General features: G+C 40.8%; 3 protein-coding genes and 1 long non-coding RNA gene across 7 annotated transcripts in view; 1 reads left to right on the top strand and 3 right to left on the bottom strand.

Moving 5' to 3' along the window:
- The first annotated feature begins 19,626 nt into the window (after positions 1–19,626).
- On the top strand, positions 19,627–27,415 carry LOC117663332 (uncharacterized). The gene is made up of 2 exons (XR_004590677.2): positions 19,627–19,752; positions 27,213–27,415. It is a non-coding gene; the product is annotated as an uncharacterized LOC117663332 (long non-coding RNA).
- TRAPPC3 (trafficking protein particle complex subunit 3) lies at positions 21,133–30,664 on the bottom strand. The gene is made up of 5 exons (XM_034413418.3): positions 30,397–30,664; positions 25,158–25,255; positions 24,832–24,931; positions 23,849–24,031; positions 21,133–23,087 (listed from the first exon to the last, which is right to left on the bottom strand). The coding sequence occupies exons 1-5, from the start codon at positions 30,439–30,441 to the stop codon at positions 22,968–22,970; spliced, it is 546 nt and encodes a 181-aa protein (XP_034269309.1). The 5' UTR covers positions 30,442–30,664; the 3' UTR covers positions 21,133–22,967.
- A 7,043-nt stretch (positions 30,665–37,707) lies between these two features.
- Positions 37,708–97,007, bottom strand: LOC117663333 (protein argonaute-3). 2 transcript variants are annotated; one of them, XM_087876086.1, is made up of 20 exons: positions 96,943–97,007; positions 79,012–79,183; positions 72,753–72,873; positions 69,033–69,241; positions 66,150–66,286; positions 63,618–63,752; positions 60,268–60,355; positions 59,606–59,753; positions 58,520–58,639; positions 58,193–58,315; positions 57,885–58,018; positions 54,185–54,369; positions 52,844–53,003; positions 51,780–51,870; positions 50,382–50,576; positions 48,931–49,065; positions 48,216–48,317; positions 47,239–47,438; positions 46,057–46,152; positions 37,708–37,882 (listed from the first exon to the last, which is right to left on the bottom strand). In XM_087876086.1, the coding sequence occupies exons 1-20, from the start codon at positions 96,959–96,961 to the stop codon at positions 37,765–37,767; spliced, it is 2,688 nt and encodes an 895-aa protein (XP_087732212.1). In that variant the 5' UTR covers positions 96,962–97,007; the 3' UTR covers positions 37,708–37,764. The 2 variants fall into 2 exon arrangements, with proteins under 2 accessions (XP_087732212.1, XP_034269310.1); XM_034413419.2 differs by lacking the exon at positions 37,708–37,882 and having other exon boundaries at positions 46,032–46,152.
- Positions 97,008–107,939: 10,932 nt separating this feature from the next.
- The window catches only part of LOC117663335 (protein argonaute-1), an 81,027-nt gene continuing 79,033 nt past the window's right edge, over positions 107,940–109,933 (bottom strand). For all 3 annotated transcript variants that reach the window (XM_034413422.3, XM_034413421.3, XM_087876085.1), the window contains exons 18-19: positions 109,581–109,780; positions 107,940–108,474 (exon numbers count right to left, since the gene is read on the bottom strand). In XM_034413422.3, the coding sequence (XP_034269313.1) occupies positions 108,366–108,474; positions 109,581–109,780 (309 nt within the window). In that variant the 3' untranslated portion in view covers positions 107,940–108,365. The remainder of the gene's footprint in view (positions 108,475–109,580; positions 109,781–109,933) is intronic.

Raw genomic sequence — 109,933 nt, 5'->3', positions numbered from 1 at the left:
GGCTGGCAAGTGCGCGCCTGTGCACCTGCCACTCACAAATGGAGCTCATGTATCCACGCAAGTGAGGATGCGCATGTGTATGCACACGCGTGCTCACCAGCTGTTTCCATGGCCCAGTTGCAAATCCCTCATGGCCCACTAGTAGGGACATGGCTCACAGGTTGAGGGGCCCCCTTGCTATACATCTTTCAAGCTGCTGGAAGTTGCAGGCTACTGTTTTGAGTTTCTTTTCAAGTCTTTTTGGAACTAAAGGTCGTTCTAGAGCGATTCAGCACTTGCTTTGCACGATGCCAACTTCCTATTCCTTTCTTATCTTTGACTTTTAAATAGTCCAAACAAGAAAACCGGGTGGGCCAAAGAGCAGGGTGGATATCCAGGGCGGTGACTTCGGCCACAGTGGCCTTTGCTGTTGTGTCCCATGCTAGATTGCGGCGTTCAAACAGCAACACTGCCAGAGCCTGTGCTCAGCCTGACATTTTATCTTGAAATGCTTTCGCTACAGCCGGGCAGCCCTTCTAACAGGAAGGAAGTGTCTGTCAGCATTGCAGCAATTAAGAAAGGGAAGGGGCTGAAGCAACATTTCCTCCTTCAGGGGCCAGCTTGATAAGGATAACATTTTAAGCCCAGAGCCAGTAAGACATTTCCTTGTAAATTAAACATGTCTGGACTGACAGCCTGCTTGTTCTTCTGTTTAAAGCCAAGAATCTCTGGTTTCTTTTCAAAGCTGGAGTTTGTTTTGCTTTATCCAATACAGCCAAGTGAATGCAGAATATCTCCAGCAATGAAGCCTGCAAAGGAATAATGCACAGCTCATTGCAGACAGAAGTATTTTGTTGACATTCTCCAGGTATCTCAAGGCTGGGAGATGAACAGCCAAAAAAGATCCACTGATTTGAAAGGCAGAAGAAAGAGGCTGAAGATTTCAATCCCAGAGATGACATAGACAAGTATGTGTATACCACATACTTGATATACACATCACATCACATGCAGAGTTTGATTCCTCTGTTTATTTTTGGTTTACCATAAAAGAATGATGCTCGGATGTGGAGTGTCTGACGTATAGTTTCTAAATTTCTGGAGAGGAGGAGGAGGAGGAGAATTCATAGCTTTAAGGTAGACAACAAGCATTTCTACTCACAGCTTCCAGCAGGAGTATTTTTCTGGAGAAGGGAATTCTGGGATTTGAAGTCTATCCATCTAAAAGTTGTCAAGTTTGAAAAATTATTTTACTTTAGTTTGGTTGCACTGTTTGAATAATTTCTCTGATGGGAATTGATTGCTGCTTCATTTAAAATCAGGTCATCAATCCAAGATTAAGTATAGCTGTGATTATTAGCTATCAAGGTGGGCCTTTCACCCCCCCTTTTCCAATTTTATAATAAACATTTAATTTTTTTTCTCCCTTGTAAAGAAACCCCATTATTATTGTATTCACAGTACAGAAGTCAGACCTGGGAGGTGCTTTTATTCCACCGTGCAGAATAGCCTGGGAGGAACAGGTTGAAGTATTCTTTAATGAGGTTTAATTCAGTGTTATTATCCAGAGATGACTCAGAGGGGGTCAGAAAAGTCAAGATGGCAACTGCGGGTACAGGTATAGTAGAGTGGTCGCTAACGGCTCGGTTTAGTTTCAGAGCTGTACGGGAAAGCTGGGCTTCGAAATCTAAATAGCTCTGAACTGCAGGAAGTCCTTGACCAAAATTGGGAGCGGAATTTCCATTGCTAAACAAGGCAGTCATTAAGTGAGTTATGCCCAATTTTATGACCTTTCTTGCCAGGATTGTTAAGCCAATCGTTGCAGCTGTTAAGTGACTCACGCAGAATGGTCCTTGACTTACATCAGTTCACTTAGTGACTGCTCAAATTTATGACGGCACTGAAAAAAAAATTATATATGACCTGTAAGTTTATGAAACTGATAGTCCATACTATGGTCTGCAGGATTATTGCTTGTTAAATGAACAAAGCTGTTGTGGATTGAAAACTGCAACTGTTATAAATGGTTAGGAATTTGAGCAGACAAATTTCTGGGGGATCATTGGTGCTCTCCGTAGCGATGGTGGGTGGCTCGGAGAACCGGTAGCAAAAATCCCTGCCCCCCCCCATGCCCAGCTGAGCCACGCAATCATCAGAGGCTTTTTTTTTTTTTACTTTTAAAAGCATTTTTTCTACAACCTCTTTGGCCGAAGAGGTTTTAAAAGGCTCTGACGAACCCAGCTGAGTTGCCTGATCGTCAGAGGCTTTTAAAAGCATTTCTTTTACCTCTTGTAAATGGAATTTGCAAAATCTCCATTCCCACCCCACCCTGGGGCCATCCAGAGGTGGTATTTGCCAGTTCTCCGAACTGCTCAAAATTTCCACTACCGGTTCTCCAGAACCTGTCAGAACCTGCTGGATTTCACCCCGGGACAGATGGTGATTGGGCCATGTGACAGACTGATGGATGCAGGGGCTGGATTTGGGGTTTTGATTTACTGAGGGAAAACCGGAACTCTCAGATTCGGGTTTTCCCAGATATGCCAGTTTACCTTCTCTAATAAATGGAACTTTGAGAAATGCCTGCCTTGGAGTTTTTACTTGGAGTTGGGGACTTTGTGGAACGCTGACACCAAATACTTGTCCCAGCTCCTGCCCACCTAGCAGTTTTTATTTATTTTTATTTTATTTCGAATTTATATACCGCACCTTCTCCCAAGGGACTCAGGGCAGTGTACAGCCAGATAAAAACATACAATACAAACATTAAAAACAATTTAAAAAATATATATTAATTTGGCCCCAATTTAAAATAACAAACCAATTAAAAATATTTTAAAAATATGTTAAGCCAGCCCGGCTTGCTGAAAAAAGAAAGTTTTAAGGGCACGGCGGAAGGCACCGAGGTCTTTGATTCTCCTTCAAAAGCATGCAAATGAGAGTAGATAAACAGGTACCACTTCGGTGGGAAGATAACAGCGTTCCATCTTTCCCTGCATGCTCTGCACTGTGGAGTGATGTCAAGCTGGCCACATGATCACGGAAACGTCATCAGACAACACTGGCTCTTTTGGCTAAGAAACAGAGATGAGCACCACCCCATTAAATTGGACAAAACTGGACAGGGGAAACCTTTACCTTTATCTTTAGCCAAGTAGAAAGACGGAATACAAATGGTGACTCAATTCATCAAACTGAACTCTGTAACATTTTGCTGAATCTACATACCATAATTGTTGAATAAATCCATATATTTATGAAAAATTCCTCATTGCTGGAAGAATGGAAGACATACATTGGGGGAATTCTTCAAGTGTCCAATGCTGAGAGACACTGCTCTAAAAAAAGTCATAAATCCGTCATCAGATCCCTGACATGATAAGGTCAACAGCTAACAGAAACATCTGTCCAGCCACACCTTTGGCATGTGTAGACATGTTCATCTGCCAGGCATGACCAACTCATTGCATCTGCCACTTCCTTCCTGCTATGGGTGAGACCAGGACATTGGCTTCTCTTCCCACGGATCTTTGAACCTCTAGGTGTTGCCAATGCATCAGAGCAGATTCAACTGGACCTCCATTTAGCCCAGCATCCTGTTTCCAACAATGCCTGGACAGATCAATCTACTATGAAGTCAACACTGCCTTCCCTGTTGAATAGGAGAAGGTCGGGGTCAAGCACCAAGAAGGTGCTTCTAACCACACAGGTTACTGTACATTCAGTCTGATAAAACTGGTGGTCTCCATATTTTGGGCTGCAACTCCCACCACACCCAACCAGATGGCCATCAGGATTGTGAGAACCGTATTCCAAAGCTTCAGAGCTGCCCAAGTGCCCTATCTAGAGCAGATGAAGCTTCGCTTGCCTAGCCTGATTCCTAATGGGCTGCGGACTGGTACTGGTCTGTAGATTTGGGATTGGGGACTCCTGGTATAAAGCCCCTCCTAACCGTAACCAGGTTCTGACAGGTTCTGGAGATCCGGTAGTGGAAATTTTGAGAAGTTTGGAGAACCGGCAAATACCATCTCTGGCTGGCCCCAGAGTGGGGTGGGAATGGAGATTTTGCAATATGCTTTCCCCAGGAGTGGGGAGGGAATGGGGATTTTGCAATATCCTTTCCCCAGGAGTGGGGAGGGAATGGGGATTTTGCAGTATCTTTCCCCTGCCACGCCCACCAAGCCACACCATGCCCACCAAGCCATGCCACGCCCACCAAGCCACACCCACAGAACCGGTAGTAAAAAAAATTGAAACCCACCACTGATTCTCACCCCACTCTGGGGCCAGCCAGAGGTAGTATTTCCTGGTTCCTCAAACTACTCAAAATTTCCGGTTCTCAGAACTGTCCAAACTTTCCACTACTGGCTCTCCAGAACCTGTCAGAACCTGCTGGATTTCACCCCTGTCCCGATGGTATGAGGTACATTCGTTCTGTGCTAAGAGCAACCTGTTCAGATGCTGCTGAACCAGTGTCAGCTAGTATGCCTTTCTGATATAGTCTCTGGGGAAACTGTATTTACTATGTATGGGAAGGTTATTAGGTTAACTAAACAAGATTAAAAAAAAAAAAAGAAATTCTCAATGGGCCTAGAGCTGTCAGCTTGCTGTCTCTTTTGCCCCCGCCCCCCCTCTTACCAGGAATAAAAAGCCCCAGAAAATCAGGGAAGAAATGCAACATTTTAAAGCTGCATCAGAATAAAAACTGCAGAAAAAACAATTACTGCCAACCTGCCTTCCATTGAGGACCTGTATACTGCACGAGTCAAAAAGAGGGCTGTGAAAATATCTACAGACCCCTCGCATCCTGGACATAAATTGTTTCAACTCCTACCCTCAAAACAACGCTATAGAGCACTGCACACCAGAACAACTAGACACAAGAACAGTTTTTTCCCGAATGCCATCACTCTGCTAAACAAGTAATTCCCTCAACACTGTCAAACTATTCACTAAGTCTGCACTACTATTAATCTTCTCATCGTTCCTATCACCCATCTCCTCCAACTTACAACTGCATGACTGTAACCTTGTTGCTGTTATCCTTACGATTTATATTGTTTTCCTATGACTATCATTAAGTGTTGTACCTTATGATTCTTGATGAACGTATCTTTTCTTTTATGTACATTGAGAGCATATGCACCAAGACAAATTCCTTGTGTGTCCAATCACACTCGGCCAATAAAGAATTCTATTCTATTCTATTCTATTCTATTCTATTCTATTCTATTCTATTCTATTCTATTCTATTCTATTCTATTCTATTCTTCTAAAACTTGTTGGCTTTGCATTTTTAGCAAAAAGGAAAATAAGCAGTTTGTTTTCCCATCATATATGGTTTCATTTTTTAAAAAAACAAGGGTGAATTTAAATATGTAACCGAAAGAAAATTTTAAATATGTATTTTGAGATTAAAAATGGAAAACAATGCTTCTTTTCCTTCCACTGTACTTTTTATGCATAAATTTGTATTTTGGCATACTTGTTAGCCATTTGGCTTAAATGTGCAGCATTTTGCAGGCAATAACTTCTTTTTCTGTATTATTTTCATGACGGTGCACATTTTTGTGCAGACATTTCCTCTAAAACGCATGATTACTTTGACTGATAAAATGCATGGCAAAATCCAAAGGAGCACAGATGTTAAAAGGACAATCTGTTCCAGTGTGTGCTTTGGTTCAAAAATGTAGAAGAGGTTAGCTTTTGGAACCTGAATGAGAAATAGATAATTTCTCCTCTTAGCCCTACAATATAGAATAATATCACAATAGAGGCAGCTCCTGTTCCTTTAAGCCAGGGGTCAGCAACCTGTGGCTCTGGAGCCGCATGTGGCTCTTTCACCCCTGTGCTGTGGCTCCCTGTCACTCAGAATATGTGTCACAACCACCAATGTGAGACACCCACTAGCATGTGATTTATTGAGCTTTTCAACCCTTGGTAGGCCAACCATGGATAAATCCAAGAAATGAAAAGTTTCAGAAGAAAACAGAATGTTTCATTCAACTACATGTGCTAATTTTGTAGCCATTCAAGAAATAGTCAGGCACAGGAAGGGTTTTGTGGTTCCCAGTGTTTTTTAACAACTGGTTCTCTGCCCTAATGACCGGCTGGGTAGGCGTGGCTATGGGGTCATGTGACTGGTGGAAGTGAGTGACATCGAGTTGGCCACGCCCACCCAGGTTTTGTGGCTCCCGGTGTTTTCTTTTCTGTGGGAAACGGGTCCAAATGGCTCTTTGAGTGTTTAAGGTTGCAGACCCCTGCTTTAAGCAAATTGCACCTATTTAGATGGCTTTATTTCTCTCCTCTTTTTTCCTAGACGTAAATATGAATGCATTTATCCATGAATACATCACTTTGCTCATAACAACATTTTTCCTTAGAGGAAGCTTCTCCACAATGTCGATGGCCAAAGTTTTGTGGTAATGCCATTGGGGTGGGTGTGGGGTGGGCTGTCCCAACTCAGATTTCCAGAGCCGCTTCCCTTACTTGCTCATCCCCAAAATACTTTTAGTTCTGGAGAAGAGGAAACGGTGTTTGGATGGAGTCCCGGGCTCAATGCTCAGAACTGTGGTGAACAAAGAAATGGATAAGATTATATGTACCTCCCAGAATATCTCAGGAAAAAAATTAGATTTCCATTGTCAAGTGGCATTCAGTGTCAAGCTGAATGCATGTCAGAATGCTCAAGGATGCAAACAATCCCACACCCTAATCAAATTCAGGCTTGACAACCACTATGGAAAAGCGATGCTTTCCACAGCATCAATTTCAGGAGGAGATAGGATCTCAGCTTCCCATGCAAACCTACCTCACATATACACAGCCTCATCTTTGAGCTGTTTCAAACTTTTGCTGGTTTTCTGTTATTCAGCTGATCCAATGATATATCTAAAAGGAAGAGGCACAACCAGCAAGGTCTTTGTTTTACGGCAAGTTCTTCCACCGCTGACGAGAATTACACCTGATTCATTGCACTGAAATCTGAACCCTGACAGTTGCCAGCTAGACTTGGTGAGGCTTTTGACTGGAGGCCTAAGTACACAACTCAGCTAATACAATCTGTGTGGTACAATCTGGCTCTTTTCAGCAGGAGATGAATGACACTGGCATGTCGGTCACCATGTATAGTGGAGTCCCCAGTTGTTATTTTTTTTTCCCATACAAATCACTTCAGCTTTTTTCCTTTTCCTTGGTTAATCTTAGAATTGTTGTGGTCTGCCAGCAGCCTGCAGAGCTGGCAGCGGAATCGGACAGTGAGGTGGCTGGGGAGGAACATGGGCCACTCCTGGAGTCCGGACGAGGGCTCTGCGTCAGAGGCAGAAATGGGGCCAGGGCTATCTGGGAGTTATGCACGGACTCCAGAGCCTCCACAGTTGGACATCAGAGAGGTAGAGAATAGGAGAAGCCTGTTCCTAGTGCGCGCATGCTAAGAGCTGCCAGAAGGCATGAACAGTTAAAACAAATGGGACAACTTGGGAGTAAGGCCTGGAGATGATTGGCCCCTCCCATAAGGCTTAAAAGAGGAGCAAAGGCACGTGGGCCCTTTGCAGGAAAGCAACGTTAATTCTGTTCCCAGTTGGCATCTCTGTTTGATTCTGGACTCTATGTGGCTTTGCCAAGTAGGTCTTTGGCAGAGTGTCAAGGGAGACAAAGGTTGGTGATTATCCGGAAGGACTTTTTGCAACTAATTGGGACTCAGCTGTGAATGAACGTAATTCACAGCTGTTGCAATAAAAGAGGTTTTTGGGACTACTTGTGTGTTTTAATGACTCAGGAAGCCTAGGTCACAACAAGAATGTTCTGCCAAAGGAAGCTTGGGAATTCTGGGAAGTGAAAGAGACAGATGGAGGGAGAAAGCTTGAGTATCAGGGGTGGGTTTCACTTACCTTTTCTACCGGTTGGCATGCACAGATCGTATTTGATGCTGTCCGGGTGGGTGGGCAGAGCCTCCCTCTACCGCTGCTAACGGTTAGCCTGAACTGGGGCGAACCGGTAGCAACCCGCCACTGTTGAGTATACAGATGTTGGATGGGTGTCTATGGAGATTCTCAATCATCCAGGTCATGGTGTCCCACAGGTGTTTTTCAAAAGGCAACTGGACTTCCTTGTTTGAAAACGTTTTGCTTTTCATCCAAGAAGCTTCTTCAATTCTAACATTTTTTGACTTAACACTCCCTTAGAACTTCTTGGAGTTCTAAGAAGAAGTTCTTGGAGTTCTTGAAGAAGCTTCTTGGACGAGAAGCGAAACATTTTCAAAGGAAACAACCAAGAATGTCCAGTTGCCTTTTGGAAAAATGCCTTTGGGATGAGTTGGATGGACCCACACTCAGAGCTTGTTCTTCTTGAAATATGTCACTGTCATCACAAAGTAAGAAAAGGTGGCTTCATAACATCATGGAAGAAGGTGGAGAGGTACAATTATACAAGGTCACAAGTGTGTGGCGAGATGGGTCTGCTGTTAAACTTTGGCTACGAGACTCAAATTTGGGGGTCTGTTTTGAAGCCCTTGGAATGAGGCAGAGATAGAAATGTCTAAATCAGTGTTTCTCAACTTTGGCAACTTTAAGATGCCTGGACTTCAACTCCCAGAATTCCCCAGCCAGCCACTGCTGGCTGGGGAATTTTGGGAGTTGAAGTCCAGGCATCTTAAAGTTGCCAAAGTTGAGAAACACTGATTTCAATGGTTGCCTCTCCTTTGATAATGCCCCAATCAACTGTCCCCTGAATGTATTTCCTGCCCTCCATCCAAGGGACCAAGATATTCCCTGTTTGCATCCCAGCCATGAGGCTTTCCAGGGCTCTGCGGAGGAGGCATCATGCTTTTTTGCCATTTGTTTCTGATCAAGAGCACATGGGATCATTTAGCTCTGCACTGAGAGCGCCGAATTCTGGGCACAGGCTCCCTTGTCTGCCATAAAGCTACTTGTGAGAAGAGACATTTAATTTGCTTAATGTGCTTTGGGATGCTTATATTCTTCTTCCAAGAGCTGCTTTTGACCCACAAGTAAAGAATTCCAAAGGATGGGAACAGACGGGGAAAGCTGGCAGGTTTGCCATAACCCCAGAAGGCAGGAGTGTGTGTGTGTGTGTGTGTGTGTGTGTGTGTGTGTGTGTGTGCAAATTATAGCAAAGTTATGTGCAAGTTATAGCAAATCCTGTTTTCCATGAGAGAATGGTGTAAACCCAAAGGCTAGAAGAGGAAGAAACAAAGTTTCCCTTGTGTCATCACTCTACTGAACACCTAATTCTCGCAGTTCTAATGTCTATTTATATTAACCCATCTAGTGTGGCTGTAGCATTATTTATCCTTTTTATTAACTTCTTTTCGTCCCCCTTTTCTTGTTGTTGTCAGACCTGGAAGCCATCTTTTATGTTTGGGACTTCAGGCCTGCCACATCTTCTTCTGTGGGAAAATGGGAGGGGGGATTGCATAGAGTGTAGATGATATGCAGTCAAAATAACATTCCTTTCTCAAGAGAGTCAAGGACGCAGTGCCCTGGCACCTGAAGTCGGATGACTGGGAGGTGTCTTCAGTTTGTCCATGTGATGGACATGAAGGCAGGGACTTGAACTTTCACTTGGGTGGGGAAAATCTGGAAGCTTTCAGATTTGGGTTTACAGTCATAAGTGGAAGGAGATGGTTGGTGGGAACAATGAGAAGACTAATAGTAGTGCAGACTTAGTAAATAGTTTGACAGTGTTGAGGGAATTATTCGTTTAGCAGAGTGATGGCGTTGGGGAAAAAAGTGTTCTTGTGTCTAGTTGTTCTGGTGTGCAGGGCTCTATAGCGTGAATTACGTTCATTCACAGCTGAGTCCCAATTAGTTGCAAAAAGTTCTTTCGGGGGAAGTCCTTCAGGATAATCACCAACCTTTATCTCCCTTGACACTCTGCCAAAGACCTACTTGGCAAAACCACGCGGAGACCAGGCTCAAACAGAGATGCCAACTGGGAACAGAATTAACAACGTTGTTTTCGTGCAAAGTGCCCATGTGCCTTTGCTCCTCTTTTAAGCCTTATGGGAAGGGCCAATCATTTCCAGGCCTTACTCCTGAGCCATCCCTTTAGTTTTAACTGTACTTGCCTTCTGGCAGCTCTGCGCATGCACACACTAGGAACAGGCTCCTCCTGTTCCTCTGCCTCTCTGATGTCCGACTTTGGAGGCTCCGGAGTCCGCGCATAACTCCCAGATGACCCTGGCCCCATCACTGCCTCCGACGCAGAGCCCTCGTCCGGGCCTTCTCCAGACTCCAGGACTGGCCCATGTTTCTCCCCAGCCTCCTCACTGTCCGACTCCGCCGCCAGCTCTGGATGCTGCTGGCAGACCACAACAGGACAATCTGTAATGAGCAACTTCATCGCAGTATGAAGCCCTGCTTCATCAAGGCTTAGGCTGCTCCAAGAGGAGCTGAGCACAGGGAGGTGCTGCTGGCAATCTTGAGCTTTCCCCATCCAAGTCAGACCGAGCTTTCCTTGACTGCTCTGATAAGACAGCGGGAAGCCCTCCAAGCCAAGCAGCCAAGCAGCCAAGAGGAAGCAGGGCTGGTGATTTAGGAGGTGGCTCCGAAGCACAGCCAAACCAATGGCCGGAACAGCTTTATCGCTCCATCCCACAGGAGCGATGGAGAAGATTTTTTGGAAAGCTTTGAAGGAGCTTTCTGGCCCAGGTAGCCAACGGTTGGCTCATCTGAAGCCTCGGCTTGGGGAGGAGAAACTTCAGCATCAGAATGGGTAGGGGAAAGACTACGAAGATTATATTAACCTTATAATAAAGTAGAATTATTTCATCTGGTCCTGTTTCCTATCTGGAATGGAATGGAATGGAATGGAATGGAATGGAATGGAATGGAATAGAATAGAATAGAATAGAATAGAATAGAATAGAATAGAATAGAATAGAATAGAATAGAATTTTTTATTGTCCAAGTGTGATTGGACACACAAGGAATTTGTCTTGGCGCATACGCTCTCAGTGTACATAAAAGAAAAGATACATTCGTCAAGAATCATAAGGTACAACACAATGATAGTCATAGGGTACAAATAAGTAATCAAATCATATTTTGAAATCAAATATAAATTGTAAGGATACAAGCAACAAAGTTACAGTCATACAATCCTAAGTGGAAGAAGATGGGTGATGGGAACGATGAGAAGATTAATAGTAGTGCAGACTTAGTAAATAAGTAGTCCTATTTACTAAAAAAACAGGTAGTCCTCGACTTAAGAACACAACTGGACCCAAAATTTACATTGCTAAGCGAGTTGTGCCCTGGCTTATGACCTTTTGGGCGACAGCTGTTAAGTGAATCACTGCAGTTGTTAAATCAGTAGCATGATTGTTCAGTGAATCCGGCTTCCCCATTGACTCTGCTTATCAGAAGGTGGCAAAAGGTGATCGCATGATCCCAGGACACTGCAATCATCATAAATACATGGCAGTTGCCAAGCATCTGAAGTTTGATCATGTGACCGTGGGATGCTGCAATGGTCATAAATGTGAAAAAAAGATCACAAGTCACTTTTTTCAGTGTTGTTGTAACTTTGACTGGTCACTAAGTCAAGGATTACCTGTACCTTGTAAGGCTGACAGTAAATGGCAGATAAAAGCAACATGGAAGGAAGTCTGATTTAAACCCTTTTAACTCTTCTTCAACACTCACCCATCCTCAGTTCTTAACTCAATTAAAAAAGGTAAAGGTAAAGGTATCCTCGCACATATGTGCTAGTTGTTCCCGACTCTAGGGGGTGGTGCTCATCTCCGTTTCAAAGCCGAAGAGCCAGTGCTGTCCGAAGACATCTCCGTGGTCATGTGGCCGGCATGACTCAATGCCAAAGGTGCACAGAACGCTGTTCCCTTCCCACCAAAGATGGTCCCTATTTTTTCTACTTGCATTTTTTTAACATGCTTTCAAACTGCTAGAAGCTGGGACAAGGAACGGGAGCTCACCCGTTATGCGGCGCTAGGGATTCGAACTGCTGAACTGCCGACCTTTCGATCAACAATCTCAGTGTCTTAGCCACTGAGCCACCACATCCCTACCTCAAGTAAACCTGCTTAATTCAAAATATCGTAGCCCCAGAAACATTGAAAAGCCTGACAAAAATGATGCCTTGCAATGCTTTGGGGTTTTATGAGTGATGCTTTTGGCCATCCTATTTTTGAACGGGCTGACTTTGAAAGTTTCTAGGTGTTCAGGCAACTCTGAGCTGAGGGGCTTCTATCACAGACACACTTCTTCTCGCTGGACAGTGAACGATTCACTTTATTTGCTGCAAAGGCAGATGTTGTAAGGGCACCCCCTAATGTTCCAATGAATATGTAAGCCATGAACTTTTTGGAAGAAGAGAAAATGATTTGCAGTGCAAAAGACTGCAGCAAAAGCTCAAAAGGATGAAGAGATGCTCAAATGACAGTCCAGATCTATCCCTTGGCAGACTTTGAATGACGTGAAATGACTGCCCAATATTAGCCAGATACTTTTGCTTTAGTAGTATTATTTTAATGCCAGGAATGAGAAGAGGTGCTTGCAGGATATGTCTCATGTGCCTCAGTATCTCAATTGGAGCAGAATTCGGACTACCTCGACTTCAGCAGTGGGTTAAGATCTAACCCTGGGCCTGCCTGGGTCAGTAAATATTTCAGGTCATACCTGTTTCTTGGTACAACAAAAGCAGGGGTAAAAGGTATTTTGTAATGAAAAGCAATTTGTTTTTAAAGTACTTAGAAAACTATGTATGAAAAGCATCACCAGCCAGTGTATCTCAACCTTGGCATCTTGAAGATGTGTGGACTTCAACTCCCAGAATTCCTCAGCCAGCATAGCTCCATCACGGGAGGTTTTCAAGAAAGGACTGGAGAGCCGTTTGTATGGAATGGTATATAGCAGCAGTCACCAACTGGTGGTCCATGGACCACTGGTGGTCCGCGAGAAAATTTTGATGGTCCGCAGAAAAAATATTTGCATTTTTTATATTGCACTAAATCAGGGGTCCACAAACTACGGCCCCTTGGCCAGATATGTGCAATGAATGTTTGTGTTGCTGCAGAGAGTCTCCCCCTTCGGGGTCTTCTTGTGTGGGTCGGAGGGGGACAGAAATTCTGACTTGGGGTCTGCTTCAGCCTCCTGGTGTGGGGCTTTGGGCGAAGGCTAGAGGGAACTGCCACTGGTGGCAAAGAGCCGGAGGGCCTCGTTCCAGTGGGACTGCATCATGGCCTGGAACTGGCTGACCATCTCAGCCCACTGAGCCTCCATGCGCCGGTACCTGGCCTTGCACGCCCACAGGTCTTCGCTATGTTTGAAAAGCCTATGCTCATAGTCCTCAGTGAGGTGCTTCAGCTGAGCCTCCTTCTTGGCCAGATCCAATTTGAACTGAGCTGTTTTGCCAACTCTTTCTCGTGGTGGCTGCTTAGCTCCAACAACCGCTTCCTGTTGGGGCCCTAAGGAGCCTGGGTTGGGAAGGGAGGAGTGGCTGGGAGGGGAGAGGCAAGTAGAAGCCGGCAAGGTGCCCCTTGATGTGAGTGACATCGAATTGACCACGCCCACCCAGTCACATGACCACCTAGCCATGCCACCTAGCCGGTCATTGGGCAGAACATATTAGTGGTCCGTGGGATTTAAAATTATGAATTTAGTGGTCCCTGAAGTCCAAAAGTTGGTGACCCCTGGTATATAGGGTCTCCTGCTTGAGCAGGAGGTTGGACTAGAAGACCTCCAAGGGCCCTTCCATCCAGGGGTAAAATCCAGCAGGTTCTGACAGGTTCTGGAAAACCTGTAGTGAAAATTTTGAGCAGTTTGGAGAACTGGCAAATACCACCTCTGGCTGGACCCAGAGTGGTGTGGGAATGGGGATTTTGCAGTATCCTTCCCCTGGAGTGGGGTGGGAATGGAGATTTTGTAGTATCCCTCTCCTGCCACTTTCGGCCAAATCGGTAGTGATGGCGGCCGGTGATTCGGAGAATCCATAGCAACAGCGGCGCGAGGCTCTGCCCACCCACCTGGTCGTCGTTACTTCCTGGTTTTAACCAGGAAGAAACCTGTTTTTTACCCTTCTGCACATGTGCAGAGGGTCCAAGTGCATACGAGTCGCGCGCGCACTTCCGAACCGGTTGGGAAGGTAAGTAGATTTCCTCCCAATCACCAACCATTCCTGGCAGCCATCTCAAGAGGCCAGCAACAGAGGCAGAGACAAATCAGAGACAAACCTTTTCTGCACAAGTGATACAGTAGTCCTTAACTATGATCACAATTGAGCCCCAAATTTCTGTTGCTAAGTGAGACATTTGTGAAGTGATTTGTTATGTGTAAGTTGAGGACTCCCTGTATCAGGGGTGTCAAACTGGCGGCCCGAGGCAGGATGCATCACCCGCACGCCACACCTACCCCATCTCCGCGAATGGGAAAAACGGCTTGAAACGTCACGTGATGGTAATGTGACACCGTGAGTTTGACACCCGTGCTGTAGTCAGCTGCACCCCCAATGAATTAATGTCAAGTAAAACCATTTGCATTTTCTGCCTCGGAGGAGGAAATCTCTTAAAAAACGCCTGGGAAGGATGGACTTGAACAAGCACTAGCGTTGGGTGTGCACGTTTACTGCATTTTTCTATGCCAGGAAATACTGGATTTTCTATGCCAGAATATGGCTTTTCCTCCCATTTTTCAACATTCACAAAGGAGGCAAAATAGAAAGCATTTTTTTTTTCCCCTGGCCGTCTTTGAATGTGGAGCTTCAGCAGCGGCAACGGGAGCTGCCTCGCCAGTGAAGCAATGATGGAGTTGAGCAACTACTTTCTATCCTTTTAACAAGATCCCCACCAGAGCAATAAATCCTGTCTGCTCCTCCTATCTACAGCCCAATTCCGCCTCCCTTCCTCAATTACATTTGTTTTGTATTTAAAACTAAGCCCCTCCCTTCCCCTATATGGCGTTACCTTGAATAACCCATGGCAGTGGGATTTTTTAAAATGTTGGTGCCTAAGTGCTGCCGAAATCCAACTCGTACAACAGCAAAAATCATTTTTTTTTGAGATCCCCATCTGGTATGTGTGCTAGAGACAAGTTTGACAGTTGTCAGAGCAAGGCCAATGTAATTAAGACAGATCAATACGTTGCTCCCAAAACTGCTCCTTTCCCACATATTATTGAGTAGATCTTACCACAAAGAGTTGGTTGCACAGTTTAGAGCAGGGGTGAAATCCAGCAGGTCCTGACAGGTTCTAAAGAACCGGTAGTGGAAATGTTGAGTAGTTCGGAGAACCGGTAAATACCACCTCTGGCTGGCCCCAGAGTGGGGTGGGAATGGAGATTTTGCAGCATCCTTCCCCTGGAGTGAGGTGGAAATGGAGATTTTGCAGTATCTTTCCCGTGCCATGCCCACCAACCCACACCACGCCCAAGCCACACCCACAGAACTAGTAGTAAAAAAAATTGGATTTCACCATTGGTTCAGACCTTTCTTTCCTTTCATTAATTTACAATATTCACCAAGTTTGTCGATGAAGTTTCTCATCAGTTCTCCAGGTGGAGCTGTCTGGAAGTTGAGTCATGGCAATTGGGAGTTTTCTTTTTGGTTTGAGAAAAAGAAAAGCAGGGAAATGCTTCAAAACAAAAAGGAAAGAAGTCCAGTTGTCAGGACCTGTAACTTCCAGATTCACCAAGACTTTTTTCTGGCCCTTTAATAAACTGTCTTGCTTAAATTTCTCTCATCCACACACTGACACGCAGTGGCATTAAAATGAACTGTGAGTGTTTCATTACTGATAAGAGAGTGTTGTATTTCTGATAAGACATAAATGTAGGATTCTGAAATTGGGGTTAGATTTGGGGCCAGTTAGATATCCGAGAAACCTTTGCGTGATGTACTCTGTTCTAAAATAGCTTTCTGCTTATCCACTTTGCCAATAAGAGGATGGCGAGATTTCTTCCTTGGCCCAAACTCCAAGGAATAAAAAGATGCAATCCTTTTCGAAAAATATGTCTGTTTAGAACCAGTGGGAGCCATTTGGCTCAGAATTCATTCCACTGAAATGTTTCACTTCTAAATGATAGGAAACCCTACAGGGAAATATGTTGAGGGGATCAGAAATGATGTGGGGAAGTTTTCTGTAAACAGTTGACTTACTAATTCATTAAAAGCTGAGCATGGGAAATCAGAGAGGACCTCAATAGGGTGTTCAATTTTTAAAACAGCATCAATCACTCAAAAATAAATAGCATCTACTGTAATTGGACAATTCTCTCTCTTCTCAGAAAGCTAGAAAGCACAGACTTCTGTCTCTATCACTGAACATACAGGGAGTCTCTCCAGTCTACGCAGACGGAACAAATTTGGTTACTATTAGCATCAACCATAAAAAATTTAGCTATCCATCATTATTAAGGAAACGTCAACTACTAGCTGAAAACCCAGAGAAGAAACTCAACTCACTGCCACCACACAAAATGTTACTTACAATGAAGACAGCACCCTAGTATAAGACATCACATGATGCTTCATAGAAAGTTCAGGAGAGATCCATCTTGAAGCTAAATCGTTTTTCAAAATACATTTTCTAGGGGGGAATCTCCAGAGCCAACAAGAGATCACTTCTGGAAAGCCAAAATTAGATTTGTAACTATGAGAATATAAAATAAAATCCTAACACTACAGTTTAAACGTCACCAAGCATCAGCGGTTAGAAGTTTAAATTGGAAAAGAAATTATCCAAATTTTTTCTCCAAAACTCTGATTTTTTGTTTTGTGTTAATTGAGACAAGTTGAAGGGAGGGGTGAATCTGTTTTACAGTGATGTTTTTGTTGTCCTGACACAATCCAGCATCACAGGGTTTAAGTTTCCAGGTTCCCCTGCTAAAAATTGGAATCTACAGAAGTATAAAAGAAGAATACAGAAAACAGACATGGCCCAATTCTTACTATTTGTTTGCATTAAATAGCCACAGAGTCTCTTTCCATCCTTTTCAAAGATAACAAGACCAGCTAAAAGGTTTAGAGTTAACATTCGGGACAACTTTATATTAATTGAATGGACATGACCTCCTAAGTGGGGATTATTAGGTTTAGAATAATAGCATTGAATGAAACCATTTTTATGCACCTTGGCAAGTAACATCTCCCAATGTTATCACTCCATTATTTACGATCTCTGTTTTATATCTTTTAATTTTTAATGCATCTTAAATTTTAAATTGCGTAAAGAGGAGTACTGTAGAATGACAGATAGTATACAAATAATACATTCACATTTTTTTCTACCATTACCAGTTTTTTGAAAAAGAAAAGTAAAACTTCTGTGGTGCGGCTAGCAGCCAGTCCTTCCAAGTCAATCCTTCTAGATAACTAGGGACATCTAGTGGAAGACTTATACAACAAGAGAAAGAATTCTGCCACCACTTACCCAAAGAATGAATTCACTTGGCAAATCATGTTTTTTTGTTTTTGTCGTCCCAATTATTAGAAGCAACAGAATGGTGTGGTAAAAGGTAAAGGTAAAGGTTCCCCTCGCACATATGTGCTAGTCCTTCCCAACTCTAGGGGGCAGTGCTCATCTCCGTTTCAAAGCCGAAGAGCCAGCGCTGTCCGAAGACGTCTCCGTGGTCATGTGGCCGGCATGATTCAATGCCAAAGGCAGACGGAATGCTGTTCCCTTCTCACCAAGGTAGTCCCTATTTTTCTACTTGCATTTTTTACGTGCTTTCGAACTGCCAGGTTGACAGAAGCTGGGACAAGTAACGGGAGCTCAGCCTGTTACGCAGCACTGGGGATTCGAACCGTTGAACGGCCGACCTTTCAATCGACAAGCTCAGCATCTTAGCCACTGAGCCACCACTGTGGTACCACAAATCAACTTTTGAGATAACAAGCACGTGCCTTTTCACTTGTATGAAATGATTGCAAGACAAAACCTGAGTGGCACAATCCAAAACTTGATTGTTAAAAAGCAGAACAATTAAATATCTTTTCTTGATTCCCTGACTTTGGTCATCATTGTTTCTCAACCCCCCCACGCCCCCCAGGTCCTTGTTCAGTCCTTGTACCCAATCAACAGAACTCCAGGGGTCCTGGTTTCCTGATGCTGCTTTTAAATGCCAGGTCAGTCTGTAATAAAGCCTCCTTTGTGTGCAATCTAATGCCAACCTGACATGCGTTGCCAAGACCTGGCTGGATCCAGGAGGGTGGTTCTGGTGGCCCTTTCAGAGACGTGCCCAGTTGGGTTTCGGGTATGGCATGATCCAAGACTAAGGTAGGTGTGCCAGTGTGATGATCATCATCCATGTTGTGACCAAGGCCCAAGCAGTGATTACCAAACACAATTCAGTCCTCAACAACCTTATTTTATTAAAACAGCTGAGAATTAATTCATTCTCATCTTAGTCCAAAACAAAATTCTTAATAACCAGTCCGACCTTATCACCAACCTTTGCTGTCTTTGGCAACTAGCCAAAGGCTTTTCTTGGCAAACCCCCCCCCCCCCACAAGAGACAAGAGAGACAAGAAGCACAGGAATCAACGTTGCTTTTCTGCAGAGAACCCAACGGTTTGTTGGTGCTCTTTTAAGCCTTATGGGAGGGGCCAATCATCTTCTGACCTTACTCCCGAGTTGTCCTTTTTTCTTCAGCTGCTCTTGCCTTCTGGCAGCTCTGCGCATGCGCGCACTAGGAACAGGCTCCTCCTGTTCCTCTGCCTCTCTGCTGTCTGCCTCTGGAGGCTCCGGAGTCCGTGCATCGCTCCCAGATGGCCCTGGCCCCATCTCTGCCTCCGATGCAGAGCCCTTGTCCGGGCCTTCCCCAGACTCCAGGACTGGCCCAGGTTCCTCCCCAGCCTCCTCACTGTCTTGACTCCGTGGCCAGGTCCGCAGGTTGCTGGCGGACCACAACAATCCAGCAATCTTTTATGTCTTCCAGGGACGCTCTCCACAGGTCACTGGATGTGGGATCTTGTTCATTAAGTTGGCCTCTAGGGATCAGTTGAGATTGTTGCCATTGTACCAGCTTCCCTGCCACACACAACCTCCCTGCCTGAGCTCCATTTCTGCACTGGCAGTGGAATTCCCCCGTCTTATGGTCTTGGAGGCTTCAATCCGTCTGAGAAAGTGGTTGGGTGACAGTTTCAAAGGACAGCCCTTGGAGGAAGCAGATTATCTGGAATCTTTTCAGCCAGGATTCAGGCATAGCTGTGGGACAGAAACAGCATTAGTGGTACTTTTGGAAGATCTCTGTAGTGAGCGTGATGGCGGTAGTGCATCGATCCTTGCCCTACTTGACCTCTTGATGGTTTTCAATATTGTTGACCATGGTGTCCTTCTGGATCGGCTCAGAGGATTGGGAGTAGATGACATGGGGATGTGCTGATTTGCCTCCTTTCTCTGGGGTTGATTTCATCAGTGGTGGTTGGAGAGGAGAGGTCCTGCTCTTGGCCCCTACTTTATGGGGTGGCACAGAGTTTGGTGCTCTCCTCTCCTTTGTATTATCTCTATGAGGCTCTGGGTGAGTCCATCTGTTGCCATGGGGTGAGGTATCATCAGGACACTTGATGACACCCAATTATGTAACAGTGCCCCATGCAAATTAAGTGATGCCATGAATGTCTTATCCTATGGACTGGAAGCTATGAGTGTCTGGATAGGGAACAACAGACTTCGGTTGAACCATGGCAAGATTGAATAGCTTTGGGTTTTGGAGTCTACTGCTTCTAGGACTATTCAATCTTTCATGCTGGATGGGGTTGCAGAGACCTGGTGGACCTCGAACAGCAGAAGTAGCAGTTGTGGTCAGTGGTGAAATCCAAATTTTTTTACTACCGGTTCTGTGGGCATGGCTTGGTGGGTGTGATGTGGCTTGGTGGGCGTGGCAGGGGAAGGATATTGCAAAATTTCCATTCCATCCCCACTCCTGGGGGAAGGACATTGCAAAATCTCCATTCCCACCCCACTCTGGGGCCAGCCAGAGGTGGTATTTGCCAGTTCTCCGAACTACTCAAAATTTCCGCTACCAGTTCTCCAGAACCTGTCAGAACCTGGTTGCGGTTAGGAGGGGCTTTACACCAGGAGTCCCCAATCCCAAATCTACAGATCAGTACCAGTCCGCAGCCCATTAGGAATCAGGCCAGGCAAGCGAAGCTTCATCTGCACATGTGCAGGATCTAGGTAGTGTGTGAAACTGCACACATCCGGTTTGTGGAAATCCCCCCCCCCATATAACCGGTCCCTGGTGCTTAAAACGTTTGGGGGAAAGGGCACTGCTTTACACAGCTTTGTATTGGCTGCCAATTGTGCCTGTTCCTAGATGCTCACAGTGACTTCTGTATAATCACCTCCAGATCGGACTATCATAATGCACTCTACATGAGGCTGCCCTCATCCAGAAGGCAGTATTCAGAAGCTTCCACTGTGCAGAATGCAGAAGCGTGGCAATTATGTGTGGCCCCAGAACAGCGTGATATGCATTGGCTGCCGGATTGTTTCTGCAACCAATTCATGGCACTGGTTTTAACTTTTAAAGCCCTTCATGGTATGAGACCGTCTCCAATTATATCAGCCCATCCCATTAGACCCAACAGAGAAGGCACGCAGCAGGTACCATCTGCTAGAGCAGAGGTGGGCAACTAAGGCCCCTTTATGACCTGTGGATTTCAACTCCCACTCATATGGCTGGCTGAAGAATTCTGAGAGTTGAAGTCATAAAGGAGCCGTATTTGCCCACGCCCATGCTAGAGATTTACAGGAGTGAGATCTTCTCTGTCATGACATCTGCCCTGCTGGAATATTCTCCAATCCCTGAATTTATCCCTTAGCTCCATCCCTTTTAGCATTCTGGAAGATCCTTAAGTCTGTTATGTCAGTAGGCTTGGGGGTCCAAGAGAACCAGTAACAATCTAGGATGGCTCCACTAATGTGGCTGATATATTTACTCTCTCCATGTTTTGTAGTTGTATTTTTTAACTTTTAATATTTAATTTTAATAATGATTTATATTTTTATATAGTTATTTTATTTGATTGCTGTTCACCATCCAGTTATTCCTTGTGAGATAGATGGCCATAGAAATACAATTAATCAAAAATCTATGTTGCTGAAGTGTGGAAAAAGAGAGGAGAGCGAAAGTAGGATAAAATTTAGTAAAATTAACTATGAGTCTACTGCCATATACCTTAATTTAAGAGTGTCTTTAATGTAAGAGCTTCAAAACAATACCTTCAAAAATGGAACACATTAAGACATACCCCATATACAAATAAAAAGGTGTAAATTGCATCTAACTAATCAATATTCACCAATCAGCTCTAGATCAGCGTAATTTTTTAAAACTATCAAAAATTACAGAAGGAACAAAAATGATTTTCTCAGGGCTAGATTCCTCCGACGGTCAGAACGAATTACTCCGAAACAGGTATGCTCAAATTTTTAATCCTTCGTGATGCAAAAAAAATATTGCCTCTACACTTCTGCAAAGCAGCTGAGAAAAATTATAGAAGAGCGCTGGGAAAATGTGACCAAGATACCCTTAAAAATGGCCCCACTGTCTTGAGAAAGCATCTGTTTGGTTTTCATTTTCTTGCAATTAGGTAAGCCATTTCCTTCTCCCATTGCGCATATTACCCAGAGCATTATTTACAAGACCAAGTCATCAAATAATTACGGTTCCCTTTGCCAACTTTTAAAATACCGTTCAGTTGATACCCACACAAATAAATCATAAAGCCACCCAACCACCAATTAATTTCCTTAACGAATGAATACTGCAATCTTTTCACCAACATCAGCATGGGGTAATGGATTCCATTATGCTTTAAGAAGAGAGCGATCACTAGAAGCCTCTTGTGCCTCTTTTAAGTGTGGCAGGCATTTTTATGTTTAATGCAAACATTCTCCGTGGGATCCTCAATTCAAAGGATTTTCGCTGTTTAGTACAAATTTGTCCACGAAATGCAACAATGGCTCTTCTGCTCAATAGGAAACTTAGAACCTTATAAAATACACACAATGACAAACTCAGTGAATATTCACTGTTAAGCTCTCCTAAGATACTCTTCAAATTCCTTTCAATCATCCAGCATTTGGTGCACTGATCAACCTACCACACAAGGCTGTTTATACCCTTGTGTCTGCAATCTTGAGACCCCTTTTTCTTAAGAAAAACTTGAATGCACATGAAACATGCTACTATCATTTCTGTCCTCTCAGCATGGATGCCCAACTGCAACATTTTTGAAACGTGCTTTGCCTAAAACTTTTAGAAAACAAAACTGGTGTGAACAACTCTTCAATTAGTTACCGAAATCAAACATGAGGTAAAGAAGAGGCCCTCAGAGTGAATATCATTTTTCCAACATTATATAAACATTTGAAACTTGAGCCCTACATCATTGGTTCATTAAAACTATTTCGGCCAACCAACTAGGAAGACAAAGACGAAATTGGAAACGCCCAACCAACTGGGATTCTGTTGAGTTTCAACGACACACTTCCTTCAGGACTGTCAAAATGGATCCAGCTCTTGATTCAACATGAATTTTAATTGTTTTGTTGAATGGCAAAACTAAAAGGACAAGTCCAAATCCATTAGGAGCTCTCAATTCTTTCAAATCATAGAATGCATTCTGTGCTATCAGGAATGGCTTCCCCATGAAGAAAAACTGACCAACATGAACAGAGGACATAATGCCGGAATTCTTCACATACTGCAGAACGAAAGTGGCATCTGGAATTATTCCAGTTCAAAATTAGAGTTTTAATATCCTGTATTTTTGCATGGAGCTAAGCGTGGTAACAAGGAAAGGGTGCCTTGTGTTTCTGATGAATATGAAAAGAGTTCTACATCCTACAAAAGCTTTTAATAGAAATCTGTGGAAATAAAACAGACTATTTCAAATGAATTGACGTCTTAACCAGTCAGTGTCTCAAAGTACACAAGGTACTATATGCGAATGAAGCTCCGGTTCAGTGACTTCATCCCTTCCAGTCCAATAGGAAAGCTGCTCAAGACTCACTCCTCTCCAACTGGGAGATTGTCTTCGATCCGCCTGATAAACTTCATCCTTATTTCTGTGACTCCATCCCCTTTCAAGGTGTCCAAGAGAAATCTGACATCCACAGCCATCTGTACCTATGATGAAAGAGAGGAAAGTCCACACTTTTGAGATATTTCCCTACAACAGCTCCCTGAAGTGCCAGACCCCTTTGAAAAAGAAGGGTATTCATGCCAAAATACATCCCATTATTTATGAAAAGTCACCTTTCTCCCACATTACAGCCTTTGTTGCACCTTCCTGTCGACCTTCCTGTCTTGTAAGCAATGTGATCCCCCCTTTGTACTGGGGGTTTTGGAACCCCCTTGATGGACTCACAAATTGTTTAGGACATATGATGAAAGGTTCCAAAGTCATCTTCATTGATACCGTAGGGTCTGACTGTGAGCTACTTAGAATCCTTAAAAAAAAATGGCCCATAAATGCAATACAAAGAGCTGATCCAGCAGTCCTGATAAATGAGAACACTATTTTGGCCTTCACAATACTACAGCGTAACAGCCTGCAAACTAACTTTTTTATTAACACAAGTGCACCAGAATGTATGGAAGAAATTTTAGAGAATTTTTTTTAAGATGGAAAAGTTGGAAAATATTTGAATTGTTTCAATTGATGTTCTCAGACTCACAGACCTAATGGAAATCTAATATTACCAAATGAATACTATCCATTACTTTAACATACTGCTGATACTTTTTAACATAAACCCATGTACTTAACGTCCACAATTTATTTTGAACTTTTCATGGATGCAGAAAACATGCAGCCTCGTAGTTATGCATTTCATTAAAAGCAGCCACCAGGGCCATTGGTTCAACTGGCCTCCACTACGTCTCACCATTTCCAGGGCTCCCCGGAGCACCCCACATAAGAGGTTAGAGTAAATAAGAGAGGAATGGTTGTCTGGTAATTCCACAAAATCCACCAGTGGATTGTTTTCCAAGATAAGGGAGAATTCGTCGCCTGCCGGACTCCAGTTTGTGATGCTTGGTGTGATACCCAAGTACATTTTAAATGCTACCTATCAAGTGAAACAGATATGAGAGAAGAGCTGGGTTCAAAGAGTGAAAGATTTAGCAAGCCACTATTTTTTACACATCAACCAACAAACAACCACATAACAAACCCCAGCAATTCTTCAATGTAACATACTTAAGTAACTCTTTTCCACACACCAGATTAGACAAGACAATACTGATTTTGATAAGTAATTCTCTGCATTATGTCTGATGCCTCCCCCTTCTGAAAACAGTGGTAATATTTAGACCATTGCCTTACATTATTGAATAGGAGAAAAGTCTTTCTGATTCCCTTTTTTCCTGTTACCATGTTTCCCCGAAAATAAGAACCTGTCTTATATTTTTTTGAATCCTAAAATAAGCACTCAGCCTTATTGCCATGCGCTCAAAAGCCCGATTGGGCTTATTATCAGGGGATGTCTTATTTTGGGGGAAACAGGGTACAAAATTATCTCATCTTACTTAGCTTCTTGGTAAAAAGCCAAGACATCCAGCTTTGATAATAAAAACACTTTTAGTTTTTTATTATTATTTAATCACTTATTTAAAGGTAGGGACAATTCCAGAAAACAGCTAAAAACTAGCCTTGTTCTCAGCTGTTTTCTGGAATTGTCTCTATTTTTAAATAAAACAGAAGTAAAACAATAATAATAAACTAAAAGAGTGAAATTTGTTTTGTGCTGAGAAAATTGTGTTCCTAATGCATAGCTATAAGTTCAAAGAAAGTAAGATTATTTAACAGCAACACAAGCAAACAACAAACATGCAGAAACAAAGCCGAATAATCAAAAAGAAGCATCACCTTTGCAATTACATCTGCCGTTTCTCGAAAGTCATGGCATCTCCCAACATTGGATCGTGCTAGAAAGTCTTCCACAAGTCGAACACCTATGTTGTAGCCCCTATTAAAGCAGCCAAAAGCAAGATGCCATGAAACTGTGATCACACCAAGCAGGTCAAACTGGAGGGAAATACCCTGAGGCTTTAGAAAGGAAATCCATGCTCATTTATTTTTCCAAACTCCAAGGATTGGATAAAATTAGATTTATTCTGCAAGCGAATAACCCATGGAAAAGGGGCTTCTGATATTTCTAACCTGAGAACACCCACGTTGTTTCTGTTACTTACATTTTGTCAAGCTGCTTGTTGACATCTTCATCATTCTCGTAGTCCTTACACAGCTGAGTGACCAAAGCCCCATACGTCAAAGTGAAGAGCTCCGAGCTCTAGACAAATTCATAACATATTTAGCATACACCAGACAAAAAAGGGTGCAAATATTTAGGGGCTGACCCAGGCACAGCTTAGTCTGTCACAAGAAAAAAAAATGAACAAGAAGACTTGCTTCACCAGAATAGTGAAGAGTATGAATACTGCATGGGCCATACGTTTTGAACGAGGGTGAGAAGAATAAATACAACAGCTCTGTCCTAAAGATATGAAGAAGAAATAGAAAACGGGGAGAGACTTCTGTTTTTCCTTAGCATCAGTGATTCTGCTATGACTTGAAGATGGCTACCAACAGATAGCCCATCAATTCTAACCCAATCCTTAATATTCTTGGCATAATAACTGCTCCTGTGTTCATTAATCAATACTTGCTTGAATGAGGATAGAGTTTGGCACACAAGTGATACTTCCATAAAAGAGACAATGAAGCTATTGGAACAATGGAGTCACATGCTCCCTGTGGCCAGACCTAATCAATAGTTTGGCTCAAACATTGGATCAGCGGAAACTTTTCAGAGCAAACAATTTCACAAAATTGAATACCTTGATTTCAAGATGAAAACGGTCACTTGCAAAAAATAGAAAGACATTTCATTTGACAGGTCCCAAGTGTCCAATCCTTATTAGAACACTTTTTTAACTTACATTGTTTCAATAATATTCCACTTAAAAACTTAAAGGAACCACAAAGCTAATAAACTTTCAGCAGAAATGTACACACCATCAACAAAGACAAAAAAAGATACTTGCTGTATCTTCCACCCATCCTTAAAACTTAAAGTTGAATAAAACAATACGTCAGTTATTGGCTACACAAATGCCTTCCTATTAAGAGCTGAAAATGTCAAGGTTTTAAAAGGTACGGATATATATATATATATTAACAAATCCTGCTTAAGACTTTATTAAAATCTCATTTTATACAGCAGAAATGTCTAGTCTCAGATTAAGAAACCTAAAACCTACCATGAGATGCATAGATGCAGAAGGTGAAATGAATGGCAAATACCAATACTACAGAATGAAAGCAGCAGGCAAGCAGAAAGGGAGAAGAAAAAAAAAAGACATCAGAGTTTAGTGAGACAATAGAAATCACACCACATTCTCACATGCTCACACAAAGCCAAAACACGGAAGAGACAATCAAGTCATGTGTGAAGTTAAGGTTCATTCAACATGATGCTATTTCTACAGAGCAGCAATATTGAGGGCAGCAATCCAACAGTCCACACTGCTTTTTCTGAGTGGTTGGGTTTTGCATGGTTTTAGGTATTCTGCAACCAATGTCATCCGTCAAGGCAGTAAAGGGGATTTGGGCTGAAAAAAGTAGTGCAAGGTAGAAGCCTCATTCACACACACCTCTGTTTTTTTTTTTTTGCATATGTCACAATATCCCACAGTGGTAGAGCTTGCACCACAATACTGCTTTTATTATAGTGAGAGGGGAGGAAAAAGCAAGATCCTCTGTAAGCTATGGTTTGGAATTCTGGAATCAAATGGATCCAGAGACACCATAGCCATCAGCCAGCAGAGGATACAGAGTTGAAGGTTAATAGAAGATCCAGACTGTCCAAAGCTGCTTTATAGAATTAGCATTATAAAGCTACATAAAGCTGTTTTGTAGATTTAGAAAGCTTGGAAAGGGAGCCTGAAGATTCCTGTAACCTAGCTGATAATTGCAGAGTGGAAAAAGAAACAAAAATAAAGGAAGGGTTAGTAACAACACATATTTTAATAACCATTGACAAGGCAGATGGAAAAAAACAGTACATGACAGAATGGAGAATGCTCAACAACTAACAGTTCATTTCTGAACATTTTGCCTATCTATAGCTATTAAAAAGAGAGAAATTGTGTTTAATATCCACAAAGGTTCACTGTTCTGGAGTAAAACCAAATGGTGGCATTGACTTAGAAGCTGCCATTTAGGCTACTGATGTTTGTTCATTACAGGAATCAAAATCAAAGCATTTGACCTGGATTTGAACATATCAAACAAAGAGAAGCTCACTCTTGTACGACGTTATTGGTTCCATGGTGAAACTGTTCCTACTGTTAGAAAGTTCTTCACTGCATTCAGTTGCAATCTACTTTCCTGTAAATTAAATCTGTTATTCCATGGCCTATTTTCTAGGATAATAAAAATCTAAACAATTTGGACTTTGAATTAGACACGCTGAAACCATTTTCCAACATGATGAAAATCTGTCATAATTAGTAGCAAAGGAAGCAAAGGAAGCAGGTTACACATGCTTGAGAGATCTGGTTGATTCTTATATGCCCTAATTCCATTATTGTTGAAGTAAAGAAACACTTAGATTTTTATAAAAATGCACCTCAGGTCAAGAGAGGTGTCAATAAAATCAGCATCACATCTTAATGTTAAAGAACTAGAATGATCCCAACTGGCAGGATTGCCCACCTCACTAGAAGGAAATCTCCCAGAGTATCCCAGAATCCACCAAATCCATCAGTTCTCTTTCTGGAATCCACTAGGTTCAACAACCCTCCCTCCCTCATCCATATCCATGCAAAGGAAGAAGAACCCACCAGGCCCAAACTAACCCAATAAATTATGCGATTTGGGAAAAGTAGTTTTTAAAAGTCCCTGTTCAATCACCCTACAAAAATATGAAATCCAAGTGGGCCCTTCAACATTTGTGTTGTGGCAACTTCAGGTCTTAAACTGAGATATGAACATAACAATGACTATGTAGGATCTGGCCAATTGTCCATCCAGTCCAGCATTTCACACGACACAGTGGCTGACCAAATGCATTCATGAAACACACAGGCATGGACAGAAAGGAACAGCCCCATTCCAATATGGCTCCTCAGCTCCTAGATTTTAAATATATTGCTAGGATTCAGGAGGCACTACCCAGTCCATAAGACTGGACACTATTCATTGCCTAATTCTGCAATGCATATGTCTAAAACAATCTGAATTGGTGTCCACTATCATATCTGATGGCCTAACTATGCATTACGTATAGAAGTGTTTCCTTTTACTGGTCCTGAATTTCTGGTTTCTAATGCTGTAAGAGAGAAAAACGTATCTTGGTCTACATTTGCTACACCAAGCAAAACTTTTTATTCGTCTACAAGGTCTACTTCGACTTGTCTTCATTCTACAGTATGTTAAAACTTCCCCAGTATTGTAGTTTTTCGATATGGGAAGCTTCCATATCTCAAGCACTTTGATCACTCTTTTGACCCCTGATCCAGATGGCATTTGACACCTGACTTCATCTTAGTTTGATTACAGTTTGGTTTTTTAAAATTTATTGTATTCTATGTTTTCATACTTATTGTTCCTTGTGCATTGTGTCTTGTAAACTGTCAAGAGTCCTAAAGGATTTAGCTGTCTATACATATGATTAATTAATAAGTAGGTACACTAACCCAAGTAGGGTACTAACCCTTCGGAGGCTCATAAAAAACATTTATTTTATGCAGTCATACATCCTGCCAACATTTTCTTTCAGATTTAATATATCTGGTGACTGTTTTATTTTGTAACATTTTATATTTTATAATTTTAAAAGTATTTCAGAAGCATTCAGACTGTTCATCTTTTCACTATTATGAAAATGATCAGAAAAGTTAGGGAAATTTGCCTATTACTTTAATCAACATTTCGAACTGTAACCAACATTTCGAACTGTAAATCAAGTCACTAAGTTTCCTAGTGTAATTTTTAGTTCGATTTTATTGTAATCTGTTTGCTTGGTTTTTTATTTTTTGTGAGATCCAGAACTGTTGAGATTGAGGGGGAGGGCATATAAATTTAATAAATAATACAATTAATAAATAAAATACCCTAATTACCTAGATATTGAAAGGTATACAATATTAATATTTCATATGCATCCATTAATAAGTGATAACAAAAATAATTGTAATTAAAAATAGGAAAGGGACCCCAATTCCATAAATAAGAAAAGGCATAGGGGATGATCAAGAGGAAAAATGCAAAATGTATTATTTTTATATGTTTGTAACAGGATAGTATCATAAAGGACAATATCATATAGGATAATATTATTACGTATTTGTAACTACATATTAATACGGCATGTCAATCCTCTATGATGAATGTTTAGAGTGTGTGCGTGTATATGTAGACAATATTATATATAATGTCAATCGTCTATGATGTGTTGTGTGTGTGTGTGTGTGTATGTGTGTGCATGTGCATCAGGGTGGATAAAAATGATTTTTTTAAAAAAATCAAAAAAATCAGATTTTTTTGATTTAAATCGGATTTTTTTGATTTTTATCGAATTTATTTTAATAAAAAACTTTTGGGGTAAAAATCTATCGTAAAGTAGTTTTCTATTTAAGATACATAAATAATTTAGTTTATTCAGCATGAAATGGAGCTTAGTTATGTAGCATGAGGCTGTATATTCTGCAACACTGGGACTATCGGTGAGTCAACAGTGGGTCAAAGGAGTAGCAGAGATGACAGTTGCTCTTTAAAAATTATGATTTAAATCGAGTTGATTTAAATCAAGCCTTTTTACTAGTGATTTAAATCATGATTTAAATTGTGATTTAAATCAAATCCACCCTGATGCGCATAGGACAATATTATATATAATGCCAATTCTCTATGAATGTTTAGTGTGTGTCTGTGTGTGTACAGTATTATATATAATGTCAATCCTCTATGATGAATGTTTTGTGTGTGTGTGTGTGTGTGTGTGTGTGTTTGTGTGTAGGACAATATTATATATAAGGGATAATATAACATAATACATCATACAGGGCACTATTATTAAACAATACAACTACACAGGACAATATGATGGTTACACAAAGCTTGTTATTTCTCCTCTTGACCAGGTATGTTTTCCTCCACTTAGTTAATTAACGTCCCTTTCTCACTTTTTAGCGCCCGGTGGGCTTCTTCGGGGGCGGCCCGGCATGTCAGCCATCATCCCCACCACCTCTTTTTACGTGTCTGCTTTTTTTTTTATTTTCGCCCGGCAAAGGCACCAACATTATCAGGGAAACCCTGAGGTGCAGCATCTATTCACGGTGGCCATTACGAACATAGCATTTCCCCTCCTTCAAGGCCCGCAACGCCCGCCTTCCTTCGTTCTCCTCCCGCCCCGCCAGCGACCATTACCATTTTCTTGCTCTCGGAGCCTCCTCGGCTGCCCTGACGTGCCATTTTGCCGCCGCCGCCGCCGTCTCGCCCGGCCGGGAAGAGGAACTCTGGGAGAAGGAAGCCGTCCTGCCTACCTCCGCCTTGTCGCTTTCCTGAGGGCAAGGACTACGACTCCCAGCATGCAGCTGGCGACAGGTAAACCGCCTGCGAGGGACGCCGGGAGTCTGCGCGAGAGTGAGGCGGAAGACGGGGTTGTTGAACTACGCCTGCGCGGGGGGGGGTCCTTGCAGCGATACTACAATTCCCGGCATGCTCGCGCGAGTTTATTCCAAGCAGTAGGCGCAGAGGTCTTCAAACTTGGCCGCTTTAAGACTTGTGGACTTCAACTCCCAGAATTCTCCAGCCAGCATAGTGGTGAAAATCAAGACTCTTCCCACGATGCTTAATTTGTAGGCATAACGTTTTCTTCTGAAACTCTTCTTGGATTTATCCATGGTTGGCCTACTGGGAGTCGAAAAGCTCAATAAATCGCGTGCTGGCGGGTGTCACACATTCCCTGTTGTGACGCATATTTTGAGTGACAGGGAGCCGCAGCAGAGGGGTGAAAGAGCCACATGCGGCTCCAGAGCCACAGGTTGCTGACCCCTGAGCTATATTCTAATTCAGAAGTGTTCAAACTTGGCAACTTTTAAGACTTGTGGACTTCCAACTCTCAGAATTCCCCAGCCAGGGTGGGAATTCTGGAAGTTGAAGTCCACATTTCCAAAAGATGCCAAGGTTGGACATCCCTGCTCATTAGTGAGTGCCATCTTGCCAGTTTGGGCCACCCCCATAAGGATACCACTGTTCACAGACATCTAAAGAGGTCCATCATAGTTGCTTAATGCAAAACCACTGCTGAATGTAAGAGAGATGTGGATCTGATTAGTATCGTGGATGTGGGTGTGTGCTTACTATGTTCATATGTGTGGACAGATAGTTTGCAATTAAATTTCCTTCTGGAAGGCAAATTGGAATGTTATTAGTTACAAATTGCCAAGTAGAAGAATGCCTCCGTTTTTACTTCTCTTCAGTTCCCCATGTTATACAGAATTTTAGGCTTCGTTATTAGCGTTTTAATAAAGGTGACATCAGCATTTTAGCATGGCATCCATGCCGCCTTTTGAAGTTTTCCTGAGCCAAAATGGATTCCTTTGATGTGCAAAAACTAGCCCTCTCAGGAGCAATCAAACAACAGGGCTTATTCAGAAGTCCCTGATTAAAGTTGCAAGTATTGAGAAACAAATCCAGGTGCGAAAGTAGAAGATGCAACATATCTTAAGGGCGTCTTGTGTTTTGTCAAATCTAATAAAAAAATCTCTTTATTATTTGATTTGTTGCTTTTTCATTCATCATATATATTGAGTGTAAGGTTTCATTCTGAATAAAATGCATTGTGCTTTGCCTGAAGTTCTTGGGGGGGTGTGTGTGAAAAAAAAGACACTTTGCATGGTTCTTTCCAGCTCTAGGCCAACTTGGGTGCCTGAGTTTTATAAGCAAGACTCAAATTTCAAAGTGTGATGAAATTCAGAGGGAGGGGAGTCTAAGTATCTATACAAGATATAAATAATGGCAATTGGGTCTGGAAATACAGGAACAAGCCAATTTTGCTTTAAACAACTAGAAGTGAGAGGATGGCCAGTTTATTTTTCTATACCTTAAAGCCAGATACTTCTCTACCTATCGCCCTCCAAAGGAGGGGTCTCAAACACAAAGCCTGCGATGTGGTCGGATCCGGTCCAGGGGGCCGTCCTAGAAAATGTAAAGGGGCGGCCCATGTCACTTCAGCCCGGTCTACCCAATGAAAAGTATTCATCAGCTGCAATTTGTGAGGAATGCTGGAAGCTGCAACAATTAGAAGGCCAACAGCTACAACTGGGAAGAGCCTGTAGTACAGTGGACTAAAGCACTGTTATTAACATTTACTGCCTGCAATTACTGCAAGTTAAAAAGTCGCTAGGCTCAAGGTTGACTTAGCCTTCCATCCTTTCAAAGGTAGGTGAAATCAGGACCCAGATTGTGGGGGCAATAAGCTGACTTTGTATAAATATACAAAAGGATGAAGGCTATTGCTTAACGCATTGTAAGCCGCCCTGAGTCTCCGGAGAAGGGCGGCATATAAATTTATTTATTTATTTATTTATTTATTTATTTATTTATTTATTTATTTATTAAATTTATATACCGCCCTATTCCTAAGGGACTCAGGGCGGTGAACAGCGAACGATAAAAATACATGTAATACAAACGTTAATAATAAAAAACCAATTAAAATATACTAAACATTCTGGTCCTAGATAATTCAAGACATCCTAGTTTAAAATAAAATCAAAAAGCAATATAAAGGGAAAGTTAGGCCAGGCCGGCCTGCTGAAACAGGAATGTTTTGAGGGCACGGCGGAAAGTGCGCAGATCCGGAATCTTCTGTATCTCTGGGGGGAGCTCGTTCCAGATGGTGGGTGCCCTCACAGAAAAGGCTCTCCCCCTGGGGGCCGCCAGTCGACATTGTTTGGCTGACGGCACCCTGAGAAGCCCCTCTCTATGGGAGCGTACTGGGCGGTGAGAGGCTATTGGTGGCAGAAGGCGGTCTCGTAAGTACCCCGGTCCTAAGCCATGGAGCGCTCTAAAGGTGGTAACTAAGACCTTGAAGCGCACCCGGAAGACCACAGGGAGCCAGTGCAGCTCGCGCAGGAGGGAAGCCACATGGGAGCGCCATGCTGCTCCCATAACTACCCGCGCGGCCGCATTCTGGACCAGCTGGAGCCTCCGGGTGCTCTTCAAGGGGAGCCCCATGTAGAGAGCATTACAGTAGTCCAGGCGTGAAGTGACGAGGGCATGAGTGACCGTTTTTAACGAGTCCCGATCCAGAAAGGGACGCAACTGGCGAATCAGGCGAACCTGATAAAAAGACCTCCCGGCCACAGCCGTCAAGTGCTCTTCTAAAGACAGCCGTGAGTCCAAGAGGACGCCTAAGTTGCGAACCCTCTCCGTGGGGGGCAATGACTCATCCCCAATAGTCAGTGATGGCACCAATTGACTATATCGGGACATCGGAAACCACAGCCACTCGGTCTTGGATGGGTTGAGCCTGAGTCTGTTCCTCCCCATCCAGATCCGTACAGCCTCCAGGCACTGGGACATCACTTTAAGGGCATCATTGGGGTGGTCCGGGGTGGAGATGTATAGCTGAGTATCATCAGCATACTGATGATACTTCACCCCAAGACCACGGATGATCTCACCCAGCGGCTTCACATAAATGTTGAACAGAAGGGGTGAGAGAACCGACCCCTGTGGCACCCCACATACAAGGGGCCTCGGGGTCGACCTCTGCCCCCGTCAACACAGACTGCGACCGATCAGATAGAAAGGAGGAGAACCACCGCAACACGGTGCCTTCCACCCCTAACTCTTCCAACCGGTGCAGCATGATACCATGGTCGATGGTATCAAAAGCTGCTGAGAGGTCTAATAGGACCAGGATGGAGGAGCAACCCCTGTCCCGGGCCCTCCAGAGATCATCTACCAATGCGATCAATGCCGTTTCCGTGCTGTATCCAGGCCTGAAGCCCGACTGGAACGGATCTAGATAATCCGATTCATCCAAGTACTGAGGAAGCTGTCGCGCTACCACACTCTCAACAACCTTCGCAATGAAGCGAAGGTTGGAGACTGGACAGTAATTAGCCAACACTGCTGGGTCCAGAGAAGGCTTCTTGAGGAGAGGCCTCACCACCGCCTCCTTCAAGGCAGCAGGGAAGACACCCTCTCTCAAGGAAGCATTTATAATCCCCTGGAGCCAGCCTCGTGTAACCTCCCGAGAGGCCAGCACCAGCCAGAAGGGACACGGGTCCAATAAACATGTGGCCGCGCTTAGTCTGCCCAGTATCTTGTCCACGTTTTCCAGAGTCACAGAATCAAACTCTTCCCAGATAATATTCTCAAGACTTGCCTCCATCCTCCCTCCCGAATCTACCCAGTCAGAGTCCCAATTTTTCCGAATCTGAGCGATTTTGTCATACAGATATTGTACAAAGTCCTCGGCTCTACCCTCCAAGGGGTCCTTCCGCGCTTCCTGGTGGAGCAGGGAGCGGGTCACCCTAAACAGGGCGGCCGGGCGATTATCTGATGACGCAATAAGAGCGGAAAAATAGTTACACTTTGCCGCTTTTATTGCCACCAGGTAGGTCTTAATATGAGACCTTACCAGTGTTCGGTCAGATTCAGAACGGCTGGCCCTCCAACTGCTCTCCAGGCATCTTTTCCAGCGTTTCATCTCCCTCAGCTCCTCGGTGAACCAGGGAGCCAGGTGAGATCGACGCCGGGTCAGAGGCCGCAAAGGCACGACCCGGTCCAAAGCTCCAGCGGCCGCCCTATCCCAGACAGCCACTAGGTCTTCAGTCGAGCCGTGTGCCAGAGCCTCAGGAAATGGCCCAAGCTCCGTCTGGAACCTATCCGGGTCCATCAGGCGCCTGGGGCGGAACCACCTCATTGGTTCCGCCTCCCTGCGGCGGGGTGTGGCGGGTCGAAGGTCAAAGCGAAGGACGGAGTGATCTGACCATGACAAGGGCTCGATCGCTATATCCCCTATCTCGAGACCACTCAGCCACTGACCAGAGACAAAAACCAGGTCCAGCGTGTTTCCCCCCGTGTGAGTAGGGCCATGAACTAACTGGGTCAGGTCCATGGCCGTCATGGAAGCCATGAACTCCTGAGCCACCTCAGACGCCTCACCGACGGATGGCAGGTTGAAGTCCCCCATGACCATAAGTCTAGGGGTATCAATCGCCACCGATTAAAGGAAATTAAAAATTTAAATTAAAGGAAACAAAACAAAACAAAAAAAACCCTTAATTAAACATATGCCCAATTAGATTACAGGTTTAGATATTCTTTTCAAATGTAATGCTTGTAATAATAATGTAATAATTGTGGAAAGAATGACTCAACACGAGAGCATCAACTAAAACCAGAAAAAAAAAGCTTCATGCTTCAGAAATTTTTAAACATACAAATTTGACTAAATGTGAATGTATTAAAATTTATTGGGTTGCAACCTTATTTTGACATGAGTTTGTCACTCAAATAGACACTGCACATTTAGAATTCTAATATTGCGAAATCACCCTCCTCTGTCAACTTGATTTAATAATACATTATTTCAACATCTTTATAAAAATTTGGACTTCACCATTTCATCACCGAGTAATGTGTGTTAGCATTTTGGTCCTTTGGATATTGTGATCAGAAACGCTTATGTTCATTTAATATAAAACCATCTCCTACCTGCTATTAAATACCCAGCAATGAGTGATCATTGGAAAAGTACAGTAACTGACCCATTCACAACAATATATGATCGAATTACTCTGAACTCAGACATCACAGTGCATACTGAACAATTTATTATTAATACATTGTTTTTACATAAGGTTATTCAAAAAAAAAAAAAAATACAAAATAGCAGAAATTAATGGGCAACACACATGTGGATTAAGGCAACAGGCCAAAATGATACTTGCAATAGCTCAAAGCTTCCATGACTCTGGAAAAAAATTAGTGGAGCTGGGTCCATTTCTCCCAAGGGGAAGAAAATTGGCATTATGGGCATGGAGAAACATGGCTGAGCAATAGGTAGATATATTTGCAGCCCACGACATTTATTCTCGCTAAACGGTGGCATAATCATAAACAAAAGTAGGCTGCTTCACCAGAAATCAAAAGGTTTTCTGTTTTCTATGCTTAAGCATTTGTCAATGGCCCAAAGAGTTAATTGGTCTCTTTTACAATTCAGTGTTGCGCTGACAGAATCTGTCTCATCTTAACTGATGGCTGAATACAAAGATGTACCAGAATGCTTAGAACACAGGTAGTCCTTGACTTACGATCACAATTGAGCCCACAATTTCTGTTAAGTGAGAAATTTGTTAAGCGAGTTTTACCCCATTTTACGACTTTTCTTGCCACAGTTGTTAAGTGAATCACTATAGTTGTTAATATTAGCAACACAGTTGTTAAGAGAATCTGGCTTCCCCCATTGACTTTGCTTGCCAAAAGGTCGCAAAAGGAGACCACATGACTCCAGGACATTGCAACTGTCATAAAGATGAACCAGTTGTTAAGCACCCAAATGTAAATCATGTAAGGATGGGAATGATGCAATGGTCATAAGTCACTTTTTTCAGTGCTGTTGTAACTTTGAATGGTCACTAAATGAACTGTTGTAAGTCAAAGGCTAGTTGTACATTTTTCTTTGCCCTGGTAACCTGCCCAAATAATCCTGGTTTGTAAAAGGGCAATTTCAACAAGACCAACCCCCAGCCTAGCTAAATTTCTGGCAAAAAAAAAAGATTACAGCATAAACACACGACACTGATGACCAATAATCTAAACAAAATAGAAGTCAAGATTTTTCTTGAAAAAATATGCTCCTGATATCAAGATTGTTACTGGTTTGGTTCAATTTTGAGGCATTTACAAGTAACTTTTAGAGCGTGACCACAATGTTGTTAACTGTTATATCTGCAGAATTACACTGCTACTGAGATGCTTGGTATTAATTACTTCCCCGCTAGTAGAAACCTCAAAAGTAAACAGTATCGGAAAAGTAAAAAAAGAGATGTCTCAGGGTTAATAGGCATACTCAGCATGAAAAGGCAATTTTTTTTTTTGCCATATTACATCTGCTACTGCAATCATTAGAATAAAAAAAAAAAAACACTAAGTAAAAGCTGGAATTTCCAAAATTTTACCCGCTTTGAGGTACAGAAAACTTCAGGAGTGTATCTGCTTACCCCCAATTTCACTGTTGATGACTTTTGAAGTGACTTTCAGAGCTTACAGTATATCTTGAGCTAACCTATCCTAAAATATCTAAAGTATAATCCACACAGTGGAGTTTTAATCATCTAACAGTACCATTCCTTTTCCCAAACATCATATGGTCCATGGTTATTTGGTCCTGGTTTAAGGGAAAACGCCATGTAGTGCCAAGCACCACGAGGGATAGTATGAAGAACTTGGCATGTTTTCACTGAACGTTTTGATTCCACCGCCCCACCGCCCCCCTCCCGCCCCCATATACAACTTTGGGAACAACAACAAAAAATCATCTACAGCACCATCTTCTAAAAAGGCACTTTGAGGACTGTTTTGCTTTCAATAAACCGACCGCTTCAAGATGGCGGAACTATCCTGCAAGGAAACAGGTCTTCGGAGTGATCTATAGGCCAGAGGTAATTCAGACATAGTTCTCATATGGATATGAACTAGCAATACACCGGACAAACATTTCTTTTCTGTCAACTTTTTTTTAAACCGCCTATAGAAGTGGCTCTTCAATTTAGTTTAGTTTTCCAAAGCTCTCCAGCTCCATCTGTAAACCTCGATGGTCTGCTCCTCAGATTCCCACTGGTTACTGAGTTCTAACTTCAGTATTATCAGCAAAACCAAGACCTCAGCATATCTATGGAGAAGTGATAACAGAGGGGGCCCCATGTTATCCAGTTTGATTTTTTTGTCTGACGGTGGCATTTCATCTTTAGCAGGGGTGAAATCTATTTACCTTCCCTACCGGTTCGGAAGTGCACACACACCCTGCACGCATGACGTGCGCGCACGGACCTTCGGCGCATGGGCAGAGGGTAAAAAACAGGTTACTTCCTGGTTAAAACCAGGAAGTGATGACCGGGTGGGCGGAGCCTCGTGCTGCCATCGCTACCAGTTCTCCGAACCACCCGCCGCCATCGCTACTGGTTCAGCTGAACCGTGCCGAACTGGTAGCATTTCACCCCTGATCTTTAGGTATTATTCATAAATATGTATTAGTATATCTGCAAGTAGTTCACGAGCTAATTGTCCAACTTTGCAGAAACGTTTAAGAGTTAAGTACACATTGCATATCTAAAAAGTAACTTGTGCTAGTGCTTGACTTGGAATTTTTATGCAGACCAGCCATTATTTGCATCAATCCAGCAAACACGCACGTGCTAACTGCCTATGGATAGGAAGCAAAAGTTATGGCAGGATTAGGTCCTGCCCTGAACCCCCCTGCATATGAACAGCTAGCCCTATTATCAATGTCAATTTAAAGTGCCATATTTGGAAAACTGAAGATGATAAACAGAGCGCTTGGGGTTTGGACTGGGTTTACACGGATTAGAAAGACAGCTTTCCCATCAATGCACATACAAAATTAATTTCTAAAGCGACTTGTGGAAAACCAGACAACATAATCATAAAAAAAAACAAAAACAAAAAAAAACCAGAAGGTTACAAGGAGATTAAAAGCTTATCCAATGCCTCATCCCTAAACACAAAAAACACAAGTTATCCTCAACTTACAACCACAATTGGGACCAGAATTTAAATGGCTAAGCAAGGCAGTTGTTAAGCGAATCACTGAAGTTAAGTGAATCTTAAACAAATCCAACTTCCCCCGTTGACTTTGCTTGTCAGGAGCCAGCTGGGAAGATCACAAACAATGATCACGTGACTCTCCGACACCGCAATTGTCATAAAATGCATGCCTGTTGCCAAGTGCCTGAATTTTGATCATGGGAATGCTGAGATGATTGTAAGTGCGAGGACAGGTCATAAGTCACTTTTTTCAGTACTGCTTTTTTTCCCAGTGCCATTATAACTTTGAGCAGTTGCTAAATGAATGGCTGTAAGTCGAGGATTACCTGCATATTTATTACCTAGGCATTTATATTACTCCAGTCAAACCATCTCCGAGCAGCGTACATTTCCTTTGTGTAATATTTCATTTCAAAAACACAAAAGAGAGCAGTCTTCACTCCTCTTCTCAACCTGCTTCCACTAACTGGCACTATGTCCCTTTGGACAAATCAGCATTCCAGGATTCCCTTCGGAACCAGACTTCAATGCTCATTGGAATAGGGAATAGAGCTGTCTTTAACTCCAGAGGTAAGGCTATTCCTAAGGAGGCCTGCCCCTCCTCAATAAAGCTTATCCTCGGGACCCCTTTTAGGTTAACTAGTCCCAATCCAGAATTAGTTAGAACTAGTAAATCCTGGATCTTATTGGACAGACAAGATTCTATACTGAGTGAGCAGTCTAAAAACTATATGCCCAGTTCCTAACCCTAATCCTAAAGCTAACCAACATCCTAAATTGCATCTGGAAGCTGACTGCAGACCAGGGTAACACCTGCAATAGATGTTAACATAGGCAAACCAAACTGTGTCTAATTATTACTCTAATTGCTGCACGGTTAGATGGTCCTTAAGAGCAGCTCAGGTAGCTCCAATAGTTCTGAGAGAACTCTTGCTCCATATCCAATTGCAACTCACACACAAAATGAAGTTATGCAACATCTCTCTTTGGCCACTGCTTCTGTTTGTTGAGTAGAAGCCACGATTCCAAGGGGCCACCCAAACTAAGAACCTGCTATCCTATTTTGCTACCCATTACTTTCCAGAATCTGTTGGCTTCTGAATCCGCAGCCACTCAGTTTTGCTGGGATGATGTCTAAGCCCATTTCTTTCCATTCAGATCTTAATACCACCCAGGAACCAAGACAGAACCTCAACAGCACTGTGGGTAAATATATCTTAAGTATCCTCTGGATATCGATATTTCACCTAGTGTTGATAGATGATTCACCCACTGCTTCCTATAGATATTAAAGTGTATGGAAAAGAGAACTGAGCACTGTAGTTCCCCACAGCTTAGGGCCTGAATACTAAGCCTCCACTCCAAATCAACTGAACCAGCCAGAAGTTTATTACACAGTGCCCCCTACTCCTAACCTTCAAAGGAGATTGTGATGTTGCAGTCGCCTTTCCCAGTATCAGGTCATCAAGGACCATCAGTGCAGTCTCTGTTCTATCCCCTGCCCTCTGTCCCATTTCCTGAACACAAACAAAAGAAGGAACACTTTGTATAACACCAATAGTTATACAAATAGTGGGGTCAAATAATGGCTTTCCAAGGAGAGGTGGAAGTGAACGTATCCTTGGAAGAGGGGGGTAATGCCACTTCCTTTGGAAAGACAATGGTGCTCTTCTCCCAAGGATGAACTAGCCTTTACTCATACCTGCTACTTCCCTGGTAAGCCTTCACCAAATGAATCCAGTCCACAAGTGACATCACAGAAGAGCTAGTCCACTTCTTTGGGATCAACAGGGTTGAACTGGTTCCAGATAACCTCACAAGACGATCTCCAAGTCATCGTGACTGGACACGGCCAGCTGACATCAACCTTGAGAAAATGTGATTTTACCTTCCAGATGCTTTGCAAATTCATCATAGCAGCCTACTAATTGATCATCCAGCCCATCTTTCCCTTAAAAGACCCAGGAAATCTTAAATAAAATTGCTGAAAGGAAACCACAGATTTGATAAGCACAAAGTATAGCTACGCTATAGGTTTGAACCTAACCTGATAGCCACGTTGACTCAGAACTCTTCTTCATTGCTTTTCAGTATTGTTCCAGGCATCTCTTCTGCTGCTTCATCTCCCAGAGCTCCTCAACATTTCAGAGAAATCTACTAGATCAGCAGAGAAGCTGTTGGAGCACAATCCCACAATTGCTTAATGCATTGTAAGCCGCCCTGAGTCTCCGGAGAAGGGCGGCATATAAAAATAAATAAAAATTAAAAAATTAAAATCAAGGATCACTGCTATTGCCTTGTTCTAGAGGTTGACAGTGCAGTATCCCCACCAGGTCACACCACAATGAACTCCCAAGTTCCTGAGGAAGTCCTCAAACATCCTCTGGAAACCAAGCAGACCTATCAGATCCACAGGGGTGATCCACAGAATAGGGACATACAAAATAAAGACAAAGAATATCTTGAAACAGTTTCATTTGTAATTTTAATGCATTTTTTTGCAGGAAACTGTCTTGAGATGCAATCTAAAAGGCTTATAAAATAGACTTTAGGTGCATGAAATGCAAAAAAAAAAAAAAACACACATTTTGTTTCAAGCCTACAATAAACCAACACATTCGGCAAGTTTTGCCCAACCATTTCAGGTCAGCCACAGTCAACAGAACCAAATCCCAAAACACTTGGGTTACTCTGGGTTTGGGATGAAATGAAATCTAGACAGGGCAAGTAGAGCATAGCTGGTGCGCATCATTCCCTCTTGTCCTTGGTCCCTCAGCAGGTCCCAGCGCATGATCTCCCATCCCCATGCCACCCCCCGTGTGTGTCCCCCCCAAATCTTTCCATTGCGGGCTCTGTCTAGAATGGCCTAGTTTACTGGCCTGAACTGTCCCCCAATCTTTCAATGCCCTCCTCTTCGCCATTTTGTTAAATGAGCTGGGCTTTTCCTGTTCTTCCCTCTTACACACACTTCTGCCTGAATCAGCCCTGTTTCAGTCCACCCTTCATTCAATCTCTTAGGATGCCTACCCATCTTAAAACGCAACTCTGGGAGGCTCAAACAAAACAGTCCCATCTTGCTATGTGCAGAAACTAAAACACCTCAAATATGCATGCTTCAAGTTTGGACACAGACCATCCAAACCAGCTGATCCAGGCACCTCTAGCTGTTAGTAATATTATTCATCTATGTGTTTTGTTTTGTTTTTTAAATCACTCAACTTCATGCAGACACCTATTTATCTCAAATTCCATGCCCAAAAGATCCAACAGAATGGAGCTTTGGGATGGATGTCTTTTGGTAGTACATCACTCAGCAACTCATGCTTAGATAATATCATGCTTGGCTGATGTGATCCTTTCTGCTTCTGACCTTTTAGTCATCAGACGAAAGGAAGGATCCCTTCCCATGCAGCCAAACTGGAATAAATGGAGACTGTGCATGACAACTGACCTATGGCACAGAGAGAAAACCCCTGCCCCCTATAGCTTTCCCTTAGATACATTCTCTTGGTAGACCTTCCTTCTCAAGTATCTGGGTTGGGTTTGGGGAGAGGACAGGAGACAGAGGCACTTGCATATACAGGAAAGATCCACAGGGTTCTAGAGCCACCATTTTCGGCAAAAAAAGATGCATACTAAAAACAAAGCCAAAATGGATGTAGAAGACACTTACCCCTACGCTCCCAGTTGTACACAGGTTGAACAGGCAGCTCTAAGACTCTATAGGCTAAGATTTCCATGAAAGCACATTAAAATTCAAGAAAGCTTTTAAAACTAAGAACATGTACAAAAATAAGTCCATATACTCCTGTGAAAAATATACTGGAAACTGCCACCACAGATGAGGTACCATTTATTCCCCACCCACCCACCCAGCTCCATTGCAACATCAAAAAATATCTTAAGTCTTTTAAAAACAAAAGAATAATATCTGTCTGTTTCATAATCTTGGTTAAAACAGCACCCCTTGTTATATCATACCATTACAAAACAGAAAATCAGAATCTCACATCTTAAACACAAGCCTGAATTCCTGCTTTTCTCTGGCCTCATGCAGTCATTGTCCAAGTCCATTTAAATAAATATAGCAGCTATAGTATTGTAAGAAGTGTGGCACCCAATGCCAATACTTTGATATTGTACTAAGAATGTTTATCGGCACTTTACAAAGATAGTTTCACAACTCCAATGTTGCCAGGTTTGGTTCTTAAATTAGCAGATCCCCTCCACATGAAAACCATTTCACTGCGTTAGCACTCTGCATGAATTGAAAAGATGCTTTCCTGGCGGCCTTTGACTTGGCAGGAAGGAGGAAACTGACAGGCAAGGTTTGCAAATTAATCTGCTTAACAATTGGAACAGAATAAGAAATATATATCATACTGCATCAAGATGTAAACAACTTTTTTTTTAAAGGAAGCAAAACTCAAATGTCCAAAGTAACATTTTTAAAGTGCTTCTAAAAAGCTAACTTGGAAAATAGTTTAGGGCATGAATTCCCACTGAAGTGGCAATTTCTTAAAAAAAAAAAAGAGTAATGTGTTTATGAAAACATGCTATCGCTTTGCCATACGTTCACCCAGAACAATAAAACTGCGGGGTCCTTGGGGTGCTTTCTGAGCTTGGTCGTTTCCTTGCAGATGTTTCATAACCCAACTAGGGTAACATCGTCAGTGCTAGAGAGGGAGGGAACTAGATGTGACCTAGTTGAGTCATGAAACGTCTGCAAGGAAACAACCAAGCTCAGAAAGCACTAAGGACCCCATAGTTCAATCCTGAGCTCCAAGTATTCTCTTCTATTGGTATTATAAAACTTGCATTGAGCTCCAGTGAGGTTGGACAGCCTAGATTGATAAATGGGGCATGTTTTCTTTGGACAAAGACATGATAGACAAATGTGAAGAAATCTCCCAAAGCCTGAACTTCCCTGTGCTGCCTTCCCTGGAGTCATGCTGAGAACGCAAAGGTAAGCCCAGTACATAACACATCCTCAACTAAGACACTTTTCAGGCTTGGAGTTTACTTGTAACCCAAGCGAACAGCTTCCCTAATCAAAGCGATTTTAAGTGTATTCAAATTGTGTCCCTTCCCTGCGAATCGGAATAAACTCTGCTAGGCCAGATGTGTGGTAAATGCACTTTGAGACACCATCCTACAGAAATCCAAACCTATCCTTTAAAACATGGCAGAAGGTTAAAGGATCATGGTTGGGGGAGCAAAATGGGCTCAGATTAATCAACTCTCCGTACAAGAGATTGGCAAAAAGAGCGGGCTCTTTTAAACGCAACATGGAGGTAAGTAAACATACTTCAACCAGTCAAATGGTTTTCACGTGGAGATGGCTTGGTTTGTTTCAGCAGGGCTGGGTTATTCAACAATGCCCAAATGAACCATCTGCAAGCACGCGTCTCTGCATATATAATATAAAACCAGTGCAAATAAAGCAGACAAAACTGCAGTTCACGTGTTTACAAAGTGCAAAATGTTTCCCCAAACCCTGCCATTGAGTCAAAATGTTCACCTCTGACAATAAAATACTTTGCTTCGGATGTCAAGTGGAATGAAACAGAGAGAGGCCCACTTACCAGATTCACATTCAGTGATCTCATTTCTAAAATGTATCCCACCAAACAAAATAGCGCACTCAATTTCAAAACAAAAAGCCTACACAATCAAAAAATAGCTTCTTAAACACTCTCTCCCGCCCACCTGCATTTTAGGCTTGGCCTGATTTCATCGGGACAAGAGTTAGGCTTCTGTAAAAGGCTTTGCTGTAGATGAAAAATACTCATAAAATAAAGGTTCAGCAAACAGAAGTCCTGCATTACAAGGCAGCATTAAACGCTGGAGACAAAGAGCAGCATTAAGGAGTTTGCCTTTTTGATTAAAAAAAAAAAGAAAAATCCCCTACTTTAAGGCTTTCCTTTCAAAATTGAGGCTAATTTTGTTTGTTTAAAAGCCCAGATACATCCATTTTTCCATCATGAAAGGTGTAAAATGCTGCTGCAGCAAAAATGGACAGATTATTATTATTATTATTCCTTTAACGGCTTATTGCACTAAAAAGGTAGCAAAAACAGGTTGTCAGTCCTTTAAACAAAATAGTTATGTCTCTAAACATAAAAACCCAGGTTGCCCACTTAAATTAAAGCATTGTTATTTGTCTAATAAATATAAAAGGGGGGGAGTACACATATAGATATGCGCGGTCACATTAAAGTGAGAGGAAGCCATTCAACAAATCTGTCTCCTTTTTTTAAAAAAACAAAACAAAAATAACTCAACTCTCTACTTCATCACGACGTGCCACCTAGTGAAACGAAGGAACATAGGATGTCGCAAGAAGCTTGGAAGATACAGGTACAACACAGAAGAGGGAAAATTAGCTGGAACTTCTGGACAAGCAGAAAGCAACAACATCATTAGACTGGCCAGGCTGTATCAGTACTTCTGGGAGAAAAGTATATGGCAAATTTAGTTCCATGATGGAAAGCAAATGGAGTGGTGCGACTCCCAAGCTATGCAGACAGACATGAAAGGCAGCAGTTGGCTAAACTACACAGGGAAGTATTAAGTGCAAGTGCGCACACTCTTTCCCACAATAACGATGGGGCCGTTCACACAAAGTAACACTTGTTCTGCTTGCATTCAAGCACAGACAACCATGGAGGGGAAGCCGTATGCAACCCCCGCAAGGGTACAAAACAGACAAAAACACTTTTGCACACCCACCAACCCACTCCCACCTCAACATCACTTGCATTGCTCCTATAAGTTTTAATAACCTTTATGTTGTTGTTGTTGTTGTGGGTTTTTTTAATTTTTTTGCAGAAAGAGTTGTGCTGCTGAGCAACTTGAGGTAAAGGCATAAAAAGGATTTAGACTCCTCCTCCTCCCTCCCTCCCTTCCCCACAACCCCAAAAAAGAAACACAGAGACCCAAACGCACAAAGGAAAAGATGATGACAGCAGCACTTCCCATAGGAAGCTGCTCCGAAAGCAGTTGGCTGGTTTCATATTGCATAATAAGTGGCGTGTTCTTGGTGAAGTAAACAATCTTCCTTGCATCAGGACAAGGATAAGGCCTGCTCCCCGTCCCCACAAAAACAGAAATCAGCTTCAGCAAGGCAGAGCTGCTCCCTCCCCCATTCACCGATTGCTCTGGAAACATACACTGTATGTGACTTAATTCTGCAGTTCTTTCTTTCGTGAACAGGTTCCATCTCATTTTTTTTAATATATATATATCTATCTCTATTTTATATATAGCTAAGCAAAGTACATGGTGCGTAAGGTGTCTTGGTGAATCTGTACAGCCTTAGCGAGGGCTTGGGGATCTCTTCCGTTGCTCTGTCCAGAAACATGGCTTCCTTCGGCACTGTAGGAAGAGGGAAAAAGGGAAGAGAGGATGAACAAATTCTTGAGGAACTGCAAGGCACCAGTTCTGCTCTCTTTCTTTCTTGGGTTTCTCAATGAACAAGCTCTGAAGTCAAAGATCTCTAGTATTATGTCAAACAGAGTTTAGATCCAGTAGTCAGCAAAAGTAACGTTTTTATCCAATATCCCTTTTAACTTCCCCCAAGTTGTCAAAGGTGGCATTTTAATATTAGAATCATTGTTGTGTAGGTTAACAGATGCAAAATAAATCCCTAGAACCAGAGTTCTAAATAATTCCTTGGGTTATATCTAATGTTTATCGAAACCTGTATCTAAGGTGGTTCTTTGCAGATATGGTGGGAAAAACTTTCATATAATACTGTTGATATGAAGTGTAACATGGTGGTCTGAATGAGCAATGTGTTTTCCTTCCTCCTACAGTCACATACATACACAATGCATGTTTATGTATGTTGCAGATCTGTGCAAAGTGTCTCATGTTTGAAGGATCTGAAGCTTAAAGCCAATTGTTATGAATTTACATGAGGCTTACAATGTGCAAACTTTACAAAAGCGTTCTAATTTTGAAATGCCCCACTTTAAATATACCTGACTTCAAGGCTGGGGCAGCACTAAAATAGTTCAAGGGAGATGAGAACAGGCCTTTCAAAGGAATTAGATGGAACCTGAAAGAGTCTGCTTTGTTGTCCATCCCAGTCTCCTTTAATCTACACTTCTTGTCAGGAAAAAATGGTATAATAGATGAAAGACTATGAGGGATCCTACACATGCACACTGTGGAATGCCCCATGCTGGATGCGGAATTCTGGAAGTTGAAGTCCACCCATCTTAAAGTTGCCAAGGTTGTGAAACATTGATATATGGAAAACATAATCTCTATTTCAGTACTGATTTCCCGAAGCCCAAAGAACCCAGCTAAAAGAATGTGCAAAGAAGCTGAGCTACTTCTATCCCAAGAAATCGTTTTAAAAAGCCAATGTTGCTCAGAAAATTCTGGAAAACAGAACCAACCTTTGGCTTTTAGGTAGTCAGTAGCTGAGGGAGCAACACAAGCATTCATTCTCACCTGTCATGTTCTTTGTCCACAAGGTGGTATCTTGCTCTGAATGCTACCAGGTGAGCATAATAAGCTGGTGCAGGTATAGACACAGATCGTGTGCAGCGCACATAGGTGTGGCAGAGCTGGTAAGTTAGCAGCTGAAGTTCATCTGCAGTAAAACAATTGTCATCCCACAAGACATGATAGTGTGAGGGGCGGCTGGTACCCTAAGAGAAAGAAAACATGACAGTAGTTCCGGTAGTTCAACTCATTAAATTTTGACATCATATTTCTGTAACTTTCTCAATCTCAGCAACTTTAAGATGAGTGGACTTCAACTCACAAAATCCTCGAGCCAGCAGAGTTGACGTCCAGACATCTTAAAGTTGTCACGGTTGTGGCTGAGATACACTATTGTGTAACATTCCAAAAGTGCAATTGTTTTTTTAAATTTATTAGGACAGGCATGGCAATTATAAATGATTCCGAGCCATCTAGGAAAGGGCTCTCATGATATATTTTAGCTGCCCTGATACAGTCTGGATCTCTTCTCATAAATTGGACTTAAAAGAAGACTCAATAACTATCTAAAGGGAAAAGTTTCCCCTGCCCATTCATTTCTGACTCTAGGGCTGGTGTTCATCTCCACTTCTTAGTCAAAAAGAGCCAGTGTTGTCCACGTGTTATGTTGAAGTAATTATATCTTTTTTTCTTAAGGTTATTAGAGAATAGATTCCATTAGAGATCATCACCCTAGATAGGAGAAAGCTTATGCTTTATAGCAAATCAAGGTTTTAATGCTTATTCTAACCAATGAGTATGTATTTTCAGAAATAACTGAATGATAAATTAGTAATTTTGCTTTAGGTCAGTCTTTGCTGATTTAAGTTTTCTCAATCAAAAACTGGACAAGTACGATTTTATTCTCATCCACTCAGTGACGCCAAATTTGGATAGGCATGACTGGAAGCATTGGTCCAGGAACTGAATGCTTCATTTTTTACCTGTATTCCTGCATGGCTACAGAGGTAAAAATCAAATTCATAAGGATGTGTGATATCCGTATCTACTGTTGTTCCAGCAGGGATATTTCCACTTCTTCCAACCTAGAACATAAGTAAATTAAATATTAAATTAATAATGTGTGTGTTTTTTTTAAAAAAACCTGTATATTTCTCAATTCTGTGATTCTAATGTCTACATTGCTCATAATCTCTTTAGAAGGATTATACCTTCCATGTAGCAACGATCAATTTTTATACAAATTTTGTTTTAAAAAAATGATCACTTGATTAAACTTTAAGCTAACTCAAGGCTATTTATAAATTAATCATACAAACCAAAGAACTTCAGCTGCATCCAGTGTTACCTGAGCCATCCATTAGCCAATATTAGTTGGCAATTTGGGGCCTGCATTTCCAATACAGATTGTGGAAAGGTAACTTGAAGATGAGGGTCTAAAACCTTTTAACAGAGCCTAATCAGGAAGCCTCTGCCAGAAATCTTACTCCTGTTATTATTACAGAGTCTTGGATTCCCGACCCCCCCCCCCCCCCGGATATATGGTAACAGCAATTATCTACTTTATAGATCTGCTGCAAGAATGGCAGCCAGTATGAAATGCTGCAAAGACTCAACCACTCTGTATCTGTACTAAGAATGACCATTACAATTCTTGTTTGGAAAAAAAAACCTGCTTGGAAATGGGACAAGTCTTACCCTTTCTGTCCTATCAGCACAAAACAGCCTCGTATGATGCCTCTTCTGGACCACAATGTATGTTATGCCAGGCTGATAGTCTTTTTCCAAGCTGATACAAGCCTCTCTAATTGCCAGCAGCTCATAATACAACACCTACAGAGGAGGAATAAAAGGCTTGGCTCACTCGAACAGCGATAAACATGGGAACATAAATCAGATTTCTGTTCTGACAAACAAACACACAATATTTATCATTTTTCAGCCTCAACGAATTTCTATGGCATTATTATTCAAGCTTGGCAACTTTAAGATGGGTGGACTTCAACACTTATCTGAAAGTTGCCAAGCTTGAAAAACACTTAAGCTAGCAGAGAACAGTGTTATAACTGGAACTTTAAAAACTTTTCTGCATATTATCCTTTTTACATGTCTATAAAACCAAGAATTGTCATGATAAAGTTTATCAGTCTGCAGAAAAGAGTCTATTTGCTGCTTTTCAATTAACTGCATAGAAGCCTCTGCCAAAAACTCTGTTTTCAATGTAGTAACTTCCATTGTGTTCCTGACAGTGAAACGCATACATGGTCGCCACTTCATACATGTGAAGTACTGTATTTTTCTGCGTATAAAAATCACTTTACCCCACCCCTTAAAAGAGGGTGAAAATTTGGGTGCGTCTTATACACCAAATGTAGCCAAAAACGCAAGGCACGGAGGCGGTGATAATCTGTGTCAATCCCTGTAGCCTGGAACAGCTGATTGGGGGTATTCCACCCACCAATCAGCTGCTTATGCTGAATCAGCCACAATAATGTGCTGAAGCTGACCTGGATGTTTGCTATTTGCTGCAAGAACTCAGAGTTTGCAGCAGCAATCACATCCGGAAAGCACACTTTTTTTTTCTTATTTTCCTCCCCAAAAACTAAAGTGTGTCTTATACGCCAGAGCATCTTATACTCCAAAAAATTCAGTAAATTGGGTTAAAGGATGGGGACAGTTCTGAAGTCACCCAGCGAGATTCATGCTCAAGTGGGACTTGAACCTGGGTCTTCTTGGATTCAATCCAAACATTTATAGCAAAGCAAATAGTAAAGATTTTCAAAAGGAAGTTCCTAAGCTGGAGGCATGGAAAGTGATCAATGATTAATGGAAGGACCAGCCCTATTCAACAAGGTTCATTGTGGATTACATAGAAATCATTCAAGCAATGCTCTTATTGACAGATTTTAAGGACCTTTTTGTGGCAGTGATGCTGATATTCTTATTCTGGTATCTGACCATCAACAGTAGAGGTCTTGATAGTGTTTAAAGACTCATTATGATTTTCTTTTCTCTTCTTGTTATGAATGCAAGACTTAAGTTCTTTGGCACTCTGCCATTGAACTAATGTTTGAATTTTATTGTTAGCTGGTTTGAAATACCCTGCTAACTATGTAGGACATAAGTGTGATATAAACGAATATGAAGACCTGTCGAAACTGTCCTTCTGAAACTCCGTCACGATAGAAGATGATTCGTGTGGGTTTGAACCGTGTTGATTTGTAGAATTGGATGAGAAGTTCTCTAACCATGGAGGCCAAATCTTGGATGATCTCCTGGCGGGGTTTCTGGACTCTCACTGTGGCACAGTACCTGCTTGGATGAGCATCCATACTACCTACAACCTAACAGCAAAAAAAGGGATACATGAAAATGAATGAGGATTCCATAGAGGCCATGTTTCAAATGTCCTTTTTTTATACTAACTGTTCTGTGGCTGCTCAGCTAATAAGTAAGTAAATAATATTTTATATGGCTGTTGCTTACACTTGTCACTTAAATTGATTTTTTAAGAATGTTTTGTTAGATTTTGAATTTATGTTTTCTTTTATAATTAGCAAATAGAATAGAATAGAATAGAATAGAATAGAATAGAATAGAATAGAATAGAATAGAATAGAATAGAATAGAATAGAATAACATAACAGAGTTGGAAGGAACCTTGGAAGTCTTCTAGTCCAACCCCCTGCCTAGGCAGGAAACCCTACACCACTTCAGACAAATGGTTATCCAACATCTTCTTAAAAATTTCCAGTGTTGGGGCATTCACAACTTCTGGAGGCAAGTTGTTCCACTGATTAATTGTTCTAAATGTCAGGACATTTCTCCTTAGTTCTAAGTTGCTTCTCTCCTTGGTTAGTTTCCACCCATTGCTTCTTGTCCTGCCCTCAGGTGCTTTGAAGAATAGTTTGACTCCCTCTTCTTTGTGGCAACCCCTGAGATAGTGTTCCAATATGTCTCCCCACAAGTTATATATACTCACTCACAAGTTTATCCTTCCAACAACGTCCCAGTGAGAGACATAGAATTAAGACACAGGAACTGGCTTAAGTCAATGAGTGATATTTAAGGCTCAAAAATGAGCTTGAATCTGGGATTTTTCCAGTCTTAGTCTAGCATCTTATATGATTTATTTTCCAAGTGGAATATTTTTATTTATCTAAATATTTATCCATCAGAATTATTTTTGATATATATATACCACATGCTTCATCACCACATAACAAATGCCTTCTCTCCCTTAATAAGGTAAATGGACAACAAAGTTAAATACAAATACAATGATTCACAGAACCCAGGTGTGCAGAAACTACAAGTAACCCTCAAAAATCATTCACCTTTACCAGAAACAGTTTTAATCTGCACACAATGAAAAATTAAGCAGAAAGAATGGCTGATAAACCCATGAGACACAAAGAACTGGATTAAAGCAATCAAAACAAATTCATTCTGTCTCAATCCAAGTTCCTCGGTTTTCTCATTCAAATTATTTGGGGAGGGGGAAGGAAGAGGGAGGAAGGGAGACCTATAAATACAACGTAGCTTACAGCAGCAATGGAAGGCTTCTTTCCATCCCCAGCAGGTGGGTGAGTAACATCGGCTCCCAAGAAGATCACTGGTTGTTGGAACACAGAAGGTCTTTTAAAAAAAGGGACAAATCAACCGCAATATTAATATCTAACTCAGGGTCAGCAAGCCCTGGGTTACATGCACCTCACATCTGGAAGGAAAGAAAGGCAGATGCTTCTGGTGTGTAGCCAGGAATGTAACAAATCTCATGGCTAACTCCTGCATCTTACAGAATTTAGTTCCTTTGGAAAAAAAAAAAACCCTACTAAATTTACATGTGAAACAAAATCTGTCATAATAGAGAATGTCCCTTGTGCTAAAATAAACACCGATGTAGAGTATTCATTCCTTGCCTGAATGTGTGTCTTCTTAGATCTGCAATCAGAATTTATAGCAGCATACAGATAGTTTTCTATTTACGAAGAATTTCTTAGAAATCGTTCGAAGTTATAATGGACCCTCCATGGTATTTACGACCTGGTTCTGAAGTTTCGATGGCCGTCGCCCACCTCATGGTCATGTGACGTCAAGCGCTCAGCAACTGGTCTGCATTTAAGGTCATTTGCAGCATCCAACTGTGTTTTATGATGCTTTTGCCTGAAAAGCAGCATTTACTTCCAGTTTTCGGCTAAAACACCCCATAATGAATAATGGGCTCACTTTACGATCACCATGCTTGCTTTAAGATCACTATATTCACTTAACAACCACCTCAAAAATGGTCGAAAAATTGAGTGACCCGTTTTACAATCATTCTACAACCATCACAACCGTTAATGGACAAGCTCTGTTACGGACATAAATTAAGGACTATCTGTATCATTCTAAAAATTCCTATTTGATCACCAAAAGACACTTCAAAGCAACCAACATGATTTTAACTATTAAAGTAACCAAGTATCGCAGCCATGTTTATTTCATACATAAAGATTTGTATGTAAACAATTGCCACATCAAAACATGGCAATTCCACAGAATTTCTCAGTTTTGATGCATGCACTCCTATGCCCAATTCTATGAAACATTAAGGAAGGATTCTTACCGTTGATGAGGTACAAGGATGTTGTTGATTCCTCCCAATTTTACATTAATCTTTAGGCACAAGTTTGAGAGGGTCTGAGGAGACGTTTTTATGACATTCTTGACTTGAACACACTGTGTAGCCATCCCCAGAAGTGTGTCCCCCACACGTTTCACTTCCGCTAAAAAAAAAACAAGCGTTAATATGAAGAATCTTCAAAATTCTAAGGAACGGTTCTAAAATCTAACATTGCAGTACTGTTATCTGCTTTCTGAAAACCATACCGAGTTTTTCCTTATCAGTCAGCATTAGCCTTTCCCAATTCATGCCCTCCAGATGGGCTGGATCATAGTTTACATTATCTTCCTTTCAATCATGGGAATTTAAATAAACGAATGAATAAACATATCTAGGGGAGAGCAGGTCGAGATGCACCTCCGGCTAAATCAGGGGTGTCCAACCTTGGCAATTTTAAAACCAATGAACTTCAACTCCCAGAATTCCCCAGTCACCAGGTTCTGCCTCTACTGCCGTGCATTTTGCCAGGACTAATCTTTCATAGAGGTTTTGAGCAGTAAGATCAGTGGTGGGTTGCCCCCGGTTCGCACCGGTTCTATAGAACCAGTAATAAAACCGGCGGGAGGCTCCGGCCACCGACCCCGACGTCATCAGAATGCTTTTGCACATGCACAGAAGAGCGTGCACGCAGCTCCGTTGCAAACCAGTAGTAAAGGTAAGTAGAACCCACCCCTGAGTAAGATGGAACAAACCAAGGAGCCTTAGTTCAATGAGGAAGATCAATAGCAGAAGAAAAATCCCAACCAGGTCCCCCTCTAGCTCTTATAAAAACATTCAAAGCTCTCAAAGACAGAAGTCTTCAGAAGCCCTTCATACAAACAAAGCCCTGAAAACACAGATTACTTTCAAATATTTATTCCTGTTGTTTTTTCCTTGCTTTTATCATCTAGCCACACAATATTCTCTGAAAACATGAAAGAAATGTTGCCAGTTAGTATCTGAAAAAGTTTTACAATCTATATGATGAGAGGAGAAATGGATGTTGCAAAGAACAAAACATATTAGAAAGCTTTACTTTCTCCCATATGATGCAAAGTCTTTCCCACAGAGGGCCTTCTTCCAATCAAGAGGTATATTTCACTGACCTCCTCTTTTCAGTTCCCATAATGTAACAAGAAACATGAAAAGCTTGCATTTCCATTGTTGCCCTGATTTGCCGTGCCCTCATAACCCTAGCTTCATACAGAACCTACTATTCTAAGATTATTTACTTTTCTTCTCAAGTCTTTTCAAGGCAATTCAAAACAAGTGGAGCTCACACAAAGCGTTTGGATATTTATTTACCATACACCGGTGTCTTTCCCGGCAAGATGACAATGATGAGCTGGAGTCCTGAATATGTGTTTTTAAGGTGTCGGAACATGGGCTCCACACTGTCAGCACCTTGGGCGTATTTACAGAAGCAAGGCTGGCCCTGGATTGGCATCCCTGCATCCTTAGAAATTTTGCGCAGCTGGTCTGTGAAACCCCTGGCAACAAATAAAAACTGGATGAAAGGAGAATGCTAGCATCCACACACACAGAGCTCATTCATGTTTGTTCCCCTTTGCTCTAAAAGTGAGAGTTAATGGCTCACTTAGCTAGTGTACAGAGAGGGACAACCAGAGCTGAAAGCTATTATCATTAATACAGGTAATCCTCAACTTACAACTGTTCATTTAGTGACTGTTCAAAGTTACAACAGCACTGAAAAAATTTTTCATACATACAATCATTGCAGCATCCCCACTGCTACATGATCAAAATTCAGGGGCTTGCTTGGAAACTGACTCATATTTATGACAGTTGCAGCATCCTGAGGTCTGCGACATTCTGACAAGTAAAGTCAATGGGGAAACCAGATTCACTTAAACAACTGTGTTACTAATTTAACATCTGCAGTGATTCACTTAACAACTATGGCAAGAAGGGTTGTAAAATGGGGCAAAACTCACTTAACCATCTCACTTAGCAACATAAAATTTGGGCTTAATTGTGGTCCTAAGTCAAACAGTATCTGTATTAATGAGAATGAGTTTCAGCAAGTTTTGAAGGCAAAGATGATAATCACAGGGTAGTATTAACCACCAATGTAATTCTGAATAACAAGAATAATATTAATTATAACATTATAATTATATATCGTTACGGTTTTTTTATTAGAGACTGGAATGAAAGAGTTGAAAGTATTAAGATGGAAAATGCAGGTTATATGGTTTAGGAAACAGAAATGAAGCAGGGGAATGACATCAATTCCCTCAACTCCCATGAATACTTCATAGCTTACACTATTTTCAAAATAACCAAAATGATGTCTGCATACATGGACTTCTCCAGATGGCGAACACAGAAATCAAATTGACTATAATTATTGCCAAAAAGAGGTGGAGGAGATCAATTATAGGATCAAAGACATGGCCAGGTGCTGATTGTGGAATAGATCATGAACGGTTCATATGCAAGTTCCAAATTAAGCTAAAGAAGAAGAAAACCAACTAGCTTACTCATTGGGATTTTGAGCATATACCCACTGTTTTCAAGGAGGACACTTTGGATTCTCAAGTCTCATTGACAAAGAAGCAGATAAACTGAGGAATGAACTGAAGGAAATTGTTATGGATGAATGCAAAAAGCGATTGCCAAAGATGGAGAAACAGAATGTCAGAAACAGCAAACAGAATGTCAGAACAAACTGCAGAAATTTCTGAGAAGAGAAGTCAAGCCAGAAAGATTAAAAATTCAGAGGGAAAAATTTTAGAGCTGTTAAAAAAGATGAGAAGCAATATTACAACATCTGTAAAAACACTGAAAATGGAAACAGGCATGGAAAAACAAGGAAAGACTTCCAAAATGTCTGTGAAATCAAAAGGAAATTCCAGACCTTAAATGGGTATGCTGAAGGAGTTAGAAGGAATACACTGAAATTATGAACAGTAGACGTGTCAATATTCAAGATAAGATAGAAGACATTTCCTATTTATAAGTACCTCCAATACTAAAAGCTTCTAATCAAGATATGCTGATAAATCTGGAAACCAGAAGTGGCCAATTTACATTCCAATACCAAAATGGAGAGACTTAATTGATTGTGCAAACTATTGTACAATTTCCTTCATTTCACAGGCTGGCAAAATAATGCTTGGGATCATCCAATGCCAATTAGAGGCCTACACACACACAAAAGTAACATCAGATGTTCAAGATGTTTTAGAAAAAACCAAAGAACACGAGACATTTCTGATGTGTAGTGAATAATTGAGAAAGTAACAAAAAGAAGTCAGGATGTGCTTCATTGATTATAGAAAAGCCTTTAATTTTATTAATCATATCAAGCAGTGGAATATGCTTAGAAAAATGGGAGTCCCAGAATCTCACACTGTCCTTATGCAAAACCTATATATAGATCAAGAATCCACAGTATATGCCTATGGAGATTCATCCAGGTCATGGTTGTCAAAAAGTGCTTTTTCAAGAGGCAGCTGGACTTCTTCTGAAGAGCTGAAGAAGCTTCTTGGATGAGAAGCGAAACGTCTTCAATGAAAAACCAGAAAATCCAGTTGCCCCTTGAAAAAGCACCTTTGGGAAAAGCCACAGTATAGATTGCGCTTGGCAAAACAGACTAGCTCCAGGCAAAGGAGTGAAGCGCAGGGCTGTATTAAAAAGGTAAAGGTTCCCCTCGCACATATATGCTAGTCGTTCCCGACTCTAGGGGGCGGTGCTCATCTCCGTTTCAAAGCCAAAGAGACAGCGCTATCCGAAGATGTCTCCATGGTCATGTGGCTGGCATGACTAAATGCCAAAGGTGCACAGAACGCTGTTACCTTCCCACCATAGGTGGTCCCTATTTCTCTACTTGCATTTTTTACGTGCTTTCGAACTGCTAGGTTGGCAGAAGTTGGGACAAGTAACGGGAGCTCACCCCATTACGTGGCACTAGGGATTCGAATTGCTGAACTGCCGACCTTTCGATCGACAAGCTCAGCATCTTAGCCACTGAGTCATATAATATATATGTGCTGAATATATATTAAGGGAAGCTGGATAGGCAGAAGTTGAGCGTGGTTTAAAAACTGGATAAAGAAACACCAATATCCTGCACTACGTTGATGTGACTACTCTGGTAGACAAAAGTTCTGCAAGATGTGATCATATAAGTCAAGGAACACAATGAAAGAAACAGGAGTAAAATTAAATATAAAGACCAAAACTAATGACCACAGGCACAACGATTAGCCACAGAATTGACAATAAAAACACTGAAGTGATTGACAGCTTCTGCCATTTAGGAGCAACCATCAACAGTATAGGAACAAAGAAATATGCCAAAGGCTAGCGGAGTACCAAAGAAAACTGAAGGCGGAGGATAGAAATACCATCAACTCTTTTGAACTTTAGCGTTGGAGAAGATTCCTGAGTACATCATGGTCAGCCAAGAAAACAAATCAAACAAATCAATCCAGAGTTCTTACTTGAACTCTGACTAGGGTCAAATTCTCTTACTCTGAACTGGAAAAGACTCTGGGAAAAGTGGAAGGAAACAGAAAAGGATGACCAGCAACAAGGTGGACAGACCCAGTTACAACAGCAACAGGTGCACCATTGGAAGAGCTGAAAGACCAGGTTAGGGAAGATCATCAGGGAGAAAACCTATCTATGTGGCCACCAGGAATCGAAGATAACTTGATGGCACATAATCTATCATATTTTTTTCAGCAGCAAAATATTTTCAGAGATCCAGTATAAACCAAAAAGCAGAGAATCGATAACATAGCCATGATATGATTTGATTGCTTATTTAGTATCCTATGACTATCGCTAAGTGTTGTTATCTTATGATTCTTGATGAATGTATTCCTTATGTACACTGAGAGCTTATGCACTGAAGACAAATTCCTTGTGTGTCCAATCACACTTGACCAATAAAGAATTGAATTGAATTGAATTCTATTCTATTATCAATTTAAAGCCAAAGGGAAGCAACTCATATCTTGAACAATAGGCTTACTTTAGTATTTCTTCGCGACATTGCCTCTGTGTTGCAAAGCAAGCAATAGCCCACATCTTGATTTCCACACCTGTGTGAAACTGTTTCCCCCGCATATCCCATACACCATGGCTTGGTGTTGCCACTGTTCGATTCTAAATAAATAAACAGAAATATCAATATGCTTGCAGTTTACACAATGAGCACTAGATGTCATATCATAGATGCATAAACTTAGACGGGGACTAGGGAAATGAAATCACTAACCAAGAGAGACCAAAGCTACAAATCCAATTATATGAGAATAAATCCAGAGAAGAGTTTCTTACCCGCCCTCCATACTGCAACATGGGAGCTGGGAGCACACGCCCCGTCACATGCGCCATCTCATCACGCACTTTAAACTGGAATTCCTGAACAAATGGGTCAGCATCGTAATTTGCACTTCGCACCTGAGAAAAGAGGATAAAGAGGGGACAACATGATAATAACTCTACAGTAGCTGACTTCAATACTTGCACAATAATAAACTGATATGATTAAAAAAGATAGGAGACATTTGGGATATGAGGACCCAAACAGGGACAAGCACACCGGATCCTCAATGACCCCTCCAGCTGGGTTTATCTATTTTTCTAATTCAGAGGCAAACTAACCAGTCTGCTGATTTCTTCTTGTCTGTCAGGTGCAGATCTGGCTGTTGCTTTTATCATTGTTGATGTTTGATTGTCTGTAAGCTTCTTAATACATCGCTGGCCTGCCACGATGTTACACACCTGCAAAAATATTATATGTTAATCTTATGATAATCAAAGAACGAACGATGGAGCTGTACAATTGTGAGCAGCATGCAATGTTTTTTATATAACAGGTGAAACTCCACTTCCTCCAAAATAACTTGCTATGATAATGCTGTCCAAATGGCACTCTGTGCAGATGTATGTTTAACTGCCAGAATTTCCCAGGGGATATGAAGACTTTGGCTGAGAAGTCTGGAAACCGAAGGTTACCCAGGTTTGAGAAGCATGTTCCACATGCATCAATAATACTTTTATGAATTGGCTGGATAGTATTGCTTAATTGATTAAGTGCCATCAGGCCTGGATCAATCCTTAGCAACCATATAGATTTCCTCCAAGATGATTAATCCCTAGTTTGGTCTTTCAGGTCTTTAAGTGGTGAGATACTATTATACTTTTTTTTAAAAAAAAAACCTGAAAACTTCTACAGCCAGTGTTATTCAGCTTGACACTGGGCCCAAAGATTACCATGTTTCCCCAAAAATAAGACCCTGACTTATATTTTTTTGAACCCCGAAATAAGCGCTTGGCCTTATTTTCAGGGAGGTCTTATTATTTTGGGGTGCGTGGAGCAAGATGGGGCTCCTCTTGCCATCTTACCTGATTTCCAGCTCTGGGTTTAAATATTTTTGGGGAGGGCTTATTTTCGTGGGAGGCTTATTTTAGCTCATGCGCTCAAAAGCCCGATTGGGCTTATTATCAGGGGATGTCTTATTTTAGGGGAAACAGGGTAGTGACTCCCTACAAATGTAATAAATACATTAGAACATAAAGTTTCATGAGCAAAGAGTGCTCTAGACTCATGGTTATCTTTAGTTCAGAGGAAAGCCCACATATACAGAATGTATGCATTGTTGAAAAATAATTAACTTTTTCAAATCTGCAAATGAAAGATTTTGGGGTCTTCAAATGTTTCAGAGATTGTGATATTAAATACATTACTTCAAGAGGCAGATAGGTGTGTTTCTGCTCCTGTCCCACTTGTAGGCAAGGAAGATGAGGGTATTTCAGCTGTAGGTTGTACTTTTCTCTGAAATACTGTGCTACTGTTCTCTCCACAGTCTGACCGTTTTCTAACTGCAATGGAAATCTGGAAAGCGGAATTGAAAGAACAGTTAATTTACACAAGTCAGTGAATCTATGGATCTTCTTCCTCCCATACTATATACAGGTAGTCCTTGAATTACAACCGTACATTTAATGATGGTTTGAAGTTACAACAATCTTGGAAAATGTGATTTACGACCCATTCTCAAAGTTAAGACTGTAGCATCCCCCCACTGGAGTCACATGATCACAACTGGCTAACATTTACAACAGTTGCAGCATCTTGCAATCATGTGATCACGATGTGACTTTCCCAGCCAGCTTCTGAAAAGCAAAATCAATTAACAACAATGTGATTTGCTTAATGCCCACTGGGATTCACTTAATGACCATGGTAAAAATGGTTGCAAAACTGGGGCTAGTCACGAGCATTTGCTTAACAACTGCATAGTTTAGCAACCAAATTTCTGGTCCCAGCTGGAGTTGTAAATCAAGAACGACCTGTATATTATCTTGTAGCCACATATGTTTACTGTGTAGTTTAGCCATGCGCTTACGTCTGATGACTAGCAGGTCTCCGTGTAACATTACAGACACGGTATTTCCGCCTCATCGTTCCACAATGAGTCACTTCAACTTTCAGACCTGGATTAAAAAAAGAGAAAAGAAAATACTGACGTCAGAGAATGCTTGTACAGACACAGGATGTTTTGTAGCAGAACTTATTCATCCCTTCCATAAGATTTGCTATAATTTCCATATATACTACTGGAAGAAAGAAATAAGAATGGTTGGACATTCCTAATATAATCCCACAGATTTGTGGCCCCTAAGGATTTCCCCAAAACAGGATGAGGCGATATTTTACATTGGTGCTTTGTTTACTTTTTTACAATTTCCCTTTTGCATATTTTTTTCAGCCTCAAGCACTGATGTCACCAAAATGAAATGATTCTTCCTCTTTTCTCTTAATTTTATGGGATTGCTATGTTACTGCGGTGATGACTGACGTGTTGATCCAAAGGATTTAACACACGACTGTTATTCCTCTTAAATTATAAATGAAAACTGTGCCACTATTTGGTGGTTTCTAAATTTCAAGGGCCCAATTTTCAAGGGCCCCTGGGTTTCCAAAAAAGGGGGGACAGTTAGCCTGATCAATAGCAACTTAAATGTATCTTTTCTAAGCATGCCAAATCCAAAAACCAATTTCATGAATGTTAATGTGTTAGCTTGAATTTTTCCAAAAGGTGGCCCAACTAAAGGCTCTGATATGTAGGAAAACCCTGTGGGCTATGAAGACAAGTTGATTTGGATATCAGCAAATGGCATTTTCTTTTTCCCACCACAAAGAACACAGACAGCACCTGAAGGGATTTTTCCCTGTTGATGCTTCCTTCCTGCTCGCCATATCTGGGAAAATAAAGCTCTAAAAATCCAAAAAAATCAAGGCAAACACAGGCATCCTGTTATCTCCTTTGTGCAAGGAATAAAACTTTTGGGAGACAACTATGTTTCATTGAGTGGTGTCTTTTTCCCTATTTTGTGAACATTCATATAATTTTTGGTGAAAATGAGTGAACATTGCGAAGAACAAGGATTTCCTTCTCAAAATCTATTCATTTCCAGCGTGGAAGGAAGCCATAGCCTGCGAATGCTAAAAGGAAATGAAACAGCAAATGTGATCCAAATCAAAGAATCCGTATTTGTGTTTCCTCTTCTCATAGAGCAGAATTGGCCCAGACAGCATCCACACCAGCCAAGTGGACACATATCTTTAAAAAGGCTACACTTTTGCAAGATTTCAAGTAAGAACATGCAAGACCTTGGAAAGGAGGTGCACTATCAAAACCGTAAGATTTTTCTGCAACATTTGGGGGCCTTTTACTTCTTTCTTTCATCCCTCTTTGTGCAAGATCACACCATGGCACACTGCCCAGGAAAAACACTGCTGATACTTGCCATAAAGGAACCACAGCTTCTACTCTGAATGCCACTGCGTGACACGGATCATTAGAACTGAAATGGAGGCTAATCAGCAAACCTGCTTTGTCTGAAGCAGGGACATGTATCAAAAGAACATGTCTCCCTTTACCTTCTTTGCAGTACTGCTAATTTAAAATATGCATATGCATCCTTTGATTTAAAATAGGCAAAGTAGCTTCAGGTACACACAAAACGTATCCTCACAAGGGGTGTCTTTCTTCCAATTCAAATATGGCAATATTTTTTTTTATTATTTATTTATTGGTAGTTCTTGCCTTTTCTCCAGGAGCTCAAGATTGCATACATGATATTTCTCCCATCCCCAATTTTTCAAATAACAATGTCCAATAAAGTTGGTTGTCTTGAGAATAACTTAGCCAAAGCCATCTAATGTGCTTCCGTGGCTGATATTAGATCTGAATCTGGATCCCAGTCTATAGACCAGGGTGGATAAAAATCAATGATTTAAAAAATAAAATAAAAAAAATCGGATTTTTTTGATTTAAATCGGATTTTTTTATTTAAATCAATTTTTTTGATTTTTATTGAATTTATTTTAATAAAAAACTTTTGGGATAAAAATCTATTGTAAGATAGTTTTCTATTTAAGATACATAAATAATTTAGTTTATTCAGCATGAAATGGAGCTTAGTTATGTAGCATGAGGCTGTATATTCTGCAACACTGGGACTATCGGTGAGTCAACAGCGGGTCAGAGGAGTAGCAGAGATGACAGTTGCTCTTTAAAAATTATGATTTAAATTGAGTTGATTTAAATCAAGTCTTTTTACTAGTGATTTAAATCATGATTTAAATCGACTCGATTTAAATCGAATCCATCCTGCTATAGACCAATATTTTAACCATGGCAGGTAATCCTCAAGTTATGACCGTAACTAAACCTGGCATTTACAGTTGTAAGTCATGATGGTCGTAAAGCCGGTTATCACATGACCAATTTGATTTTAAAACTTTTTTTTTGTGATGGTTGTTAAGCGAACCTGGCAGTTGTTCAACAAACCCATTGTCCACTATAGGCCGGGGTTTGCAAAAAACCAGAAGCAAATGCTAGTTTCTGGCAAAAACGTTCTAAATTGTGGTCATGTGACCATGGGATGCTGCAAACAGCCATAAATGTGGGCCAGTTGCCAAATGTCCAAAATACAGTCACATAACCCCAGAGGGGGGGGTAGCACTGGAGTTTCGGAACTGTTAAGCAATCAGTTGTAAGTCGAGGACTACCTGTATAGCACACAAGAACCAATATTTTGATACTGACTGAAGTAAATGAAACAAGTCGAAATACAAATGGGGGGGGAGGGGTCTTTAGTGTTCTCTGAGCTTGCTTGTTTTCTTGCAGGCATTTCATTACCCTAACTAGGTAACATCATCAGGGCTAGTAAGGAGTGCCGTTTGCTGTCAGTTTACAAGTAGAAATATCTCAAACAGTACTATTTGAACATACTAATCCAATGCTCCCTATGTCTTACACCTGGTGCATTTGTAAGGTGATTGATTGGCTGGCATATAACCAACCTAGTTTTGTCAGGAAGCTGCACTATGGCAGCTGAAAGAATACAGTAGTAAAAGTCAATCAAAGATGATGCACAGTGTGGCTAGAAGGCAAGAGATAAAGAGGCAGCACACAATTCTGGCAATGGAGCCTTTCTGGCAACACAAACTGAAATCTCTACAGTCCAGACATCTGGAAAAAAAATCCTTTCATTGTTTATTACATTTTCAAGAATACAAATCCATTGCCCATCACATAGATGCCATGGTAATAAGTCACTATGTGGCACCAAAGGTAATGTACCATTGTACATTTTTGATGAATGTAGATGTCTGAGATCAAGCACATCCTAAAGCAGTAAGATTAGCACTGTGTGGATTAAATGCTACATTTTTTTTAAAACTCACCCTTTATCTCTTTGGTGAATTTTACACGATGAGAATCAGTCAAAGGTCGTGGCTGTTCATCAATGTTGTGTATATCAAGAACTTCACACATGAACTGAATTACAGGTTGTGCTTTGTAGAAGGCAGTGGCAGAAACTAGGGTGGAAAAAAGAAAATTTAAGGAAATAAATGGTCTTCAAAGCTGTCACACAATCACTACCTAAGATAAAGGATCTCATCAACTGGAGAGTCTCACATTTCATCGCAAGGATTCTTTAGAAGCAGTCTGGTAACAAACACCTTTTCTGATTAACGTATTTTATTTAAAAGCTTAAGATTTCATGAGTTGCAGTTCACAAAAGCTCCTGCCTTTTAATAAAATCTGTTCGTCAGAAAAGGTGCTATCAGACGCCTCCTGACAAACTAACACTGCTCTCCTCCTCCAATGCCCAGGAGTTCTTTGTTTCTCCTCTGATTTATTCTGATTCAGAGGCTGGTATCGAGACAAGATGCAGTTGAAAACATGACATCAGATAGGGCAAATCTGTAACACTGGGAATTTTGAATATGTTTGTCTGCAAGAGAATGATTATAAACAAGATTCATATGCCACTTAAACAGTTCCCTTCACTGACATAATCACTAAGTAGGAAACTTGTCTTGTATCTAAAGTGGCAAACCCCACACTTCAATTATGTCATGAATAAATATTGACTTTTTCCGGTACTAAGCAGATTCCTCATTCTCTTATTAACAGTCCACATAAAGTATTTGCGTGTACACACTGCATTCTTTCCAGCTCCAGTTTTTGGTCCGAAGCATTTTAATAGTCCTCGACTTAGAACTGCAATTGAGCCCGGAATTATGGTCATAAGCCACTGTGGTGGTTAAGCAAGTCACATGACCTGACCCAATTTTATGACAATTTTTGCGGTGATCATTAAATGATTAAATGATTCATTTTATGAATCCATTTTATTCAATGGGCAGTTTTTGCCAGAAACCGAAAGTAAAGGCCAGAAACCAGCAAAAAAAGCCATCAAAAATTGCATTCACATAACTGGGACGCTGCAAATAAGTGTAATGGCAAGTCAACTGCCAAACGCCCAAATTGCAATCATGTGGCTGGAAGCATATATGTCATCGAAACTTTGAAACTGGATCATAAATAGTTTTTTTGGGATTCCATCATAACTTGTTGCAAAGAAACCAGTCATAAGTCGAGGACTATCTGTATCTGTATTTCAGGCTGGCTGAAATAGTTTTATGCTTTAAAATATTCTTCAACTGATTTAAATGGGTTTTGTTTTCACAAAATTTCTAAATAAATACAATTAATTTAATCTGGAATCTCAGCAAATGCTTTTGCTTAATATGGGAAATACAAAACCATATACTCAACTCCTACTTAATCATGGAGCAACCTGGCAAATGTTTGACTAGTTGCTATATCTAAGCCTTTCTTCCTTCACAAGATGTTATGAAAATTATTTATTTAAATTTATTGACTACCAACCTCCAGTGGACTCTGGTTGGCTGCAAAATTAAAAATATTAAATCAACAGCAACCCAGGCTAAAATAGTCTGCTAACAAAATCCACAAAGCAAATCAGGGGCCATTAAGCAATGGCAAAGATCAATCCAAGCCTAAGACCAATACTGAGGAAAGGGGCATCACATACTATGCCTTGAATTTTTGCTGGCAAGGTTAGCCATGAACACAACCAATCAATAAAAAACGATTTCCACAGGAATTTTAAAATTTGGAGTAATGTTAAAAAGTTTTCCTTTGGAGACAGCAACTTAAAGACTGATTAGCCTTTGTGTTGGCCTGAAAGATCAACTTTATTAGAAAATAGAATGCTTTTTTAAATGATCTAACCATAGTTTAGGTCTCCTATACCAGGGGTCTCCAACCTCGGCTGGCAGGGGGATTCTGGGAGTTGAAGTCCTCCAGGCTTAAAGTTGCCGAGGTTGGAGACCCCTGTCTATACCACAGAACCAGAACTGCCAGAAGCCAAACCGTCCTGATGGCAGCCTGGTGAGTGGTCTAGAACTCCTGCTGGGATCTTGCCTGGCATCAGCATGGGCAATGTACAGGCAGGAGAACCAGAATAAAAATTTACATTATTGAAGTATAGATGCAGTTTATTCTTCCATGGGTTAATTCAGAGAGAGAGAAATCAAGGAAATTTGAGGTTCAAACATGAAAATATGTTTCAGAATTGCAACATAAATTCTTATCTACCTCCAGTTACAATTTCCTCTGACAAAGGCACACCTGTTATTCTTAATAGTATAATAGTATACTCAAAATAGTATTTATTTTGTTTCCCTAATTCCATATTTCTCAAGCTTGGCAACTTGAAGATTTGCAGGCTTCAATCCCAGAATCCCCCAAGCCAACGTGGGGAATTTATAAAAGGAAACTGAGATTTGTAAAAGAGAAAAGGACTTTTCCTTACAAAACACCAAAACGAATTGTGTATGTGTATACATGTCAATCTTTTATAAATCCCCCCTGCCATTTCTCAAAACAGAACTGGCGATTACCATCTATATTCAGCATCATTTTCCACATTGCTGGCCGAACAGACTGATGAAATCCAAACCAGACTTCCCTGCCACCTCCCAACGGATGATCATAGCCTTCAGGAGCAGAAAAAAAGGAACGGCCTACAGGTGTATACCTATGTAGAGAAGGAACCAAGTGTTTATTGATCTATTTCACATGTCACCATAATCTACATGAATGCCTGGTGGAGAAAAATCAATGGTTTTTTTTAAAAAAAAATAAAAAAAAAATCAGATTTTTTTGATTTAAATCGGATTTTTTTGATTTTCATCGAATTTATTTTAATAAAAAACTTTTGGGGTAAAAATCTATCGTAAGATAGTTTTCTATTTAAGATACATAAATAATTTTAGTTTATTCAGCATGAAATGGAGCTTAGTTATGTAGCATGAGGCTGTATATTCTACAACACTGGGACTATCGGTGAGTCAACAGTGGGTCAAAGGAGTAGCAGAGATGACAATTGCTCTTTAAAAATTATGATTTAAATCAAGTTGATTTAAATCAAGCCTTTTTACTAGTGATTTAAGTCATGATTTAAATTGTGATTTAAATCAACTCGATTTAAATCAAATCCACCCTGCTGGTGGCTCATAATAATAAAACAATAATAAAAAAAATAAAGACAATACAGGTAATTCTCGAGTTATGACCACAATTGGGATCAGAATGTTCATCACCAAGCAATGCAATTGTTAAGTGAGTCATGCTTGTTTTTACTAGGGTTTTTTTGCTACATGATCGCAGGGGTCGTGCAACAATGGTAACTTCTAGGACGAATCATACGTCACTTTTTCCAAGACCACTGTAAGTTCTAACCACGATTAAACAAATGGTTAGTTAGGGGCATGGTGACCTAGCAGTTAAAATACTGGGCTTGTCAACCCAAAAGTTGGCAGTTTGAGAGCCAAGTATCATGTGACAGGGTGAGCTCGCATTTCTGCCCCAGCTCCTGCCACCCTAGCAGTTTGAAAGTATGCAAATGCAAGTAGATGAATAGATACCACTTTGGTGGGAAGGTAACAGCATTCTGTGCGCCTCGGCATATAGTCATGCCGGCCACATAACCACAGATGCATTTTTGGACACTGGCTCTCTCAGCTAGCAAATGGAGATGAGCACCGCCTCCTAGAATCAGACACAACTGGACAGGGGAAACCTTTACCTTCTTTTTTTCAAGTTGAGGGCTACCTGCAGTCTTTCACTTATGACCACTCATTTACCAACCATTCAAAGTTACAAAGGTGTTGAAAAATATCTCTTATGACCAATTCTTGCACCTGCTTGCACCTACGACCATCCCCACGGTCATGCGATTATGAACTTGGTGCTTTGCAACTGGCTTGCATTGACAACAGTTACAGCATCCCAGGAACACACGAGTGCCAGTTGTGACCTTCCTAACTGGCTGTAGAAGAGCAGGCAGATTTTGGGGTGGGGAGGGTAGGGGGGAGTTAAACACATCATCATGTTTAGAGTGCTAGTATTGCCACAAGAGATCCAAATCCAGTCTCTCTTGAATTCCATTGACCCTTATTGAGCACCAATTTAGTGCTGATCATTAGTTGACTAGGTTCTTGTGTATAGGTGTCAATCAATCATCTATGTTACAACCTTATGAATGGTTCTGATTCTTTGTACCTGACACTAGCTTCCAACAAGCAATGTCAATGGGGGAAGCCAGATTAATTTAAAGACTCTGTGATTCATTTAATGACTATGGTGAAAATGGTCATAAAATTGGGACTAATCATATTGACTTGCTTTATGACTGCAATGACTCATGACAGAAGTTCCATTTCCAATTGTAATCTTAAATCGAGAACTACCTGTACCTGCAAAGCAAAAGACAGCGTTTCAAAATCCTCACTTAACTTAAAAGGGGTTGCTAATTGTAGGATCTCACTTTGAGTTTGCAAATAAAAAACACACTTTTAGACAAGATCTTCTAATAGAGCTGTCCTCAGCTTGATGCTCTATGGTTGTACTGGAAATTATAACAGGTGAAATCTAATCTAATACAATTAGAATGAATCAGAAAAAAAACAGGAACGAAAAATAGCTGGATTTAGCACCTTCAGTTTACACAAAGGATTTATCACCTGTTATTTATTATCTTTTTCCCCCAAAACTGAGAAAGAGAACATTCTAAGAGAAAATAGTTTGCTTGAATTATCTAATGAATTCATCACAGAAGATTTTTTTTTTTTAAAGAGCATTTAATACCTCACCTTCCCCAATACCACTCAATCTGGAGTTTTACCTCAAAATTCCCTACCTACAAGGGGCTGTCTCCTTTTGGGGGAAGGGAATGTTGGGGTCCTGAAAACCAGGTTTGTAGAACATTTAATCTTGAAGGCACTGAACTGAAGTTAAACAGGTAAGTGTGTAAAATAGATTTATTTTCAAATTTTCAACTTTCAACGACCAGTTCCCATTATAAACAACCGCTTCCTGAAAAGTATATCTTCATATAAAATTGCTTTAAAAACACAGATTTTGTAATTCCAAGATACGGCCCTAATATACAAGACAAACAACCCAGCTGGCATTTCTCCTGCTTCAGTGTCTGTCACTTTGTTTTATTATCTGTCACTTGTCAAATTCACAAGTCTCCCATTGCCTTTGATCTTCACTTAATGACATCCTTGTGGAAAATCTTTCCAATGATTCAAGAATTTTCCTATTCATTTCTACCAGAACTAATCTGCTCAACAGAACTGAGAAACTTTCAGTGATCTCGCTAATGCAAAATGCATGTTTTCCTCATCTCCCAAACCTTTGCATGCAAATCTAAAAGCAAAACTCCACAAAAAATTAACTCTGGAAATAAATGGCACAGAGCACATTAGGAAACCTACTTCATGGAGGGTAAATGTCGTAGCACCACATCAACAGCATGAACAGGGTTAGTGCTGATTGGCTTGTCCAATTCCAGAGGCTCAGGTAAGGTTCGTCCAGTCAGAACTTCATGCAATAGGTGCCAGCTTACCCGGGAAACAAATTTTATGGACACCTTGAAGGGACGATCTTTGCCACCTTCTCCTGGCAATGTTACATCCAAATCAACCTATTGGGAGAAAAAGCCATGGAAGAGGAAGTAAAAAAAGTTTTCAAGCTCAGTGTGAAAAGTCAAGAGATTTGCATACAAATTTTAATTTCATTTCTTTGCTAATCAATTTCAATTACATGATTTAAGGCAACTTTAATTCCCTAGCTTCTAAATCTATGTCTATTGAGGGAAGAAATTCCAGAAAACTATATTGAAGACTAGGAAACTGCAGCAAGTTAAATTCAAATATGGAAAGGAAATATTTAAAACATTATTTGAACTTAGGAATCTGGGATCCTATTGTAACCAAGCATTCCCCCCTTTTAAACTGTAAACTCAACATATTTGAAAAAAAAAATCAAATATATCTGTATTTGCACATCATTGAACTTATTGAATTTATCCTTACAAAAAGGTAGCCTTATTTACTATGGCAAATGTTGAAAAGATTGTATAGGTTTAAGTAAGGTAGAATTGTGATATCCAGAGCAGTTTAATTTATGTTTATTAATGTTTAATTAATTTATGATAGTCATTTATATTTTCAACTGTTTTATTGCACACCATCCAGTGTCAGGTTTGTGATATGTGAAGCTATACAAATTTTCTAAATAAATAAATAAATATCAAACCATTCATAGTACAGATTTAGAACTGTTCTCAGTGGGCACCTATTGCTACAGGTGCTAAATAGAAATTTAAAGCCTTTTCAACAGCTGCTCCTATTCTCTGGAGCAATTTTAGGGGGGTTAATTCCCTTTGTTATTATACACTACCTAGAATCACACTGAGCTGGGCAGCTTCAAAAATCTACTAAATAAATAAACTATGCCCCATGGTGGTTTTCTTCAAATTTCGCACTGTAGCCTGAGAAAGCTGTTTTAAAAGATTACTTAAGATTACATAAGAGTATAAACCATTTTGAAGTTAGAACATCTGAAAAACATTGTCAGGATCAGGTTTGCCACATCAGCAGACAAAAGTATCCCTTCCAGTATTTTGCAGTCACACAAAATACTACATGAAATATGCATCAGCATTTCATAATTTCATATTCTGTGCTTTTAAAGGGAGTTCAGCATGCAGAAGGATGGTCCAAGAGACACTGTAGAGTAAGAGAGTCCATCCATATTGTTCCTATTTGCTGATTAAAATAATTAATTTGGAGCAAAAATGCAGACATTTGGATCAGTGGTGGTTTCAAATTTTTTTACTACCGGTTCTGTGGGTGTAGCTTGGTGGGCGTGGCATGGCTTGGTGGGCGTGGCAAGGGAAGGATACTGTAAAATCTCCATTCCCTCCCCAATCCAGGGGAAGGTTACTGCAAAATCAGCTGGGACTTGGGAGGTAGACAATAGATGGGGGCGGGGCCAGTCAGAGGTGGTATTTACCGGTTCTCCGAACTACTCAAAATTTGCGCTACCGGTTCTCCAGAACTGGTCAGAACCTGCTGAAACCCACCTCTGATTTGGATGTTGGGGCTTTAGGCAATGATTCCTCAATGCTTCCTTGAATTATCCTGCCTTCTGCAAATGGCCTGTGCTTAACTCCCCCACACGCCTATCCCCTCCATCTCTGCCCTTTTGACTGTTCTATACTGAGATGCCTATTCCTACTACCTACCCCCATTGGTGGCCTGGGATCTAGTCTCTGGGCAAGGCTTTGCCATCCTGCCATACACATTCTGGGGCTATGCTCTCATCCAGTTCCTGGATCCCTGACCAGTAACAGGAATAAAAAGATGTTGGCGAAAGTCAGCTGGGTGGGGGTAGGCAGTGGAGTGAAGGGCAGTCAAAAGGGCAGAGATAGTGGGAGGTAGGTGGGTGGGGGAATTTGAAGCAGAGGCAATTCATGCAGGGCAGGAGAAGCATGAGGTCCTTGCCTAACAATCACAATCAGGACTGCCAGAACTGCTGTCGCAAAATGGCACAGTGACATGGTGTTTTGCTTAACAACTGTTTGACTTCAATTCTGGTTCCAGTTAAGGTCATTAGACAAGGATTACCCGTGTATGTTCATACCAATATGTCAGGATCCACCCTGAAATTAAGAACTACATCCCCTAGCAAACCTTAAAAACTCAGCATTTCTTCCAGAAACATGTGTACAGTCCCCGCTTGATATGTCAAAAAGTACACTTTTGCCAGGAAGTGGATTGACGACTCATTGAAGCCTATCCAAATGTTATGTACTAAAATTTAAGTCTGTGGATACTTCTGGAATATCATTTCCCAAGAGGTCTGGGTGATCCTTCCTTGTGGCATTCAGAAAAGGCACTGAAAACCTGTCTTTTCAAACAGCCACGTTTTAATGTTTTGTGATTTCACCAAGGGATAACTAATGAGGGAACGGCTGAACTGGCTTTCTATCTGCTTTCCCACAGCATCATTTCATTTTTATACATTTTGCATTTTAACCATTCTTGGTAAGTTTTTAAAGTAAGACACCTTGAGCCTAACCAACATATATTTATTTATTTATTTCATTTGGATCCTACCTTTTGTAACAGGAGTTCAATTGAGTTGTGTAGTACTGCCTTATTTTCCCCAGAAAAACAGGTCTGTGAGACTGGTTGGGCCGACAAAAAGGTACTGTCTGAATCACCTAGTGAACTTCTCTGGTTGAAGATGGACTAGAATCTGGATCTCCTCACTTCAAATCAAACATTTTTATACTACATTGCCCTGTGAGGGAATGTGCACCTGGAGAAGCTGAAGGGGGGAGGGGGGATGATCTTGGCCACACCAAGCATCCCCAGGGAGGAGGCAGCACATTCCAGAGAAAAGCCCAAAATAAGAGACTGTGCAGTCTCTAGCTGAATGGGGAAGGAAGGAAGAGGTTTGGGGTAGCCACCTCTTAAAATCTCTCTATATATCTAGTAGGTTAGAAGATTATAGCTTTAGTCTGGCAGATTCTGTCCATTAAGTGCAAGCAAATAAAGGACTGGACTTGATTGATTTCACTATGTTGTCTTTGGGCTTGGGCCTGACCCTGTCTGCTATATGCCTTTAAATGATAATGATGCAGACAATGACAAATCCACTTAATTGCACTTGTTCAACAGTCCCATTATGTCTGCCTCTTCTCTACTCTCAAATCCTTCTGCTGTCACTCTCAGTATCCAGAGAAAGATTGTTAATTCCTAGTAAAGGCCTTCCTTCCTTCCTCTTTCTCTCTGTCTTGATTATGCTTCTTTGCAAAATGTTTTAAATATGTAATTTTTATGTTTTAAAATGAATTAGTAATACTCTGTAAATAGTTCTGTTGTCCTCATTTTTTAATTGTTTCTTACCCTTTTTTATGCTTTTGTTGTAAACTGTTATCAATTTGCTGAAATTGGTGGCTGAAATTGCTGGTTGTCAGTCAAATTATTGGCATATATCACCAATGTCAAGTTAAATAAATGAATAAAATCCCCATGTATACGGAAGTAACTGAAATATATAACAAGCAATTGAAAATAACAGTGAAGCAGTTTCTTGTAGCTTTAGATCTGTCACAAATAAGGAAACCATGTAACTTATCTTACCCCAGTTGTTGCTACAGGGAGTGGATTGGCTGTATAAAGGCTTCTTTTACCATCATAAACTGGTCTACGGTCACCAAATATGGTCACTTTAAAATGCTGCACCATTGAATCTACTACCTCCCTAGGAAAATGAAAGAGGGGAAAAAGTATATTTGCACATTTAAATTGTATGGCATTCAGAGAGAAAAAATAAAAGCTCATTAAATGTAATTATTAAACAGAGAGAAGCTATACTATATCAATAATAATAATAATAATACAATTGGATCACCACACAAGGGAGATGGAAGATGCTTACAGGTATATTCTCAGTACCCTTATATAGCTTTTAAGTTTGAAAAGACAAAATACAGTAAAAATAATAAATAAAAATAACTTGTAGCATGTGACAAGCCTTACAAGTGACAAGTATCTCTGTGTTTTCTAACTTTGAATTCCTTCATGCAAAGTGGTTATATACATAAACTTTTATGTCTTATAATCAATGTCTTATTGGTTATGTCCAATCAGCTGACTGGTTTCCTCTAAACCACAAACTTTATATTTTTTCAGTGTGGGTAGATTAGAAACTATCTTCACCCTGATCCGATCATTTATTCCTTCCCTTCCACATTAAAATTGCTGTTTTGTGCTTTGAATTCCGGTACAGCTTTCAGACTGTATTGATTTTTTTTTAAAAAAAAACAAATCTATTTTTAAAGTATTTTAAACAAAATTTTAAAATAAACCTGTCAGAAGGAAAGGCAATTGTAATGCTGTGAATTTTATTGACATGCAATTAACACATCAGAACAAAACAGATCAGACTTCCAAATAAATCTAGTGTTTTGAACCCACTTCAATCTACTCAGATGGGGGAGGGGAGGGATCAAAGGTAATAGGTCTTTGGTGGTACCCCACGTCATAAATAGACATATAAAAGAAGCAGGGAATCTGTTCCACCTTTTCAGATTTATATCAAACACTGCATTTTAGGATTAGGTAATATGACTCCATTAATTCCATTCATGTTTGGCTATTAAATACTTCAAGGTGATTCTAGGAGGCTCCTGTTCTGCCACACAGGGTGGATAAAAATCAATGATTTTTTTTAAAAAAATCAAAAAAATCTGATTTTTTTGATTTTTATCGAATTTATTTTAATAAAAGACTTTTGGGGTAAAAATCTATCATAAGATAGTTTTCTATTTAAGATACATAAATAATTTAGTTTATTCAGCATGAAATGGAGCTTAGTTATGTAGCATGAGGCTGTATATTCTGCAACACTGGGACTATCGGTGAGTCAACAGCAGGTCAAAGGAGCAGCAGAGATGACAGTTGTTCTTTAAAAGTTATGATTTAAATCGAGTTGATTTAAATCAAGCCTTTTTACTAGTGATTTAAATCATGATTTAAATTGTGATTTAAATCAACTTGATTTAAATCAAATCCACCCTGCTGCCACATCATTTATGGAGCACATTCTTCTGAGGTTTAACAGCTACTATAAAGCAGGGGTCTCCAAATGTTGCCACTTTAAAACTTGTATACTTCAACTCCCAGAATTCCCCAGCCACAAGTCTTAAAGTGGCGACGTTTGGAGACACCTGTTATAAAGGAATGGCAACCCGCTTGTTCATCCTTGAAAGACAGTGATGAACATCTTTGCATGTCAGCAAATTTAAATGTCTGAATTTATAATTCTCTTTCTATGACAACAACCTCAAAAGCCATTTACCAACTTTTAAAAATGTATAAGCCAACATGCCATTTTCTTTAGAAAAGTGCCTTATTGATGAAGCTTGAAAATCAAATGTCTTTTTTTAAAAAAAAAAAAGAGAGAGACTTGCCAATTGGCATTTGAAACAAACTGGAAGTTAATGAAGGTGTTAATACAAGCAAAACACTTGCAGCGGATTCTATTTAGCTCAGGGGTCTGCAATCTTAAACACTCAAAGAGCCATTTGGACCCTTTCCCACAGAAAAGAAAACACCGGGAGCCAAAAAACCCTTCCCATGCCTGACTATTTCTTGAGTGGCCACAAAACTAGCATATGTAGTTGAATTAAACGTTCTGTTTTCTTCTGAAACTTTTTTTTTCTTGGATTTATCCATGGTGGTTGAAAAGCACAATAAATCACGTGCCGGCGGGTGTCGCACATTGGCAGTTGTGATGCATATTTTGAGTGACAGGGAGCCGCAGCGGAGGGGTGAAAGAGCCACATGCAGCTCTAGAGCCACAGGTTGCTGACCCCTGATTTAGCTAGACCTGTGATGGCGGACCTGTGGCACGCGGAGCCATATCTGTGGGCATGCGAGCATTGCCCTGGCTCAGCTCCAGTGTGCATGCACGCACCGGCCAGCTGATTTTCAGGTCTCCTAGGCCCACCGGAAGTCGGGAAATGGGCTGCTTTGTCTGAGGAGGGCAAAAACGGCGTCCCCCCGCCACCACAAGGCTGGAAATGGCCTGTTTCCCAACTTCTGGTGGGACCAGAAGGCCTGTTTTTTGCTCTCCCCAGAGGCTTTCTAAGAGCCTGGGGAGGGCGAAAACAGCCTTCCTCATCCCCCCGGAGGCCCTCCGGAGGCCCTCCGGGCCCACCGGAAATCAGGAAACGGGCCATTTCCAGCCTCCGGAGGGCCACCAGGGGGAGTGGAGACGGCCCTTTTCGCCCTCCCAAGGCTCCAAGAAAGCCTCTGGAGCCTGGGGAAGGCAAAAAGACAGGCTTACCGGGCCCACCAGGCCATCACATGCCAAAAGTGGGGGGAGCATGGGGGGTCGTGCACGCATGCGCGGGGCATTGAATTATGGGTGTGGGCACACACACGAGCAACCCCCCCTCCGTGCGCTCCCCCCGCTTTTGGCATGCGATGGCAAAAAGGTTAGCCATCACTGAGCTAGACTATAGCAATGTGGACCATTTGATGCTTCTGAAACATCTTTGAAAACTACTAATTTTGAAATTAACAAAGCACGTTTAAAAAGGTATTTAATGCTACCTTCACTTCAGCAACAGAAAATTGGATCTAAAACCTCTAAACTAGAGAAAGTTCTGTTGGTTCCCATATTTCTATACATTCTGCCTTTTTTCACTCAAGCCTGTAGCTTTTTTAAGGTTCTCCAGAGATGACATTCCTTGAATGTTTTCAATTATTGACACTAGGTGATGCAAAGTATGGTTTCTCAGGAGCTTAGAGAATTACAGGGGTGGAAAGTCCAACTTCTAGCTCACAGCAAGAATTCAAATTAAAGCATCCCTATCAGAAAGCTATCCAGGAGGAGCTCACCAACAATCTTGGTAATTGGTTCTACAGCTGAAGAACCCTTACTGTGATAATTTTTCTCTAACACACAGGTAGATTGCTTTGTGATAGATTCGGGCCAACTTTTGTAATTATTGCACTATTTTTCAAAATCACTTGAGATTAAGTGCTCTCTGAATCTCTCCAGGTTCTAAGGTATTGATGATAACTAGTCTACAGCTTTTGAAAGGGGAATATTCTAAGTCCGTGATGGCGAACCTATGGCACGCGTGCCACAGGTGGCATGCGGAGCCATATTAGTGGGCATGCCAGCTCAGCTCTGGGGCGCATGCACGCACCGGCCAGCTGATTTTCGGGCCTTCTGGGCCCACCAAAAGTAGGGAAACAGGCTGTTTCCTGCCTCTGGAGGGCCTGGGGGGGTGGGGAAGCCCATTTTTCTTTCTTACCTGGCTCCAGATCCTTTCTATGGATCTGGGAAGGGCGAAAACAGCCTTTCCCACTCCCTTGGAGGCCCTACGGAGGCTGAAAGGGCCCATTTCCCGATTCCCGGTGGGACAGGAAGTGATGTTTTTTCCTGTCCCCAGCCTCCAGAGACTCCTAGAGAGGCTCCTACAGACTCCTAGGGTGGCTCCTACAGACTCCTAGAGAGGTTCTGGAGGCTGGGGACAGCAAAAAACGTCACTTCCTGTCCCACCGAGAGTTGGGAAATGGGCCCTTTCAGCCTCCGTAGAGGTACCAAGTAAGAAAGAAAAACGGGCCTACCAGGCCATCATGTGCCGGGGGGGAGGGGGAGGGGGTTGTGCACGCATGCGCGTGGGTGCGCGACCCTCCCCCGCCCCCCCCTCCTGGCACGCGATGGCAAAAAGGTTAGCCATCACTGTTCTAAGTCATTATGGAACAGCAAACAGGGTTTTGAGTTTAATATTATTCACCTTGAAACATCAAGATATGCTAAACAAATCATTAATCTGTTGTATAATCTCAAGAACTGTGGTGGGAAAAATGGAGGGAGAGGGGTCAGTCTTGAATAGAAAGTGAATATAAATCTAACAATATAAATATTTTATATCATAGCTATGTGGAGTACATAGAGTTTAATATTGCAAAGAGCCCTTTTATATAAAACTTTAAAATGTTACTTATCTATACATATCTTTTATAACTAAAATTATATTCTTTGTAATAATTATATAGCAACACCATTGCTTAAAATTAACAGGCCTCAATGGACTAAGATCCTAGGATCTAAACACAGGTCTATCAATTTTTCTTTGACATACCAAATTCACAGAAGTCACAAAACACATATTTACATTATCTCTTAAAGACAAGTGTTTAAACAACACAGATAAATATTACAGCAAAAATAAAGGAAAATCTAGTGAAGGATACTTACTGCATGGCATATAAACAATAGCTGATGAAACTCCTGAGCAAGTATGAAGTCAGTCAGCTACAAGACTATGATTTCACATCATATGGATATTGCAGAACCAAAAAGTAGTCTGAATTCCTTTTAATTTACCCAAACTAAATTACTTGCCTAGTGGACAAATTACACAAACCCTCTATAGGAATAACAACATACACATCTGGTATTAAAACTGAATAGGACAGTCAAAGGACTTCAAAATTCTATTTTCTTGAAGTCAAGCTACAGTTAATTATCTGCCATATTTCCATCATTTACAAATCAAGAGACAGAGTTCTTGTCCATGAGTTCAAAACCTTCAATACATGAAAAGTTAACCATGTTTATAGTTTCCAGTTAATACTAATGAAGTGTTTAATCAAATATAAATCTAGAACTAGAATTGCTTATAGAACACTGTGCTTAATTTTATTACATCTTAAATGAAACTGTAAGATCGCAGAAGATGCAGAAAGGTGAACAACAAAATTGTCCAAATGGTTGGTTTTCTTTGGTACAGAAAATAGTCAGATTGGAATCATGGATAGCACGGTGAAAGTGAATGGAAAGTTCATGTATAAAATTGAATAAGTTGTACAAGGAGGCAGAAGATAATTGGCTGAAGACAGGGATTGTTTTTAACTGTATATGGTTGAGCACTGACATTTGCTATTACAGGACTCAGTAACACCTACCAATCTGTACAGTTTCATTGGATGCAAAGACCTTTAGTTCAAGACCTTTAATCAAGATGATTGCTGTATAGCATTGCTAGTAACTGTGGTAGTTTGCCTCTCAAAGCCAGTTGCTGAAAAATAAGGTTTTGAGATTACTATTCTCTTATGTTCTGTTTTGGGCTTCTCAGAGACATCTCTATGACCCCTGTGGAAACAGAATACCAGTTTAGATATACCCTGGGCCTGATTCAGCAGAGCTTTCAGCCTATTCAAATCTAATCTGCAACTGGTTGACTTTGTGTTCTGATTAATACATTAACAAGCATTTTTACTGAGCCATAACACTCAAAAGTTTATTACCCAGAAATTTGAATCATCCAGTAAAGCAAATATATGTTGCTCTAATAGCGCTACCATGAAAACATGACCTTTCTTGGAAGCCCACAGTATAATTTCAGTAAAAAAAAAAAAAAAAAAAGAGTGCCCTCTATAGAGACTAAACCAAATTCATGATGAATGCTAACTTTCAAACAGTTGTGTTTAATTTCAGTGTGAATCCTACTTACTCCCAAATTACTTAAAGTGCTAATGACTCTTAAAAACAAAGAAATTACTCACTTTTGTTACATTCTACTTGCTCTGTCACTGTTAAAGACATATGCCATTTTTACAAATGAATTTTAATTTCTTCCCGGTATGTGGGTGTCTATGTAAAACAATGTATGTTCAACTTACAAATTTACTCCTCAATCTGAGAATAAATAATATGCTCGCAGTATCAGCTATTTTTTTAAAAATAAACAGACTATCAAATGAAATATTTTCTCCTCAAACAGGAGCGCTGACCAGCACTAGCTATTGAAAGCATCTCACTTTAGCAGCTAATCAATATTAGCAAGCTAAAATAATATTGTCCATTATAACTTACCTGTTCACTCTCCTAGGACACTTATCTGGCTTAATATCCACCTCATAGAGGTAGACGTCAATCTTTGGGATTTCAACTTGGAAGCAGTTGGCCAGCAGTTTAATAGGCTTTCCCATGGTGCCATAGCCAGGTCGTCGGGGCACCATGAGTAGGGGCTGAGCCCCAACGGTTCCTGCCAAATAAAACAAGAGTACAACTTAGAGATGGACACTGAACCTGTTTTAGTGATATTGGTGCAAAGAAAAACATCCAGAATTATGCCCTCCATTACATCTGCACAAATACTGCACTAATTTCCATCTGCAACAGATAGACCCAGCTAACCTTAGCTGATTTCCTAAAAGCTAAGCAGTGAGAACTGGTTAGTAATAAATGGAAGATCATCATAAAATTCCAAGGCTGTAGCTTAAACTGAAAAGTTTTAAAAAAAACCCACCATCCTGAAACAAGGCAATATTAGGTCATCTTTTGCATTGCAAAAGTAGTAAGAACGACCGATTGCTGCTAAAGAACACACAGCTGCCTTGATTAGAGTAGGAATATTAATTAGCCTCCCTTCTCCTCTTTTATAACCATGATCTAATCCAAACTACTTTTCTAAAGTAGTTAACCATGAAAATATTTAGACTCCCAGTACCAGTCCTACTAGATTGCAGTCCTACTAGTAACTGATTTAATCCAATTTGTATTTGTTTTGCCAGCAGAAATATTTTTCAATTTAATTCATGAGAAGCACAACTGCAAAAACAGTATCCATCTGCTAAAAAGATTCAGAAAATAATAGTAAAATCAGATGTGAATTGGTATAAACCAGAAACTCCACTGCTTGTTGTGGTCAATTTCTTTAAGAATCTCACTTGGAGAAATGGGATAGAGATAGGGAAGGATAGAATAGAAAATAAAATAATAAAAAATAGAAAAGAATAGAGAATAGAGAATAGAGAATAGAGAATAGAATAGAATAGAATAGAATAGAATAGAATAGAATAGAATAGAGCATTCTTTATTGGCCAAATGTGATTGGACACACAAGGAATTTGTCTCCTGAAATATTTTCACTATCCACAGTAAACACTCTCAGTTTTGTGTTGTGTCCAGAGTTGCAGCTATGCTTCTTATAAAGATCCCTTGCACCTGCTAGCTAGTGACATTTTCATCCCTCTATCTGTGCCAGTCATTAATGAAAAATAAAGAAATTAAAGAAAAGGTGAACATTACTCTGGGGTTCTTGGAATGATTCATAAGACAAATGTCATCATTTTCAGACGCAACACAATCAACCACAACCACCACTTTCATACACCTACACATAATAGAACTTGTACATATTCCCACTTACTGATGATTTCAGCTGTTAATATCACTGATGCATGGTAACAAGCAAATACCGTAATAAATAACGTAAGGGATATTCTGCTCATGGTTTCAAAGGCTATATTTCAATATATTAAACTTCACTGAGCTTTCAGAAAATTCTAATAATCACAAGAGGTTAACAGATAAAACCAGCCATCATGTCATTTGAGAAAATGCTTTTACAATATGAGTTCTTGTAAACCATTCTAGAGATAGTTATGTATTTATTTAACAAAGCAATTTAAACTACCAGAGCTTTCAACAGTTCTACCTGGAAGAAAAGTATCAACTAAGACAAACATTGTCTTTGTTAGTCTATGACTTGTGTTTACAAAACATTGAAAGAAGTAATGTTGCAAGGAGTTTAAATATTTTTTGTCATTGCCTCTGCTTCTCCCTGAAAGAATGAAATCCCTTTGGAGGGAGCTCTTCTATAAACCATTCAAACTCCCTACTGGAAGAGTAGATTGATTGATTGATTTGTTAAATTTATTCTGTTTCATAGTCATAGTTTATCTGAAATTGTTTAAATTATACATTTATAATTATAAATCTAAAATGTCTGAGACAACAGGATTGTTTAAAAACTACTGTTCCCAAAAGAAGTTCAAAATGAAGTTCAGAATATAAAGCAATTTTATTACAAATTATTACAAGAAAATATATAACTATTGGGGTTGTACATGTTCAAAGAGTTGGGCACTCTTTGAAATGATTTGGGAAAAGTGCTTTGGAAGTTTCATGAGCATAGCATTTTTCCATTCCTAATTAAAACAGCCCGGGAGTTTTTCCATTTGAACCTGAAAAACACGCAGCTGCTTTAATTAGTATCAGGGAGATATTACGTTCCAACACAATTCTTTCAAATCATCTCAAAGAATACAATCCTCTAATAATTAAAGAGAATATTCATGCTAAACAGAGTTTGTTCTATTTTCAGCAATCCAAAATTGAAATATGAAAATAGAACAAAATGCATAAAAATCCCATAAAGTAGAAACAAATGTTCAATATAAAAAAAAAATCCTTTGTATGCCGATGGTATATGCTTCACCTATGAAAATAAATTACAATGCAGAGCATACTGGTAAAGAATTGAGCTTTGCTGAATAGAAACCATTTTCTATAGAAACCATTAAAGAATAGAACACGCAATAACAGGGTTGGAAACGATTGGAAAACTTTGGATGTTTTTTAGTCCAACCCCCCGCTCAAACTGGAAACTCTAAACCAGTGTTTCTCAACCTTGGAAGCTTGAAGATGGGTGGACTTCAACTCCCAGAATCCCCCAGCCAGCAGCGCTGGCTGGGGGATTCTGGGAGTTGAAGTCCACCCATCTTCAAGCTACCAAGGTTGAGAAACACTGCTCTAAACCTTTCTGGACAAACTGCTCTCCAATCTCTTCTTAAAAACCTCCAGAGATGGAGCATCTACAACTTCTGGAGATGATTAACTGTTCTCATTGCCAGAAAATTTCTCAGTTCTAACTTGGCTCTCTTTTTACTTTTTACTTACTACTTCTCTCTGGGTGCTTTGGAGAATAGGTAGATCCCCTCTTCTCTGTGACAGTCCTTCAAGTACTGGAAGTTATTCATGTCACCCCAAGTCCTTCACTTTGTTAGACTAGACATATCTCATTCCCCAACTGTTTATAACAAGATAACCGTCAGATCCTTTAATCATCTTTGTTGCTCTTCTCTGCACTCTTTCTAGAATCTCAACATTTTTTTTTAATCATGGTGACAATGAGTTTGATTCTCTCACCATATGAAATTCAGGGGCTGCAGATATAGTCTGGGACATGTTTTCCTGGAAGCTGTGCCAATGAACACTATAGCGCAGTGTTTTTCAACCTTGACAACTTTAAGACTTGTGGCTTTTAACTCACACAATTTTCCCAGCCAGCAAAGAGTGGTAGAATTAGTTGATTCTACCACAGCACTTTAAACAGGGGTCCTGATTTGTCTTTCCCAAACCATCTTGGACTACTAAAACAAGATAAACTCTTATTAACAATCCCCAGGCTAATTTAACAGCAACAAGTCAGAAATCATTCATTGGATGGCACTCTGGTTGGGTTTCTCTAATTTTCTGAAATCATATTATCCACAGAACCAGAAACTAATGAGACTGGGCTCAATATGCCAAGCCAACAAAAAAAAAAAGACAATTAAAATTAATGAAGTTTAACATACTATGTGAATGCAGCCACTATTGTTTTTAGCTTATTTGGCTAAGCATGCCAGCACACAAGTCATTTGGCTAACTAGACACTCTACAAAAGCAAACAATGCAAGGGGAGAAAAAACAACCAAAAAAAGTTAGGTTATGCAATCTTTGTTTTTGTCAACTTGTACAAGTACAAGACAGTTTATAACCCATTGTAACTGCACCAGCTTTATTCATCAAATCCTTGTGATTTTTAAAAAAATCAAACTAATAAGTACCACTCAATTCCACTCCCTTTTCCAACATGTAGTATTATTTATTTGTTCAAGTCTTTTCATTTGCTACACCATTCCTTTATTTTAGATATGCCAACCTTAATGCTCTTGATCGCTGCTGTTTTCTATTACTATTATTATCCTAAATAATATAAGTTGATCCGTATGAAGGTGAGGGTGCTGAACATGTAGGGCATATTTTATAAGCTAGCCATGTTTCAGCTATGGTTAAGCTGTGAAATGACAAGGATTCATGCTATACACACACAAGGAACAACAGAAATATAGAAGGCAGCTTTCATCTTATATTTCCATTGCATAAACTAAGCAATGCTTGGATAACATTTATAATAACATTCTTTCACCATGGAAGAAAAGCTGGATACAAAGGTATAGTAGCAGGAATCTGAAAATTACTCAGTCTGTTAAGCAAGCAGAAACAAGATCACAAAAGGCCAAATGACTCACAAGTCAAATTTATATGAGTTCACATTTTGAGGAAAATAATGAAGGCAGGATTTAAAAAAAATCTAAATCTAAAATCAATGTCCAATAATTACTTATTTAAATATATTAAGACTATTCAGAACGACAAATTTGAAGTCTCCTGGTGACAATATCAGTAACAATGTGTTATTCTATGGACAGACTGTCTAAAAGATGTTAACAAATAATAGATGTAAAAAAATTGCTTAATGCAAAAATAATGGGATCAGAAATATAGATTTAAAAAAAGTGGAGGTTACAAAATAAATAAGGCATTCAATTGGAAATAAAACATGACAAGGAAAAAATGTGGATTACAAGGTAGAGAAGAACCAAGAGAAGGATCCTGATAAGCAGTTTTTATTGGATAAACAAAAAAAGTTCGTTAACGCTTTGAAAATCAAAGGGAAAAGACAAAAGACAAACCAAGATTTTTCACTAATGACTTTACACTAAAGAGGCATATTAAAGCCTTGGGAATCTTTGTGATGGGAAAAAAATCACTATCTGAATGAATCAAGACTACTAGAAGTAAAAGAGAGGAATACACCCTTTACAAACTTTTTGCTGAAACTGGGGCTGAAAAGTTGATGATTTTGCGTATAGAAGGGATGGAATATGGGGAGAAGAAATAGGTGTTTGTAACTTTATAGGGGTGACAAATTATCTTTTTAAAAAACTTGTTTAAGATTAGAAGTCATTTCTTCAGGTGTTTTTTCATTATTCTATTTCCTTTTTTCTAGTTTTCTTTGCACTTTTTATTTTTTCTTTTTGAGTTTAATTTACATTTACTATTTATTATACTTTACTAAATACTATTGTATTTAAAATCTTTAATTAAAAAAATCTCAAACAGACTAAGCCATTAACCATGGATTAATACTGGTAATTGAATTCCCAGAACAGATTAAACAAAAAAAAAAACACATTGTGGCTTAGTATGATGGTGTAGCCACTCCTTTTGTAGATAATAAACACAGACTAACTGAGAGAAGAAAGTACAGACCTCAGGCATATCCCAGGGTTATAAGTACAAATCTGACACTTTTGTTCCATTTAACAGCAGCCACCAAGGAGGGGAAAGTTTCCCAATAACTCCAATAGAAAGCTAAAATGTTCTAAAGAAAGAAGACAATGGTATACTGATAGATATAAACATTATAGTTCTTTTTCTCTGGATATAATGTATATATTTACTTTTTAATATAAAAAGCTTGAGCAACAGATTTCATCATGCTATGCCACTCTGTCCCTTGCCAAAGCATTGAATTGTTTACAGTTATATTTCAGGAAGCCAATTTTGATCCAAAAATAAAAATGTTCAGAAACAAGGAAATTACTTAACTGAGTTACTTAAGCAAAAGGAGATGTTTAAATTCCTCTTAAATCTATCTTGGTTTTTGTTTGTTTGATGTGTTTCTACATCTCTGCTATGTACACTTTTTCCAAAAACACTTTTCTCTGAAACTTTTCCGGCACCAACTAAATTACTTTAAAATACAGTATTAATACAAATTAGTACTTATATTAGCGATTCATAAAACTCCCCAGAAAGTTAAATACAGAGCCTTGCTTTGCAACTACCCAGGGTGGATAAAAATTGACTTAAAAAAAATAAATAAATCGGATTTTTAAAAAAATTTAAATCGGATTTATTTGATTTAAATCGGATTTTTTTTTTATTTTAATGAAATGTTTTTGGAGTAAAAATCTATCTAAAGATACTTTTCTATTTAAGATACATTAATAATTTAGTTTATTCAGCATGAAATGGAGCTTAATTATGTAGCATGAGGCTGTATATTCTGCAATATTGGGACTGTCGGTGAGTCAACAGTGAGGAGGAGCCGCTGTGGGACAGAGACGACAGTTGCTCTTTAAAAATTATGATTTAAATCAAATTGATTTAAATCAAGCCTTTTTACTAGTGATTTAAATCAGGGGTCTCCAACCTTGGCAATTTAAAGACTTGTGGACTTCAACTCCCAGAGTTCCTCAGCCAACACTGGGAGTTGAAGTCCACAAATCTTAAAGTTGCCAAGGTTGGAGACCCCTGATTTAAATCGTGATTTAAATAGACTTGGTTTAAATCAAATCCACCCTGAAACTACCCCAATAATAGTAGTACTCATAAGCACAGTGAATACTGCTTAGACTTAAATCCTTTGGTGGCTTCATCTTATATTCTGACTCCCTCCTTCCTGGCAAGATCTTCTGACATGTTAGGTAGAAAATATCCTTAAACTCAAATATACACTTCAGTGCAACCAATTTTTTATCTCTATGCAAATAGCACTTAATCATAGCCTCAAATGCACAGAAGAACAATCCAGTAACCAAGAAAAATATGGGGGAATAGAGGGAAATTCCATTATCACAACTTCACCAACCATTGCCCCAGATCAGATGTAAGATCATTTCCAGATATTAGTTTCTGCAAACAAAAGTTTTTGTATACGTGATGGACAGAAGGTAAGAAATCAAAACATTATCTTTAGTGCTTGAAAACTCTCTTGTACCTAGCAAGGAGTTTGTACAACTCTTGTGAGCTGGCAAGTGTGTCAAGCTATTTTGAAATAAGCAAAAATTCATCTGAGAACTACTGGACATTATCAGTCATTCTTTTTTTTAAAATAAATTTTATTAGAGCATCAAAAAGAAAAATCAAAAACAAGTGTATAATAATTTTTCTATCACGGTGTAATATCGCCAAAATAGCCATATATATATATACACCAGTAATCTGAGAGTAAAAATAAAAAATATTTACAGATTCTTGTATACAAATTTACCTTTCCAGTACTTATTGATTACCATAAATATACAATCATCTATAATTATAATCCAACATTATCCTTTGTCTCTCTCCCATCGTTTCTGGGTCCAATCATACCACTTATTCCAACTACCATAAAAGTCTGAGTCTCTTTTACCCTTGATCAGTTTTGTAAGTCTGTCGGACTCTGCACATTCCATGATTTTATAAATTATTTTTGCATCCGTTGGTATGTTATCAGTCATTCTTAATTATCTTCAGTACTAATTTTATAGAGAATCCTCTATTCAGTGGCTGTTTGGAATCCAAACACTGAGCCATGAACTAGCCAATCACATTTAACTGCATCATATGAACCCACCTGTGTGTGTAATGTTGAAACTGGATTAGCTGAAAAAAAACCATGATCAAGTTAATCATGGTGTGTAAGTCATGTGAATACAGCCAGATCCATTTACAGTTTGACCTTAAGGTTGAACCAATGCCAAGACATTTTAAAACATACGGTAATGTACCAACCTAGTTCAGAGTGCAACTTTTGTGGATTTACTGGGAGCATTAAAGATTATAATAATAGCTGACTGCCGGTTTGGTGCAGTGATTAAAACATCAGCTAGAAATTGGGAGACTGAATTCTAGTCCTGCCTTAGGCACAAAGCCAGCTGGGGGACCGTAGGTCAACCACTTTCTTTCAGCCCTAGGAGGCGGTAATGCAAACCACTTCTGAAAAACCTGGCCAAGAAAACGACGGGGACTTGCCCAAGGAGTCTCTGAGAATTGAACAGTAATAACAGCAGCTAATAAGGATTTGAAAGAAATGATGGAAAGTTCTGCAGAAAGGAAATTTGGATAGAAAAACCCTTATAACTATTTATGTATATAAAACAGGCATTATATTGGGAGGCAGGTTGGTTTCTAGTCACAGGAGGGTTGCAATTACCTCTTAGTTAAGCAGCCTAAGAAACTCACCAGGATACAGAGTCACAATTCTAATAACAGTAAAATGAGGACCCAGGTTGTTGGGGGCAAAATGCTGACTCTGTAAACTGCTTAGAGAGGGCTGTGAAGCACTATATAAGTCTAAGTGCTATTGCTATATTGGTGTTATATTTTTATATTTATGTTAGCAATTTACATTTTATTCTTATAGCATGCAGTTTAGAATGCTTGGCACAATGGAGTTGTTTTAATTTTTAATATTGAAAACAGGTTTTTTAAAAAAGTCAATTGGACTGAGATGGCCGGCTACAGAAATTGAATAAATGAATTTTGTTGGCCAATGACCAAAATGATGGAAGAGGAGGAAGAGGACTCTAGCTCTATTTCAACTCTCCACATGCATGGAAAAGTTGTGGGGGTTTTTCCTAAGAGTGCATTGTTTTTTTTAAATAAAGCTAAAATACAAATCCAGTTAGGAAATTAAACAGCAAATTCTGGATGTGACCCAGCAATATCCTAAAGCAGGGGTGTCAAACTCGCATCATCACGTGACATATTGCGACTGTTTTCCCCTTTACTAAAATGGGGGTAGGCGTGGCCAGCATATGACGCATCCAGCCCATGGGCCACAAGTTTGACACCCCTATCCTAAAGTATGGGAAAAAAACACACATATATACTGCAAAGGTTATCCCTCTAGATGACATCAGTGGCTACTCAATACAGTAGACTGTGGCCTGATTCATACAATTTGTTATGTTACATTATAATATGGATTGTTGGTTTTCACTTAGTGGTATTTGTATAGTATTGTTTATGGATTAATGGGTTGAATTAGGTCATGCAGTGTCACATTTTTTTAAAATGTGACTCCCAGTTAGCTGCAAATAGTCACACTAAATATGTATCGTATTGTAAGGAAAACTGACTTCAAAATAGCTTAACTGCTGTGAATGAACAAATATTAAAACATCCATCTCTCATTGCAGAAAAGGATAACATTGAAATCTATGATGATTATGAATTGAAAACAAGTGATGTGACTGATGATCACAACTGAAAATTTAAATATTTGCTTCTATTAGTCAACGCTGCTCATAACTAATCTGGACTATGTGATTTAAATACTAAAGATTTGTAATTGCAGGAATAATTACAAAATTTCAGTTTTTGTGCAACTATGTCAGCTGTCATGTTGATAACTTAAAAAGCTGCTGTCTCTTCATTAAACAATCAATTTAAACAGTGATAACTGAAGAAAGCAGTTACCATCATTTTCATTTATTCCATTATACCTTGAAATTTATTCTGGTATTAAAGTCTTCAAAACTCAATAAAAAGTCAAGTAGTTCTAGATATTAAAATAATAGGTACATTATTTCTAAGCATGTTTGAGAAGCAGAAAAAGAACAGATTTACTCTTACTTCAAAATCTCTCAAGTCAGCTAATCAAAATATTTCTAAATTTTGAGCTATCATACCTAAAGCAATTAAGCAGATTTCTCCAATTTATTTCAGTTAGGCAAGATTAGCTTTTGTGGTTTCACAATATTTCAGCAACCTTTGTGTTTAGTATAGTACTGACAACTGATGTTTAATTTACTACACTGGGTTGACCAATACCTATGCCTGCCAATATGTAACAGAAAATGCAATTTTTAGGAGGAATAAGCAGGTTTCTCCCAATTAATCAACCACTTTATGCAATTTTTATATCAGAATAGGCAGTAAGAAGCTGTAGCATATATTAGAGTATTTCACAATAGAAATACAGTTTCTTTTATAAATATTTCAGTTCTCATCCTTTAGAATAATGATAAGATACTAAGTGCCGCTCACCATTACTTTATCCAGGGATGCTCACTGCCTCAAAAATACCTCATCTTCATTCTACTGAAATGATGCACCAGACCTACCTACCTCTCTCTCTCTCTCTCACACACACACACACACAAGATTTACAATAATGATTGGTGTTTGTGTATACCAGTGCTTTTCAACCCCATACTGGAGGAGATCCTAGCAATTGAACACTATTGCCCACTTTTAAGTTGCAAGGTTGAAAAACAGTGCCCTGTACCAATCTACTTCCAAAGCACATAGAAGCTCTGATCCCCTTCTTCATTCAACAGTTCCAAGTCTGCAGGTCCATAGTTACTGGAACATGCCGTTTAATAAAAAGGTGTACAATAGTCATTTCTATTTCATGGCAATGTAATGCTTCACAAAGCCTGAACAGTCACCTTTTCTCCCAGTCCAAACGTAAATATGAAACTCCACCCCCTTCTCACCTGTTATACAGTCCCCCTATAAGTCAACTCACCCACCCTCCCATTTCATCTCCTTCCCCCCCAACCTGTGTCCTCTAGAAGGGGAGAAGGCTAGACTGCCATTCCCATAGCTCTCAGCCAGCACAGTAGAGGGTTGTGGGACTGGGGAGAATTGGGGAAGCCATAGTCCCAAACAGCTGGATGGCACCAGTTTGGGAGAAGGTTTAAGTCAGGGCTCAACTTCTTCATAAAGTTTCAGATAGTTTATTGACCCCCCCAAAAAAACACAGGAAAATAATTTAATAAATACTACTTTAATAGTACTAATTAATCTTGGTAGTAATTAATAGAAGACACCTCAAGGCCATTCTTGCTGGCAGCTGTCTTATAATAACTTTATTGTCATTGTACGTGTGTATACACAGTATACCCATACAACTAAATTCACTTAACACCCAAAGACCAGGTCCAACACACTTATCCAATCCTGGGTAACTCTGTCCCACTACTAGGCACCTCACCTTCAAGATTAGGGAGTGGTCCTTATGGGGGAAACCCTAAAAGATTCACTGATCCCAATCATGTATTTATTTATAACCCACTATTATTATTTTTTTAAATAAATAACTCAAGGTAGCAAACATACCTCTCACTCCTTCCTACTGGCATTTTCGACCGCTTATTGAGCCCTTATCTTACGATAACGATGCTGATGATCCCTTACATCAGAGGTCTTCAAACTTGGCAGCTTTAAGATTTGTGGACTTGACTTCCGGTTTCCTTGTCTTCGGCGACGGCGGCGCTCTTTGAAGCTCCGCCAGCCCCGCCGCCTGTAAGAGCCGCTTCGCGATTGAGAAGCGGCTCGAAAACTTCAAAATCCTGAGGATTGCTGGAGGAGAGATAGCAGGGCACAGGTCGAGCCCCTGTAACCCCCCAGGGAATCGTTTCTGGGGAGGAAACAGGTGCGGCTCCCTTCCAACCTGCTGAGACTCCGGGCGGCGTGGGACGATTCTGCTTCTGCAGAACAAGCCGGCTGCAGGAAACTTAAAGCGAAAGAACCAGCTTTAATAAACAGCGAAACTACCTGAATCCTGAAATTTGGAAACGCAAGTATTAGCACTTTGTTGACTTTTCAATCTGAGACAATGCGAATGAGTGAAAGTGCTTTGAAAAAACATGGCGCCTAGCTTCAGAGTTAACGAGCCAGCGAGTGTGGATTGGTGAAGTTATCTTGTTTTGCTACAAAGTTTCCAAGTTGCTACTAAGCTGCCTTGCTTGTTATAAGAGAAATAACTGGGAAATTTTTTCCCTTTTCAATATTGGACTCTGCTTTATTTTAACCCTTGTTTGATCAAATCTGGGGGACTTTTTTAGAAGTCTTTGTGCAGGAGGGAAAGGAAGAGGAACTTCCCTCTTTAGAAAAACTAGATCACGAGCCAGGATGGCTTCAAAGAAGCAGGAAGGGAAGGCATTAGGGGGGGGATCCCCCACACACAAACAGCAAACGCAACTTCCCCCTGCTCAACAGCTACAAACTCAGAAAAAAGAATTTGATGTGGGAGATTTAAAAGAATTTATTTCTAAAACTCTGGATGACAAATTTCAAAAATGTCAACAGGAGATAGATGATAAATTTCAAAAATCACATCAGGAACTTATGCAGGAAATTAATGAAGTCAAAGACATGGTGAAACAGAATCAAAATAAGGTGACCAAAAAAATATCAGAAGTGGTGTCTGGCCTGGCAGAATTTATTGGGAAAGTTGATTATAAAGTTGAAGAATTCAAATCAGAAGTTAATGTCAAGATGAAAGACAATGATTATAAAATTGATGAAGTTGATAATAAAATGCAGAGAATTGATGATGAGATTGTTATGATACAATTCCGGGCGATGGAATTCGCCATACGGCTTCGGGGAATTCGAGAGGAGGAGAGACAGGATTTGAGACAAGTTTGTTCTGAAGCCTTGGCCAAGATTCTACAAGTTAATCCTGATGTGGTATTTCACAAAATAGATAAAACCTATAGAGTGAACTCTTGGGTGGCCAGACAAAGACAACTGCCTAGAGATGTGGTCATATACTTTACAGAAAGAGGAATTAGAAATGATATCCTGCAAAAATCTTTTTATACTTCTGTACAAGTGGGGGGTTCACGACTTCAAATCTTTAAAGAATTACCTCCTAAAATGCTGAAAGCCAGAAAAGAATTTGGTTTTCTTGTTAAGGAACTGAGAAATTTACAGATACCCTTCCGGTGGGACGCACCAGCTGGGTTAATTTTTAGATACAAGGGAGAAGGGTATCGGTTGAATACCGTGGAGAAGGCACAACACTTTTACACTACTATTCTTAAGGAAAGAACACCATCTCCACGTACATCCACAGTTTTGGAGATTAAAGAGAGTGAAGAGAGGCAATTGCAAGAACAGCCCAAGCAGGAATTAGAAGTAGTGCAAGGTGCAGAAGGAGGTTTTTTGAGTGAGCCCTTGCTGGATTCTTCTCCAATTTTGGATTTGATTCAGTTGACAGAAGTTAAAGATCAACGTATAACTAGAGCCCAATCCAAGCTACTTAAACAAAAGCAACAACAACAACAGGAAAGACAAGACAAGAAGGCAGTTAAGAGTATCATACAAGAGAGTGGAGCTATGGGAGGAGTGAGATCGAAGCTCTCGGATGAACTTCAAATATTTTGCTCTGTGCTCCAGAAAGAGGCTGATGACCTTTAAGTGTCTATCTTGGAATGTCAATGGGTTGAATTCAGCACAGAAAAGGAAGAAATTATTTACATATTTGAAACAATTTAATAATGATATAATATGTTTACAAGAAACGCATATCACAACTCAAGATCAAAAATATTTGATAAATTCAAAATTAGGAGCACATTATATATCTTCAACTTCGCAGAAAAAGAATGGTGTGGTTATTTATGTAAATAAAAAATTAACAGCGAAAGTTATAGAAGCAGATCAAGATGGTAGGTTTGTAGCAATTGAATTGCTCACAGCAAATGGTCAAATTCTTTTGATTGGAATTTATGCTCCCAACCAACAACAGGATTATTTTTACAAGATGTTACATACTAAAATATTGCAATGGGACTATAGATCTATTTTAATTATGGGAGACTGGAATGGAGTAATTGATTCTAAACTAGATAAAAAGAGCTTGGCAAAGTCTAGAATTAGACTACCACAGACTTTTTTTGATATGAAAGAAGATATGGAATTAAAAGATGTTTGGAGAATACATAATCCAAATGAATTGGACTATACTTTTTTTTCGGATAGACATAGATCTTTTTCTAGGATTGATTTTATCCTGTTGTCAAATGATCTACTTGTTAAGATAAAAAGAACAAAGATTTTTCCAAGAACTCTGACTGACTATAGCCCTGTATGGATAGAAATTGAGATGGATAAGGTTGAGAGACGTTCTTGGAGATTAAATGAGAACTTGTTTAGATATGAAAAAAATACAATAGAACTTAAAAAGCACTTGAAAGAATTTTTTGAAATAAATTTGAATAAAGGTACCCCAATTGAAATTGTTTGGGATGCAAGTAAAGCTTATATGAGAGGGGTACTCATCTACATGAACTCTAAACATAGACTGCTCCGACAAAAGAAAAGATCTGAGTTGGAAATGGAAATAAAGAATAAAGAACAGTTACTTATTAAAAATCCAACAGATGAAAGAATACGAAGTGCTATAAAACTTTTGAAAGACCAATTTCAAATGCTTATGGCGGAACAAGTTGCAACAAGTTTACAATATGCGAAGCATAATACATTTTGCAACGCTAACAAACCGGGCAGATGGTTGGCTTACACATTGAGGAAAAAACAAAGTATACGGACTATTGATAGTATTGATATTGGAGGGAAAGAAATCTTTCAACAAAAACTAATTAAAGAAGCTTTTGTGGATTATTATACTAAACTATATGCCAAAGAAGAGGTGCAGAATGGACTTATAGAAAAATATTTAAAGGATAAGAGAGTTACAAAAATTACTGATCAACAAAAGGAAAGAATGAATTATCCTATAACAGAGGAGGAGATAACAGCAGCAATTAAACAGCTAAAAACAGCCAAAGCTCCTGGCACGGATGGTTTGACTGCAGTGTATTACAAAACTTTACAAGCTGAAATGGTGGGACAACTTAGAGATTTATTTTGCAATATTCAACAAGGGGGTAAAATACCCCCATCCTGGACAACTGCTTATATATCTTTGATACCAAAAGAACAAGTTGGTCCTAAAAAACCAGAGAACTACAGACCAATATCTCTTTTGAATACAGACTATAAAATTTATGCGAAGGTATTAGCCAACAGGTTGATGCCAGTAATCCAAAAGGTGATTCATGCGGACCAAGCGGGATTTATTGAGGGCAGATATATGAAGGACAATGTAAGGCAAGTAATAGACTTATTGGAATATCTTGATAAGAATAAACAGATTTCTGCAGTGCTGGTTTTTTTGGATGCGGAGAAGACCTTTGATAGAGTGGATTGGAATTTTCTACTAAAGACTTTAAAAAAGATGGGCTTTGGGGACCAATTTATACAGGCGATTTCAGCAATTTATCAAGAGCAAAAAGCACAGATTATTATTAATGGAAGTTTGACGACAGAGTTTAAAATTGAAAAAGGAACAAGACAGGGATGTCCGTTGTCCCCACTTTTATTTATTTTAACATTGGAAGTCTTGCTAAATATAATACGGGACTCAAAAATTTTGAAAGGCATAATGATAAGGCAAGAGGATTACAGAATAAAGGCATTTGCAGATGATCTGGTGGTTACCCTATCACAACCAATGGAATCAATAATCTTGATGAACGACATTATACAAGACTATGGTAGAGTTTCAGGTTTTAGAGTGAACTCAAAAAAGACTAAAATGATAGTCAAAAATATGACACAAGATCGTAAACATGAGTTTGAAAGGAGGGCAGGTTTTGAAATTGTACCTAAGGTAAAATATCTTGGAGTTCAGGTTGCAGAATCAAACATGAAATTGTTTCAAAATAACTATGAGGTGTTGTGGCGAGAGGTTCAGAAAGACATGGAGACTTGGAAAAAGCTGCAACTGTCTTTACTTGGAAGAATAGCAGCAGTTAAGATGAACATTTTGCCAAGATTTCTGTTTTTGTTTCAAATGATTCCGGTGCTTAAAAGTGATAAACAACTGAAAGTTTGGCAAACTGGACTTAATAAGTTTGTCTGGAACGAGAAAAAGCCGAGAGTGAAATTGAAAATTATGCAAGATGTTCCAGAAAGAGGCCTTAAACTTCCAAACAGTTATATTATGATGCAGCAGCTTTAACTTTAACAAGTGATTGGTTTGGAAGTAAAAAGGCTGGAATATTGAATGCAGAAAGTTTTGATCTTGAATTTGGATGGCATGCTTACCTATTTTATGATGACAAAGTTGATAAAGTATTTAAAAGTCATATACTTAGAGACTCTTTGATGAGAGTTTGGAAGAAGCACCGACTCAAATGGGATTATAAAATACCGCTATGGCTGGATCTTGGTCATACCTTGTGGAATACAAATATAATGTCACTCGGGGGGGTTTTATACAAAGAGGTTCTTTTTACAGATGCGGGCAGATGGCAGTTGAAGACATTGCAGACACTGTTGGACGAAGGGATTAATTTAACCTGGTTACAATATAATCAATTACAATTGAGATGGAAAAAGGACCAAAAAACTGGTATTATGTTGCATGAGGAAGAATTGGTTAGACATATAAGAGAGAAAGGTCCAATGCATATTAAAAGGCTTTACAATGTTTTGCTAGAAAGGGATTCAGAAACGGAATTAGTTAAAGATTGTATGATTAAGCGGGCACAAAATTTTGAAGAACCAGTGATGTTGGAAACATGGGAAAAAATTTGGGTTCAGAATGTTAAATTTACACAGTCGCAGAATTTGAGGGAAAATTTTTATAAAATGTTTTATAGATGGCATCTAGATCCTAAAAAGTTGTCATGTATGTACCCTAATGTTCAGCCAAAATGTTGGAGATGTGAATGTTTGGATGCTACGTATTATCATGTTTGGTGGACCTGTAGGAAAGTTAAGGCTTTTTGGATAAAAATATGGTGGGTCATGCAGAATGTTTTGAAGAAAAAAATTCAATTTTCTCCACAATTGTTTTTATTGGGTATAGTTAAGGGTTTTACACGGGGTGAAATAAAATTAATATTGTATATGATAACAGCAGCAAGATTGTTGATAGGTAAATATTGGAAGAATGAAGCTTTGCCTACTATCGAGGAATGGACTTTGAAGATGGCCAGTTTTGCAGAGATGGCGAAGATTTCAGCATATTTAAAAGATTGTTCACAAGAGACTTATCAATGGGAATGGAAAAGGTGGATAGAATATGTTCAGAACAAATACCAAACTAGAAAGTACCAAATAGCTTTTATTTGAAAACAATGTATTAGAAATATTTTAATGTAAAGAGATAAAGAGGGAAAATTATATAGGGGGAAGGATGGGTTCAGGTATATATATCAGTATTATTAGTTATGAGTATATAATAGGGAAGTCTGGGGGAGAGGGTTAGGGAGGGCTAGGGAGGACGGGAAGTTTGGGGAGGGAGGTGGGGGGGTGAAAAAAAGGGGTGAAAATGTAATTGTAAAACTTTTGCAATAAAAAAAAAAAAAGATTTGTGGACTTCAACTCCCAGAATTCTCCAGCCAGCATAGCTGGGAGACTCCCAGAAGTTGAAGTTGGGAAGTTCACAGGGTGCATTGAAAATCTCCCTTCTTTCCCTTCTTCTTTCTCCCTTCTTTCCTGTTCCTCCCTCCTTTTTTCTTCCCTCTCTTTATTTCTTCCTTGTCACTATTCCTCCCTTCCTTTCTATTCCTTCCTCCTTCCCTCTTTCCACCCTTCCTTTCTTCCCTCCCTCCCTCCTCCTACCTTTCTTCTTACTATTCCTCCCTCCCTCCTCCTCCTTCTTTCCCTCCCTCCCCAGAATTTCAGTTGGCTTCCCCATTTACTTTGCTTGTGGGAAGCTTGCAGGGAAAACGTCAGTGGGGAAGCCAGCTGGAAGTTGCAAGTCCGAGGCCAGTAAGCAGATAAAAATGACTGCTGTCCTGTGGAAGAGGGACCAAGGGGGACGTGGGCCAAGAAGGCTGTATGGGTATGAACAAAAGATGCAATGTGGGTTGTGGAGGGTACGTGGGTGGCTAACATAGGTCAGGAGGATTCCAGCATAGCTGGAGAATTCTGGGAGTTGAAGTCCACAAGTCTTAAAGCTGCCAAGTTTGAAGACAGAGCTCTGCCTTACACCGACTCCTTATTAAACCCCCCCCACCCCCAGCCATTCACTGACAAACCCCCTCCCCCTTTTGACTCCTGGTCATTTACGGTTCTTTTGGACCGTCGTCCCGTGGTGGTGGTCGATACTGACCCCTCTTGGACCCCCGGGTTGAAGGCCAAAGGGCGCCGCTTCTGAAGAGCAGCCCAGACACGGAGGCGAATTCTGAGGAGACCCCCAAGGGCCGCTCTCCCTCTTGAGCTTTTCGGGGGAGTAATGAGGCCTTCGGGGGGGGGGAGAAAGAAAGGCCTCTTCATCTCCTCGCCGACGTTACCGGAGCCCCCTCCCGCCCCCCCCTCCCGCCTCACCTGCGCTGCCGATTTCCATTCATGGACTCGGCGCGGCCGCTCTGTGGGATGAAAGGGGGGGGCCGCTCCGGTTCTTTCTCGTCTTCTGCTCGCGCCGTCCCGGTCCGGACCGGCCGGGCCTCAGGAGGCGGCGGCGGCGGCGGCGACGACGGAGGATTTTCCTCCTTTTCTTCTTCTTCTTCTGCCTCGCAGCCCGAAGTCGCGTCGCCCTTTTCTTCTTGCGCTGCTACTGCTGATGCCTCGGACCCAAATCCGGCCCTTTTCGGTCAGCTGCGGGCTCCGGAGATAGCCGAGCAGGCGGAAATTGCGTGGCCGCCCGCAGCCCAGCTCGCCCGCTGCTCCGCCGGTCACCGATTGAGGAGGACCCGAAGAAGCCCAGCTCTGAGGAGAGCGGTCTTCGGCGTTTGAGGGGACGCGCATGCGCCAATTTGCACCCGTCCCCGCTCGTCCCGGAAATTCTCCCCCCCCCCACTACTTCTCGACTCTTTGGTTAGGAGCCGCTCTTCAAGCTTTCCTTGAAGCGCCTGGAGATAAGAAGGGGACGGTCTATACGTCTTACGCTCAGCGGCTCGCGCGCGTGCGTGTCTTAACTTCTGTTCCGGCCACCGGAAGTCCCTTCCTTGAATTCTGCTCTCTATAATTCCTTCCTCCCGCGCAAATTGGCGCTTTCGCTCGCTGCGCACGCGCGAGCGTGTTGCTGGGCCGCTTCTGCGAAGGCGGCGGAGCTCCTAGCGGAGGAGGATGAAGCGGTTCTTATCACTTGTTGCTTGTTAGGCGGAGTGATCTAGTGATCAAGAGTTCCGAGTTCGAATCTAGCTTGCTACTGAATTATTTACTGGTGGTGACCACCAATAACAAACGTTTAAATGAGCAGCGGGATTAACTAGCGTTTGCTTCTTTAATCCTAGCGGTCTCTGCTGAGAATTTGAGTTCTACAACCAGAATTGCTTCTCTTTTCTCACCATAGCAAACTTGGCAGCTTTAAGACTTGTGGACTTCAACTCCCAGGATTCTTCAGCCAGCAATGCTGGCTGAAGAATCCTGGGAGTTGAAGTCCACAAGTCTTAAAGCTGCCAAGTTTTGAGGACCCCATGGAACAAGCCAATTTAACACATTGCATGAACCAAATAATAGTTTGTCTGCTGTACTTTCCCTTCCAACCACTTTTTTTTTTTTTTGCAAAATCAGTAACTGGGATGGCCATCGGGATATTGACGAAACCTGCAGATTTAAATGAAAATAGATGAGAGCTTTAACTCTGGAAGTTGGAAATAACACTCAAAGCAATTTTGGAAAGAGAGAACTGGGCCGAAAGCATCAGAATAAAATTAATCAAGAGGCAAATCCAAAGCTTTAGGAAGCAAAAAATAAAATGCATAGCAGTGATGGGTTGCTACCGGTTCTCCCAGGTTCTTGCGAATCGGTAGTGGAAATTTTGAGTAGTTCGGAGAACCGGTAAATACCACCTCTGCCTGGCCCCTCCCCCAATCTATTCGCTGCCTTCCGAGTCCCAGCTGATTGGCTGGAAGGAAAAAATCAGGGCTCACATGACAAAGAAGAGGGGGAAAAAAACAAGACACCGAAGCTTTAAATTGAGAAGCCAAGAAGCCTCCCAACTGATTGGCTAGAACCGATCCTCTCCTTGTAAACCTCTCAGTGGCGGTAGATTGGCAATTGAGGCCAAGCGGCCTGAAAGCGGTTTCCGATGCTCTCGGTGGTGGCAGAGCGGCAAAAAACTGTTTAAACTCTTGCCGCGGCGCTTCGAAGGGCTGCCCTACAGCTGATCAGCGGTAAAAGGCAGTGTGGTGGTAGACCGGTGCCTCCAAAAACAAATGGGTAGACTGGTACAGCTCTGCAAGCAGTGAAAAACCTGGTAGACCAGTACCTCTGCTAAATCCTAAAGAATTATTTGTCATATGACCATCAAACAACACCCACAAAATAAGCCACGCCCACAAAACTGGTAGTAAAACATTTTAGAACCCACCCCTGATGCATAGGTACATTTTTTTTAAATAATGAAATTATCATTGAATCATGAGTGTCTCCTGACATACAGCATACTTGCATGGTATGGGAGCAGCTCTGCAGCTGATATAAAATCTCTACAGAGAATCATTAAAACTGCCCAGAATATCACCGGGCTCCAGCTACCAGCCCTGGATGACATCTTCGCATCTCACCGTTTGAGGAAGTTGCACAACATTCTCAGAGACTCTTCCCATCCTGCTTACAATCTTTTTGGACTGTTGCCTTCTGGCAGAAGATACAGAACAATTAAAACTCGGACCACACATTTTCTGAAGAGTTTTTATCCCAGAGCTATTATTGCACTCAACAACGAACTAAAGGGCCACCACCAGTGAGCTGTTGGACAGCATTACTTGGTCTGTTGTTTGGGTGTTTGGGTGGTTTAGGGGTGGGGAATTTGTGGTGGGTGGGTGGGGGGTATCTGGGGATTGTCATGTGTGTTGGGCTTGGTCTCTGGGTGTTATGTGAATTTCGTTGTATGGGTATACTGCGTACAACGACAATAAACTTTATACATATTTATATATAGAATGGAAAGGTTGAAGAAATTTTGGAGATGCTGTTTCAGTGTTTCTTACTTTTCCCTTCCTGGACCCCTTACTACTTTTAAAAAGTATGAAGGATTTAGCATATTATTTTTAATATGCTAAATATCAATAAATTCCTCCCATACAAAAAAAAGTATTTTATTGCCTTTTTTTGTATGGGAGGAATTTATTGATTTTTAGCATATTAAAAATAAAAAAACGGATGCATTCATAGAATACTGGTGTAAAACTCATATTAAGCCCATTGTTTATTAACATGCTTCATGAAAAGAATGTTTTTTTAACAAATAAACAGCATCCCTTGGATGGTATTCTTTTAACAATTTGTATCGTCGAGTTCTTGCTCTCTGACTTATTTCCTTGCAGGTGTTTCATTACCCAACTAGGAAACACCATCCCTGCAAGTCAGTGTGGGGTTTGCTTCCTGTTTATATACAGTAGTTTGCCCTGCCAGTTTTGGGGAGGAGTATTTAATGTAATGTAATAATAATAGGGACACAGTGGCTCAGATGCTAAGTTTGTCAATCAAAAGGTCAGCAGTTCGAATCCCTAGTGCTGCATAACGGGGTGAGCTCCCGTTACTTGTCCCAGCTTCTGCCAACCTAGCAGTCCAAAAGCTCGTAAAAAATGCAAGTAGAAAAATAGGGACCACCTTTGGTGGGAAGGGAACAGTGTTCCGTGCACCTTTGGCGTTGAGTCCTGACGGCCACATGACCACGGAGACGTCTTCAGACAGCACTGGCTCTTCGGCTTTGAAACAGAGATGAGCACCACCCCCTAGAGTCGGGAACGACTAGCACATATGTGCAAGGGGAACCTTTACCTTTACCTTACGTTTCAGGAAAATTCCATCAGAATGTTTGAAAAAGCTTCTTATGGGGTAAGAACAGGGCATCTAATGACATGAAGAAGTGGATAGACTCAACCAGAGACTAAGATAGCCATCTGTCTGGGATGCATTTTAAGATTGCTGAGGTGAAGAAACCATGCTGTACTATAATAAAATAATATTCTTGGAATCCTGCAATGTTTCTTTCTTCATTTGACCTACCTTAAAAGTTTAATATCAAGTCTTTAAACCCTTTTATTTTATTGCTTTTCAGAATATTGCATCAGGTTTTTTTTTAATGCTATCTTAGTTGCATCTCTTCTATTTCTCTTTTCCTGTATTTGCTGAATTGAGCATGATGTGTTTCAGAGGAAGCAAATTTTCTGAGAAGTAAAGGTTCAAATGAGGGGAAGGGAAGGGAAGGGAAAGAAAAAGGAAAGGAAAGAAAAAAGAGAAGGAAAAAGGGAAGGGAAGGAAAGGAAAAAGAAAACAAAAGGAAAGGAAAAAGGAAAGGAAAGAAAAGGAAAAAGGAAAGGAAAATGGAAAATGGAAAGAAAAAAGGGAAGGAAAAAGGAAAGGAAAGAAGGAAAGCAAAGCAAAGGAAAAAGGAAAGCAAAGGATTTTTAATTTGAAATAACAAAACTTTATAGGACCAATCCATTTTCTCTTCTTCAGGTTGCAATCACTCTAGAACTTAATTCCTGGTCAAGTGGACTGAGACAATACTAGTAACTCAACAAAGCCTAATTTGCTTGTAGATCCTTTCTGATCTACAGCATTATAGCTGATGGAGTTATTGGCCTTTCGATTTATGCTACGCCCCAACTGACCACCAGAGAAACTAGATTAAAGAATGCTGCTCTCTTTGAATACCTGCATTTTTTTATAAATAGGCTCAATTTTATGGCCCCTTCATGACTTGTGGACTTCAACTCCCACAACTCCTGAACCATCCATGCTGTACTAGACCAAGTGTGCATCTCAGGTACAATGAGACTACAATTCCCAGCCAGCACAAAGCTTCTGCAAATTGCAATCCCAGCGTTACCTTAAAAAGCACCAAGGTGAGAATAACTGTCCCAGAAGAAAGTTAAATCAAAAATAAAAACTAACCCTCCACAATTTTTCAATCTAGCATTGTTTCCTCCCTTTGTATGTCCTGTTTCACCCCTTATTGTTGCATTTCTGATGTTTATAGAAAGATATTCTGTTATTCTTTTTTAAAAAATCAAGTTAAGCCTGCAGTTTGCTAGTGTCAATCAAGGTTACGCAGCAATAGTTTAAACCAGGGGTGAAATGCTGCCGGTTTGGACCAGATCGCCCAATCCGGTAGCGATGGAGGCTGGTGGTTCAGAGAACCGGTAGCGAAAATCCCTGCCCCCCCCATGCCCAGCTGAGCTGCACTATCATCAGAGGCTTTTTAAAAAAAATAAAAAATAAACATTTTTTCTACAATCTCTTCGGCTGAAAACATGCTTTTAAAAGTAAAAAAAAAAGCCTCTGATGATCGCACGGCTCAGCTGGGATCGTTTAAAAGCCTCTGACGATCCAAGCTGAGTTGCCTGATCGTCAGAAGCCTCTTTGCTGAAGAGGTTGTAGAAAAAATGGTTTTAAAAGTAAAAAAAAAAAAAAATTGGCCATGCCCACCCAGTCACATTACCCCCCCAAGCCACGCCCACAGAACCGGTAATAACAAATTTTAGATTTCACCACTGGTTTAAACCCGCTTAATAAAACAGACCATGCAATGCTCAATTTCAAATAAATACACGCACGTCCATATCCACACAAATCAAAGCTACACAGACAGATGTGTTTTGTGAACATTCTGTATTTACACATCCACGCTTCCTTGTAACAGGTTAAAAAAAAAAACTGTTTTGAACACAAGACTAGAATTGCCATCAGTTTAAAACTTTCACAATTATTTAGAAGTGCAAAATTACATGCGCATGTGTGATGCGGGTTTTGTTTCTTTTATTATTATTATTATTGCTGTTCTGTTGCGTGGCTCTCGCGAGATAGAACCAGCACAACAAGTTTGCACTGGGCTGCCAAGATGCTTTTAACACTTGATTTAAAAGGGAGGGAGCGAGGGAGGGGAAAAGAAAAAAAGGACTGGAAAGTTACATCTTTTTCTACAAGGTCAGCTTTTTATGGACAGTAGTTGCTTCGTTGGTCCCAAAGTGATAAGGAGAAAACAAAGAAGCAAAATGGGGAATGGGTGGGGGGTAACTTTTAGTAACTTTTCTTTTGAGAACAATCTTTAGGAGGAAAAAAAACCAAACATTTTTGTACAATTTTCAACAGACCTGTCAGGAAGGGGGGGAAAAACCTGCTCTTTCATACAAAAGCTTCCGGTGCCGTTTAAAGATGTAGAACTAGACCTTAGAAAGGCATTTGCACCCAATTATCAATATTCTGACCAGAAAGCAGCAGAAGAACATGGGAAGGTTCTGAAGCATTCACCAAATGAAGAAAAAAGTCCATAGGCTTCCACTTTTAAATTCTCAAGTCAATTTTGCCAGGTCCTTAGGTCGGGGATGGGTGGGTGAGTGGGGTAGGGAAATGTCTCACTTTCCAGGTTCTGCTGGCTTCCAATTCTCATAATCCCTACCCAGCGTAGATAATGGTGTTGAGATGATGTAGGTTGGAATCCAGCAACACCCTTGATCGGCGAGGGTGGAGGTTTGTTCTCAAGAGATTGTGAGCTGGTTTTTGGATGTTTTGTTACCAGGCTGGGTAACATCTTCAGCAGAATTTAGGGAATGTCTTGTGTGGCCGGTCTTCTGCTTTATAAGGGGTTTGTGTGGTCGGTAGGTCTTGTGATGGGACCCACACGAAGAAGCAGGCGGCAGCCAACACGGACATTCCCTAAATTCCACTGAAGAGGTTACGTAGCCTGGTAACAAAACATCTGGAAACCAACTCATAAACTCGGAGAATGAACCTCCACCCTCCTCCTAACACCTGAGCTACAGATCATCACCACTATTGCAAACCTAGGTCAGTGTTTCTCAACCTTGGCAACTTGGAAGAGGTGTGGACTTCAACTCCCAGAATTCCCCAGCCAAATCCACGCCTCTTCCAAATTGCCATGGTTGAGAAACACTGATCTAATAATGCTCGAGACGCACCGTCTCTACTGTAAACATCCAGGATGCAGAGAAAAATGTTTCCCCCTAAGCCAGGGGTGGGCAACTGTCGTCCTTTTACAACCTGTGGACTTCAACTCCCAGAATTCCTGAGACAGCCAAGCTGGCTCAGGAATTCTGGGAGTTGAAGTCCACAGGTCATAAAGGGCCCATATTTGCCCACCCCTGCCCTAAGCTAATTCTGAATCCAGGTCTTTGCGATGCCAGCTTCCGATGCGGCATCAAGGCCCATCGCTCAAACCACTGGACTCCAATCTTCCATCGGGCCTCATTTTACATCTCTCCTCGCTTTTCGAAGCCTCATCTGCCCACTCCCTTTCCCCTTTCGTTCAGACCTAAAGCAGTCCATCGGAACAAGCAGCAGTGCAGGCAAAATTGAAAATAATCGTAATAGAAACCAACAGCCAACGGCTACATTTGTATGCTGCATTCGCGCCCCCAAACACACTCCCCATCTCCCCCCACCCCTCCAGCCACACAACTTGTGGGAAGTCAGCAACATTTCCAGCCACAGAAGAGGGGGAGAAGGAAGCATATCACAAGGAATAGGGGTTAAGGTGCAAGGCGAAACATCCTGAAACAGGGTTTATTATTATTATTATATTATCATTATTATTATTGTTTTGCGGATTTTACAAAAACACCCGTGCAGTGCTCAACAGCAGCAACAGCCACATTTAAGTGACGGAGGAAGAAGCTGAAGCAGAGAATGTTTCCCTCTTTGGGGCTGCACTCTCTGACCCTCCAAAAGACAGAAGACAAGTTTTGCCCAAGCGAAGCAGGAATGCAACAGGTAGCTTTTGTTAATGTAGCACATGCAAGGTGGGGGGGGGGAAGGGGGGTTAGCCCAGTTCTTAAAACATCAAAACGAAAAGAGAGAGGGGGAAAAAAGGGGGTGGGGGTGGGAGAATCACCCCCAAACTTAGAAAACATGGTTTCAAAGAGGTTGCAGCAATTACATTATTTACGGCACTTCGTGAAAACTTTGCATGCACCAGGTGGGGAGAGGTGAGGAAGTGGGATGGGGTGGGGTGAGGAAAGCGCTGGCCACTTAACATCCCCTCAATCATGCCACGTTCCCCTCCTCCGTTCAAAGCAGCAACCTAACTGTGGAGTGCAAAGAAAGGGGAAAAAAAAGACTGAAAACGGAATCCACTGAAAACCAACCATTCAAGCCCTGGAGGTTTGGGTTGGTTTTAAAACATTGGTGATTGTGGTGGTTTTGTCAAAACTCTTAAGTTTCTTTCGGGTTCTCTTCTCCCTCACGTTACCCCGTTCTGCAAATGCCCAAGTTGCTTATTCTTGCTCAAAAATTAGTTTAGAATCGCAGTTGCAGTGCTGGTGTTGGAAGTGAGAATCTACTCCAAAGCAGAAAGAGGCAGACGGGGAGAAGAGACACCAAGAAAAACTCAAAACGTCCTTCCGGTTTTTGTTTTGTAAATGCATTTTTCACGCAAAAGCTGAGAAGAGGCGAGGCAAGTGATAAATTGTCTATGAGGAACTTCGATGAAGGCTGGTAGGTGAGTTCGCCATGCAGGCACTTGGTTAAGCAATGTGGGCTTTCAGTCTTGATGCTTCTGTTCGAGAGCAGGTGCCCAGGGCAAAACAATGCCAACCTTGAAGGATTCAAAGGAAGGAAGGAAGGAAGATGGGAGGAGGGAGAGAGGAAGGCAGGAGAATGGATGAGAGGAAGGAAGTTGGGTGAATGAGAAGACGGAAGGAAGGAAGGAGGGAGGGAGGGAAGGAGGAAGATGGGAGGAGGGAGGAAGGCAGGAGAATGGATGAGAGGAAGGAAGTTGGGTGAATGAGAAGACGGAAGGAAGGAAGGAAGGAAGGAAGATGGGAGGAGAGAGGAAGGCAGGAGAATGGATGAGAGGAAGGAAGTTGGGTGAATGAGAAGACGGAAGGAAGGAAGGAGGGAGGGAGGGAAGGAGGAAGATGGGAGGAGGGAGGAAGGCAGGAGAATGGATGAGAGGAAGGAAGTTGGGTGAATGAGAAGACGGAAGGAAGGAAGGAAGGAAGATGGGAGGAGAGAGGAAGGCAGGAGAATGGATGAGAGGAAGGAAGTTGGGTGAATGAGAAGACGGAAGGAAGGAAGGAGGGAGGGAGGGAAGGAGGAAGATGGGAGGAGGGAGGAAGGCAGGAGAATGGATGAGAGGAAGGAAGTTGGGTGAATGAGAAGATGGAAGGAAGGAAGGAAGGAAGATGGGAGGAGAGAGGAAGGCAGGAGAATGGATGAGAGGAAGGAAGTTGGGTGGATGAGAAGAAGGAAGGAAGGATCACTGAACCCACAATCTGCATTATTCGTGTTTGAAAGATCAACCAGCTCCACCCACGTTAAGTAGAGCATCAGACAAGTTGCTCCATCTGAGGCCATCTGAGACACAGCATCGTGTCAGGAATTTCCACCTCCTCTTTGTGCACACTGTCAGGCTGGTGAATTCCCATAGCAGTTGTTAGCCTTGTGGTTAAAGAATTAACAGACTCACAATCAAATTGCAAAGCACCCAACTGGGTTCCCTTCTGAGTGGCCTGTTGGTTTGCATAGCTTTCAGATGGGTTAACATTCTGCCCTGCGGGAGATGGTGAGGCGGGGAAGGGGGTGGGGGAGAGAAGAGACAAGGCCTAAAAAAAAAGAGAAGAAAATTGAACTTGATGTTGGAAGCACACAGTCCACAAGTCTCACCCCGCAAGTGTTGCCTTTCCTTGGGAGGTGGATGGGAAGAGGTTTCCACAAAAACTACAAGAGAGTTTGTGCAGCTCTATGGGAGTAAGATGGGATCTTTTGCTGTGGTTGATATTGAAAACTCACTTTGGCACTCGAAGATACAACTCTGAAGTGACAAAATATGGTTTGGAGACCACTTATGGCACAGGCTTCCTTCTGAACAGCCAAAATCAGTTTGCAAGGGGTCAACACAGGCAAGGATATTTCCTACCCAAGGGGTTTGTTGCAGGAAGGAACACCGGAATTCACAGCCATGGGTAAAAAGGACTGGTTTGTTTTTATCCCTAGAAAAATCAGGATCCATTTCTGCAGACAAACAGCAAAGTGCGTTTTTTAATGTTCTGATCTCAAAGCAAGCTGGAGAAACGGGCTTGGTTTAGGTCCATCTTCCCTGTCATGCTAGATAGAAAAACAGCAGAAGGCTTGAGAAGACATCGGAGTTACACAACAGCAGTAAATGAAATGGATCATTCCTTCACTATGTAGCACAAAGATTCTGGAGGGGCTGGACTGCTCCTGGGAAACTCCTGGAAATCTTCCAATTTTGAGTTTTTGTGGTGATCCAGCCATCTACTTGGTGCGCTGTACGAATATTCCCAAAATGTCAGACAGAGATAAAGGAGGGGAGATGATGTAAACAGTGAGAATTTGAGTGTAAGTTTTGGCAATAGACTCGGCATCGTATAAAAATACTTGATAATAAAAAATCTCATCCATATATTAAAAAAATCAGGGCATGAATTGAGAGCAGAGTTCTTTTCTTTTTCTTTTTTTTTTTTGTGCTTGCAGGGCAGACGAAAACAACTCTTCCTTTTACACACACCCTGTTCATCGGAAATGCAGGCGTTCTTTAAATTAAAAAGGAGGGGGGGAGAGAAAAAAAATCACCACACAAGAAATACATCAGAAGCAATTCAACCAATTGCAATTCATCGTATTTTTTTTTTTTAAAAAAAAGCAGGGTTTGTTTGTTTTTTTTAAAATCATCAGCAGCTCTCCGAATTTCTACGTCAGGATAAAAGTGCACAGAATTGTAATCCACCACGAGGCTGTGAGCGAACATGAAATGGTATGCTTGGTGAACATCAACAAAACCCCAAAAAGAACCCCAAGACACTTTCAAGCTAGAGATCTGGACCACGACCGAGTCAAATCAAGAGCATTGTTGGTTTCCTCTTTTTTTTTTGGAAAGGTGAAAAAAAATATGTCATCGTTTTGTAGCACTGAAGTAAGGCACTCGCCCACGGTGTGTTTCTGCCGCATTAAAAGGGCAGCAGCCAACTCACTTTTTAAACAGACGGAAGACAAGTTTCCTTTTGTGGTTAAGTGCTACGGGTACCTTACACCATTATCATATAGAAAGGGAAGAGGGGGGGAGAAAAATCATATTTATTTTTCTTTCTTTCCTCTGCAGAGAAGGGGGTAACTGTGTTAAAATTCATCTATAAACTACTGGCTTCTTTTCTTCTTCGCCAATTAAAGCATTTTTTGTATCCTAAAATATTAGTTTTTATAAATCTAGTCATCTGTTTTAAGGCTCTACAAGACCCACCCCCCACCCCCCCAAACCCCGCCCTGAACCAATAAGAAACAGGATTTTTGATTGGGGCGTTAAAAGGACTGGAACTCTTCTTATTTCACAGTCAGAAGTCTAATATTGCATCTCCTGTCTCTCCTGCCCACCATCCCAGTGATGAAAAAAACTGTTTTGTTTCGTTTTTGTTTTTGTTTTTTTAAGTTGAAAGACAGATTCCCTCCCTCGGTTTCAATATTTTTGCATTTGTTTGGTCAGGTAACTGGAAAGCCTGAAAAACAGAAAGTCTCTCTTGTTTTAATACTACAAAGGTGTGTCCATCCAGTTACGCAGTTCTCCTGCGTTGACCCTGGAAAACAAGGGTTGTTTCCTAGAAATGTTTAGTCCGTGGCCTGCAGTGATCTCTCCATTGGATAACCACAAGGTGCTCCAATGCGTCTTTATTCTTCTTTATTCTTCTTTCTTTCTTTCTTTCTTTCTTTCTTTCTTTCTTTCTTTCTTTCTTTCTTTCTTTCTTTCTTTTTCTTTCTCTCTCTCTTTTTTGTATGGCTCCTACAAATCGGAAAGCTTTCTGGAGTGAGGTAAAAATGTTGGGCTTTCAAGCAAAGTACATGGTACGTAAAGTGTCCTGATGAACCTGCACAGCCTTGGCGAGAGCTTGAGGGTCTCGGCCATTGCTCTGGCCGGAGATGTGACTGCCTTCTCCACTAAAAGGGCAGAGGAAAAGGAACGGGGGGGAGGGGGGGATTAAAAGAGAGCGTTAATTAGAAGACAAAACGGAGGAGGACGGCAGATTTCTCTTGGCAGGGAAATCACTGTCAGCATAAACACAACTTTATTCTGGGGAAATTTAAGACTCCAACTCCCAGAATTCCCCAGCCAGTTGCCATAGTTGGAAACACTCAGCGGTGGGATTGAATTTTTTTTTACTACGGTTCTGTGAGCGTGGCTTTGTGGGCATGGCAGGGGAAGGATACTGTAAAATCTCCATTCCCACCCCACTCCAGGGGAAGGGATACTGCAAAATCTCCATTCCCACTGCACTCCTGGGGGAAGGATACTGCAAATTCCCCATTTTCTCCCCACTCCAGGGGGAAGGATACTGCAAAATTTCCATTCCCACCCCACTCCTAGGGGAAGGATACTGCAAAATCCCCATTCCCTCCCACTCCAGGGGAAGGATTCTGCAAAATCTCCATTCTCTTCCCATCCTAGAGGAAGGATATTGCAAAATCTCCATTCCCATCCCACTCCAGGGGAAGGATTCTGCAAAATCTCCATTCCCACCCCACTCCTAGGGGAAGGATACTGCAAAATCCCCATTCCCTCGCACTCCAGGGGGAAGGATACTGCAAAACCCTCATTCTCTTCCCATCCTAGAGGAAGGATATTGCAAAATCTCCATTCCCATCCCACTCCAGGGGAAGGATTCTGCAAAATCTCCATTCCCACCCCACTCCTGGGGGAAGGATGCTGCAAAATCCCCATTCCCTCCCCACTCCAGGGGAAGGATACTGCAAAATCCCCATTCCCTCCCTTTTCCCAGGAGTGGGGTGGGAATGGGGATTTTGCAGTATCCTTCCCCTGCCACGCCCAGCAAGCCATGCCCACAGAACCGGTAGTAAAAAGAAATTGGATTTCACCATTGTGTTATCAGTTATATCAGATAATAAAAGGTCTTCAAGGAAATAACCCAGCTCAGAGAAAACCAGAACCTCTAACTCACTAGAGCCCCCCAGTGGTGGAACATCGGACTCTGCAAGGAGCATCTTCATGGGGAGGGGGGGCGCTGGTGGGAGGTGCAACTACTCACCTGTCATGCTCTTTGTCTACAAGGTGATATCGCGCCCGGAAGGCCACCAATCGGGCATAGTATGCTGGTGCTGGGATAGAAACAGAGCGGGTACAACGGACGTAGGTATGGCAAAGCTGGTAGGTGAGAATTTGAAGCTCATCTGCTGTGAACCGGTTATCGTCCCAAAGCACATAGTAATGGGAGGGTCTGCTGGTACCCTACGAGAGGAGGAAGGAATGAAACGAAAGAATCGAGAAATAATACCAGTGCAACGATGGAAGGATGTTTGGGTGGGGGCGCAGGGAAGAAATAGGTACAGGCCAGGGGTGAAATGCTCCCAGTTCAGACCGGATCGCCTGATCCGGTAGCGA

Source organism: Pantherophis guttatus, chromosome 10 (assembly GCF_059756535.1).
Source record: "Pantherophis guttatus breed Tessera chromosome 10, ASM5975653v1, whole genome shotgun sequence".
Lineage (NCBI taxonomy): Eukaryota > Metazoa > Chordata > Lepidosauria > Squamata > Colubridae > Pantherophis > Pantherophis guttatus.
Note: the sequence above shows the minus strand (reverse complement) of the source record. Positions and strands in the feature narration are given on the sequence as shown.

Excerpts from the sequence above, each read along its gene's own strand:
- LOC117663333 (XM_087876086.1), bottom strand. Across the intron at positions 66,287-69,032 it reads CGACATTTACCCTCCATGAA|GTATACACCTGTAGGCCGTT; the intron begins GTAGGTTTCCTA and ends TTCTCTACATAG. Across the intron at positions 63,753-66,149 it reads AATGATGCTGAATATAGATG|TTTCTGCCACTGCCTTCTAC; the intron begins GTAATCGCCAGT and ends TTTCCACCCTAG.
- TRAPPC3 (XM_034413418.3), bottom strand. The coding sequence starts at position 30,441 with ATGGCACGTCAGGGCAGCCGAGGAGGCTCCGAGAGCAAGAAAATG. Across the intron at positions 25,256-30,396 it reads GCTCCGAGAGCAAGAAAATG|AGCTCGGAGCTCTTCACTTT; the intron begins GTAATGGTCGCT and ends GAATTTGTCTAG. Across the intron at positions 24,932-25,157 it reads AACAAGCAGCTTGACAAAAT|GGGCTACAACATAGGTGTTC; the intron begins GTAAGTAACAGA and ends CTGCTTTAATAG.